The 140,976-nt window shown below is 39.9% G+C and overlaps 9 protein-coding genes and 1 pseudogene across 21 annotated transcripts in view; 4 read left to right on the top strand and 6 right to left on the bottom strand.

Moving 5' to 3' along the window:
* Nucleotides 1-2,449: 2,449 nt before the first annotated feature.
* Nucleotides 2,450-4,570, bottom strand: LOC133447584 (selenoprotein H-like; annotated as a pseudogene).
* A 12,169-nt stretch (nt 4,571-16,739) lies between these two features.
* rtn4rl2b (reticulon 4 receptor-like 2b) lies at nt 16,740-22,457 on the bottom strand. Its single transcript, XM_061726293.1, has 4 exons — nt 22,337-22,457; nt 20,761-20,987; nt 20,391-20,624; nt 16,740-19,079 (listed from the first exon to the last, which is right to left on the bottom strand). The coding sequence occupies exons 1-4, from the start codon at nt 22,383-22,385 to the stop codon at nt 18,207-18,209; spliced, it is 1,383 nt and encodes a 460-aa protein (XP_061582277.1). The 5' UTR covers nt 22,386-22,457; the 3' UTR covers nt 16,740-18,206.
* A 7,542-nt stretch (nt 22,458-29,999) lies between these two features.
* Nucleotides 30,000-54,700, bottom strand: slc43a3b (solute carrier family 43 member 3b). Of its 4 annotated transcripts, none has more exons than XM_061725412.1 (14): nt 54,595-54,700; nt 52,198-52,331; nt 47,748-48,122; nt 47,174-47,457; nt 46,881-47,010; nt 44,208-44,254; nt 44,035-44,111; nt 41,130-41,222; nt 40,882-41,021; nt 39,486-39,844; nt 38,405-38,512; nt 31,899-32,085; nt 31,567-31,690; nt 30,000-31,478 (listed from the first exon to the last, which is right to left on the bottom strand). In XM_061725412.1, the coding sequence occupies exons 4-14, from the start codon at nt 47,358-47,360 to the stop codon at nt 31,356-31,358; spliced, it is 1,575 nt and encodes a 524-aa protein (XP_061581396.1). In that variant the 5' UTR covers nt 47,361-47,457; nt 47,748-48,122; nt 52,198-52,331; nt 54,595-54,700; the 3' UTR covers nt 30,000-31,355. The 4 variants fall into 4 exon arrangements, with proteins under 4 accessions (XP_061581396.1, XP_061581398.1, XP_061581397.1 ...); XM_061725414.1 differs by lacking the exon at nt 47,748-48,122 and having other exon boundaries at nt 39,486-39,629; nt 39,735-39,844; XM_061725413.1 differs by lacking the exon at nt 47,748-48,122 and having other exon boundaries at nt 52,188-52,331.
* A 3,588-nt stretch (nt 54,701-58,288) lies between these two features.
* LOC133447364 (uncharacterized) lies at nt 58,289-59,492 on the bottom strand. The gene is made up of 5 exons (XM_061726037.1): nt 59,467-59,492; nt 59,338-59,390; nt 58,958-59,257; nt 58,414-58,891; nt 58,289-58,343 (listed from the first exon to the last, which is right to left on the bottom strand). Exons 1-4 carry the CDS (start codon nt 59,490-59,492, stop codon nt 58,437-58,439), a joined length of 834 nt encoding a protein of 277 aa, XP_061582021.1. The 3' UTR covers nt 58,289-58,343; nt 58,414-58,436.
* A 4,097-nt stretch (nt 59,493-63,589) lies between these two features.
* On the top strand, nt 63,590-68,586 carry smtnl1 (smoothelin-like 1). The gene is made up of 5 exons (XM_061726292.1): nt 63,590-63,883; nt 65,057-65,688; nt 65,780-65,894; nt 65,980-66,131; nt 66,450-68,586. The coding sequence occupies exons 1-5, from the start codon at nt 63,815-63,817 to the stop codon at nt 66,820-66,822; spliced, it is 1,341 nt and encodes a 446-aa protein (XP_061582276.1). The 5' UTR covers nt 63,590-63,814; the 3' UTR covers nt 66,823-68,586.
* Nucleotides 68,587-70,065: 1,479 nt separating this feature from the next.
* On the top strand, nt 70,066-74,236 carry LOC133447580 (zinc finger protein 287-like). The gene is made up of 4 exons (XM_061726291.1): nt 70,066-70,426; nt 72,124-72,224; nt 72,362-72,437; nt 72,868-74,236. Exons 1-4 carry the CDS (start codon nt 70,132-70,134, stop codon nt 73,647-73,649), a joined length of 1,254 nt encoding a protein of 417 aa, XP_061582275.1. The 5' UTR covers nt 70,066-70,131; the 3' UTR covers nt 73,650-74,236.
* A 6,446-nt stretch (nt 74,237-80,682) lies between these two features.
* LOC133447022 (catenin delta-1-like) lies at nt 80,683-101,308 on the top strand. Of its 8 annotated transcripts, none has more exons than XM_061725403.1 (22): nt 80,683-80,813; nt 85,646-85,770; nt 86,779-86,942; nt 89,043-89,111; nt 89,242-89,361; nt 89,463-89,725; nt 91,159-91,440; nt 91,539-91,779; nt 91,873-92,095; nt 92,988-93,180; nt 93,298-93,415; nt 93,509-93,662; nt 93,847-93,864; nt 94,179-94,247; nt 96,066-96,193; nt 96,362-96,512; nt 96,610-96,802; nt 97,401-97,609; nt 97,733-97,774; nt 97,877-97,944; nt 98,129-98,183; nt 99,585-101,308. In XM_061725403.1, the coding sequence occupies exons 3-22, from the start codon at nt 86,784-86,786 to the stop codon at nt 99,641-99,643; spliced, it is 2,814 nt and encodes a 937-aa protein (XP_061581387.1). In that variant the 5' UTR covers nt 80,683-80,813; nt 85,646-85,770; nt 86,779-86,783; the 3' UTR covers nt 99,644-101,308. The 8 variants fall into 8 exon arrangements, with proteins under 8 accessions (XP_061581387.1, XP_061581389.1, XP_061581394.1 ...); XM_061725405.1 differs by having other exon boundaries at nt 98,129-98,232; XM_061725410.1 differs by lacking the exon at nt 86,779-86,942 and having other exon boundaries at nt 89,247-89,361.
* A 20,291-nt stretch (nt 101,309-121,599) lies between these two features.
* cryba1l1 (crystallin, beta A1, like 1) lies at nt 121,600-124,073 on the bottom strand. The gene is made up of 6 exons (XM_061725402.1): nt 123,941-124,073; nt 123,519-123,601; nt 123,283-123,401; nt 122,812-122,953; nt 122,560-122,702; nt 121,600-122,267 (listed from the first exon to the last, which is right to left on the bottom strand). Exons 2-6 carry the CDS (start codon nt 123,591-123,593, stop codon nt 122,120-122,122), a joined length of 627 nt encoding a protein of 208 aa, XP_061581386.1. The 5' UTR covers nt 123,594-123,601; nt 123,941-124,073; the 3' UTR covers nt 121,600-122,119.
* A 1,257-nt stretch (nt 124,074-125,330) lies between these two features.
* Nucleotides 125,331-127,125, top strand: crybb1l1 (crystallin, beta B1, like 1). The gene is made up of 6 exons (XM_061725401.1): nt 125,331-125,425; nt 125,563-125,663; nt 125,764-125,882; nt 125,978-126,110; nt 126,200-126,342; nt 126,425-127,125. Exons 2-6 carry the CDS (start codon nt 125,568-125,570, stop codon nt 126,594-126,596), a joined length of 663 nt encoding a protein of 220 aa, XP_061581385.1. The 5' UTR covers nt 125,331-125,425; nt 125,563-125,567; the 3' UTR covers nt 126,597-127,125.
* A 12,942-nt stretch (nt 127,126-140,067) lies between these two features.
* cabp2b (calcium binding protein 2b) overlaps nt 140,068-140,976 on the bottom strand; it is a 15,557-nt gene continuing 14,648 nt past the window's right edge. For all 3 annotated transcript variants that reach the window (XM_061726294.1, XM_061726295.1, XM_061726296.1), the window contains 2 exons: nt 140,486-140,633; nt 140,068-140,385 (listed from right to left, as the gene is read on the bottom strand). In XM_061726294.1, the coding sequence (XP_061582278.1) occupies nt 140,360-140,385; nt 140,486-140,633 (174 nt within the window). In that variant the 3' untranslated portion in view covers nt 140,068-140,359. The remainder of the gene's footprint in view (nt 140,386-140,485; nt 140,634-140,976) is intronic.

Genomic DNA, 140,976 nt, shown 5'->3' with positions numbered 1-140,976 from the left:
TTTCCACCCCCATGCTTCACAGTAGGTTTGGTGTTCTTTGGATGCAACTCAGCTTTCTTTCTCCTCCAAATAGCAGGACCAGGACTCCCTGGCAGAAGAGATATTGTATCTCAATGGGACTTTCCTGGATAAATAAAATACGACATGTGTTTCTACCCAAAACTTCTATTTTGGTTTAATTTGATCATATAACATTATCCCAATCCTCTTCTGCATCATCCAAATGTTCTCTAGCAAACTTCAGACGGGCCTGGACATGTACTGGTTTAAGCAGGGAGACATGTCTGGCACTGCAGGATCTGAGTCACTGGCAGCGTAGTGTGTTACTGATGGTACCTTTGTTACTTTGGTCCCAGCTCTCTGCAGGTCATTCACTAGGTCCCCCATGTGGTTCTGGGTTTTTTATTCAGCGTTCTTGTGATCATTTTTACCCCACGGGGTGAGATCTTGCGTGGAGCCCCAGATCGAGGGAGATTATTAGTGGTTTTGTATGTCTTGCATTTTCTAATAATTGCTCCCACAGTTGATTTCTTCACACCAAGCTGCTTACCTATTGCAGATTCAGTCTTCCCAGCCTGGTGCAGGGCTACAATTTTGTTTCTCACGTCCTTTGACAGCTCTTTGGTCTTGGCCATAGTGGAGTTTGGAGTGTGACTGTTTGAGGTTGTGGACAGGTGTCTTTTATACTGATAACCAGTTAAAACAGGTGCTATTAATACAGGTTACGAGTAGAGGACAGAGGAGCCTCTTAAAGAAGAAGTTACAGGTCTGTGAAAGACAGAAATCTTGCTTGTTTGTAGGTGAACAAATACCTATTTTACCCAGGAATTTACCAATTAATTCAGTAAAAATCCTACAATGTGATTTCCTGGATTCTTTCCCCCCCTAATGTCTCTCATAGTTGAAGTGTACCTATGATGAAAATTACAGGCCTTTCATATTTTTAAGTGGGAGAACTTGCACAATTTGTGGCTGACTACTTTTTTCACTCACTGTATCGTATGGTCTTTTGAAACCAGCCAACTGACAAAATCCAAAGCGCAAAACATAAAACCAAACATAATGTAAACTGGAGAATGCTGTTTCTTATGCTTGGTACCAGTCCATTTCTCTCTGACTATTGCAGTGTTTACATTAAAGTGTCTTGGACTGACTACTAAGAAGCCACATCTTGGACATGTTTGTATTGGTGGAAAAGAGAACCGTCCGTCCAGGTCAGTTTTAAACTCATAATCTGAAGGTGTGTTGCAAGTTCAAAAACAAAGAATAGGATTTATGGCATAAGGCAAACTTATCATATGCAGTTATTGTAGGTGCTGAAAGATTAAGAATGTTTCTTGTCACCTTGTTGTAAAGTTTGATGTTGGTCCCAGGGGTAGTTGAGCCAAAGTGGTAGACCAAAGGAGCTTGGACTGAGAAACCTTCCTCCACATCTGCTGGACGTTCAATGCACAGTGCTGACACTGTCCCTGGTACTGACACCTGAAGGAGCACAATGTCCTGTTATTACCATATTAATACAAATAGCACAATGAATGTTCATAAGGTCTGAGACACATTTACAATACAACTTTGAGGGAAATCCCTCGGAAGGAAATAAAGTGTACGCTGCAGTGTTGGCATACTCCAGCTGAACCATATTTGTATTACAGTTACAAGACACAGACGCTACACCATTAAAAGCACTGACAAATGAAGGGAGTAACACCTCAGCAATTGTGTGGGTGATTCTTTGACATGCAGCAACTTTGTAATAAGTAATAAAGACTAAGTCCATATTGTAAAAAAATGTAACTTGAATATATTTAGGTCTTCAATACTGCCATAATGCACATAGTGCAATTAATGCTTTCAAATAATAAATACATCTTAAATAGTAGGTCCATGTCCTTAAACTTATACAGAAATCAGCATATTCTGTGATATAGCATAAGGACTGGAAATAATATAAAAGCATGATAAAATTCCCTTGTTTTTTGGTGCTGTTAAATTAACATACAGGAAGATTTGTCTTTCAGAACTGACCCTTGCTCTTAAATTCAAAGCATCCATCTTTTATAAAACAGGTGAAATGTAGTTACAATTGACACCTAAATCCAATAAAACTCAGCCTATACGCTGTGATACATAATCATAATGTGCAGAATGTACTATTTTACTTAAATAAAGTAGTCTGGTTATATGCGGTTTTTATTATAAGTAAAATAATTTTACTGCACTCTGTCCAACATCAAGTTCCACTAATGTTGGTCTTCTGTCTACCCTCACAGCATAGTTGAGAAGCATCCGGCACATTGTTGACTTTCCTACATCTGTAGGTCCCATGTAATTTGATTTGATTAATTCCTCCTGATGATCAACAATTACTCTGTGACTTTGCAATATAACTAATAAATTACTCAAAAAAAAAAAAAAAAACAGGATCCACAACAGAAGTAAGGAACACTTTATTTACTTAAACAGATTTAAAAGTACAGTTAACTTTTGAAAAAACGAGAATTGAAAACACTTAAAGAGCAAGAGTGAAGTTGTTTATAGACTCTCCAGTGGGTGTCACCATCTACCCAGAATACATCATCAGTTGGAGCTCAAGTCATCAGAAGAGGGACTGAGAGCTTCTCTTTGGTCACTCCTCATCATTTTTGCTTCCACAGATGACGTCTCCTGGATATTTGACTGCACATGAGAAGAAAAGCTTCTTTAAGTGAACCATGCTTAGATCTGAACCCTTTACATCCATAAGTCAATCTTTTAGTTTTGACAAACCTTCACTGGAGATCTATTCAGCCTTGACAGCTTCCTGCAGAGCAGCAACAACAACTTCAGGTTGAGGAAACTTCAGCCTAGCAGGTGGACCCTTCTTTATCCCGGTCCACAGAGATGTTTCTGTCAAGAGAAAAACCAAGAGCTGTGATATTCATAAGAGAAATGCTTAAACTAAATTAATGCAATTTATCCTTTTTATAAGCATCTTGGTGACACTGTTTCTATAACACTGCCTTGACATTGGAAAAATTAACTTCCTATTCGTACCTCATGAGAAATTTGAGTGAACCTAAGACTGCTCACCATTGCCTTTGTCCAGCAGAGTGACCTCAAATGTTTTCTTGCGTGGTTTCTCAGGGTTGAGGATCACAGCGAGACCAGGGCGGGCAGCCAGGAGAGCAGATTTCACCTCCTCGGCATGACGCCTATACACGTATCAGCTTTTACTGTCAGAAGTAAGAGATGGACATCTTAGCTCATGATTGCTTATCATATGGTAAATATATACATTTACTCAAGTGTGCTGTACATGAACAAAACACTTCAGACCAAAAACAAAGTCTATACTAATATACTTATTAATGCACACCTATGTTTTTTACACTACAATGTTAACTATCTGACAGGCCGCCCAATAAACTAACAACCCAGAGCTGTGAAATGTCCTAGTTGTAGTAGCAACTATGGACAAATCATCAATCTTATGCTGCCATGATTTTATAACTTCAAGCTGCAAAAATAAGCTTTTTGTCATTTTTTGCTCAGGGGTCCCCGGACCCCCTACAAGTTAAAGCTGCACGAAGGAACAGAGAAAATCTAAAATTCAAGAAAGCGGTAATGGTAGAAGTGAGACACTATCCAAGTGTTCATTGACAAGTCCGTCAGTAAACACTTGTGTAAATAACACTTACATATGCAGGTTAATAATAAGAGCCATAGTTATACGTTTCTAGTCAATTACTTGTGACAATATGATTAAGCTCATAAAACATGTCACATGTGGATATCACATATACTATAATAATCATATACTATACCATTTTTAATTATGCTTTAGGTGGGCCGAAGGCAGGAAATAAAAACTGCAAACAAATTTCAAAACAAGCCAAGGAGGTTAAAAAGTAACCTGTGTCAAAAGAAGTAAAAAAAAAACAACAAATAATCTATTTACTCAACACTGTTACTGAACAACTTTTACATGTGATTAAGTACCTGGAGTCACTTCTGTACTCACCAGTGTTCAATAATCACCCTTAAGCCGTCCTGGTCGCTCTCCTGCTCTCCTCTTTCCTTCTTCTCACCAGTTTGATCTTCCTCGGCTTTAACCTCCTCCTCCTCCTCCTTCTTGCGCTTCGTCCCTCTTCGGCCTGAAAACACACGTGTTTCTTATGAAACCAGGAATCCTCAATTTCATAATGAACATTTCCAATAATGCACCGAGCAGTAAAGCAGCAACAGGATGGATAGATTCATGCAACAGCAATAATCAAACACTTCTCCCGTTTATAGTATCAGAAACTGCGTTTTTAATCATCTTCCTACTATTTGGATGCTTTGGTGAACTCTTATCCTGGAAGCAAACGTGACAGCCAGTTAAACGTGGACAACAACTGGTAAAACATGCTGGACATTTTCTAACTAATGTAACCTTAACATTTCCATCTTCATAAAGCAGATAAACACTTTTATTTCGTCTCCGACTTGAAGCGCCCACACCCACCTGCTGCTCTGGTCGACATCGTTGTTGTTACACAAGCTTCGCGCGCATGCGGACTGAACCAATACGGCTTTATGGACGAAACCATTGACCGGGGTGGGGGGTTCTCTGTGTCAATAAAGATTTAACAAAAAAACATACACTTTATTAGCAGTTGTTCATTTTTGGTTAGGTTAGGATGGTTTTGGCTAAATCCTTTGTTGAATTTAACAAACACATTAGTTCTGTCGTCAAAAGATTTGATAGCGCCTTATGTTCCTGGCAGAGCTCTCCGCTCCCAGGGTGCAGGTTTACTCGTAGTTCCTAGAGTATCTAAATGTAGATTTGGAGGACGGGCGTTCTGCTACCAGGCACCATTACTTTGGAACCAACTTCCAATCTGGGTTAAGGAGGCTGACACCACCTCCACCTTTAAAACTAAACTTAAAACCTTTCTGTTTAGTAAAGCCTATAGTTAGTGTTTAGTAAACCTCTAGCTGGTGTTGGTAAATCTCTAGGTAGTGTAAACTCTAGTGTGTTAGAGTCAGCAGTCATAGTTGCAGCTATAGAACAAGACTATAATAGTTAGTCTCAAATATAGCTTCGCGGTAGATATGCTGCTATAGGCTTATGCTGCAGGGGGGCACCGACATGATCCGCTGGGCGGTGCCTCTCACCCTTCTTCTCCTCTCCTTTTCCCTGCCTCTCTTCTCCATTACCATTTTTATTTATTATAAGTATCTCATAGCTATCATTTTTGTCCATCGTTCCTGTAGTTTCTTGTGCCGGCCCCCCTTTTTTCTCTTTTGTGCATGTTTGCAGGCTGGAGCCTCGGGAGCTGCGTTCTGGCCTGTGTTCCCGCCCCCCCCCCCCCCCCCCATCCCCGGTCATCCCGTTGCTGCTTCCACCTGCCTACGTGGATGTCTGCTGTTGCTGCTTCCACCTGCCTGCACTGCCCCCCCCCCCCCCCCCCCCCCCTCTGGTCATCCCGCTGCTGCTTCCACCTGCCTGCTGTGTGCTGTTGACGTCCCTGACTCCCCCAGTCTGGCCTTCGGCAGGAGGGTCCCCCCTTATGAGCCTGGTCCTGCTCGAGGTTTCTTCCCTCCTAAAGGGGAGTTTTTCCTTGCCACTGTTTGGCTTAAGGCTTTTCTCCCACTATGGGAGTTTTTACCTGCCATTGTTTATATAATAATTGCTCGGGGGTTTATGTTTATGTTTATGTTCATCTTCTGGATCTCTGGAAAGCGTCTAGAGATAACATCTGTTGTATTGGACGCTATATAAATAAAATTGAATTGAATTGAATTGAATTGAAAAGCAGCGTGTTCCAATTTAAACCTGTTGGCCAAAGTGATCCCATTTCTATCTTATAATGATTTTGGATGAATCACATGCTTTTATAACCACAAAAACAGATTATTTTAGTTCTGCTCATGTAGGATTATAAGGGTCATCTCTTGCTTGCTTGAGTTATCCAAAAATGCTGCTGCTGGGCTCAAAAAGGGAACAAAAAGGGATCATATCTCTCAAGTTCTGGCATGGCGCTGCTGGCTTCCTGTCCACTTTACTTTAGGATAGGTTTTAAGGTGTCATTTTTTGTTTCTAAGGTTTCAAACCACCTTATTTGTATATGCTTCTTTACATTCATTTTCCCATCAAAAAACTGAGGCCATTGATTCTTCATATTCCTGGATCCAGACTCAACAACATAGTTTTTAGTTTTTTTTTGCCAACGGTACATTGTTTATTCAGTGACATTTTTTTCTTTCTTTCTCATAATCAAAAATGTCAGGTTTTACATTATTTATTTTTTTCATAACAATGCCATTTATTTGACAACGCCCCCCCCTCCAAAGACGCTAAGTATCCTTGTTAAGTGTATCTCTATCAATTGTTGAATGCAAGGTGTCTAAGATGTTATTAAAGAATTCAGTTCGGTCGAATGATGTTTAGTGGAGGCAGACATTATCTCATTACTAATATGATCGGACAGAAGATTCCTAAATTGATTAATACATAGATTGGACTTTTGTTTCCAATTCATTGGAATGGTTTTCTTTGCGATACATAAGGCAGTGAGAACCAAGCGTACCAAGTTAGATTCCATGTGGGTCTCTCCCAAGTGACCTAGTATGCATAGTGTGGGGCACGCTGGAATTCTGTGATTGAACCATGTGGATAAATCCTCACAAATCTCTGTCCAGAACCTCCGTACCGGTGTACAAAACCATAAAGCATTCATATAATTATCAGAGGTGTTCTCTGTGCACTGTGAGGAGATATTAGAGGTGACAAACCCCATCTGGAACATCCTTCGTCCTGTATAATGTATTCTATAAAGAACTTTGTACTGTATAAGTTATAAGTTTGGATTCTTGGTCATAGTGAAAGTATTTAAACATATTTGTGACCAAGAGATCTGGTCAGTGTTGAGAGAGAGAGGTCAGCCTCCCATTTTGAAATTGGAAGAGAGACTGAGTTATCTATTTTGGACATTAACCTGTAGAGTTTTGATAGTAATTTTGGGGTGTTTAGATTAAGTAACTCTGTTATCTTAGCAGGAAGTTGCAGATCCAGTTGGTTGAGCTTATATTTTTTTATTTATTATGGACTTAAGTTGTTGGTATTGTAATAATTGTGTTACTGCTAATTCCATATTGAACAGTGTGTTGAAAGGTACAAAGTGTCCACTTATGATTATATGTTGTAGATACCGTATTCTTTGGTCTCTCCAATGAGTAAAGTTCACCATCTTTTTATCATTTTTCAGAATGTCTGGGTGTTCCAGATGGGTGTGCGATTACATGGAAAAAGTGAGATTTTGGCTATTTTAAGGAAGTCCCACCAGGCTGTCAGAGTTGAGCTAATATTAATGCTTTCAAAGCATTTATGATGTTTAATGTTTTGACTGATAAAAGGTAAATCTGAGATTTCCAGATCATTGCAAAACACTTGTTCTGAATCCAGACATTGACTATCTAGAGAGTGATTTTTGCACCATTTTAAGATATACTGCAACTTATTAACTAAAAAATAATACTGGAAGTTAGGTAAGTCTAAGCCTCCACATTCTTTGGATTTTTGTTATTTTGTAGTTTACATTATTTCTTAAGAACTGCGACCAGGTTGTATTATGTAATCTTACTCTGAACTACAAATTAGTAGTAGTATCAGTTGAATTCATAGAAATCTTTGTATGAATACGGTTAGAAAGAGATTTGAACCTTTTTGTGAAAGAATCATGAAAAATCTGCTCATTCTCCCACGACCGTAACAGATTGTGAACCAGTTATATGTAGCAATGGCAGTATTCGTTATGAAGAGTTATACCATAATTATACCTATATATGGGTTATATAGGTACCCAATCAACTGCACTGTGGTGGATAGAGGCGAGTTAGGTAGTCGTAATTTTTGTTGACCGCTTTGTACTGATTACTCCGATTACATGTTTGCAAGCAGTGTACACGTTTAAAACCCAATAAGCAAATGTAATCGGAAGGCTGTTGTGGCTGAGTTTTGTTATTAAACAGCATAAAACTTCTCTCGGACTCAGCGTGCTTCTCTGTGAGCAGCAGCACGTCATACAAATATACAGGACCTAACAAATAACTCTGAAGCGGCTCTTAAAAGGACAGGAAAGCCGCAATATTTGTCAAAAAAAAAAGGCATCAACTTTGAAAGCGATCGCTTGCAGTGCAAAGGAATCAGCTGGACACGCATAATGCTGATGGCAGTTAGATGATTTAAAGGAGCATGAGGCTCCTTTTAAGAAATGAGACTCTATAGCGCCATCCTTCACCACGATGGCCGTCGGGGGTACTGCAGCCAACAGCGAAGCCGGCACGGGAGAACGGGGAGAACGCGCATGCAGCGTCATTTGACTTCACATCCGCATTACAGCGCGGGAAACTCGGCCCCAGCACTGCAGCACATTTTGCAGCACACAGCCTGTTCAAGGCAAAGGAGAGATACACTGGAGGGCTCATTCTTTCTGGTTTGGAACGCTTCATCTGACATTATTACTAGAAAACTTAAAACGTTTACGAATTTTTTTCATACAGTAAATCCTGCCTCAATCCTGCCTCAAGCTCCTATAACATCCACAGGCTGAAGTCCTGGATGAGCTTGGGCCAACACAAATATTTTTGAATACAGTTTGCAGTAATGGTATAATTTGTGTTATCATTAAAATACTGTGTCCAATGGACTTATGAAAAAAAGCTTTCACATATACAGAGATGGCATGCTGAGATGTCTGGCAGACTTTCTTTTTAAGTCTCATGCATCATTCAATCCCTGATAAACATGTGGATCATTCGTTTTTCTACCTCCACAGAACAAATATTAGTCCGTGTAAATATTTGTGTTGTCAGTGCAGCTCTAAAGAATTGAAGTCCCATATTTTTTAATAATGTTCATAATCCCCAAATCTGGACTCAAGTGGGGCAGCTGAAAGACAATGTCCAAAACAAACAGGAGGAAAGAGATAGAAAGCCCTGAAGAGCAGCAGATGGATGTCTCTCAGTACTCCAAAGTCAAACTCAAATATGGTGTCACCGGAACTGCAATCTTCTGTCACTTTTTTTGGGCACAAAAAGGTTGGTAATTGTCCAAGGGACGTCACAAGTTGCATCTGTGCCAGAAAAAGACTTCCCAGAGTGATGTGGACCGGCTGACTCATATTTTAATCAGTTCTTTTGTGCCCTTGTCAACAACTGAAGACTTGCACTTGTTGGGTGCATTGCAACTTCCCTTGTCGTCTTTGACATGTGATTACATCTTCCACTCTCCCTGCATCACACCAGGCAAATATACATCAAATCTCCAGTGTTTCGTTGGCTCTCAGTCTGTCTTTGTGGCCTGTTGCGGCTTATTTTTAGCTGTGTGCGTCAGTCCTCAGAGGAGCAGATAGACCACCGGACAGATGCACTCTTTCTACACCCCACTCACCTCTTTTACTTCTACTTGACTCAAAACCGGATGCACCATGCGGCTGCCTCCACATATTTGCTCATGCAAAGGCTCACTCCACGTGAATATTTGTGTGCACATGCAAACACGTGCAGATTGGATAGGCAGCACATTTATTTTCTTTTTCTTCTTCATACTTAGCTGATAATATTTTATAATGTGCTTTAACACAGAGATACTGTACACATCCCATGCCTTCCCCTGAAGAGTGTACCTTTTAGACATTACAGAAATCAGCTTTGGAAAAAGTGTTTACTTTCACATTATATGATGTCCTGACTTAAGATATGAAAATATAACAGCTACAATTACTTTGTATATTTGTTTGAAAGTGAAATTGGTAAAAACACTGAAATTAACCACCTAACCAAGTAAGCATTGCAACCATTCATCACTGCTCTCCCTTCTGTATCGATGAAAATACTCATAAATGTCATTTATACATATCAATATTAATTGAACATCAATTCCTACTTAGAATGCAAAACATGAAAACTGCTTAGTCTGTGCATTCAAAGTAATAATAATAGTAGGAAGCATGTCGATGTGAGAACCAAATAATAATTATATGTCTCTCTTACTGCCTCAGAGTCATCATCAGAGTTTTCCTCCAGATTGTTTTCTTCCTCTGGCACATCTTCCAAATTGCTATCTTGCGTTCTCATCTTAGGACATCAAATCAACTGCATGTTGCATAGTCTGTCCTGCGGCTTTAACCTCAGTCACTGAAATAACAACGCAGATACCTTTGCTTACAGCCCAACCCCCCTTTTTAGATTGTTATGGTTGCATTGCAGGTTGTGTGTTAATGTATGTCTGTATGACTTATGTTGTTTATATTCACCAAAAAAAAACAAAAAAAAATGTGCATGGGTCAGATCTGACCCAGAAAAAACCTATACAAAAGTTTAACTTTTTAAAATACTTTATGTACTTTAAGTCACTTTAAGGAGAAAAAAACAAAGAAACCCCCAAACAAATTCAATTTCAGGCTAAAAGAATGACTTTTGCAAAAATGCATATTTGATCTGAACAGTATGTGAGGGCCACCTGGACTCATGGGCTCAATCATTAACTGCTGTGTGGCATGAAATAATACCTACATTAAGTTCTTTGTTAATTTCATGCAAATCGCATGAAGAAAATGTTTCTGAAATTGTCACATTAGCATTTATTGATTTTTCATAGTGGTAAACAAGTGAAAAGTCAGACTTGAAATTTGGAAACTCAACTACAACACCAGTACAAGGATGCAGTACATACTGTGTACTGCATTGCATGCACCATATATATATATGCTCTTTTGAAACCAGCCAACTGACATAATCTGAAGCACAAAACATAAAACCAAACATCATAATAATGTAAAGTGGAGCATGCTATTTCTTATTCTTGGTACCAACCCACTTTTCTCTCAGACTATTGCAGTGTTTATATTAAAGTCTGTTGGACTGACTACGAAGAAGATTGAAGCATTAATTATTACCTTCCACTCAGAAGCCACATCTTGGACATGTTTGTATTGGTGGAAAAGATGGACGTCCATCCAGGTCAGAGTTTTAAGCTCATCATCTGACGGTTTGTGTTGCAGGATCAAAAATAAAGAATAGGATTGATGGTTCTGTTTTAAAATGATGACAGCAGCTGTCCATCATAGGCGATCTGTGCCTTTATTGTGTGTTATTCCTGGGATGAACATTCAAGAATCCTCTTAATGCTTCAGGGAATTTCTCTCAGACCACTCCTTTCCTTTTGGGGCCATTTGATCAATAAATCAATCAAACTTTATTTATAAATCACTTTTCATACATATATGTAGCACAAAGTGCTTTACATGTTTGTACAAATTGTACAATATAAAAGGTTAAAACAGGGCCTAAACCCCCCACCCTTCATACAAACCCCACTCTCCCGCATATACACAACAGACACATCATAGTAATTAAAATGTAGAATTTAAAAAAAAGGGAAAAAAAGGATGATGGCCATATGTGAGTCTTTGAGCATCCTCTACAAGCAAAACACGTGACACTGTGATGAACGTCAGCAAACACGCCAGCCATACGCAAACACACACATCAATTCTGACGTGTCTGCCCAAGATAGGCATACAGTAGCAGTTTGGGAAAGAGAAAGAGATGCGCTGGGTTGACGAGTCGTAAGACAAAGACAGTGACTGACAATTTATGAAAGGGATGGAAAAGAAAAGCAGAGGACTGAAGCATGGAAGGGAGAGTTGGGGGAGAATGAGTGGGTGCGCATCATCCAATCAATTCACTGCTAATGGACTCATTTTGACTCTACACAGGAAGAACAACTCTAAATATGTCTCATAACCACCCAGGAAGTTGCTGTCACGCAAAAAAGGCAGTAACAGTTTGCCACAACCAAAAAGAACCTGGAAATATGGGAAAGACCATCACACTGATCACATGGCCAGTTTAGGATGTGAAATTATGGCGCACATTAAACATGCTTTTTAAGTGAAATTAAGAAAAACTTATTTGAATCTTTGCTATTGGAGTAGCTCTGCATAGAGCATAATTTCAAAAGGCCAAAGACAAGGACTTGCAGAAAACAAGTGGACACAGCCTGCGCTCAGTAAATGTTTGCTTAGTTAAGTCACTTCATGTGTTTTCTGATTTTCTGTGAGGACCATCCATCCATCCATCCATCCATCCATCCATCCATCCATCCATCCATCCATCCATCCATCCATCCATCCATACATACATACATACATACATACATACATACATACATACATACATACATACATACATACATACATACATACATACATACATACATACATACATACATACATACATACATACATACATACATACATACGCACGGGTGCTTCCTGGACAGGTCGCCAGTCCATCGCAGGGCCCAGTAACATGTAAGATCATAATTCATTATTATAACATTGTTACAATGAAAACAAAATGATTATATGGTCACTTTTCAACTTCCTTCAAAGTTGTTTTAAACATTAGCCCCTTTCACACAGAGATTCCGCAATATTGGTGTAAAGAAGTCCTGTCAATACGCCGCCTTTGTTGGTGCCGGCGTTCCGCAATCAGAGGCGTGACGACAGCGTCAGCGTCTAGTGGCATGCCGGCATGCCGGCTGTGTCATTCACACAGACCCCGTTTCGGCTCTGTGACTACCTCCGCTGCCGGCTTATTGGTGGGGCCACTTGGCCCCCCCATTCCGCCTCCGTGACTTTCACACAGAACAGCGAGGCGGCTTAAAGGCGCAACGTTCCCGCCTCGAACTGGCTGTGTGAAAGGGGCTCTTGTTTTTAACCGCTAATCTTAATGTGTAATATGTGAGTGTTCTGTCATTTGTTTCATGTAACTAGTAAACATGTAGGTCAATACCAGTGAGATTTGATCTGTTTCTGACAGTAAATTATGCTCATGAAATATACGATAAACTAATATGTGACTTGCTTGGACTGCTGGTTGTCTAGTTTTAGATAATAGGTTTCTGTTCATTAGGTAAGTATTAGGTAAGACAATTTATACCAAGGACATGTCTGTGCAGTATCTATGACGCTATAGCCCACAGGCAGTTATCTTAGCTTAGGACACAGGCACGATGTAACGGCAAAAACATGGACTCTACCTGTACAAGAAAAGCTGGACAACTCCTCCTCCAACAACTTCTCCTCGTAAGGTCATTCATAGGTCATTTTCCAAAGAGCGGTTTTGAAGGCAATATAAGGACTAGGACTGGGCTCTAGGCTCTGCTGGGATCCGACATCACTCAGCCCCCTCAGTCTGGCCTAGATCAGGTCAGACAAGTCTACTGGCATATTCCTGCGGTCCTTGGGCTGAGCATGTCCCTGCAGACCACTTCTAATTCTTGTTTCGGTTTCAGCAGTTGTTTTTTTTTTTTTTAATATTTTTATCACAGTCCGGGGCCTTGCTATCCTCTGCCAACCCCGGGAGGGCCCTACACTGAGCTCAGGTCTCCTTCTTAACCTGAGGAGTGAGCAGGCCGTTCTTTTCACCAGACAGGGGTGGGGCTTCTCTGGCCGGACGTTTTTGTGAGGGTAGCTCACATTAGCTACCCCAGGGAACACGGGGAGAACATGCAAACTCCACACAGAAAGGCCGCCAACCCCACCCAGGGTGTGGGCGCTGAAGTCATGGGGGAACTTAACCCCCCGGCGGGAATTGAACCCAGGACCTTCTTGCTGTGAGACGGCTGCACTACCAGTTGCGGCACCGTGCCCCCCGGGAGCAGTTGTTTTTGATGTTGATAGCTATTGGTCTGTTTAATTAACTTGGAAGGACCCTGAAATAATCCAAAGTAAATGTTGCTGCTGCAGAAGGTAGAAAAGTTATATTTAGAGGCGGTCCAGCTGGTGTCCTCTGGTAAGTCATGGCCAGCAACCTTCAAACGTAAGGTCTATATGCACAGCTCAGAAATTCAGTCAAGATCAAGGAAGTCAGTGGAGATTGGCTGACTGGCTTTTGGAGTCAGCCTCTAGTGGTCAATCAGGGAACTGCAATTGGCCGGGATCCCTGAAGCTCGCTGTTAAAACATGTTCCTAGTTTCATCACAAATTGTTTCATTTACTTTAATGTGTCCATCCATCCAACCATCCGTCCATCCAGATATCAGTATATTTCCTATCTCTGGGCGGTTGCCATTCAACCACTTGACCATAGACTATATATAACAATGGACAATGGACTGCTATGTCCATTTGGTCATGTGACTTCTTCGGTTTTTGAAAACCGGTTTTCAAGCCCGTTTTTCCTCGTATGAGACGCAGCCAGATTGCTCAGCAAGGTACACGCCTACCGCAATTCAATCCAATGTTAGATTTGCTGCTATGTCCTTCAGCCAAACCCCGCTGAAATATCTGCAGCGCTGCCGGCAGACATTTACAGCGGAATATACCGTTTAATATGTTGACACAATCAAAAAGGACGTTTAGCCAATGCTGGGTTCGTAAAAGCGGCTGGTTGCTCCATTGAGTGCCATAGCATGTGATTTACGCATGAGGAAGTGATAATAGCTAGCCATTGTCGGTGCCGACTGTCAATCAATCATATTAGAAATACATTTAATGCTTTATAGAAACTCTCCTGGGGTGGTAAAAGAAAATTCAGCCCCCTCAAAGTTGTCATGAATGTGGATTCAAACGATTGAGACCAAAATAGTTTTTTTGAACCAAGCTGTAAATATGTTTATTTCTGCTCTAAAGTTGGACATTTTAACATGGAGGTCAATGGAGATTGACTAGCTTTTGCAGCCAGCCTCTATCGGTCAGTCGAGGAACTGCAACAAAACTTAGTTCCACATGAGTGTTAATACGGAAGTAAGATGATTCAGGCTTGCACTGGACTCTACTGGAAGAGATTGGCCTGTCCAAAAATCAAACATGCCTTCTTAAAAATGCTTCTTGGTGCATTTTTCTAAAGAATCAGTCAAGTTGCTTTTACAGATCGTTTATTTGGGTGTCTGAGGTCCGTGTGGCTACCTGGGTTCAAAAATATTAAATGGTGAACTATTCAGATTTTCAGGGAGATCATAGACTCAGATCAGAGCAGACTAGACATCATCCTGCGGTATTTGCTGTATCTTGGAAGTGGACATCATAAAGTTATATCAATGATTAGGAAACAAAAAACACCTCATGAGGGAGACCAGGAAAAAAACCTATGTTATTATGACAAGAGACATGTTACATACATTTAGTTAATGCTTCAGGAAATCTGTCACCTTTAGAAAAAAAAAGAAAAAAGGGCAAATTATGTCTCTTTTATGGGTCTCAACTTCTGAATTTTTGAGTGACAGATTATATTATCGCTTGTCTTTTGCGGTGTCTGTTTAGGTGGCTGTTTAGAAGAACTGTTATGGACAAGGGCATAGTTTTTCATAATTTTTCATCCAAAAGGCTTTTTTAGGGGCCACTCAACCACATCTCCATGAACTTTACAGTTTCAATGTGTGTGCTCACTGTACGTGTTTCTGTGTGTCTTTGCACTTGTGAGCACATGCAGGGGTATGTGCATCATCACAATCATAACCATTACCATAGTGAGAGTTGATCTGGTGAGGGGGTGTGCTGTTCCGGGACACATCGTCACATTTTCATTCTGGTGTGTTCCCTATTCTGCTTCTTCCCTGAATCACATCTCAGCCCACCCACCAAAACCTCTGAAACCACACGTGCACGCATGCACACACATATGCACAAACACATTTGTCTGCATCGCTGTGTTATATGGCCCAACACGGCTGCCTTCTGTACATGGTGAGAAAAGCGGCTGGGATGAGCAGTGACCATCACTGAAAATGGTGATTTTCCTCACACGTGTCACATATGATCTGATTACACTGCTCACACTTGCACACACCTACACTCACACACACGTAACAAACATCACGTGCCACTTGTTATGTTATAAATGTGCTTACAAGTGTACTCCAAGGATGTGCAAATATTCTAATGAAAAGTGATTTCCAATTTCTTGTACAAGACTTAATTTCTTTATACAGGAATTTGTTATCAAACCAAGTATGAATTGTAACTTTTTTTTTTTACATCTCCATTCTGCTAAATTGATGCTGAACATGATTATTTTCATTTGTCTGATTCCCAGCATATCTGCACATGAACTATCCGGCCAAATTAAATTGAACCTTATGAAAAGATGGAGCATGAGCAGACAAAGAACTCATTCAATTTTAACGTCAATGATCACAGTCTTTAGAATTGTGAAATAGGGCTTATCTTCCCAGAAGACAAAGACATTTTGGTCCCGATATGGTCCACATTTGCAGATTTTGCTGGGTTACATTTGACCCGGGCTGATGCTGTTGACTCAGGGTAAGAGAAGCTACCCTGAGTGAAGAGAAGGTATATCGAAACCAGACTGACATTTCTGATTTCTTCTGAACTTTGGGCCACACCTGGCACTCATGTAGCACCATAACCCATGTCAAAGCCAGCTCTGACATTTGAGCCGAATCTGGTCTGTAAACGCATCTAAACCCATGTCAGGCCCTCACAAGCAACCATATGTGCCGTAAGAAGCCCCAATTAGGCCCAAATATGTGAGTTGCTGCAGAAAAGTTATCCTTAAACTTATCAGTGTGTGTTTGTATTTGTCCTTATTACATGCAAAGTCCAGAACCTTTACATGTTTTTTGTCTTGTCCTTTTTTTATGTGTGTTTGTACATTTGTGTAATTTTTTTAAATGAAACAAGAGAGAAACTGATTCACTTTTTGATTCTTTATTATTGTTATTCTTTTTCTTAACAAACCAAAACAATCTCTTAACATTTTTTCAATTGGAAAAAAAAGAAAGGAAACTAACAACATCACAGTATTGTTCACATTTTATTCAGAACCTCACAGTTTTGATTCAGGTTGGGCTCAGATTCAACACATTGCCTCTGTGATTAATGCAAATCACAAATCTGACTGTGATTTACAGACTGGTGAATAATATTTTACCATTTTCCATGACATAATGAAAAAAAAATGCTGGGAGAAGAAAGGTGCAACTACCACATGGAAGTTAGAATTAACTGTGCAAATATTTATTGTTATGATCAGAAAAATGGTAATTGGATTTATGTGATCTAAAAAGTAAAACCAGTGGAAATAGCCACGCACCTTTTTTTCAAAAGATGTTTTTTTTTTTGAAGAATGACTTCTTTGACATTGAGTCCTTGTTAGGAAAAAAAACTCTCAGATTACATTACACACATCTCCATATACATGAAAGTTTACAGAAGACTCAGAACCAACAGGACTGTGATCAGTGGCGCCAAGCAGGAGAGAACGCTGTGTAGGTTTAACTGCTGTGTTATTTTACACCCAGTTCTTCAGCTTGGACATTATAACAGGCTGTTAAACTTCTTATGTTAAACAGGGACACATACAGTATGTGCGGGTTTACAGGGAGATGATCAACTTCACACAGATAGGGGGAAAAAAAATGAAACTCACACATAAAAGGGACAACAAACCCTCCCTTTTTTGGTGTTGAGCATGTATTTCCTGCTCTGAGAGAGTGGGGGAAAACAAAAGAGGCAAAAAGAAATTTCAACATTTGACTTCCACTGAGCATCTCTTATATCACCGCGAGCCAATGTTTACTAAAAGTACAAATCGAACTTAGTGTATGTACAGAATGAAGTAAGTGTATGTACAGATATGTTACTTGTTACAATATTTACAAAAGTTGTCTGCAGTTTGCTGGTATCTCTGGAATCACATGAGATTTTGAATTTCTTCATCTGCATTAGCCCTAATCTTTCTCTTACCTCTGGTAGTGCCTACCCTGAATTGCCAGTTTTTATTCATGTTGAATAATGTAAGAGGCGACTGGATAGTGAGCACTAGTTCATACAGAAAAAAGCTGTGTAGATCAGTCACAACGCCTGCGTTGCTGACAGCTATGACATCGAAGGTAACATCTGGGAACCTCAACAGTTTACATTGTGCCCGTCACTGTCAGAATTGACGTCCATGAAGCCTTTTCTAGTCCTGTATTTCACAGCTTCAGCTGCTATCTCAACATTAGTATCTTGTCTTGCTCTGCTTAAGCTCATCTGACACTGCTCTTTGAAGCGGCTGCCTGCTGCCCCGCCTGTCTCCTGCATCAGCGTAACACCTCCTGAATGTCCAGGAGGTGACTGAAAAGAATCAAGAGGCAGCATATAGTTAGAAAAGGAAAGGACAGCAGGAGAAAATGTAGGTTACAGAGGGGTAGGAAGGAAACTAAGAGTTCAGCTCAAAATAAAATTAAGGGAGAATGTGATTATGGAAAAGAAGATCAGATGGAGAAGGGATGGGGTGATGGTTAAGGACGATGATGAGGGGAAAGCGCCGCTGTCATAGCTTGGAGCACACTCAAGCTCGTAGCAACGGATGGAGGAGTCTTCATTTCCATAGTTGGCCCAGTATTCTTCTGGATCCAGCTTGGGGAGCGCCGCCTCATCTGCTGACAGTTCATACTTGGAGTGGATTTTTTCAGAAGTGATTTTTGGGACATACTGAGGCTTGACAGGTGAGAAGGGAAGGGCCTTCACAGGGTCACTGCTCTTCTGATACGAGGTCTTGGATGAAGATGCTGGCTTGTTCTTGGAGAACCACCAGCGGGTCTTGGTACTGAAGGTGGTTGTGGTGCTTCCAGCCAGGGAGCCTGGGTCAGGCACAGGGCATTGAGCGAAGTCCATCTCCCGCAGGAACCTGAGGTCCTGACCGCGGCGCTGGGAGGGGGAGATGCACACGAGCTCAGAAGAGGAGATGCGGGCTTTGCGGAACCACTCCCAGAGGGCGCGGGCCTCACAGCCGCAGGACCAGGGGTTACCATTGAGGCGGAGGAACTGGATCCCCTGCACATCTTTCATGGTCTGGCCAGGCAGATCAGCCAGAGAGTTGTTGAACAGATAAAGGATGGTCACGCGGCCCAGGTCACGGAAAGCCCGGCGATTCACCTGCCTGATGCGGTTGTCGTGGAGGAGGAGGCGGTCCAGGTTGACCAGGCCTCTGAACACATTTTCAGAGAGGGCTCGGATGCGATTTCCATGCAGGAAAAGGTGGGTTAGGTTGACCAGATCTGAGAAAAGATCATCTTGCAGAAAGTGGAGTTGATTTTCCTGCAGCAAAGTCAAAGCACAAGAAAACTTGCTGTTATAAAAAAAAAAATTCTGTGATGGTTTTAGTTCTTGAAAAAGCAGCTTTTTGAAATAACCCAATATGCAGAATACACATTTTATAAGGCCATTAGGACAATGTGAACATTCTTATGAGTTACAACACGTCAAACTAAGGTATATACCAACTTAAACAGGAGAAACTATGCAACCTGTTATCCTTTCATCAAAAAAAAAAATCAGGCACAACAGTTTTTAAATGGTTTCAATAAATCTTCTGCTCCTCTGACATCTGAGACAGTTTTGCTTGGAGCTTGTTTATTTATACTGTCAGCTGCAAAAAAGACTCAGATAGCAGATATCTTCTGTTGTATTTTGTTTTAGTTGTCACATAATTTCATTGCTTGAAAGTAGCTACAGACTGCAGTGACGCGCGTTGACCTGTGTGGCTTGGATGCAGAATGTGGGATGGCATCTTGGCAGGAGCTTATTGCTAGATTGGAACAAAGATCGTATTCAAGCATGACTGAGATCTCGCTGTCAGCTGCCAAAAGATGAAAAGCTCACTGGATCCAAAATAAGCATGAGGCATCTCTGAAAGCTAATTTTCACTGTACAACCAATTAATGTAGTGAGTCAACTGTGGTAAAAATGTAAATTTGACAAAATTCTCAGTTTGTGTGGCTGACAAGTATAGTTTTGTGTTGCGCTTGAACGGATTTTTAAATTAATGTTAAAGTGAGAATTTTATGACTGCATTCATAATCATCTTTTTTACAATAATTATTGTAAGTTTGAGGAGTTTTCTGCTTGTTTTGTCTCCTGTTCACCTGAAGTCAGTGGTCAGTGATCCTTTTCATCTATCAGACTTTGAGTCTGATAAAGGGGTCATATTACCTCTTCTTGGTTTTCTTTTATTTGTTTCATATTTCTAGATTTTCATTTGATCTAGTTTACTCTGGCCTGCAGTTAGAGTAGCTGCTGACAGTAGATGCCTTAGATTAAACTGAGTAATCTTTCTCGTTCCTTTCTGTTATCTTCCCTCTGTTCTCTGCATGCTGTCATGTTTGCTCATGCCCAGTCTGTATATTATGTACTGCATCAAAATGTCCAAACCTACGTAAAATGAACCCTTCAGCTTGTACAGCTTGAAAGCACCAGCGTATATGTGGGTGTGAAACTTGCAAAGGCAAAGATCCATCAACCCATTAATTCTGAAACACAAGCTTGATTCCCACCAACCATCACGTCTGTGTAACAGTGACTAACTAGCCAACATGTATTCTAAATGTGTCATTTGGATTTTGCTTTTACCTGCAGGTAGAGAAACTGAAGACTGTACAGCTTGTGGAAGATATCATGGGGGAGAGTGGCCAGCTTGCAACGATGCATGTGCAAGCTCTGCAGCTTCTCCAGGCCCCTGAATGCTCCACCTTCCAGGTGCCGCAGCAAGGGGTTGTCGCCCAGGTCCAGCTCTTCCAGTATCCTGAGGTTACTGAAGGCTCCGGCTTCAATCCACGTGATGTTGTTTCCGTACAGCCACAGCACCTGCAAAGGGATTCAGCAAGACATAAATGGAGAGAGAGGAAAAAATCATTCAGGAGAGGAAAAATGGCCAAGTAGTGAGTAACTCCAAATAGTGCTGAGGAATTAAAAAGAGGCAAAAACACATTGTGGCACTTACCTGTGTTTCAAAACCAAAAGAGTCTGCGCGAAGTTCTGTGATGCGGTTGTTCTGCAGGAAAACGCGTTGTGAGTCGTAGGGCACGCCGGCCGGCACTATGGTGAGGTTCTGGGACTGGCAGCTGACCGTCATGGGCGTAGGGTAACACACACACAGCCTGGGGCATGCAGTGAGCCCGCCCGGCTTCACCACCACCAGCCACAGAATCAGCCACAGGGACAGACCACCTGCACACACAGAAGAAAGGACAAATGTGATTATCTTTGCTCAGAAGACAGTGCCCATTATTGCAGTTCCTGTACATTGTGTGTGAATGAAGGTCAAGGACTGAGAGGTAGATTTCAGCTTTAGGGAGCAGTTTCCTCTTCTGTGATTCCTTTTAAGCTCTTGTGGTCTCACCCATGACCTGTTGATGGGCTCCGGAACTTTGGACTCATATATAATTCACTGGACTACATAACAAAAGTAATTTACCTATTCATACATTCACTTGATCTCTTTACACGGGTATCAGCGACGTGGTTACACAACACTGGATTTAAACAGTTTAGATGAACAAAATCTTAACAAAAAAAGCCAAAACTTTCAACAACCCTTTAAAAGCCAGAAAGGAGATTCACATGTGATCCAATGCTTGGCATCAACCTGGTTTCCTGGTTCTTGTGGTATTTACACCAAAATGATGTTTCCGCTGAGAAGTGTGTCACAGAGGAGGTATGCGCGCAAGAACTGGTAACCAGACCCAGATATGTTTCAGTTCTCATTAATAATTTCAAAGCTTCTTGGCACAGCTCGGATAACATGCACAAAAGTGTTCAACGCGGGAAAAGTTCATGCATTAAATAGTGATGAAGTTCCTTTCATCTGCTGTGTGCAAGTTTTTCCAAAGTCTAACCCCTTGAACTTTTAATAATTTGCACTTCTGGATGTACTGAACGCTGGGAAGAGTTTAAGTTTGGACTTGCGAGGAATGCGAAACTTCTCTAGAGTTTATTTATCGGAAAAGCGACATGGGATAAGGAGGAAATTATATAAAAATAAAAAAGTGTGCGCACGCAAGTCATGGTTATAACTCTCTCTAAATGAGCTTTGGAGGGATTTAATAAGCATTTTCTTTTCTATTGTTAAATTTCGACACAGAGACAAGCACATACAGTGATGCAGGACAGGTGTTGTTAATATTATTTAATATAAATTAAGATGCCATGATGAACATGTGGGATTTTCTCAATTTTACCCAAACGTACATAGGCTACTTCTGACACCATTAGCAACATTAATCTTCTGTGCCTAGGTGACAAATTATTTCTCGCAAAACTGATAATCAATTTAAGTCGAAACAGACGCTGACCACGATGTCTAAGTAAACTATTTAAAGGAAGGCTACTGTGCGTAAAAGCGCAATAAAAAAGGCGCTCAAGACAGAAATCTGAAGTGTTTTCCACGAATTCAAGTTCAGATCTTGTTTGTTTCACAAATCAATCACTTTCTTGAAGACGACTTCAATCTCATCAATGTAAATTAAAAGTCAACATCCCTCTGATGCTGCTCGGAGATGATGGAGCTCCTTACTTACCTTTAAAGTTGCGGGCGCCTGCGCTCCTCGATGTCCGACGGGTCTCCATCTCTGCCCAAAGCCGAAAGCGAGTTAGCCTGCTTGCTGCTATCTCTGCTGAAGTTCAGCCCTGGTGCTCGAGTGTCTGCAGTGACTCCGCAGTGACTTCCAGGAGTCCCTGGGAGCCGTTTATACCCGCGGCTGCTCCTCGCCCACAGTAGTGGGATGAGGATCCTCTCTACGTCACTGAGCAGGAGGAGGAGGAGGAGGAGGAGGAGGGAGCCCCGGAGGAAGCGACTAGAAAGGCAGTAGAAAGGAGGGTTTGGTCTCTGTCCTCATTATTCATTGTTGTGCGCACATTAAGGCAAAATACGTTATATCTTAATGCATATTAGGTTACATTGGGGATGTTTAAAACCAACATGATGTACATTTTGTCTTTTTTATATATAATTTTATTTAGTCTTTTTCAAGTTTCACAGAAAGGAAAGAGAAAAAATAATAAGAATAAATAAAAATAAAAAATGATAGTAACAATTATAACATCATAACTTCCTGGGGGAGATGTAGTATTTTGCCATTCTTTTATTTCTCTTCTTTAAGGGCATGGCTGGGATTTGACCTTAATTGTGGACCATTTTTGCCACTTTTGAGCAAAATCCCTTCCTCTAATTTCAAAACAAAAAGTCAATTTTTCCATGGTGTATATTTCTTCAACAATGTCGAGCCATTGTCTCAGTCCTGGGGGATCGCTTCTCATCCAGAGTCTTGTCAGGGCCTTCTTAGCAGCAACAGTCAATATTTTGAAGAGGTAGATGTCTCTCTTTTCAATTACTTCAACAGGGAGTCCCAGTCCCAGATATATAGTACATGGGTCTTTAGGTATTCTTAGATTTAGAATTTCCTCCATTGTTTGGATAACATTATGCCAGAATAATTTTATTTGTGGACATGTCCAAAAGATATGAGAATGATTGTCTACTGCATGATCACACCCTCGCCAACAATTCTGTTGTTGTTGTGTTTGTTTAGTCTTAATGTGTGGAGTGTTAAAAAAGCGTATGAGATTTTTCCATCCGAATTCTCGCCATCTTCTCGAACTAGTTGAAGATTGCTGTGTGTTGCACATGGAAAGACAATAACTCTGACAATACAACATTGAATTCTTGTTCCCATTTTGATTTGATATATAATGAGTTTCTTCCATGACTTTTTTGGAGACAGCTATACAGTTTTGATACAGTCACATTTTGTCTTTTAATTATATTTGTTCTTATGTATTGAACCAATCAACACAACACATTCCTTGTGTGTGTTAAACTAGTTGGCAATAAACTTCTTTCTGATTCTGATTTCTTTCAGAACATGTATCAAATTTCTTTCTTTTATTTATTCTTCATTTAAAACAAAGCACCTGTGGGAGGATTGGCCCACTTCCAATTAATTCTGGAGCTGTTAATGGACATTTTTTGGTTACTACAAACTAATTTCTTCCTGGACAAAAGCCAGTTTTTACTGTATGACTATGGCTAATTAGAAGTGTTTGTGGTTTCACCTATGGCACATGAGCTCAGGGTGGTTGACACAGAGTAGGCGGGAAAACTCATTTGGCATTAAAGGCAAAATATCATTGCACTTTTTCAGCGTAGGCCACTTTGGAAAGAAGCCGAGAGCCGCCTACAGCTTAGAACAACAGATGAACATGAAAGGGAAGCCCAGCGGTGGAGCGAAGTGATCTAAACCAACATGCGGACTGGCTACATTTGCGTGAGGAGGAGAGATGACATGACATTGACACATTGTTGCGGCACATACTGAACATTAAGCTGCATTAATGACCAAACTGATCACTTTTCATAACCTGTTATCATAGCAGCACATGTCCATGCAGCCTTCTTCTTCTTTTTACTCCGGATGTAGGAAAATAGTGTCCACTCGTACCATTAACACCAGAGGACAGAGAGTTCCTATCTGTGTAAGTCAAAAGTTACATCTAATGTGTGTGTGGAGTGCAAACAGGGAAGAGAAGGTACAGCATGTAGGTGGGATGTTGGATGGAGGTCCTACATGAGAGAGAAACTGTGTCAGGGTAGAGGGTGGGCTGGGTTTTACTCACTAGTGAGTCTCTTTGGATGACACGGGTCATGACCAGGTCCATCATGATGCACATAAACATCATCTGCTCCCTAGTGAGCTCACGTGCACCAAAACCTGCTCCATGAGAGGTCATATGTAACCCCAAGCTGTGAGCGCAGTGCAGGGAGTAAGTTGGAATCGTTCCACTTGTTGGCTGAGGTTTTGTGAGTGGAGGAGGCCGACAGCTCACCAGGCAGCCTCCGTAGGGGGCTGTGGAGCTGATAAGGTCATGTGTGTGAACACAAATAATGAATTCACAGTGGCACTGGAGTAACGAGGGTGGGCAGTCTCCATGTTCAAGAATGCTGTGAGTGTGTGACTGTGGGAGGTTCTCGGTATCTCTTCCACAGCCTTCATCAAGGGTTTAAAATGCCACTTTGGACATGTTCGTCCACGTGTTTATGTTGATGTCTGATCTTATTCCCAACCTTTGCATTGCTGGTGTGCTGGGAAAAAACAAAAATGCATGAAGGTACAGTATGCATCAAATACACACACACTCACCCTCACGTCCACTCCCAAACCCCCACCCGTACGTTCTCTCACTTCCCTGCTGTGACAAAGTGAATCATGGGGACTGTGGCATTCGAACTTGGGTAAACACAGCATGTTCAAAGGATCTGTCCTGATTCTAAATTAACATGTTCCCACTTCCCCAACAACCATGCATTCAAGTGGCAGAAGTGTGCAGAGTGCAAAAGAGTCCCCGAGAAGACCAGAAGCCGGCCTACATGTACATTCTGTCTGTCCAGACTTTTCTGTCCTTTTAACTCTTTTTTTAATTTCTATTAAAAAAGTTCACAACATTGTGCATTTGCTAAGTTTTGTGGTAGTTTTAACTTTTATAACCACAAGTATTTTATATAAGGCATCGTTTTTTGAAGGGTCTCTGCCTGACATGGAGAATAAAATCACACCATACCTCCCAGATGTGTCAGGGCCAAGAATCCATTAAAATATGAGCCATTAAAATCAGCGTGAAGTTGATAATAAAGGATGATTCACACAAAGTGTGGGTGGAATTTGGGACACTAAAGGTCTTACAAGACTTTGTTAACAAGAAAATGAATCATCTTTAGTATCAGAAGAAAAGCTTTCATTTGTAAAGTTCATGTTTGCAGGCATTTATGAAATATGTCTGTTTAAGTCTTTAAACAAATGTAAACTGGTTCCGGGCTACATAAAAGTTACAATCACCCTCCTGAATTTGTATTGCATTGATTTTAAACTGTGGGATTCCACAAGGTGACTAAGGAGTTTACCATATGTCGATGTGAATATTGATTATTATGCACAATCATTATTTCACTGCAGGGTTCATTCACCTGTTAAAAAATAAACTGGGACTCTCTAAAAGAAAAAAAAAGACATGCATTTAATGCCTTACATTTATTGAAAACAGTATAAAGATAACTTTGAATATTGACACTCTGAATTTTTTTATTTATTTTTAATTTATTTTTTAATAAAGGAAACAGCCATCTAACAGTTCAGGGTGTCCAGTTTTGGATTCATATCCGTCAAATTATTTTCAGTTGGTGACAGATTTGGGCTGTAGAGAGGCCAATTTAGCATTCTTTATTTCTTTATTGTGTGATTGTGTAATAAAAGCATCACATGGTTTGGCATTGACTTGCTGAACTGAGTACGGCCTTCCCTGAAAGAACATGCTGTCTGGACAGCAACATCTGTTGCTTTCAAACCTGTTCATATTCCTCAGGTCTCATGGCTTTGAACTCTGTGTAGACAACTTGACTCCATAATTTGCGAAAAAGAATGAAGGTTTGCGTTAGTTCAGGCAGGCACAAAGTTAGTGTTACTACACATTCACTGTTTACACTGTTTTAACCTTCTCTCTTTGCCCCTTACTTGGCCTTCTCAAATCTAAAACCCTTCTCAAACTCTTAAAAAAAAATGTATTTCTGCAAAATCAGACGTTGATCTCAGGCTTTTTCAAAGGTTTGCATTCTCAGTCTGTTTTCTCTGCTTTAGAGGCTGCCTCATCCTCATGTTTTTAAGCATTACCATGATCTTTATGACTAAGAATCTATACCAGCAATCCGTCATTTTCCCATCTGTAAGAGTGGAAGTCAGTCCGTCTGTGCCAAAAAATTCACTCTTGTTCAGCCTCTCTCTCTCTGTCAATCTCCTGTTTTTTTTACGTTACTATTTCTTGAGTCTTATAGTTGTCTCTGCCGTGATGTCTCCTACTGTTCTGTGAGGTAGCGAGACAACATTTCCTTGATGAGCAACAATTTTCACCTCTTTAATATTATTGTTGATGTCTCTCCTTGTTTGCAGTGTGTGAACACATGCCCGAATGTTCCAGAGCACCAAAATACCAAAATCTCTGCTTTAACACAATTACTTACACTTTCTGGGGATGAATTAATCAAATGCATTTGATCAGAAGCATCTGGCTTCATTTCACCCTCTATACTCCCAAAGGAAATGGGAAGGGTTTACTTGCTTTTGTCACACTGTCTCCGCAGTTACTCCGTTTTTGTTCTATAGAAAAATAAATACATAAATGAATGGTTTAATATATTATTTGTTGTTGTTCATCTAATTTTTAATTCTAAGAACTTCTATCTTCTTTTCTTTTTACACAACAGTATCAGGTGATAGGAAACCAGTCAGTCACTGCCAATCTCTCACAAGTAAGTTTCAATCGCATGTTTCATTTAAAGGTAAGGTAAGCTATTCCTGGGTGACATTACATCTGCTGATATTTATACAAAAAAATTAACAAAACACTGAGGTTTTTTTTCTTTTTTCTATCGTACTCGCAAGATGGGCAGCTAGCAGCTGGTGAGGAGGTATTCACTGAATGTGTGGGTTAGAAATGGCCTAGAATCGCTTCCCTCCCTTTAACCACCACTAACAAAGCCAGTATGTGGGGAACCACTGCAGGCATCACTCATAAACTGCCAGTATCAGGTGCTGATTAGTCTGAAACTTTGTTTTTTAGGATAGTACTGTTCAGCTTTGGCCCTGACAACACCATGTCATTTCTTTATATGTATTTGATTTTTTTGTATGAATGCCTCACCAACCCCCAGTATGGTATATATTATATTTATTTTTGTATTGAGCCTCAAAAAAAGTTGGTCAATAAGCTCACTGTTTGTAATGTACCCTGTTGGGATATTCATTCATTCATTCATTCATTCATTCATTCATTCATTCATTCATTCATTCATTCATTCATTCATTCATTCATTCATTCATTCATTCAATCATTCATTCATTCATTCATAAGGTTTATGTTTATGTTTATTAAGGATCCCCATTAGCCGACGCACAAACGCCAGGCTAGTCTTCCTGGGGTCCTATTTAAAAAGTACAATATAAACAACAATACACAATAACATACAATTCCAGTTACAAAACATACACAGATCCAATTGCAATTAAAAAGAGAAGAAAAGAAGAAAAAGAAAAGAATAAATCACAGTTCCCAAAATGATAACATAACACTATTAACTCTCAATCTAAAAAATGACTTAACTTGTTTTTTAAATGATTTCTTGTTTGGAATGCTCCTAATATTTATTTCATTCAGTTTCTTAGATGATTCGGTTGAGTTTCCTTGATGATTTCCTGCTAGTTGTCAGTCAAAGATAATGAACAAGACAATGTGGGTCTTTTTTTTTTCTTATATCAAAAGGAAGAGACAATTAAATTGGCACAGCTTGAGAAAACCTGTTGGACTGTTTCATAATGACACCCTGGGTCTGATTATTAAAAAAAAGCTCCATTCACAAAATAAATTAACTTATTATTGGACTTGCTTATTTTCTTCCCCTTCTCCTCCACCTACTCTCCTATTTCTGTCATACATTCATGCAATTCTTTTTTTTAATAGGCGACAAGCTGAGTTGCGATCATCAGTGACGCAGATGCAAGGGAGGAACTTGTCACTGCACACACACACACACACACACACACACACACACACACACACACACACACACACACACACACACACACACACACACACACACACACACACACACACACACACACACACACACACACACACACACACACACACACACACACACACACACACACACACACACACACACACACACAGAGACAGACAGACAGACAGACAGACAGACAGACAGACACACACACACACACACACACACACACACACACACACACACACACACACACACACACACACACACACACACACACACACACACACAGTTGGTGTGACAGAGTTTATGGGGTTGGAGTCTTTTCTGGGCTTTGTGTGGTGGGGAACAGCAGGCGTTGTGTGTTGACCCCCCCACCCCCCCGCCCCCCCAGTCCCAGACCCATCTGCCCATAACTAAATCTCTTTATAGCTCTCTGGAAAGAAAAAAACGCAGAAGCAACACTATCATGTGAGGCTGTTATAAATCCTTTGAGTTTGAACCTCATTCATGGAAGATTTCATTGATTCAGCTCAGCACAATTTGAACTTGTTTAATTTTTACTTCATACAGTCACTCTGTAGTGAAACATGGTTTCTGGTACATGATGTATTTTCGACATTGAGTGCTGATTAACATTTGATGTGAAGTCTGTTCTACATGCAATCTGTTCACTATATTTGTCAACAATAAAATCTGAAAGTAATTCATGAGGTTTAGTACAGCTCCCTCTGGAGACATTGAAGACTTTTGCATGCAGGTTTAGTGCTCAGATTTTTGAAATCATTTGTTTCCTTTGAGCTGAAATAAAGTTTTCTAATTGCAATTTGTTTTCTGTTTTCCCTGTGACCCCAAATTGGGACAAGCAGATATGATGGATGGATGGATGGATGGATGGATGGATGGATGGATGGATGGATGGATGGATGCTTTTTGTTTTTCCATTTGTATCATTTAGAAATGCCCTGTGATGATTTGTGCTGAAACATGTTTTATGAAAGTTTTTCTAGTATAGTATTTATCACTGGAGAACAATAAACGACATGCAGGATATATTTAATTAAAGGGCAGGGCAGTTATTATGTTTTTTGTCCCATGATTTCCATTTCTTTATGGCCTCTTTCCCTGGTAAATATTATTTTTTGCACTATGCCTTCAACTTGTGATGCTACAGTTCCTGATAAGTCGCTGTCACAACCTGATCACTGAATGCCTTTAATGTGTCATATTCTGACACATTAGTCAGTTTTATGTATTGGGCATTTTATTCACAATTACATACAGTGAACTTTATGTGAACGTCTTATTGTCAGTCAAACATACTTTTTTGACTGACAATAATAATATTTTCTATTTGGATTGCAAGAACAAGAAAGTTTTCCTTATTAAATTAAAAGCATTCATTTGGGAAAGTTAACAGAAAACATTTATCACACATTTTAAAACATTTCTGGAAAGAATTTTATTCCTGTATAATCTGATGTTTGTATGCAGAATATACATTAACAGAGCATATTTTATAAATTACAATTGTACTTTCTTCCCCACGTGTAGGTGGTAGTTGTCTGCAAGTATAAGAAAGCTGTAAATAGGAAGAAAATAAATCCCTTTTTGTAAAAAATAACAACTAAAACAAAACATTCCATTTTATGTGGAAAAATACTTCTGAAAAGTACTGTAAAAGTACTTGAAATACAATCCCACTGGTAACAAACATGTCCTTCAAAATCCTCTGCATGCCAACATTGGTCATGGTCCAGCATATTTAAAATATAAAACACATTTTATGACTCAAAGACTTCACATAATGGGACGGAGACAAAATGTCATGATCTTCCTCACTAATGTTTATCACTGTGGGGATTTTATGATCTAAAAGGCCCTCTGAAAAAACTCCTTTCTACTCTCCTCACCACCAGGCTGGACGATAACGGAGCAGTTTACATTTCCAAGCATAAGCTGAAACTATTGTATTGCACTCTAAACATATTAGACAGATCGGAAATGTCCCTTTTGAGGTCACTGTACTAAACAGTGTCAATATTCTCTTTTTGATAATCAATTTCCCCTCAGGGATCAATAAAGTATTCTTATTCTTAGTATGAAATTACAGTATTTATATAAACCATTACTTGCATTGATATGAAGGTGATAGACCTTCAGTTTACGGTACCACGATGCCATAAAATTGACGTGACAGTTATCCTTCAATGCCTTTTTCATTAAAATGATAAAAACAGTATACTGATGTAACTTCAAGAGGTCTGCACTGGCTTGAAGATGATTTGAGACATCTTCAGCTTTAAGCACCATGATTAATTGGTCTGCATCTGAGATGTCAAATAAAAAAAAAAAAAAAAAAAAAAAAAAAGATGATTTCCAAAAACACAGATAAGACATGGCTTTTGTTGGGTGCTTTCTTCTAATGTCGAAACTTAGCACTAAAGGTGAAAAATAAAAATCCAAACAGCACATTAGTACCACCTGACTGGCTGTAATTAAGTGCTGAGATGCTCCAGGAAACAGCTAACAACGAGCTCAAACTCTAAAAATTATAGAGAATAAAAGAAAAACCCATTTCATAAAAATATAAATGTAAACTGAACACAATTATGCATTCTCTCAAACGCAGTTAGCATTTGAACAGTTTCACATCTTTTTGCCGACTTTCCAGTCTATTGCTAATGAAATGATGAATACTGCATTAAAGGTTCTGGTGTGTAACATTTAAAGTGATTTAAAGGCAGAATTGGTATATAAGATTCATAATACTGGTTTTATAAGAGTAATAGTTTGTAAAATGTTATGTTTTATTACTAATGAATGAAACCAAAAACCCAGATAGTCTGAAATAACTGTGCAAGTGGTGCTCGAACGAACTATACTGAAAAGAATAAGCCCAGGAATAAAGGGATAAAAAAGTATGCTGGTCACATATTAAATGGTCAAGTCATTGATCTCATTTGAAGGGGTGTTCAAGTGGAATCACTGATGGCTCCACTTTTGGCTCGCTGGGAGGCGACACGTCGACAGTGAAGATAGACAGAAAGGGGATGGATGAAAGCCAGCAGGCTGAGCAAAGTCAGACCAATGTTCACCTGTAGAAAGGAGAAGAAAAAAGATGATTACGAGGTCACAAATGGAGACGGACTTTTGAAAAGGGTTAAGAGAGTGAAAAGCACTCACATATAATGGATCTCCATCCAGGACTCCCTTCACCAGCGTGAAGCAAGGATACTGCAGCAAGCAAAACACTGCAGACAGAGACATGACCAAACCGTACAGCTTCCCAAAGTGGCGAGATGGGAATCTAATTGGAAAAACAGGGAGACATTAGATCACTGAATTATAATAAATTAGAACATCTTAGTGCATCTAAAGTGTTAGTGTTGGTGATCATATCTCATCTTTTAAAGGACGGCTTCTCCATACAGTCTGAGTTAGTTTTGACAAAAATGTGACTATTTACTGAGTTCCTCATGAACAAGCAGGTGTGTGCTTGACTGTTTGATACTCACGCCACGCTTATGAAGGCTGCGTTGCCGCCATAGAGGAAGGAGCGGTTGAGCACCTGCAGGACGAAGGTGAGGTACTGAAGAGATAGGTAGGGGGTGGAAGCACACACAGAGAACAACACACACTGCAGCGAAGTCAGGAACAAAGAGAGCACAGTGGCCCGCAGGTCTGCCTCCTGCTCGGTCTCCCCTGCAAACAGACAGAAACATACATGAACCAAATTAAATCATGTGCTTTCTGTTTGACAAGAGGACAAAAATATGCTGATAGATTAAATCCTACTACAGTATCTATTCAGCTGGATCTGCAGGATTTTATTTCAACTTAAGCTTCTACAAAAGGCTGCAAACCGAACCACAAGGTCTTTTAGCAAAGTCATTACAAATCAGGACCTCAGAGCCTCCTGTACTTCTTAACAGGAGTTATTATCACTGGCCTCATCCTTCATGTACAAATGAGAGATTTCATGTGCAAGCTTATTCAATTCTCTTTTTATTTTGATGTTTTAACTCCAGCCTTAACTTCGAATACTAATACCAAGAACGAATCAATTCAACATTTTTGAACATGCTGCTGATTTCAGAATAGACTTAATGTCTCCAACTCATTTAATTCAAGTACTTTTCATCCTTCGATTTTGTAAGGTTCTTCTGAGACTAGTTACAGTGCAAAATCCTGATTAACAGAACATGTTTGCACATGCAGATGGACGATACATGAGCAACGGGCCACCACAGAGTATGAGTTTCAGGTTTGAATTTCATCTTTTATAAAGACTAGATGACAACATAGTTAAGATTAGAGGTACAAAAACAAAATATTCACTTAACATTTAAATGTTTTTGTACTTCTGTTGCTTTTTTTTTTTTTTTTTTAAACTTTATTTTTCCATTTTTCAATTGGTAACAAAATCAACAGACAGATACAAGAAAAACAACAAAAACAAAAACGGGTGGGGGGGGGGGTCACTACTGTCTTACATATTGACACCATTTTGCCCATCTTACAACATATAGCTCTGTTTTGAGTCGTAAACTGTAGGTAATCTGTTCCATTAATCGTATTTCCTCAACAATATCACGCCATTGTCTCAGGTCAGGTGGGTCCATTTTCAGCCAATTTCTTGTAATGGCTTTCTTAGCCGCAAGAAATAGAATCTTAACGATGTATATGTCTTCTTTGCTTATTACATCCCCTGGTATCAGTCCAAGGTACATAACTCGTGGATCCTTAGGGATCTTATATCCCAAAGTTTTCTCCATGGCTGTTAGGATCCCATCCCAAAATGCTTGCATTTTTATACATGCCCAGAAAATGTGAGAGTGGTTGGCACTCAATTGCCCACACTGTCTCCAACAATATTGTCGTTCACCCAATTGTTTATTTTTAATTGTTGGAGTAATAAAAAATCGAATTAAATTTTTCCAACCAAATTCCCTCCATCCTTTGGAGCTTGTTGACGTGTGTTGGGTCTTATTCATGGAGTGCCAATCATCCTCTGACAACTCAATGTTTAATTCCTTTTCCCATTTTGCCTTTACATACATTGTATTTCTCCCCTGTTGCTTCATTAAACCTCTATACAGTTTGGAAACAATTCTTGAAGGAGTTTGCTTATAAGCTCCTGTCAACACCTCAATCACATCATTCCCTTCCAATGAAATTTCTGTCTTAATTTCTGTGTCATAGAAGTGTCTTAATTGCAGATATCTGTATAAATCACGATCTTCTAATCCATATTCATCTTTAAGTTGTCTAAATGATTTAAAGTGTGGTTTTTCTGTAAGTGTAAACATAGCTGTTATCCCCTTATCTCTCCACTTTTCAAAGGTCCTATCTGAAATTCCTGGACTGAATCTAGATGTGTATGAAGGCCAAATCAACCGCTTACTCTCTCCAGTCAGCTTGTATTTCTTGATCACAACATACCATGTTTCAAATGTTTCTCTCATAATTGTATTTTCGTCCTTAAAATCCATATGTTCTTTTCCACCTAATCTAGCCTGTGGGGGGACTCGGCTCATATTCTTTTCGATGTCCTTCCATCTGGCTTGATAACTCGGGGAGCACCAATATACTATATATCGTAGCTGTGCAGCGTAATAGTATTCTCTAAGACTTGGCAACGCCAATCCTCCACTTTCTTTGTCCAGTTGAAGGGTTTTAAATCTTATCCTGGGTCTGCCTCCTGCCCATATGAATCTTGATATCAGCCTGTCCCATGCTGAAAATTGTGAATCTGGTATTTTAACTGGGAGTGATAGGAAGAGATATAGCAACCTAGGCAAGAGATTCATCTTGATCACATCAATTCGTGAACTGAAGTCTAATACTAATGTTGACCACTTTGCTACATCTCTTTGTATTTTATCATTTATATGATTATAGTTTAGCTCGTAAATTTTGTCAAATTCCTTGGTTATTTGAACTCCTAGATATTTTATTGACTTAGTGTTCCAATTTAAGTTATATTGCTTCTTGATTTCATTACTTGGTTTATAATTAAATGTCAATACCTGAGTTTTTGATATATTCAATTTGTAGCCTGACATCAATCCGTATTCTTCCATAGTCTTTACTAATTTGATAAACGTCTTATTTGGGTCCAGAAGGAAGGTAATTATGTCATCGGCAAACAAGCCTATCCTGTGTTCTTCTTTTGCCATTGTGATTCCCGTCAATTCTTCATCTTGTCTTATTATTTGAGCGAGCGGCTCTAAGAAAATCGCAAAGAGGGCGGGGCTAGCACAACAACCTTGGCGAGTCCCTCTGTACAATTTAAAGGCGTCCGTCAGATGTCCATTTATCCTAATTCTAGCTGATGGGTCAGTATACAATGCCTTTATGCATTTAATGAATTTATCATTGAATCCCATTCTCTCTAATACTTTATACAGGAAAGCCCAGATGACCCTATCAAAAGCTTTTTCTGCATCAAAGCTGATCAGAGCAGCGCTTATATTGTGTTTATTTATATGTTCTGTAATATGGAGGGTTCGTCTGATATTGTCCTGCGTTTGTCTTCCTTTTATAAAGCCTGTCTGATCTTCATGTATCAAGTCAGGCAGGTAGCGTTCCAGTCGTTTTGTAATGATAGATGTAAATATTTTATAATCCACGTTCAAAACTGATATTGGGCGATATGACTCACAGTACTCTTTATTTTTCCCTTCTTTAGGGATAACCGATATCAACGCATCCCTCCAGGATGGGGGAGTTATAGCTTTTTCAAGCGTCCAGTTAAAAGACTCCAATAGTACCGGGGCGATCTCTTCTTTAAATATTTTGTACCATTCATTTGGGTAACCGTCGCTCCCGGGACTCTTATTAGACTTCAGTTTACCTATGGCTTTATCCAATTCATCTCTTGTAATAGGGGCGGTCAAATATGTATTTTGCTCTGTGCCTAGTGATGGGAGATCCAGTGACGACAGGAAATGTTCTATTTCGTCAACATCAACCCCCTCAGGTTGTGTATATAGGGTCTCATAGTAGTTTTTAAAAATCCTATAAATTTCTTCTGGCTCATATTTTATTGTGTTTGTTAAAGGATCTTTGATCTTATTTATTGAGTTTTTTATTTGTTGCGTGCGAAGACGCCTTGCTAATATTCGTGTTGCCCGTGGGCCTGATTCATAAAAGGTTTGCTTTGAGAATCTCAGTTTCTTTTCTAGTTCCTCATTCATTAGATTTTCTATTTGTTTCCTCACGTCTTTGATCTGAGTCCCTATTAAATCTTTGTTGTCACTTTTAGGTTGAGTTTTTTCCAATTTTTCCAATTCCATCTCTAATTGGTCATATTTCAGTGTCCTCGCCTTCCTCATATATGCTGTTCTTGATATTAGCTTACCTCTCATAACTGCTTTGACTGTATCCCACACAGTAGTTGGATTGACCTGACCATCATTATTGTCATTTATACATTCTTTAATTTCAAATTTAATTTCCTCCACTGTGGATTTTTTATTTAAAATTCCAGTATTCAATCTCCATATTGTACTCCTTGGCTTCTGATTTAAGCATATTTTCAGATAGACAATATTATGGTCCGATATATCTGCTGTTCCAATTGTGCATTCATGAGCCCTGTGCCTATCTATGGTATTCATCAAAAAAAAATCCAATCTAGAATGTACTTTGTGTGTAGCTGAGTAGTGTGTGAATTCCTTATCCCTCGCATGGATACTTCTCCAGACATCGAACAGGCCTGCTTCTTTTATCAGGATATTCAGGTCTTTTGATTTTGGGGATCTGTGTCTGTTTGTGCTTGTTGTGTCCAAATGGTAGTTCAAAATTGTATTCCAATCCCCCGAACAGACAAGGATGCCCTCACTTTCAGAAGTAATCAAGTCAAATAATTTTTTGAAAAAAGTTCTGTCACTCTCCGGAGGAACATAGACATTCACAAAGGTGACCAAAACATTATCCACCCTGCCTTTGATTATTACATATCTACCGGCATCATCTCTTTTTTCTTTAATTAGTTCAAAGTTTACTGAATTAGCTATCATCGTCACCACCCCTCTTTTCCTGCTATTTTTACATGAACTAAAATATGAATTTGAGTACCCAAAATTTTTTAACTTCTCGTGTTCCTGTTTTGACATATGTGTCTCTTGCAAGAGAACCACTTGGGTCTTATCCTTCCGAATTTTAGCGAGCAGCCTGCTCCTCTTAACCGGGTTGCTCAAGCCATTCACATTTAGTGAAGCTATTTTCAAATTATGTGACATTATTTATTTAAACATGGAAACAAAAAAATGACATTGCAATAGTGTTGCCCCCACCCAAGGGAAAAAGAAAGAATAAAACCAAACAACACAAACTGAACATAAAAAATAACTGACCTCCAAACTGGGAGGGGATAACTCCTCACCGAGACCCCGTTGGTGGGTCGAGGGAAAGTCCAATCACTAAGAAAGGGCCCTATAAATAGGGTGGCTGAGCCGTCGCATGAGACTAGCCCCACCATCCTAAAGTCCAACTAACATGAGGTTGTCTCTCCCAGACAACTTGAAAATATATACAAAGCCAAATTTTACTCCACTTCAGTCCTTGTATTCCAGCTTCATAGTAGCAATAATCACACCAGCTTAGAGTGTTGTGTTTTTTTTTGTTTTTTTTTGTTTTTTTTTTTTTTCTTGTTTTTCTTCTTTCCTCTTTTTTTTTTTTTTTCCCCTAAATATCCATATAACCTCTTTGAATCACTTCTGGCCGGCCCGTCCACTTTGAAAACCCTGAAGTTTATTCCTCGCTCTCTGGGTGACGTCAGCCTCCGCCCCGCGAGGTCCCGTCACCGTCTGCCAGGATCCCAGCAGCTCTCCCAAGCGCGCTCCCCAGTCGGTCTCACCTGCGGGCGGGGCCGCCTCCTCCTCCACCGTGATTCCCCGTCTCATCAGCTCCGCTCTCGCCTCCGCAGCGCTGCTGTAAAATCGAGCTCCTGTCTCCCAGTGGATCCGCATGTTTACAAAAGGGGTTTGGAAGCGGACTCCCTTCATTTTCAGAGCTTTTTTAATAGCATTATACCCCTTGCGCTTCTTAACAACCTCTGCCGTGTAGTCGTGATCAAAATAGAGGGTCTTGTTATTCAGCTGGATTTTTCCCGCCTTGGTTTTCTTCCATGCCTCTTTTAAAACCCGTTCTTTGATCGCAAATTCCTGAAAGTTGATAATGATTGCTCTCGGGGGTTTATCCGGAGCGGGTCTCTGAGGTCCGGTTCGATGGGCGCGCTGTATTTTTAGCTCCGTGTGTTCCGGGACCGGCAGCTTGGAGCGTATGAGCGCCTCGACAAACTCCGGCACCGAGTCCTCTCCCTCCTCTCCTTCCGCCACTCCGAAGATACGGATGTTATTACGTCTGGATCTTGACTCGAGGTCGTTCAGTCTATATTGCAGGGTTCTTTGCTGTTTAAGGCAGGTATCGAGAGCCTCGGTCGCATCAGTCGCCCATCTCTCGACTGTCTCCATCCTGGACTCAGCTTCTTCCACCCGGTCCGTTAGACTGTGAACTTCTGCTCCGAGTCGATCAAGCTTACCGTTGATTTCTTGTCCAAGCTGCGTGATTTCTTGCCTCAAGGTATTGTTGTCACCTTTTAAGTCAGTTTTTAAGTCGTTAATTGCCATAATTATGTCCGCGGGCGCCATGTTTGTTTCTAGTTCTTCGTTGCTGTTGACTCTGGTCGCCGTCGTGTTTTCCTGTTTCGTAGACTCCTTTCCTTCAGTTTTTTGGCTTCTAAGTGTTCTTCCCCCATCCATCTATTCTTATTATCGAATGATACTGAATTTTGAGTTAGTTTATGGGTTAGTTGTGATATGTCTGGGAGAGCGATCTCGTCGTGCGTCTGGTCACTCCATCAGCCAAACCGGAAGCCACTTCTGTTGCTTTTAAGGTTATATTTGAAATAGTTTTAAAATATGGACGAGGTGACACTCAGTTTCCAGTTGGCCTGTGTGGAGGCCTGTATCCACCTTTAATTCCTGATGGGTTAACAGTCTGCTCGGTGTTTTACCTGCAGCACGAGGTTTGCCCTTATGTCTGTCCATGATGAGGCCGTTCCAGGGAGCACACAACACGCCGCACATCTGGGTGATGGCAAAGGCGTTGGTGTACTGGCTCACTTCAAGGAAACAAAAACACAACAGCCGTTTCAGTGAGGTGTAGGAACTGAAGTAAGCATTCTGTGTGTTATACATGAATAGTTAGTGTCTGGGAAACTATTTTCAGCATCTAAAACAACTCAAGACGTATTATATTACATTCTGTGTAACGGCAAAGAGATCGTCTTCACGGAGCCAGTCAGCGTTACTGTCCGTCTACTAAAATGATTTAGTTTAAATGAGCTGTTTTAGGAGAGGAAAATAAATTCACTGTTCTTAGTCCCCTATTTTGAGTTAACTGTGTACATCCCCATCATGTGCCTCTGAGACTCCTCAAAATGACCATTGACTACTGCATGTAAATGACTAGCCCACGCTAAAACCCAAACCAGTTTCCAAAGTTAAGACGCCACACACGACGAGAAAAAACATCTAAAAGTTTAACAGTTTTGTTCTCAGACTCCTTTCACAGAGCCCCAACTGTGACGATGGGAAGATGTCTCACACTGATAAAACTTCACTATGAACAAAGATGATGGACGGTGGGCAACAGAAAATAACCAGAATAGCGTTTGAACTGCTTTTATGTTAAAATCTGTAACCACGGACTTTACATGTCACAGGGCGAGCTGGAGGTCAGCATCAAATTCTTCACAGGTTTTGGTGGATCCAAGCTCTTTTTTGGAACAAGTGATATCGTCCTCTTCAAGACAAAGTTGCTTTGTGATTGTGTTCAAGTAACAAATCAACATGGTGTAACAATTTTTTGTCAGTGTTCTCCTCACACATAAAGATACAATTGGAGGCCGGTGCAGGTCAAACATTTTCACTTAAAGTGTAATGAGGAGACATGGAAGCATATTAAAGTAGCATGAACCTTTAAAAGCCGTCTTGATATGTGCAAGCACTGATTTATTTATCTATATTCCCCCGCTAACTGTACACACTTTGATTTCTGATGTAAAACTGAGGAGATGGAGTGTCTGTAGTTACCCAGAGAGGTCTCTCCAGCTGTCAGCCTCTGCAACATGGGGTTGAGGGTCCCGATAAACAGGTAATGTCTGAGCTGCATCACTGACAGCCACAGCGTGTGGAACACAAAGAATCTGGACAGCAAACACTCAAGGAAGGTCTTCTCTGAGAGAAACACACAGGGAGGGGGGGCAATGAAGCAAGAGAAGGGAACTATAGCAGACAAATAGATTATTGTTTTATATCTTCTAATGTGTTTCACAAGCTCACCTTTTTCCACGGGAGCGTCTTTAGTGAGTGGTGTCTCTTCTGCTGCCGTATTATCAGGATCTTTTGTTGCTACATCTGCGCTCATAGTCTTTGATTCGCCACAAGTAATCCTGCCGAGATCAGAGTGGGATCAAAACACTCTAACAACACAGGATATGAAGAATACTTTTAAAGGCAATGATAATTAAACAAAAACAACATACAGTTAAATAAAAAAACAGCTTCATGGTGTGGAGTGAGGTGAACATAAAATTCATTAGTTAGTGTGATAACATGATTTCAAATGTGTCAATTGATCTGGAGAAACAAACTTCATTCAATGAAATTATATACCAATTCTTTTGGTTATAATATTCTGTGTCAGGATTCAGCAAAAACTGCAAAATAGGACAAACACGTAAGTTTTGTGTAAAAAGTCAAACATGGTGGACCATATAAAATTGGATACTGGAGTAATTCTCCTGACGGTCATGCTGGATTAAAACTGGCATTACACTGTTTATGGATGTGAAAGGACGTGAGGAACAGAATGTTTTTATCGCTATGAGATGTGTTATCTTGATATTAAAAGCACTAAAGAGCACTGATCTAAAGAAAGAGGAAACATTGTTATTGATTTCTCAGTTTCAAACCCACAGGGATCATTCAAGAACAGATCGTTTTGCCGTGTGGTTTGTGGACCGATGAAATGGGGCAATATGGTTTACATCGTTTCCTCCTGAACTGTTTTTCTCCTCAGCTGAGCAAAAGCTGCAAACACTTTTAATGCATGCAATGACCTGAGTCGGGTCTCAGATGCAGGTATTTCAATTAGATTATGTTATGTTATGTTTAAATTATTTTGAGATGTACAGTATTTTAGTTGCCATGTCCTTTATTGTAAACAGTAGAGTCTGACACAAAATAAGGATCTCAGTTATTTAGGTGGGAAATAATGGATCAAAGACTATTTTCTTCTTTTATTTCTCTTAAATATAAAGAACTGTTTGGGTAAAGCTGTCATTTATTTCCTTGGCATTAAACTTTTGCTTATTAACTTGTGAAAATACATCTGTGTTTCACAGTCGGTGTTATATTTATCTTGCATTTGATGTTACATATCGCTGTCATTCGTGTGTGCATGAGCTGTGGAGCGATCTGCTCGTACCCGTACGTGTAGCGGTCAGGCAGCGGGTAGGGGATGAACTTTCGAGGCATCAGGAATACAGTCCTGAGGATGTGAGCCACACTGCAGGTGGACAGAAAGAGGAAGGAGGCTCGGAGAGAAACACCAGCCTCGTGTAGCACCTACAGGTGACAACGAGACGTAACGTCAAGAGATCATCAGGAGCACACACGACGGTAACACAATGGCATTTTATTCACTGTGTTCAACTGTGTGTGAGTGTTTGTCACCTTGATGACAAAGAAAAGTGCAGAAGAAGAATCAAAGGCCCCATTGTACAGAGTGATGATGGTGGAGCGATGCGAGCCGAACAAGTTTCCAACCTTCAGGAGAGAAAACAGATGGTTCTTTTAAAATTAGCACTTGGATGGCAATTTCGGCTGTGTGGTTAATGACTACACTAGTAACATTCAAACAAGATGGTTTTCCTGAGGGGATCCGTGTACTCGCTACATCATGAACTTAATAAACATTGGAGCAAAAATGCACTGAAAGAAGACGTGAATGTTTTACTGGAGAGAGAGCACAGGATTGTCATAAAAACCACACTTCAAATACAAACCGAAAAGCATTTAAGACGACATTCCTGAGTCTCTTCTTCTAAAAGTTGATCATTGATGGCTTATTTACTCAGTCCTCATCATGAGAGCACTAAAAAAAACCTACTTAATGTGACAGGCCTGCAGTGTTCATGCTAGCAGGACAGGAATTAAAGGGTTTTAGTATCTTATGGTTTAGGATTGCCTAATACATCACGCCATTGATTTCGTTTTTTCCATTTAAATTACTTCAAAATATTTAAAAAAAAAATTCATTGAGAACCAGTGCACATGTATTTTTACAGGATTAAGATCTTGAAGCATTCACACAAAAACCACCAGGATGCCTTTTCCTACACGTACATTTACAAAGACAGAAAATGCTATATCTACAACTTTATTTTTAGAAATATATAAGTTGAAGTGGAATTAGGGGGGGATATGTAAAAAAAAAAAAACACAAAACAAAACAGACAATATCATAATCAAAGTATGATAGCGATTTAATTCAGATTTTTATTTATATGCAGGTGAATGTTACTCGTACGTCTCTCACAGTGTTTGTGTGATTTACAACGCAGCCATTGTATTTGTCCCTCTTCGTCGGATGTCTCTAGTACGCTGTAGTACTCAGAAGCTCTTGTTCTGCTCATGTTAGAACCAAGACTATCCAAAAGAAAAGGGAAAAAGAGATTTCCTTATTTCAGCCTCCTATGAAATTAGTGTTTTGTGCTCAAATGTTGTGTGAGCAAAATCGCAATCTGGACGCGATTGTTGAACAGAATCGCAGGCTGTGGTTTTTGAACTCATGGAAAAGACCTTGAAGAAGCTCGACTTGGCAGAAACTGATTCTAGATGACACTAATTCGGCTGTTTGGGTCGGTCTGACCCAAATACAATTGTTTATATTTTCAATTTGGCTCTGGCAGACCAGTCTAGCCACAATCTCCCCTCCTGGATGTTATGGTAACAACACGCTCTGCTCCCACCACCCCTCCCCTTTCCCCTCATGACACCTGTGGATCTGATTCAGAACCTGATAGCATTCCATCGCTATCAAGGTCTATGGCTGAAACAACTGAACTGACAAGAGTACACAGACTGACCCATATTCACACAACACGCACATGTACACAACTATAAACACACACCCATTTAACCATCCTCCACCCCCTTCGCTGGCCTCCCTCCCAGCATGCAATCTAGGTTGGGGTGCTGAGCCAGGGCTGCAGAGCTCAGGAGGCCTGTGGGAGCTCCCTGCACCCCACCCCCACCGCTTACCGGTATATTATCAGCTGAATTTGTTGAAGCGTCTGTTGACGTGTTATAATTCCCCTGAGCCTACAATCTTTGTTAAAGGTTTCAATTCAGGTAATTCTTTGTTTACCATATACAACTTCCTGCTATTCTCACTACTCCCAGCATCTCTGGTCCCCCCAAAAAGAAAAGAATAGAAAGGAAAACACCCGGATAGCACCATCACTACCATGTTTGACTGTTTTCTATGGTCACTTCCATGTTGTCTCAGGGCAGAAAACACTTTTGCTAAAGTAATCTATTTATAGTCTTGCTGGTTGTTTTAATTTTCTAAGTTTGGCCCGGTGCCTCACAGCACGTATTTGAGATTTTGTGATGTCACTCACTCACAACAGATTATTATTTTGGTTTTAAATGTAAATAAGTAACTTAACCTTATTTATATAGCCCTTTTCAAAGATAAAAATCACAAAGTGCTTTACAAAGTGTACCAATATAGATGAAATAATAAAATAATTAAGAAACATATGAGAAATACAAAAAAAGATTTAAATAAATTAAAAACAATCCCACCCCAGAGTTTAAAAACACATTTAAGGGTTTATGGGTTTAATGAGGAGGCTTTGGAGAGAGTGGCTTGAAGAGCATGAGGTCAAGACGTCTGTGATGTACTGAGGGGCCTGACCATGTAATGCTCTAAGTTTCCTAAAAGTTTAAAAACAGCTCTAAACTTGACAGGTGACCAGTGAAGTGAAGATAAAACTGGAGTTATAATCTAGAAGTTCCCGTTAGGAGTCTTAGTGCAGCATTTTGAAACGATCTGACATAGGGTTGAATTAAGCAAAAATGCCGCAGAAAGTCTTGTGGATCCTTTTTACGATCTTTGACAGAAACCTGCAGGTCTATGAACAGTTCTGTCCCCGTCATGAATTGATTTTCATGATGACCAACATCACCCTCTCTGAGAGGGTATTTTTACGGGTGCGTACCCTCTTAATTATGTCCAATAACCTCTAGCATAACCTCTAGCATAGATTTGCTCAAGCAAAGTTGTAGAAACATCTCAAAGACCACTGAAAGATGCAGGAAAATAAAAGAGTGGTAATATACAAATAAGCAACTTTGATTAAATTAGACTTGTTCGAAAATTAAACTATCTTTTTAAATCGAGCTCCATTTCTTTGGCAATTCCTGATTGTGACTGTTTTATTCCTTCTATGGATTTAATTTTACATTTATTTAGACTATAAAAAGTGATTGTGATTGACAGTTTTCACAAAATTGTAAAAATGAACTGAATAACTAGAGGATGATTCAAAATCGACACATTTTTCAATACCTGCATGTTTGTGATGAGAAATAAGATGCCGCCTACAGACAGAAGGGACAGAGCTGGGAAGAGCAGGTCGGCCAGAACTGATGGGAAAAGACAGAAATAAGACACAATAGGTGTAATAGTTGTTAATCTGTGAGTTTGAATTTAAAATAAAACACTCAGAATATTGTTTTCACCTGCAGACGAGAAAGCCACCATCAAGGTACCCGTGGTGTAAAGAAATCTGGTAAAAGACAGAAAGGTTTCATTCTTAAAACATTGATTAAAAAAAGAAAAAATCTGTGATATAACCAAACATTCACATGCAGATTTGTGTACCTTCAAACAACTTTAATTTCCTTTCCTTTACTAAACATATCTTTCCTTTAAGATCGGCACAAAGCAGTTAATCCTGTTCTACACTCGACTCCTCCTTCCTAAATAAAATATATTCCTTGTCTCTTAAGTTTTGCTTTTTAGTGAAAACATATGGGTGTACTTATTACCAGTTTATTATTGTAGATTTAGAAGCATCTTGGATAAACTAGGCAGGTATGTAATGTATTATTACAGATATTAACTTTGACGAAACAAGAGCTTAGTCCTGGCATGTGAACTTTGCAGAGTATATAAATAAACATGTCAAACCAAAATGTTTTAAATTCTCTGTCATGGGGAGTTTTGGAGGACTCAACTGCAGAAGTATGCAGAAATGGAAGGAGTCCATCAAAGATCTTTACATAAGGTGCTGCTTCAGCAGGATAACAAAAGAAAAAAAACTACAAAAAAATGTTAACTTCCCCAGATGCAAAAAAAAACAGAAGGAGCACAAGAGAAGCTAAATGGGGAGCCAAACTGGCAAAACGATGAAGAGCCAGCAAGAGAGGAATGAGGCAAAAGGCAATTATAAACTGACAAACGATCAAAAGGATAACAACGGAGAACAGAAGGAGTTACATGGAAATCTTTCCAAAATAAGATAGGAAATCTAAACAAAAGTCCCAAAAGAGCGCCAGTAACCCAAAGATTCAAATCTGACCAGAGAAATAAGTCAATTTCCCAGGACCATGGCATTCTCAACTTTTTTCTCAATGTTTCTTCTTTTCTAATTTCACTGACGACATTTGCAGACTTGCATTTTTCTCCCCAGTCAGTTTTCATAGAATCAGGATATGATTTCTACAATGACTTCCTTCTCAAAAGTTGTTGCTACTTCAAAGACCTTTCCTTTCTAATGGGCTTCTTCCTTTCTCAGTGCACTAGATGTTAAACAAGTCTTTTTTGTCCTTCACAGGAGCTAGATTTGTATATTTATCAAGATGGACAACAGCATTGAACAGAAATCCAAACATCTGATTTCCTCATCTTTCCACATTCCCTTTTGTTTACTCTCCGGCCTTTAAAAACAGTACTATTTTGAGCCAACACGTTTGGGAATCCATCACAATAAAACACCAGACAAACAAACTGAAGTTACAGCAAACTGTCAGCATTACTTCACTCCCCCATAGAGACACTTTCTTGCATGAAACCGAGGTGGACAGAGGGCCAAATAGTTGTCGTGAAAATATGTTTGATTTTGAAGAGCCTTTTCTAAAATTTGAATCTTCAAGTTCAGCATTTCACCATATTGTTTGTTGGAGCCAAAATTAACCATGTGATCACATGGGAGACATTTGCCATTAAGGGGTTTCTATCAGAAGAAGATTCCTGGAAGAACTAATAAAAAGATCACATTGCTGCTACATCAAGTGCATGATCACCAAGCTGCTGAAGAGTTTCCTGCTGTAAGATGCCAGACTGTTAAAAATCCCAACATAAGGGCATTATGCATTACTATCTGGGCAATGGACTACAGATGTTGCCTGATGCCCTTTAATTGTATCTACCACAATAAAGAAGTATCTTTATATCTGGACTTAAGTCTATGCTGTATGAAGAATAATTAATGGGATTACATTTTTTTTTCCCATTAGGGTCCATTAAATAATACTGTATTAGTTGACGGCAGAAATGATGACTGACTCATCACACTATCATTTGCATTTATTCTTCAGACCTCTGTGTATGGCACATGCACTGCACCCACTGAAGAAAAATGGCTGCACTTGTTCGATAATTATCTAAATGAACTAATGACACTACTGACACTATTGGGAAAGTAGGAGCCACAAGCTAGTAATGTATAATCACAAGGTCAGGAAGTACTGGCTGTGAGTTAAGAAGGCGTGGGAACGTGAAATGTATTGTTTAAAGACGAAACAATACGTTCTCCATTATTATTGTTATTACTACGCATGAAGCACAGATATATTTAATTTCAGGTTATTTATAGCAACAAACTGATCTCAGACTGAATGATGATACTGTGTAATAATAAAAATGGCAGTTAGACAATTCGTAAAAAAGACTAATAATTTGGTGAAAATCCAAAAACATGCAGACATTGGACGATTTCACTCCTGAAGCTAAACTATATGACCAAATAATTACAGGCAGATGGGTTAAAAAGGCCAGAAGAGGTATAAGTTTGACTTGTATCTGTAGCTATCTGTCCCCCAGGTCCCTCCAAGTCATGCCTGGTTAAGCTGATAACTTGCCCACTGTTCATATATAATTTAGGCTACAATCTCACCAGAAATGTACTAATGTAATAACTATTGGTGCGTCAAAGTTTATCAACAAAACACACAGCCACCTCAACCTCACATTGTTTGACCTTATATAGTAAGTCATGATCACACAAGATAAAAGCTGAAGCCACTAATTCTCTGTAGCTGTTAGTTTTTAAGCGAGTAGCAGTTTGATAAGAAACTAAAAACATGCTGCTGATTAGTTTGTCATTGATTATCAATTATTTAACCACTCACATTGCAACGAATCGAGACACCATAGTGCCAAAGTGATCAAAGAGGAATCCGTTGGGCAGCGTGAAGAAATTATTCATGAAGGAGGCGATGGTGAAAATGAGTGAGAACTGCTCATCTTGTGCACTGCAGTCTGTACAAAAACAAAAACATAAGATATTGATGAAGACAGGATCAAAGAATACAATTGTATGGACGAAAACATCACAGTGAAAGTCAGTATTTGCTCATATAAAGAATATATTTAACAAAATACTTTTTGGACACAGAATTCAGACTAAGAACCTCAAACTCACCTAAAATCTGTGTGCCATTGACTCCTGTGGTGTTGCTGCACAGAGAGCTGAAATAGCCCTCCTCCTTGATGACAAAGACGAGAGAAGCCCATCCAAACACAGCTCCGGCGAAACACAGACACTCCACCAGGCCCGAGGCAAAGGTGAGGCAGCGTCGCACCGAAAACTTGTTGCCAGATCCAGTCATGGTCGTTCACTCAGAAACCTTCACTAATAAAAGTCACAGTTTTGACCTGCATGGGCGCGCACGCTCTCCTTCACACAAGCAGCTTCAGTCTCTGAACCTGCAGCCGAAAAAAAGAGAGAGGATATGAAAATGCTTTAGGTTTGAAACAAATCATGACAAAGAGCAACTTCCTACATGATGCATCAGATGAAATTAAGCTGTATTTTTTTTAAACAGAAGCATCTTAGAACAAAATATGTGACTTTATTTGAGACCATTAAGGCATAGCACTCCATCTCCAAAAAGAAGTGGAAACAAATAAACGCTGTAGTATTAAGTACACATTTGTGCTGCAAAAGGATGGAAAATAAAACATGCAAAACTTGCAGTACACGGTAGCGTACTCACACTTTAGCCTCTGAGACTGTTTCCCCGATGCTCTTCCTAACCGCAACTCTTAGCGTTACTCCTCACTGCCTTGTATTTTAAAGCCCAGCTCTTATTTCCTCTTCTTCTCCCACAGTCCCCTCCTTCTCTTCCCTCCACAGTGTTTTTCTTTTTTCTCTCAGAGAAAAACCCTTGTCCTCAGTGGATACTAGTGGATACAGGAAGCCAACACCCCTGCATTCCCAGCGATCCGCACTAGCCAGAGAAACTATGAGACATGTTCCAGATGTGGATGCTGTCAGAGCCGCAGAGATTTGTTAAACCAAAAGGTCATGTGACTCAATAAAAAAACGAAATCCCTTTGTGCTTCATAAAGGCCAGCCCGCCGTGTTACAACTGCAAACAAAAAAGAAAAGCACCTCATCACAACTTGACAAGGCGACAAGGGTTGCTGCAGTAAGTCATGGCTCTATACAATATTAAAGGTCTCTCAAGAAAGGAAAGACATCTATATTCTAAGAAACAAACGGATACAATAAGACCAAAAAAAGTTGGAATCTCTAAGTTTAAAGTTAGAAGTTTCAACGTAAAGTGCCTCTAAAAGTCCAACTTGGAAAGTTGGAGAAATATCTACCCCAACTTCAGAATCCAGCACATCTGCTACACACATAAAAATAGTAAACAGATAATTTCGCAGTCAACTCAAATGTGACGTCATTCTGAGTTCAAACTTGAATAAACGGGATACATCAAATGCTTCTAACATGACTGCTCCCCGATTCACACCTTTAACAGTATCATCAAGTTAGCAGATGACAACAATATGCAGGTGTAGATTCTCAGTCTGCATGTGCTGCAGACCCGAAAACGAACAGATATAGAGTATGATATATCTACAAATGAACTGGAGATGACAATGCACATGAGATATCTCGGGCTCATACATTGTACAATAAAATGAAAATGTATTCTTGAGATGCAGATAACTCACATCTGGGAAACTAAACACTTGGATTTAAATGTGGGAATGTGGCAAGAGGTTTTTAAAATGATCCTGAGGAATTTCAAGAATTTAATGTGATCTGTTGCAAAGTCTGTAAGTTTTATACATCAGTTTTATCAATAAAGTTTAAATACTCTTAACTCTTTATTAAATAACTACACCACCCAGGCCATACTATCTTTAAATAAACTGAGTTGGGAGAACCAAAAAAAGAGTTTTAAGAAGGGCAAAGGATGACTTCAGTGATTCAACTTTTTTAAGGTACTTATTTGGGGAGAATTCAAAAATAGATACATCACAACACAAGAAATCAAGTGACTTGATACGTTTCAACATATAACAATGTGTCACTTTTCACTCTGGGTTGTTGCTAAATCCCTGTTGGCGTGGCAAGTTAGGAGACGAGCGGTTTCAAAACCATCCTCAGTGCATCCAGATGTTTTGCGTAATGTTCCAGGTTCATTCAGTTTGGTGTTATCTTGGGTCAGATGGCCTATAGAGACTACATAGGAAGTTATGGGTTGTACATAGATGGGAGTCACTTATGGACATTGTAATTTCACAATATCACAATACCACACCGCCCATGTGACCGCACAAGTATATGGTTGCCCACTATGATCACTGCATCACAAGACACAACTTTCTTAGCATGCAAACACGCTTGGACTCACTTCCTAAAAACTGAGAGTTGACTCTGGCATCATACCTCTGCATGTCGGTGAGTGTGTACATGTAACTAAAGCTTTGATTGATTAACACCAGAGAGCTAGAGCTAGTAGGACTTGATGTTTCAATCCCTGTGGTTATTCGACACCCTTGACATCAGCAGTAAGAACAGAGTGATGAGAGGGAGGGCGGGTACTTCATCGGGGTCATCAGGTGAGCACCCTCCTTCCTTGACGTTTCGTTGATATAGGCCCACAACGTCTCCAGAGGGCTCAACGGTGATACCTGGCGTCCCAGGTACATCCCCCTTAGTTCCACACCCTCCTACGTGGCTTTCACAGCCCAGTTCTTGTCTTTTCTTTTGATCCAAAGCCAATTGCTGCTTTTTTCCGCTGCACTTGACAAGGACTTGATTGCCTGTTGGAGGGATCGACCCTTCACCCCCATTTTCTTCAGTAGGGCGATCAGGGTTGTAGCGACAAATCCCCTACATCCCAGTTCTACAGGGAAAATCTTGGTCTTCCACCTTTCCAGGTGTGAAACTCCAATTTTCTGTCTAATCATGCCCCAATGCTAGTGTAAGTTAAAGGATTGCTGATGGCACTTTAAAATAAACAACCATCAAACATGTTAAAAGTTCAGAGAGTGCATCCCTACTTTGAACACAGACTAATTGTATGGTTTCCCTGCGGACTTCTCCCTGCCTATTTGTCACAGCCTTCTCCATTTATCTGGATTTGAGGCCAGCACCACGAGTGGTTGGGGTAATGGGGGGCAGTGTGGGGTTTGGTGTCCTGCCCAGGAACACTTTGGCACATGACAGGTGTGGAATCGAACAAAATACAATTCCAGATGAAACACAAATGACTCTACCTGCTGTCTGAAAAGGCTCAAACAGTTTGCTTGATTGAACATGAAGAATCAGCTCCAATTCAGAGATCACATGGTAACGAAAACAGAGTTAAAACCTAAGGAATAGATTGCATCACCGAGAGCACCTAAATGTGTTTACTGAAGTTGTACTCTGATGTGAATATGCCCTTCCTTGAGAGAGAAGACGGTTTAAGCTTGGTTAACAAGTAAGGGTAAGTTTTCAGGTAATGTAAAATTAAAATAATGCCATCTGAAGTGATGAAAACACTGACATTTAAGACGTCAAAGGATCTTAACTCGTGCCTAAGGGAAAAGTGTCAGCATCAGCATTTCCTTACAACAAATGACCACGTCTTCTCAGTAAATGAAGCCAAAATAGAGAAAACCACGGGTACCCCGACCCACACTTCTGCTTTTACCAAAAAATGCTGACATGAATGAGTAATACAAAAATAAAATTCTACGTATGACACATGAGATCATTTTTTGATGGAAGAAATAAATATAAAGCAATAATGGCACGCACGTTTGGTAGCTTCAATAAACGCTTCCCGGTTTTGATCTTTAGATGCTGCACATTAGGTGCTGCACATGAGGGGATAAAGCATTTAGTTTTTGTCGTCAAAACTAATTCAGGTTAAACATCATGTAAGTGAGTCAAAGTGGAGTGAATGAGGTGAAGTGAAGTGAACTTGGACGTGCAAGATATGAGGAAATCAATGCAGTTACTTCAGTCCAAGCCAAACACAGTGAATGTTTAAAGGTCAGGCGCAACATTTGAAACCTGGAAAACTACTGAGCTTCTGTCAGTCCACTAAAAAACAGTCACATATATAGATTTTCTAAAGAAAGTTTGGATGGGGCAATTAATGGCTAGTGTTAAATATAAAAACAGAATAAAACAATTGTGTTGATTCAAAAATGTGTAGGCAGCAGGTGGATGTAACTATAATCTGCTACCAGAGAAGCATCAGCACCGTAAAGACCCAGCAGAGTCTTTTGAGGCGCAAGAGCATCTGCAAGTTGTCAATAAACGCATGAAAAAATAATTGAACTATTCCTTACAGTAAAGATTTGAAGGGATTCGCATATATTTTATTTTCCAGTGCAAATATCATCAAGCAGTTCAGTGAATGTTGAAGTATTTCAGAGCGTAATGAGCATGGACGAAAAGCTGAAGCTGCCTGGACACTGCTAATTTTCATTCCCTTAGACCAGGGCTATTCAATTGGCGGCCCGCAGGCCACATGCGGCCCGCCAGGAGCTTTTATGTGGCCCCTGGTCATATTTAAAAAAAGGGGGTGTTTGTTGAAAAAAAAAAAAAAAAAAAAAATTTTTTTTTTTTTTTTTATAATATTTTAATAACTGGCTACTATGGACTAAAATGGTTGTGCTCAATGCTTAATATAATATTCAAATAAGGAAATCTTGGTGGAAAGTGGTGCTTTGTCATTGTGGCATGTTTTATTAAAAGTAGGTAAAAATCAATTTCATTAAGTTTGCACAATGCATGGTTTCAAAATGAACTTGCATTAAAAATAATATTTCTTTATCTGAATATTATATTTAACATTCACAATTACTAAATCTGGAGACAATTAATAGATAATTCATATGTAAACTAGATATATTCAAATGTATAATACAAATGTATTATATTTACTTAAGTCTTCGTCTTTGAGTGCAAAATACATTTTGAAAACCCCCACATTTTCAAATTGTGCGGCCCTCTCCATACAGTCCTTTTGCAGATGTGGCCCCCGGCCGAATCTAGTTGAATACCCCTGCCTTAGACGATTGAAGAACTGTTTGTCATCAACAGCTGATATAATCACTTGGACAAGGGATTACTTTTCTGAAACCTGTTCAAGCGCTATAATGTGGAGCTACACTCACAAATATAAAATAAACCTTACTTTTGCTTACCTCTGTCCAAAACTGGTATCTACGTCTCCAGACTTGCAGGGATCTGGGATGGACCATCACACAGTGGAAACGTGCATTGTGGTCAGATGAATCAGACGCAAGTCTTGACCTTTTATTTTGGGAAGAAGTGTGCCCTGGAGAAAAGATGAAGAAGACCATCCAGATGGTTATCAGCTACAAGTCCAAAAGGTCCAAGATAGCATGAGTGTTGCATCAGAGCACTTGGTAAAGGTCGTCTACATGTTTGTGATGGCAGCTGCACATTTATATTTTAAATTTAGAGCATCATGCTGGAAGCTGGCTTCAAAGACCATTTCTTCCACAGACACATTATGTATTTTTACAAGATAAGGTTTTGCACAGATTACAAAGACATGCTTCAGAGTAACAGGGTACCCCCCACTCTTATTTGTAGCATAGCTCCAGTTTATATCGGTTTCCAGGTTTGCACAGTTCTCTTAAGGTTATGCAACAACATTTAAATCAGGTTCAGGGCTGGACTTTGACTGGATCATTACATTGACCGTTTTCTTTTTCAGTCATTATGTTGTAAGATTCACTGGTGTCGCTGGGATTGCTGTGCTGTTTCAGGACCAAGTTTAGGCCCAGTTTTAACATTAGATCTCCTCATATTTGGCTCTAAAATACAAGTGACCCTGGTACCCTGCTCCTGTCATCACCCTCTACTACAGGTGGTATGTACAAGACTGTCTCAGAAAATTAGAATATTGTGATGAAGTTCTTTATTTTCTGTAATGCAATTAAAAAAACAAAAATGTCATACATTCTGGATTCATTACAAATCAACTGAAATACTGCAAGCCTTTTATTAATTTAATATTGCTGACTATGTCTTAAAGTTTAAGATTAAGATTCCCAGAATATTCAAATTTTTTGAGATAGGATATTTGAGTTTTCTTAAGCTGTAAGCCATGATCAGCAATATTAAAATAATAAAAGGCTTGTAATATTTCAGTTGATTTGTAATGAATCCGAAATGTATGACATTTTTGTTTTTGTAATTACATTACAGAAAATCACAATGTTCTAATTTTCTGAGACAGTCCTGTAGTGCTCACGCTTATGGTGTGTTTAGTTTTAACCAAACTGTACATTATGGCCATCTCCTTCTCCCCACTGGTGGTCTCATTTGTCCCGAGATATCATTCCAGGATTCTTTTTGCCCATTTCTTCAGATGCAACTTTGCAAACCTAAAGCCCTACCACTTGAAGAGTGGGCAGCTTCAGTCCCCAAGGGCTGCTGTCCTGCATGTTTTAGAGGTTTCCTTGCATCAACACGCCTGATTGAAATGAATGATCATCATCAGCTCGTCATCAAGCTCTGCATAACTCTGTTAATGACATCGTCAATATATCCATCTGTAAATATCCATCTGTTATTTTTTACATACTAGTATTTCTTATTATTTATTTTTATTCTCCTTCTTCTTATTATTATTATTATTGTATATACTGTTTATAGTGTTTTATTATTACTGTGTGATATTGATGCCTCTTGTTTTTTGCACTATCCCCTTTGCTGCTGTAATCTGCAAATTTCCCCTCTGTGGGACTATTAAAGGATTTCTTATCTTATGTTCTTATCTTATCTTATCTTATCTTAATTGTGTCAGGCTGTGATGAAATGGTAAAACATCTAAAACATGCAGGGCATCGAGGCCCCCCGCCTGACCTGACTCCTTTTAGAAAGGGTTAGGGTTAGGGTCAACGTTCTCCCGTAAAAACAAGTTATTCTGGTCCAGCCTTTTTCTAATTGTGCTGTCATGACTTTTAAAATTGAACGTGCACACTAAAGTCTGTAGAGTATTCTTATCTCTGATTACCCGTTCAGCAGTTTATTGTAGGATTTAGCATCTTCCAAGTTTTGCATTTTATTCTTTTTATTTTAGTCTTTTTGTAAGTGCAATTTTCCGTCAAGCAACAAGATTAACGTTGCAAAAGCAGAGTATACTGAGTGAAAAAGTACACAGCTGTGTATTTACCCCAAACACTGACACCACTCTAGACTGGGTCAGAGATCCCTGAGGGGGCAGTACAGTAGTAGTTTATATACGACAATGGAAAAGGTTTTTAGGACACCTAATAGAAGTAACCTTATAAAATAATTAACTTTAAAGAAACTGAAATTATTGTTAGATCATGTAAAGAGGAAGAAGAAGTAGCCTGTTTAATATAGTCTTCTATTTATGTTATGCAGGCGCTAGGCGAAATGTAAAATCTCTTTAGTCCTGTGTGACAAGTCTGAGCGGATGCTTCTCGCTGTGAGTGACAGTTTCCTGCACATAACCGCATCATATTTTACCAGCTGGTCCGTGGGATCACTGAGCGTAAAATCATCATCTGTAGCCTTCTGTGTTGAAAGAGAGGAATACTTACGTGATGTTGTAATCTCCTACCGAGAGCTCATTGTCCATGAAATCCACGTTATTCGCCCCCAAGGAAGAGACCTGCCAGGGCGAGACGTGACGTCACCACAGCGGCCCTCCCTCCCGGGAACAAAGCCTGAATTATGGTTCTGCGTTAAATCATTGGTGTAACGCGGAACCATAAATCAGCCTTTATGAGGAAGACATTATATTATAATGGAACATGTTGACAAGGATAATTAAAAGATAAATGTATGCAATTTAGGGAAGGAGTTTGGGGGGAAAAAAAGCCCACTCTTGGTTTGAAATGCCTGTTGGCGCCACCTTGTGACTGACATGCTCATGCTCCACTAGACACAAAATTATCCACCTTTTTACTCCACAATGTATTAGTTTATTAAATTGTTTCAAGTTACGCTGAAGGTTAGATTTGGATTTAAAATATGTTAGAAAGTAACGATGAAGTACAATGTAGTCCCAAATAATCTCTAAGTGTATGTCACTGAGTTTTTAGAGGATATGAGGATCTTTTGCAATCTGTTTTTCATCTTTTGTTTCTGCAACCTGAATTACCTGCACAACATTACTCCAACCAAACTATCAGAGCAAGGCCTACCATATATGCTCTGTCTTTGGGCAAAACATTGAACCCCCACAGACCATGCAAATTAAGCTTTGTAGAACCTAAAACAAGAAACTATGTAGATATGCTGCCACTTAGGCTACTGCCGGTTCAGTTACTGTAGTGTGTGGCCCTTTTACTGTATAAATTCCCCCGTCTACATACTGTCAATAAGGGCCACATCATCTTACCAATAAAGGTATGAAAACACTAGGTGTGGACTAGGTGGACACATGGCTGCCCTAAATTACACCCATCCAAGTAAAACAGGTTGAGCTAAACTTGCTCACAAAGAGAATGGATGCAGTTTTTGTTTGCCAAAAGAAAGGAAAACCCTTCATGCCCAGGAGCAGCATAATCATGTTATAGCAGGAAAATGGGCATCATGAATTATTTTTCTGTTTTCTGTTTTGTGAAGCAGGCAGTACGGTGGCTTGATGGTTAGGACTGTTTTCTCACACCTCGCAAGAGGTTCCCAGTTCAAATCTAAGCAGGGGCCTTTCTGTGTGTGGAGTTTTGACGTTCTCCCTCTGCCTGCATGACTTTTCTCTGGGTCCAGCAGATCCCTGCCTCCCTTTTTATTATCTACTTGAAAGCAAGGATATCATATTTTTGTGTATGTAAGGGTATGTGTGAGATATGAAGATGTGTACATGATGTAAATGTGGCATAAGATATGAGTATGCGTGCATGGTTCGGGTGAGACACAAACAGAATAATTTTGTAAGTATTCCAGGATCCAGGGTAAATTTATGTCGTTTGACTTAAATGACCTAATAATTGACTCAAGTTCTGGCCCCCACATTTACTGTTGCTAACTTTGAAAATCAATGTTTGACTTTGCGTTGTTTACAGTTTTGCAATGAGGCTGCCTGTGTGAAAACCTTGACCCAAGTTCACCCTAGATTGAAATTACCCACCAACCATTGATTGATTATGGAGAATCATCTTGTTAGTGACCCTAGAAAGGTGCTGAAATAGTCTGAGGTGAAGACCGCTTGACCGGAAGAGAGAGAGGGCAACTGACAAAAGCTGCTTCTGGCTTCGCAGCAAAGATTCACTCCAACCCAAAAAGCTGTTTTTCAGCAGCCTCTAGCTTCCTCTTTGAGGCCAACTCAGGTTTGGTGGTCTGTTTGTACAATTAACAGCACAACAAGCCATATATTTAAATAAGAGAGGTTATCATCTCTTTACTTTTAATTCACAGTTCAGATGTACAATTCACCAAAACTAGAAAGTGCTATGTAGTTTGTAGTATGTAACAGATGTAACAACACACTGCTTTCACGCAAAAAGTTCTGCTTCCAATTATGTATAAATCTTCAGATTTATATTTTTAAAAAATTAGTAGGGAATCACCCTGCCCCCCATACAGTTGTCATGGATGTGAAATCTCGCTGATACCAAAACATTATTTGTACTTAGTCTTAAGGGTTAAGGTTAGGGTTTATGCTGCAAAGTTGGACACGCTAAAAGCAACACAAAGCACGTTCACATTAAAAAACTGTTTTGATTTTTTGAATAATTATTTTACTTTTACATCATCTAGCCCTTGCTGTCTCCTGTCCCTGCTATTGGCATATGCCAGCCAAAGTAAGTCCCTTACGGGCTGTTTATGACAATTACATATCGCTTCATAACACTGTTACACATCAGCAACAATGAAACTAGCTCACACAGCTACGGTGGATAGAGGCAGAGAAGAGAGAAGTGATGGATGAGAAAATGAAACTGACTAAAGAGACCAAATCTTTAGAAATTTTTCCATAAAACAAGCGCTTAAAACAAAAATTTAATTTACATTCTTTACTGAAATGTGTCAAATTTCTTCCTTTCCCTCATTTGATTTAATACAGATAATTTCAAACTTGCATGTAGTGACCCATCACAGGGGGGTAAATCTGTGAATACTGGAGATTTCAAATATATTTAAGTGTTGTATTACATGACACTTCACTGATGTCAGGATACAATGTTGGTCTGCAACATTACAGGTGTAAGAGACTTAATTCATGGGTTCATTATGCTCGGAGCATTGTGCCAGGCAAATGAAATGTCAATAGAAAGTGCTCAATTTCCAGGTCTTTTCACTTATTAGAATTGACATAACTGCAAAAAAACAAGTCCAGGAAGAAACTGGGTTTGACAATATGCAGTACTTTGACAGAGCCAAGAAACCAACCCTCTATCATTTATCCCAGCGTGCTAAACAAGTTGTAACGCAAAATTTAAGATGCAAGCCAAAAAAACTAAGCTTGTAGAACCACTTTATACACGAGGGTCCCACATCATTGAATTTCACAGGTCATGGATATTAAGTCTTAACGCTTCAGGATTTGAAAAAGCATTGAGATAAGGTGTGGATTCTGTGTGGGCTGTTGCAACCCCTATGTTTGTGTTGCATGTTCACTGCCATGCTTCTCTGAATTTTCAGTGGATAAGACAGTAAAGACTGGTGCAGGCTATATGACTGGAAGTTTAGCCAAGTCTTCAGGCAACAGTGAGGGTAGACCCTGGACATGGTGTCCCAGACCAAGAAGTTACAATATTTCTGAAGTAAGTCACTCCCCAGGTAACTCATTACTTGAGAACCTGGTTGAATTTTGCAGGTCTATGCAAACTTTACCACCCCACTTCTATGTGTAGATACTTGATGTTCGTCTCTGCAATTACGCCAATATTGAGTTTTGCCTGCATTACCCACAAGGTGCACCTTGCATGGATTACCGTATGTTTCCATTTTAACTGATCACTCAGGATCTTTCTGAAAGCAAAAGTGTTAACCAGGCAGATACTTCAGCTCCATTACATTAAGTAATCTACTTGTTGTATGACCAGACTCACCTGCAGCACATCTGGACAAGTTATGCCATTCAGTTTAATAAGCACATGCAATATTAAGCTATGCTTCTTTTCACTCCTTTTTGAATATGTCATTTATTTTTGGTTTTTCTGTGCTTTATTATTTGCTTCCTGGTAATTGGCATATTCGGAATAAACAGTACAAAACAAAAAAAAACAAATATTGCCTTTGCCAAATGTACTTGCTGAGGGGATTCAGATCACAGGACCCATTACTACATTCAGAAGTTCAGTATGCTCTTTATTGATGGCATTCCATGTTGCTTTTATTCAACCTAGAAGAGGACAGGTGTTAAAAGGTTTAAGATAGTTGTGTCATTAACAGATCCGAGTTGAGCAACATACCATAGTACAGGGAGTTTGCCACTCTAGGAGGAAACTTGGAAGACCTTTCTCTGTTGGACAGGACCTTGGTCGTCAGAAGAATGCTCCTTCAGATAGTGGATGGCTTGATTGTAGTCTTTGCCCGTCTCATGGTGCCGACTGAAGGTAGTCTGGGTGCCAGGTGGATACAAGCCATACACGAGCCTGTAGTCAAAGTTAGGACTGAGGAAACCCCCGAAGCCACCAAGCCCAAAGTGTGGCACCACCAAGCTTGCGAATCCCTGTTCAGGGCTTTGCTGGTCAAAAGGATAGCCAAATTCTTCCGTCTGCTGCTGGTAGTTGCCGAGTTCAGCTTCCTTCACAATGCTGAGTCTTTCCCCTGACTGGAGGTCAGGTACAGCCGGTGGTTGAGGGAGTGGGGGTAGGAAGTCACTTGGGTCAAGGGCATCAGCTGATGCGTCCTCAGAGAAGGTGTTTGGAGCCACAGCCCACTGAGTTTCTGTGGAGAGAGTCTGTCAGGGTTGCCTCAGAATTTAGAGTAAAGCCATGCATTTTGCATCATTACCTGACGAGTCAGATTCCCCAGCTTCAAGCTGGGGATATGCCACATGTTCTGCCTGAACCAGTCCAGCAGAAGCAGCTGGTACTGTGTATCTCACAAAAGGCATAGTTGAGCTTAAGCTACTTAGCACTGGCCCACTTTGAGCAACAGTTTGTTCACTCGGTTCTTGAAATACATATACTGGTGCAGAGACAGCACCAGCAGGATTATAGAGCACAGGTGCTGAATGACTAGAGGGTGCTCCTTGGTAAGCAGCAAGATATGCACTGCCATCACCGCCACTGAGCTGGCTGGGTTTTGAGCCTGAGGGGACACACACAAACACACTAATAGAACCTTAGCATAACTACATGCACATTGTGACTGCAAAGTAGATACCTTACTTTTAATAGGAATCCCAGACGTAATCACCATCAGGAATGCAGCAAAGGAAACCCTGTAGTCAAGAAACAAAAATTTAAAAAGGACTTCTTAAAAATCAGCTGGAAGCCACCCCACAAACACGCCCTTACCTCAAGAAACCACCTGCTGTCATCATGATGAATGCTAGTAGCAATGGACAGTGTGTAGGGGAGGGTTTATAAATGTTGCCGGAGTCAGTCCTGACCAATCAAGACTTAACAGGCTGATGAAATACAGCTGCTGTTGCCTCACTCGCTCATATCATTTGTAGAAATTGACTTGGTACCTTTTTTATATGCAATACATATTTATTTTGACCCAGTTTGAGAAAGTCTCTCTCCCTGTAGCCTCAACAGAAACTCAGTTTTCACTACCAGAAAAGCCAATGTATTATCTTCAGTCAGATGTGATTGTTATGAATCTCACTGAAGATGCCAGCATATTATTCTTATTATTCTTATGCCAATTTTTGTAAGATTCCTGACTGGAACTCTTACATATAATCTTTGAAGAGCCACCAGATGATCTAAAATGCTTTCTCATGGTCAGAAATACCAGGAAATATCAAGTTATATATATTTTAGCTTCCTTTTATTGGCTTCCTCTAAAATCTAGGACAGAATTTGAAAAATATGTCCAACAAAGGCATTAAGGGGCCCAGTTTCTTCTTAAGATTCATGTATTTGTCATTGAGTCAGCGTCCCGACAAAACAAAATGTATTCCAGTACATCCCGTCCGAGAGAACAAAAAAAAGACACAACAGACGACAACATAGGATGTGGGTAGACAGGTGCCTGGAGAATAAATAGTATCTTCTCCACAAAACCATCAGAAGAGTAGTCCATTCTCAGAAGCAGCTTACATGGGCTTAGGCAACATGGAAAACTGCCCAGCCTGACAAATCAAACTGCCTCTGTCCAGACTTTGGAGGAGCAGGTCAATGGTTGACTTTATGTTGGTATATATAGGGTTGACTGTAATTAGCCCTGTTTAATAGGCAATTATATTTTATGTCCTCTAGTTTTGATATGTATGACTGATGCTTATCTGTATTAAAATAACTTGCTGTATGCATATTTTTTCTGTAAATGGTGTTTATACTGCTGTGTGATAATCAAATACCTGCTTCTTTTCCTGTTCAGGATATTCTTTATACCTATTAGAAAGTGTCAAGAGTTTTCTCTGTCTTAATAAAGGTTGAACTTTAAGGTTTAAAAGAGTGTCCATAAGTGATATGCCAGACCACAAGTTTAATGCTATTGCTGTTTAACAGTCGAGAGACATCATCTTTACAGCGTGTCCTGGGTCTTCCCCGGGAGCTCCTCCCAGTGGGACATGCCTGGGACACCTCTAGGGAGGCATCTGATACAGATGCCCAAGCTTCTGCAATGACATCATGGTATTTTTAATTATATATCTTGTATTGCATCGTAATACAGATCTTCTTAATCAATCATAATCAACTACAAAGATCTGTTCATTGAATTTAGAGGTTGAATCATGCTGTTGATTCTGGCTGAAAAATAACTAAGGGCTTTGAGAAAAATCCAATTAAGTGATAGTGAACAAATAAAGTCTAGTAATGGTTTGGACATTGCTCTTAGTCATGTTTTTATGGGCTTAACACCTTTTTGTGTGTGAAATATTAAGTATGTTGTCTTTAATGTGTTTATTCCAGTCAGTTGACAGGAGCACTAGGAGCTCAAGCTCTCAAAATCTTCATTGACCTCCATGTCAAAATATCAAACCTCAGTGCCAAAATAAGTCTTTACCATCTGGTACGGAAAACAGTTTTGACAAGATTTCACATCTATAACAACTACTGTATATAAGAGTACTTTTATATACTTTATCATGCAAAATATGAATGTAGAAACGTATACCCAGTGCCTAAACGCAGTGTTTCTTTTGTTCTGATTTTGCCACTGAAGCATTTGGAATAAGATATCCTGTTGTAAACATTCACCAACGCTACAAGGTGAGTGTGTTGCAAGTGGCTTCCCAGGCAACATGATGCTGTGCCGTTACAAGGCTTCAAAGCTGTTCTTCAGAACACCTGTGGGTGACGTCATGCAAAAGTTGTCTACTTATGTCTACAGTCTATGCCCCCAGAATGTTTGCAATATCAAATGAAATGGAAAGTAGTGTTTTAACATGGAAAAATAATTTGTACTGCTTTAACTTTGGCAGGTATTTTTGCCACAACTGTTTGTGGTGGTTTTTACTTGAAAGAGATAGACATCTACAACAAATTGTCATAAGACAAACTTCCTATACATGAAGCCAGCCACATTTGAGGGATTTTTTTGCGTGTCATTGTCCACAATTACACACGCTTTGAATATTTTGCATAACCTTTTATGAGTTATGTGAGGCAATAACTCATCTTGGTGCAGCTGCTACTTCATGCCCAAAGGCGCAGGTTCTAACACACACAAGAAAACTCTTTTTTGTATGCCATGTGATCTGAAAATGCCAATAAAAGTGTTCCCAGTGCATTTTTGCAAAACATTCCCTAATTGAACCACTGGGGTAAACAAAAAAGAAGACAGAAAACCTCACCTCAAGTGAGTATATAAATATTTTTGAATATTTGTGAATTCGAGAAAATGGACATGTTTCATAGATGTATTTTCAATTTATGACTCCACATTTTGTAATTTTTAAGGTAAAATGGAAACTCACCTACTGATCTTGATCATACAGAAAAGGAGAGGAAAAGCTTGTTCCAGATGGAAGAAGATTGCCCTCCAACAAGTGTATAACATGATAAAGTGTATTTTAAAGGTCCAAAATTATGCTTTTATTTACTTCAAAGTGTCACAAAACGATTTATTTCATCATATGTTAAACCTTTCTGTTAATTAGCAGTTTATGCAGTACACAGCTTACCAAATAAGTGTGTTTCAAAGCACTCAGACGTTAGTTTTGAGCAACCCCCCCCAAGACTTAATTACTTGCTATATGAACTCCAAGCACAAAACAACCACTCGCCCAGAGACAACTCACATGCTGAAGACACAATGTGAACTTCAATGTACTGTGAAGGAATTTTTTTTTAATTTTTACTTCAAAGGCAATTCTATTGAGTTTTCCTTTGTTAGCACCCATTTTTGTTTTGATTCACAAAAAAAATGTAATAGATCAAAAGTATGCACCTACAGCATATGCAATTATGACTCACTGCTTTAGTAACTGTAATGATTTATTTTGCTGTTAACTGATGTATGGAAAATGTCTTCTACTTTCACATGTACCTTTGAATAGGTCAAACTTTTTGTGAAAGTGAATATATTGTAAAATAAGCCAAAGCTGCTTGTGTGTCAAAAATGACATCATCCAACTGTTCACAATGTTCGCGGATAATTTGTCTGAGTTATTGCTTACATTCATAAGAGTCCTACTGCCTTTTTGTAGCAATAATATACATATTAGGGAAAAAAGGGTAAGTGTAAGACCACAAGTGCCTGATTTTATAGCCTTAGTCTGATTTTTCTTGGAACATCTACATATATGTCCAAGCACTGAGGCACTGATTTCAGATTTCCCTTTATAACATCTTAATTGTGCAGTCTGTCAGTCTCACAGGCAGATTTACACTGTTCTCCAGGCAGATACATGCCTCATTTGACAATAAATCTATGCTACAGTATATTAACTTTGTGTAAACTTATCATTTGAGCACATTTAAAACTGTGAAATGAACAAATGAAAAAACATAGCATTCCAACTTTAAAGTAAGCAGCCTTTTGCTCCTAATCAAACACAAACAATTTTGTCTAAACAGCACATTGTATGGGTTCTGGGTTATAGGTTCAAATTTAACATTTAGAAATTATCCAAATGCTAAAATACTTCATTGCACAGAATGTAATTCAAACAACCTATCATCACATTATAGCATCAAATCATCACCGGACGTAAAAGACTAAGGAAACAGTCAGATTGTGGTCAGGTTGTGTCTGCATGTGTAAGAGAAAGCAAGTGTTAAATAGACACCATGCATGTGCCTACATGTGTGTGTTCGTGTGTGTTTCTGTGTGTACAGTTGTAGTTACCACAGCAGATGCAGCTGTCAGGCCAGCAAGCCTGGGCCTATGTCACTGTGACGCTATTTTTGGAACGTGTGTTGTTCAAAAGGTCAGATAAAGAAGCATAGGAATCCTCACAAAGATGGGGGTGAGGTGTCGGGTGAAAGGGGGTGAAGGCGGATATACACAAACCAATACACCAACCACAAACACAGAGTAGTGTTGCCTGAGAGGAGGAGTAAGGGCAACAGAGACAGCGGAAAAGTCTAACAGTGAAGCAGAGAGACACGTTCCTTGAGGACACCGCACCTTTTACTGAATGAGAATATTTTGTTCTTAAGGAAAGCAGAGGGGATTGTTTGAGTATCCTGTTGTGTTAAACTGAAAGTCTTACTCCAGTGAACAAACTGGGATTAACTGGACATCATGGATGGAGAATCGCCCAGCAATGACACAGAGACGACGTATCAAACAGATGCCAACAATAACAACCAGGTCCAGTTTCCTTTTTCTCACTTGTAAGATTAAGTTAAATTGGAGATCAATAACTTTTTTCACAGTGCTGTGATTGGTTTATATTTGGCTGTAACAGGTGTTGTGTTTGGATGAGGGATTTAGAAGATGCATGTAGCTATATGTATATATAAACAAACATTGCAGCCAGAAAAAATGTGTGGAAATTGAAATTGGAACTGATTGCTTTTTTCATTGATTCAATGCACTGTCTTCATTGAACACACATACACTCACAGTGCTAGTGAACAAATGAGTGAGCCCTTGGATTTACCACTGTAGCTGGTGGATCCTCCTTTGTTGGATTTCAAGCAGGAACAGATCTGCACAATATTCAAAAGCCATTTTTGACCATTAAATCAGGTGTTTGTAGGCAAATTGCACAGCAAGGTTTATTGTATTTTATTTTCCTTCCATCCAGCCATTATGTATACCAGCTCATTCTTATTCAGGGTTATGGTGATCTGGTGAAACCGATGCCAGTTCTCTTTGGGTGAAAGGCAGGGGTAATCCTGGAGCAGGTTACCCCAGGGCCACATAGACAAACAACCACAAACTCACAGTCGATCATATGGACAATTTAGAATAATCACCCAACCCTGATGTACATGTTTGTGGGGGAGGCAGCTGGAGTACCTGGAAAGAAAACCCCATGCAAATACACAGAGAATATACAAACACCACGCAGTAAGGCTTTATTTCATTTCATTTTGTCTTCAAATCCCTAGCTGACACTCATCGGTTCCTTTTTACCTCATTGAGAGTTCTTCGTTTAGCTTTTAGAGTCATCAGGGTTCTTCTTCTGGGAAGAGGTACCCACAGTATTAAACTGTCTATTTATAGACAGTTTGTCAACTGTGGACTTGTGGATGCCTAAACACTGACTTACTTTGTAACTCTCCTCCATAAACTATTCTTGATTGTACATCTTCAGGGATCTCCTGTTCATGAGACATGGTTAACCATGCCTTAACCATGGCGTCTTTTACCGATCATAGGTTTATTTTTGGAGCGACCTCAATTTGTAATGAGTATTTTCAATAAATAAAAGAACATTCCATCTTACAATGACCCTAATATGTACAATTACTCAAATCATCCTGAATTGTACTTGACTTAGTTTAAATAAAATGTATCTTTCATTTTCTTGTCCAGGCTGACGAGTCGGGGCAGGTGGAGAACAAAAGCCCAGAGGAGACAGCAGAAGGTCAAAGGGTAATGGATATGGTGGAGACGGGTGAGGGAGATGACGTACAAGAACAGTCAAGACAAGAAGAGGTCACTGATGGAGATGCAAACAAACCCCAGACTCCTCCGCAGCCTTCTGATGGTGACACTGAAGAGGCTGGACCAGATAAAGACAAAGTGTCAGCTGTCGCTGATGTGACTGAACCCGAAAAAGCAAGCCTAGATAAAGATGAGAAGGAGGGTAAGGAACAGGAAGAAAAGGAGGGAGAGCAGGTGGAAGAAGTCCAGAGCTGCGGGAATGGTAAAGATGAAAAGGATACAAAGGACGAAGAAGGAAGTAAATGTAAGAAAAAAACAAAAGCTGAAGAGGAACATGTAAATGAAAAAGAGGCAAAAGGAGAAGAGAGCAAAAAACAAGTCAAAAAGGTGGATACAGAGAGATCAGACAAAGGAAATCTTAAAGAGGCAGAAAAACAAGGGAAGCTCAAAAGAAAGACTGGTCCTCCTGCCTCTATCTCCCGACCCAGAACCTCTGCACGCTCTGTCAGAGCATCTGCCAAAAGAGACATCATAGCCAAGTTCCAACAAGGTGCACCGGAGTAAGTGCAATATCCACTATATTAAATAAACTTTACACTAAATATGAAAACATTCAGACTTAAATAATTGTATAACAATTGGCTTTCTTAGGACACCAATACCTCGCAACTTCAGACTTCAAAGGTCGTCTAATGCTACGGCAACTGGGGCATCAATAAAACAGAAAATACTTCAGTGGTGTCAGAGCAAGTCACGCAACTATGAGGTGAGCTCACTAAACCTCCAGTAGAAGATCTAGTGGACAATGTGCTTTTTTCTCCTCCTTAGTTTCTGTCTCTTTGTCATTGCAGGGCGTCAAAATAGAAAACTTCTCGTCATCTTGGTGTAATGGTCTGGCTTTCTGTGCACTGATCCATCGCTTCTTTCCAGATGCTTTTGACTACAGCTCACTAAAACCAGAAGAAAGGGAGAAAAACTTTACTTTGGCCTTCGAAACTGCAGAGTATGGGCTTTTTGGTACTCTTTTTTGTTCTGTAAGAGAAGAATTGTTCTCTGCATGTCAACATAAAAAAACACATCTCAATACAATGATGGTAATGTAATAAAATATGACAATTTACAAGATAAAGCCTGAGTTATATTAGCAGTAAGTACAGTGTATCATTATTATAACAAGATATCCAGAGACATTCTTAAACTGGTGGTGAACCTCAGATAGTTATTGTACAAATCTGGAATTCAAAACAAGCAACATTTCCATTTTGTAGTATTATTCTCATTCCTTCATCATTTCTTTCTACTTTGCTTTTCTCCATGCCAGATCCCTGGCTGACTGCTGCCCTCTGCTGGAAGTGGCTGACATGATCATGATGGGCAATCACCCTGACCCCATGTGTGTATTCACATATGTCCAGTCCCTCTGTCACAGCCTCTCCAAAATTGAAAACGAGAGGAGGAACAAAGAAAAGCTGGAGAAAGAAGATGGAAAGGATGGAAAAGAGGAAGCAGAGAAAGAGAAAGGAGACGATGCATCAGGAGAGGCGTCAACTCACGAAAGTGAGACAGTGGACAACCAGGAAGAGACACAAGGAAAAAATATTGCAGAGGGAGAGGAAACTGGAGAGAAGGCAGACGTTGCAAAGAGTTGTGAGATGGAGGAAAGTGAAGGAGACAAGGCAGAGGAACAAAACTGAGAGTAAAAAAAAAGACTGAAAAGATGCTGATGTGAGTAAGTCTTAGTGTACATTTACAACAATAAAAAAGCTATGTAGGTCGAAACTAAGCTAAAATAACAAAAAAAACATGGTGATGTAATGTTATAAGTAGACTACATGAAGCTGGGGTTTTTTCACGTGTTGTCAGTCTTTTGAGCACATAAGAGAAGAATGTTGAGCCTTTTAAATCAATGTGTGTTTATGGAAAAACAAAAATGCTAAATGAAAATGTTTCCACAACTAAAAAAAATGTTTTATGGAATGGATGTGATGCCATTGGATTGCCTTCTTATTGTAAAAGAGACAAGTATCTTATTATAGGAATTATATTACTTAAAAAAAACTCTTTAGGGCGTCTTTTGGGGTATTTTCCTTAAGTGCAACATGCAGAATAGCACCCTGTTCAGATGATGTGGTTTCATTTTAGTTTTTTTGTTTTTGTGTTTATTTTCTAAAATGCTGTTGTGTTTCTGGTTGTTTTCACAAATCTTGAATACACATCATTGTCACCGTACTTTGTAGAGAAGTAAAAAGTTAAATCACTTTTGTGGCCTCTTAATTATTTTCATATTATATCTTCAATATGATACTTCAGATAGAGGTGGCAAGAAGTAAAAACAGTGAGAGTTACTTTGAGACCGACAAGGATGGATAGGATTAAATTCAAGCACATCTTGATTAGATGCCTGAGATAAAATTGGACCCCTTTAACATGTTTATTTTGTTTTATTGTTATGCATAAAGGATATTTATTGGACATAGATTCCAAAAAGGTTGGATACTGTGTAAAATATAAATAAAAACATAGTGCAATAATTTGCAAATCTCATAAACCCATCATTTATTCCCTATAGAACATAAATTAAACACCAGCTGCTGAAACTTAGACATTTTTCCACATAATGGAAAATAGAGAGATATCCTGGCTGTATGCAAAACCCATTTGACACAGCACAGAAGCCATTCAGCTACAATATCTGTAGAGTGTGGACCACCATGAGAGATGATGATGAGCTCTTCACTTCATCTTTAATGTCAGCAATGCAGATCATTGTATCATTGCAGTACACTGACCGAAAACAGGGGGATGTCTCCAAAAAGAATCACTTTACATTGACTCTCATGTTAAAATGTCCAACTTCACAGCAGAAATAAACTTAAAAAATGGGTCTGCTCTTTTCAAAATCAAGGACTAGACTTCTGATGGCAGTCAGCTTAGCCAATATGCTACGAAGCTTAGCAAAGTAATTAGTCATTTGTACTAACCCTGCATAAGCTAAACACAGCGATTATTTTTAAATTTCATCATCGAAACCACATATGAATTGGAATAATCTTCTGCAATCGTTTGCCGGCAGTACTGCGTATCCTCGGGTGTGGATTGACTCAAGAAGCTGGTAGCTGTGGTATCTACCCTTGCAATGCTTTTCTTAGACAAAGATTTAATATAGATTGTAATAATTGTAAATTCTATTGTAAATTCTATGTCTATCAGAACTTTTTGGGGATGTTTTCAAACCTTGACCTCAGAGAAAGACACTCAAGCATCAGTCTTAAACTTACTATTAACACACTATTAAAATAGGGGTTTTGTTGCAGGAAAAAAAAGAGTGATATTTTATGTAATACTTTAATTATTTTAGCAAAATATTTCCTCCACTGACATAGGTTTTCAAATAGCAATCCACTGTTTTTAATTTTTTAATGAAATTCTTACTTTCAAAAAGTCCTTAAAACATATAAACAAACCACATGTGTTTATGAAGGTTTACTTTCATTACTTTACTTTCATTCCAGATTAATTCTCTTAATTCTCTCTTTTTTTTTCTTTAAACTATTGTTCATCACCTGTGGCTGTTGCTTATATGTAATATACCGGTATGCTTGGTCATGTTAGTTACATGTTGATCAAAATATTTGTCTGATTGTAATTCTGGATTTTGTGATTGAAAACAAAATTGTGATTGTGAAAAATTAAAAAGAAGCTGGTAGCTGTGGCTAACTATTTGGCTTAAGGATCAGTTTAATTGGCCACATGGGGGCATGTAGTATGAGAAGAAGAAGAAGCTTCAAAACAACTCTTCAGAAAACCTTGGTGGCATCAGAGATAGTCTGACCAGTAATTTTACAATCTATGGAGGCAACCAGGGAGAGGGTAAAAATATCCCTTCGATGAAACTTTATCTTTTAACTTGAAAAAACATTTTGTGCTGTTGGCTATAATCACCTTTGTCCACCTGTTATTTGACTTCACTAATGACACCAATGAACTGAGCGTGTTGTTAGAAATGTCTCTTTATTTGGCTACTGATTACTATTGGTACTGAAGAGTATTAGGGCAAGGCAGGAGAAAAATAAAAATAATATTTTAGAGGAGGAAGGTTTTTTTTTCATTATTAACTTCGACAAAAAAGTCAAAATGTCGAGAAAAAGTCGAAATGTTGAGAAAAAAGTCGAAATGTCGATAAAAAAATCGAAATGTCCAGAAAAAAGTCGAAATGTTGAGAAAAAAGTCGAAATGTTGAGATTAATGACAAAGTACAATTTCGAGAAAAAAGTTGAAATGTTGAGAAAAGTCAAAATGTCGAGAAAAAAGTCAAAATGTTGAGAAAAAAGTAAAAATGTTGAGAAAAAAGTCGAAATGTTGAGATTAATGTCGAAGTACAATTTCGAGAAAAAAGTCGAAATGTTGAGAAAAAAGTCGAAATGACGAGAAAAAAGTTGAAATGTCAGGAAAAATGTCAAAATGTTGAGAAAAAAGTCAAAATGTTGAGAAAAAAGTCGAAATGTTGAGATTAATGTCGAAGTAATTTTGAGAAAAAAGTCGAAATGTTGAGAAAAAAGTCGAAATGTTGAGAATAATGTTGAAATCGAAATGTATTTCAACTTTATTCTCGAAATTCCGACTTTATTCACGAAATTTCGACTTTATAGACGAAATTTTGACTTTATTCTTGAAATTGTATTTCAACATTAATCTCGACATTTCGACTTTTTTCTCAAAGTGCACAATAAAAAAAAATCTTCCCCTCTCAAATACTTTTTCTCCTGCATGGCCCTAATACTCTTACGTACAATTGATATCTGGATGGAATGTTAAATACCCACAGAGAATCTTAGATAGAGTCACCCCACACTGACGCTCCTCTCTATGAATTACGGTAATGACCCTCAGCAAAGCAAACAGGAAGGCCGTCGCATTGTCTCCTCCCTCTCTAAAAAGCTAACACAAAGACCCCGTTAATTTATCTGTTTTTTGGACACATTTCTGCGATCTCCAAGTTGAACATGTCTGCAAACATGGCAGTCTCCAGCCTGAACATGGAGTCGCAGCTTTTGTCCATCATGAACGTGACGGTGAAGGCGGCGGTGTCGGAGATCATTCAGCTGTTCTCGGACAGCTCGGACACGCTCCGGCTGCATCTGAGCCAGAGTCTGAGGGAGAACGAGACCCTGAGGATGCGGATGAAGGGGATGAGGAGCGAGCTGTTCTCCCTCCGGCTGCAGACCAGGACCAGCCGGCCGGCCAGCCGCTTCTCTCCGCTCCGGGGGAACTTTCCCAAACCCCGGGCCAAATCACAAGGTGATTCTACAATCAACTACTTTGTTTAATATGGCAGCGGCCACTCCTGCAGATCAATAGACGTTTCAAATGTTCACTTCAACACAATTCTGCACATTTAACTTAGAAGGTTATGATAATGCAGACGCAGTCAACGCTCGTCAATCACAACTGATTGACACGTGATTAAATCAAAATCAAGTCAGACTTCACTTCTGCCATCCACAGATAATCAATTAATGGTACTATTTATATATATACATATATATATATATATATATATATATATATATATATATATATATATATATATAGTGTATGTGTGTAAATGTGTATATATTAGTGGTGGGACTCGCTTAAAAAAATCAATCTAATTAATTAGAGGCTTTGTAATTTAAGCAACATTTTTCAATTTAAATGGATTTTGTTATATGACTGATTCATTGAATTGACACATAAATGAGCTTAAACAACAAAATTGTGTTTATTTTGATAACTGAGTGTTAACATAGTGCAATATGAATAATAGGAATATGATTGCATTGCCCAGAAGACACAAAATTAAAGGGGACCTATTATGGAATCTAATTCCTATTTTAAACAGGCCTTGAATGTCTTAAAAACAAGCTTTTGATTGTTTTTGCTAAATAAATTAGAAATTCAGCCTCTGAGCCATGTCTTTATCATCCCAGTCTCTAACCTCATTATCTATGCAGGATTCTGAGGGGGCGTGGCTATGATAATGAGGCACTGTGCTGATTGGCTGCCTGAATGACGTGATACACCGCTATGAAAAAATGGCGGAAGCTCCGGCCGGCGGAGTTGTTGTTGTTCCGACCAGAGTTAGTTGTGGGCGTGGTTTCACGCATCGGAGGCCAACCTATGTAAATCGCATTGTCGTTACGTAACGAAAGGGAGCAGAATCTGAACGGCTCGTAGAAGCCACACAACACTGGATGGCTCATCCGGGCGGCTGTACAGACACTGCAGAATTTGGTTGCTTTCCTCCTTCTCTGAGTTGGCAGGCTGAGGGGAGACCACTTTATATATGTTAAAGCAAGAGAAAACGTGTTTTTCATAATAGGTCCCCTTTAAGCTAGCTATATTCAAGATTTTTCAGGACTTTTTGTAAACTTTCTATGTCTTAAACACATTTGTTTTTGTTTAGTAAAATTTCAAAAAACAGCACTTTCAAGTACATTCCAGAAAAGTGGAAACTGAACATTGCAAAATAGTTAAAATATCCTTGGCATAAAATGAACAGACCAACAGTTAAACATAAAGTGACCTTTCTACCATAAATGGTTTTGAAAAACAACAGAAACATAAAGGATCCATCAACTGATGACAGTCCCCCCTGGCATCTGGTCGAGACTGGATTGGCGACACTGCCTGCTCCAACTAGGAGCGTCGTCTGTGCTCGCTGCAACATGTTTGGAATTGAGGTGGAAGAGCTCCGGTGATAGGCAAATTCTTTCTTGCACAATTTGCACACAATTGATTGTAATTAACGCGATAAAGTCCCAGCCCTAGTGTATTTATATATCCAATTGAGATACCATATTTGACATCATTATTGCAGCTATGGCTGCTGAAACGGCTTTAAACCCTACAATATTTGAGCTTCGGTGCAACCTTTATTTTTCCTTTTTAAATCTATAATCTCAGATTGATTGTAGTTACAAGAAGGCTTGACTTGTGTCTTTCTCCTCTTCCAGTCCTCATTAAGCCACTGGTGACTGAAAAAGCTGCAGCTGAAGTTTCTTCCATCACTCTACAACCAGAGAGCAAGACTTCCTCCTCCGCTACAGAAACAAAGGTGAATCACATATCGATAGTTTTAATTCAAACCAATTGTGGATTTTTTTTGTCCAAATACTTCTGGACCTGATGGTGTGTCAAAATAATTTTGTTGCAATTTGAGTTTGTTCATTCTTACCTGCTGTCATTTGATAGCCTGAAGATGTAGAGAGCCCAGATGTTATTCTGATCAAAGATGAAGATGACGTTGGGTGCTGTGAACCAGCTGTTGGTGAGTAAACTTTTCCAGTGCTGTTTGACGCAAGACCATACAAAACTATTTTTATTTTTCGTAAACCTCACAGGAGATGTGGCAATATTTTTTATTTTGTGCTAAATTGAACCACTGACTTTAAATTTCCAAACGGTGAGCTGGCCATGCTGCAGGATACGTCATCCTAATTTAATGAAGCAACACCAGCGTGTTAGTAAGCCTCACAAACTGAATTTTTTTAAGCCCCTTTGGTGACATTTGAAAAAAATTAAATAATGCGTGGCCACGCATTAATAACTCGTGGCCACGAGATATGATTATCTCGTGGCCACTACACGCATTATTTTATTTTTTTGTTATGTTGTAATGTAATGTTACCAGGGGGGCTCCGTAATATTATGTAAGGCTGGATCAAAAGCTGCTTTTTCTCTTTGTCATGTCCTTTTAGGTCAGGATAACTTCGGAAATGGTGTTTGTGCCGGAACTCAGGAGTTAGACACAGCTGATACCTCCTGCTCGACAGATGATAACAGGGAGCTGAGAATCATAAGTGTCCACGGTGGAGGAGAAGTGCCTCTGCAGGAGGAGAGTGCCACCCTCTTCACTGCAGCTGAACTTCAGGTTTTTAGTTCTCTGTCTGACCACAACATCACACCTGATGGTCTCCTAAATTTCACTGCTGGAACGAATGACACAGCAGCAATAAGGCTGATTCATGACAACGGAAGCCAACTTGAAAGAAATCATTCCACTCAAATGGCTTCCACAACACTGAATACTGCATTGAAATCACCAGTGATAAGCACTAATGGTCAAGTGGGACTCCCCAGCCACATCAGCCAGTTCCCCCAGCAGCAGAGCGTATTCTCCCAGTCGGTGAACAAGTCCTTGGACTGCAGCTTTTGCGGCAAGCATTTCCTCAGCCGCGAGGAGCTGATCGTGCATCGCGCAAGTCACACCGGGGAATCGCCCGTAACCTGCCCCACGTGTGGCAAGTCATTCGTCAACAAGACCACGCTGAACATCCACATGCGCATTCACACTGGGGAGAAGCCATACGCATGTGAACAGTGTGGAAAACGCTTCACGCAAAACGGTAGCCTGAAAATTCACCTGAGGACTCACTCAGGAGAGAAGCCGTACACATGCAACCAGTGCAACGCCAGCTTCAACAACCCCAGCAACCTGCGCAGACATATGATCACACACAACACCAACGATATGCTATGAACAGGACTTAATTTTAAAAAAGTGTGTTTAATTTGCTGTGCAGTTGTGCCCCAGTGCATATGTTGGGTGGGGGTGTTTCAGCGTATAGAGTTGGATCTGGAAGCCTTTCCACAGTGACAGACTTATATGATTTTTGTCTTTGATCCATTTTTAGATTTAATGAGGTGAGAAAAATATGCACTGAAATCATACCTTTTTTTTTTTTAGCCGTTTTAAACAACTTTACCTCTATTTTCAGGAGATCACAAGCAGTTGGATAGACTGATGTATTTGCAAATACTACCTGCAGTGTGGACCCCGTGGGTGTCACCAGTACTCGAGTTGAGGGGGGATGAGGGGGGATGACATCCCCCCTGAAATAAAAACGGTCAAAATCATCCCCACTGTAAAAATGCCATCCCTCCTTTCCATCCCTTATGTAATTTCATCAATGAATGTGGTTTTACTGCTATTTCAACATTTAGAGTCATCACCAGAAAAATAACACCAGAAAAATAACTTATTTGACAATTTTCACCTGTTTCAAGTAAATTTTCACTTGAAATAAGTAGGAAAATCTGCCAGTGGGACAAGCTTTATCTTCTTATTACAAGCAAAAACATCTTGTTCCACTGGCAGATTTTTCTACTTATTTCAAGTGAAAATCTACTTGAAACAGGTGAAATTTTTGTTTTTTCCAGTGATGAGTCTTGTTTTAAGTTTAATGAGATTTTTTTTTACTAAAATGAGACATTTTAACTAGAAATAAGACAAATATTCTTGTTAAGATTTTGAATTTTTGCAGTGATCCATTTTACTTATCCTGTGAAGGACAGAATCATATTGATAAGTTCAGAAAACTGTTTTTTATTTTTGTGTTTTGATGTATTTGACGTAAGCCCAGTGGATATTTAAAGCTTCCAGAAGGCTGCATTTAACTGCTGCTATGTAATTCTTTTCTGTCATTGTTTTGGTCAGTGCTATTATTTGTAATATATTATATTATTTGTAATCAGCACAAATTATCTGTCCCCATATGATAAAATCCACCATCCCCCCTGATTTTATTTTACAACTCGAGTACTGGGTGTCACCAAATTCAGAGTTTTTTTCCTAGTGATGCTTTGCCAGACCTTCACCGCAGCCATCTTTAGTTGCTGTTTGTTTGTGGGGTTTTCTGCCTTTAGTTTTGTCTCCAGTAAGGAGGCTCTATTGGGTTGAGATATTGTGACTTAGTTGACAATTTTTTTCTTCACTTCCAAAAGGTCTTGCATTGCTTTTCCAGTATGCTTAGGATCATTTGCTCTCTGCACTGGGAAGTGTTATCGGATCGGTCTTGTAGCATTTGTCTTAATGTGAACAGAGTATAGACCTATACACCTCAAAATTCATCCTGCTGCTTCTGTCACTAGGTGCATCATCAACAAACAGTGACCCTATTCCATTGGCAGCCATACATGCAACATACTATGCTATAAAGCACTGCCTCCGACATGTGACACATGTGCTGTTCTTTTCCTTCTCCACACTTTTCTCCTTCCATTATTCTCATGCAAGTTTATATTGTTTAATTTGTCCAAAAAAATCTGATTTCAGAACCTGGGAAGTTTTTTTTTGTTTTGTTTTGTTTTTCCCCCTTTGGCAGAGTCTAAATCTGGCTTTCATGCTCTTAAATGTTACCGGTGATTGTACCTTGTCATAAACTTGTGTATTTACATTCCTGGAAGTGTCTATTCTTGATTTCTGTTGATGATGGGATTTTTCTTCATCAAGGAAAGGTTTCTGTGATCATCCTAGTTAGTTGTCTTCCTTGTCCTTTATCCCGATACTTCTGGGTCTAGCTGTGCAAACGATTCAACTTTGCTTCTGTAGCAAGAGGATGAAATCTTGTTGTCTGGCTGAAGAGAGAGGAAGCATCTTTACCTACAGTTTTCTTCAGTCCCTGGTGCCAAGTAAATATCCAACATCAACTCCGGACCTTGTATCTGCTTCATTTGTCTTAAAATAAGAAGGGAATAGAAGCAAATCTAGCTAATTTAGTTTTATCATTCAGTCATCTAGCTAGTTTTGAGCCGGAAAATGTAGGTAATCTGCTTTAAATTTCTGTAATTCCTAAATGGTTTTTAACAAAATAAATACAAATCTTCATACTTGGGGGGGAAAAAAGCACATAAACTAACCATTCACAGAAAGGTGTGTGCCTTTTTAAAATTTAATTAGCTACTCACTTTTTTTTTTAATGACACAACGGTCTCTGTGTTTTGTAGGTGTAGCACAGCAAATACAGTTTGTTGGTGCAACAAACCTTTATACTTTCTCACCTGGACAGCTTTGTGTGGAGCAGGTGCTTCTGAAACAGTGATTCAAATTGCAGAAGGAGCCTGATGTAAGACTGAATAAAGAAATGTGGCATGTTTAGTGAAAGGTAAAACAAATACATTTTTTTTTTGTGGTATAATAGGATTCAAGGAGTTTTTATTGTCATTCCAGCACGTTAGACATTACATGGAATTAAATTTGTTTTGTTCCATAATACTATCTTTTCATGTAATATATTTTGATCTGGTATATTTAAAGAAAAAATATTTTGTAAATAAAACAGGCTAGGCATGTTTATGGATAACTCTGTGAAATAAACATCTGCAGCCTTAAATATGTCAGTATTTCATTAAAATGCCATAAATGAGTCCTTATCATTGACCGAGTGTCAAACCTGTTCTGTCATCTTCATGGTGATTAAAAGATATTACATTCTGTATACATGTTACACTTACATAGTATCTTGTCTAATCTTGTCTAGGTTCTACAAAACTTGTGAGAATAGGCTTCAAAATCACGCAAACACACTCATACAACATGTAGTGTTTCTATTTTTACAATCATACCCGGTCGTACCCTGATCCTCATATCTCGGGGCTTTGGTGTCCTGGCCAAAGATACTTTGCCACATGGTGAAGCTGCGGATCAATCCTCCTGGCCAGCTGATCCACAATGAATTTGAGCTCATGAGACCCATCATTTTCTCATCTCCTACTTCAATCCTATTTAGTATGATGGGGATCTGCTGGAGTCTGTCAGCCGTCACTAGGTGAGATGTAGCTACATCCTGGACAGGTCTCTGCATCACAGTTCATTATAAGACTTGGCAAAATATAAATTTTTACTTCATCAATTTTACTTGTGATGATGATCCAAAACACATGAATGATAATTTGCAATTAAACAGACCTTGAAGGTTTAATTGTAACCAAACTGGTAACAATAGGTAAGGGTTTACCGGAACAGAGAAGCTTTAAAAAACCAACAAACAACTCATTACCTTTCGGTCCTGCTAAAACTTTAGAGCTGAGAAACCTGGTTTTTGAAGGGGAAGACATGATAGTGTTATCTGCTGTGTGAAGTTACTGGGAATCTACTATGCATATATTTTGAAACATATTATACTTTGGGTCAACTGTGCCAAAGCTTTCCAAGCTGGAGCTTTTTGTGAAAGCTCAGAACCAGGTGGTGCAAAAGTTTAAAACTGATATCAAAAGGGACACCGTATAGAATAAAGGGGTGGGGTGGGGTCAAGTTGTTGACTCTTCCTCTCAAACCAGCTGCTTTAAACAGAGATGTAAAGACTTGGTGGAAAAGGTTCCTTTTCACTCTTTGGGTGGTATTTTAACAAAGAAAAAAAAAGAGTTAAAAAGAACACCAGCAGATCCCTGTGAACCTAAATTGGAATAAGTGGTAGTGTTAATAGCTGGCTGGATGACATCCCACACAATGTTCATTAAGACATCATGAAATCTGTAAAGGTTAAGGAAGTTGGCGTGGAATGATCCATTTGGTATGAACACTAAGTTATACATTTTAATAAGAAGTGGTAAAATTTAATTGAGGAGATACCTCCTTAATCCATTGTTGGTGAACAAGTTTAATTTTTAAAGAAATTCCCTGAAGTTGTTCTGTTGAGGGATTATTTGTCGTTGTATACTTTCCAGATCATTTCATACCGGACAGCAAGTTAAAGTTAAATTGTAACCTATGTGTACTGTAATAAATAAATATTAATTAAAAAAATATAGCCTTCAACTCATGCTGTACACCTCCAGAGAGCAGTATTGAGTTGTTTTTTGTTGTTTTTGTGAGCAGTGTTTGTTGTGTCTTTCTTTTTCTCTTACTAAAACACTGTGGGGGGACTCACACGGGAACTGGGGGAAATTCCTTTCATTGTTCCTCTTTCCACCCTGTCCACACCAACATGTTTTCTTTTTTTTTCTTTTTTTCTTCGAGTTTCAGCTTGTCTTGCTTTGAATTTAGTCCTAATTCTTGAAAACAAGAACCACATCACACCTTAAGAAATCAGAATAAAGTGTGATAGATACTGTAAAATAAAAACTCAGAACTAAAATTAGTAATTTGGGGATGAAGCTGAAAGGGTGCAGTAAGAATACAATTAATGAGTGATGAATGGTTGTGGTCAAACATGAGTCATGTGTAGGTTGTTTTTTTTTCTTTCTTCTTCATTTTAACCAGCTGACAAACTGATAAAGCACATGAGGATATGATGACCACTGGTTTTAATGTAGCAATAATAGGTTTGTCGTGTGGGTGTGGAATGCTGTTTTTGCACTCCCCCTAGAAGTGCAGCTTCCCCTTTCACTATTGTTGTTTTTCCAATCAATGAAATGACATCAGTGTGTGTATATGTAAAACAGAGGGAGCGACGGAAATAAATGGAGGAGTGACAGGAAGTGTCAAAATGTCAATTCCCGCAACGTATACGGCCGTGTTCATACAAGTCTTTTTTTTTAAATGTTATATATATATATATATATATATATATATATATATATATATATATATATATATATATATATATATATATATATATATATATATATTCATATATATATTTATATATTTATTTTTTTATTGAACACAATTTATAAACAAGAAAAACACATTTTATACAAGCTGCTAGTAGAGGAAATACAATATAAGAAAATAGAACATTTTGGGAGGTATCATGAACAAGGGACATATACACAAAAAATAAGGTAGACAATTAAAGTTAATAACAAAGAAACAGTAAGGCATTTTAAAGCAAATAGCATCGACATTTCAGAAAGATACTTAAAATAAAAGATACTTGGATATATATATATATTATTTTTTATTTTTCAAGAGACAAAAAAACTTTTGAAATCATTTAAAAAACATTGGAAAGAGGGCTTCATTTTTCTCCACTTACAACAGTGTATATACAACAGTGATATTTAGCCAAGAGAATGACATTAACCAAGAAGGACACTGATTTGTGTATCTATGTAAAACATAATATTAGCAATTTCTAATTTTGGAATATCACGCCAAAAGGTTTTTGAGACAGGACACAATACATATCGTGTATAATATGTATAATTTTTTTATGGTACTATGGACCTCTCCTCGAGATATGTCTCTAATAAAGTGGGAATTGAATTGAATTGAATAGAAACCTGTGATCAAGTGATTCTTCAGATTCATTACAAAAAGCACAGGGGTCAAATTCAGCGGTTGGATACATTTTTTTTAACTTTATTAAAATGACAATTACAAATCAAAACATTTTTTAACAATCCTTGACAGAGGGCTTTTCAGTCACATTTTTAAAGTTAGCACTTAAATGATTATATGTTTAAATACTCCTTCACTGGTGTCCATCTTTGCAGGAACAAGTCCATTCTCATCTGCAGCTTAGCTGTCATGTGCTCCATAACATAAATCTGTTTCAGTCTGATCTTCCACTGAGTTCTTGTTGGTGAGAGTGTCTTCTTCCAATTCACAGGTACAGTCTTACTTGCAATCATCAAAAGTATACGTAGCATATATCTCTTGTCCCTACTTGTTACATTGTCTCGGAATATTCCCAGTACAAATAGCAAAGGATCCATAGGAATTACAGTGTTCAGTATATTTTCAATCTCCTCCTTTACATCTCGCCAAAACCTTTCCAGTACTGGACAGTCCCAGAAGACATGTGAATAATCACTGACCAACCCACAGTTCCTCCAACAAAGTGGAGACACTGAATGTTTATAAAATGTCGAAAGCAGTACTCGAGTTGAGGGGGGATGAGGGGGGATGGAATCCCCCCCTGAAATAAAAACGGTCCAAATCATCCCCCCTGTAAAACTGCCATCCCCCCTTTCCATCCCTTATGTCATTTCATCAATGAATGTGGTTTTACTGCTATTTCAACATTTAGAGTCATCACCAGAAAAATAACACCAGAAAAATAACTTATTTGACAATTTTCACCTGTTTCAAGTAAATTTTCACTTGAAATAAGTAGAAAATCTGCCAGTGGGATTTATCCTACAAGCAAAAAAATCTTGTTCCACTGGCAGATTTTTACTGCTTATTTTAAGTGAAAATCTACTTGAAACAGGTGAAAATTTTTGTTTTTTCCAGTGATGAGTCTTGTTTTAAGTGTAATGAGATTTTTTTTACTAAAATTAGACATTTTAACTAGAAATAAGACAAATATTCTTGTTAAGATTTTGAGTTTTTGCAGTGATCCATGTTACTTATCCTGTGAAGTTCAGAAAACTGTTTTTTATTTTTGTGTTTTGATGTATTTGATGTAAGCCCAGTGGATATTTAAAGCTTACAGAAGGCTGCATTTAACTGCTGCTATGTCATTCCTGCAGTATTTCTGCAGGTGTTTTAGTCAGTGCTATTATTTGTTATATATTATATTATTTGTAATCAGCACAAATTATCTGTCCCCATATGATAAAATCCACCATCCCCCCTAATTTTTTTTTTACAACTTGAGTACTGGTCGAAAGTACTAGTGGGGTCCTAAAAAATCTGACTTTTGTTTGGGGGGGGCATTTGATATAGTTTGAGTGGGCTTTTTTCTAGTGTAGTCTTTTTCCGTGTTCATACAAGTCGGTGCGTGTTTTACACAAGACCGATGAGTAACTTCGATAACATCGTTTACTGACACCTGATGCAAATGCAGACATTCCGCGTTGCGCGTTTTTACCGTAACTCTCGCGTTGATCCCGCCCCGCTCCCACAGGAAACTCGGTGATGTCGCTTCTTCTTTAACACGCCAGGAGACGGGGAAGTCGGGGGGAGACTGAGGGCACAAAACACCGAGAAAACGCAGCAGTCTGGACGCTATCGGGGCGGGATTTCCCTGAGCAGGTGAGCAAATTCACTAATATCATCGTATTTTGTGTGCGCATGTGGGTGTTGCGTCTATTTCCGTAACCCCTTCAATAATGTGGTTGCAGCGTTGGCAAAGGAGTGGTCCCAGATCCAGACCAGCTCCACTAACCCAGCTATGGTGGGAGTTCAGAGCCCCACACGCTCCTTTATTACCACACATTCAAATGCAACTCAAAAGAGCCATCGATGCCTCCGTATAAAGTGAAAGAAACCCAGCTGAATTAACCGTAAGGGGCAATTGTGTGAACAATGCTGCTAGCCGCGCTAGCGTCGGCGGCTACGTGGGTCATTGTGATGCTAACGCCTGATTTATGGTCCCGCGTTACAGCGACGCAGAGCCTACGCCGTGGTTACGCGTCGGTTCGCGTCGCCGCGTTCCTTGTAACGCGGAACCATAAATCAGCCTTAACGCCGCAGGACGGACAACCCGGGTCAGACAGACAGACAGACAGACAGACGGCTGCTGAGCCGATTTGGGCTTTTTTGGCTTGGCATTTACCTGGATGTGACCACTGGTGGACTCGATCACGCCAGGCTTTTGTTTAAAAGTCCTTTCATAGCGATGCCTTTTGTTGCTGCGAGCCTGTGTTTTCCCAGCTCGTCTGCTGACCCACTTTGGTGCTGAGAGTGGATCAAACACTGGATTTATACATCATTACAGCAGTTTTTAAGGAGTTTTTTGGTTGGCTATGGACTGTTCTCAATAACACTTACCTGTAATGGACCCCCCCTCCCCACACACACACACACACACACACACACAGTCTGAGATTATCAGTTTGTCACATTGTAAACCTGTTGGGTGGGTCATGTGTGAGCTTGTTTGGTTGGGAATATGCTTGGGTGGGGATATAACTGTCAGGTTCAGCACGAGCAGGTAGACTAGATTTTCCTGCGTAAATAATGGTTTAGTGACTTCCATTTGGGCTTTGGGTCTGTGCTGGTAGGTTTATACGTCGCGTCTGTTTGAACTGTAGGTGGAGCTGGCTCTGGGTGATCTGATGGGCTGCAGGTGCCGCCACTAATAACAACATGCCAGCCTTTCCTGGCGACTTGACTCAAAGTCATTGTTTGATTGTTGACACACGCTCCCAACGCTGACTGCAGTAGTGTCTGCTATTGTAAGGTCTGTGGGTTAATCCGCAAAGAGTCAAGTGTGTGTCTGTATGTGTGTGGATGTTAACATCACGTGTGTATGTGTAAAGAGGTAAGTGGATTAGAGGGGTAAAGCTTCAATCCCATTACAAAACCATGTTCAGCTTTGGCATCAGTGACTTTACATCAAATTGCAATGTCAGTCAGCTGGAAGTGTGTGAACAGATGTGCGTTTTGACTGTGAATCAGTTGTTCCTGAGGGATTTTTTTCTCTCTTTCGCAGGTGTAGATGCTTTAAGGACTAGGCAGAGTTTTAATTTAGTGGACAGAGGCTTTATTGTTAGGTACCATGTGCACATGATCGCAGATGTCTTCTGACAGGGTTAAGTGTGTCATGCTGACTGATGGATGAAAAATCAGACGGGGATACCTGACTCGTGGTGTGTCAGGGTTAAATCAGATGTTGTTGACCTGAAGGCACAAGCTTGTCGTTTTGAACTCTTGTTACTGGCATATTTAGATCAGCAGAGTAAGGCCTTTCTGTGCACGCTTGTTCCCTCACCTCTAAAGTTCATACAGTCATGTGTTGTTGTTTTTTTTTAATCAATTATTGCTTAATTGGTCATTTGATTACTCTTGTGCACTGTTATTTTCTTTCTTTTGGTTCCTCCTTTTAATACACTTTTTTTTAACAGGACCATAAATATATGAAGTGGTTAGAATATATTAAACTGGGAAAGTAAAACTGAAGATGTGATGGAAGGGTGCTAAAAGTTAATGAAAGCAGAACAAAAAAGAGCAGACAGAAAACAATAATAGCAGAATGGGAAGTGGTTTGTGGTTGTATAATAATCTTGTCAAACATCAGTGATTTTCAATGCACAGTCAGACCGTTGCTGGAGGAACGCGGCCATAGCTGAATGATTTATTAAACTGTGTGCTCCTAAAGCGTGCACTGTTTATGTACAAGTGGCTTTGTTGTGGAAAAAGGTTTAAGTGAAGCCAAAAATGCCTTTTGTGTCCTTTTACTCATCTCTGATCTCGAATCCATAACATCCTGTTTCTCGGGAAGTGGGTAAGAGGGGAAAGGGGAGGGGAGTGGCCGTGGGACGACATTGATTGTTTTTCATTGTTCGACAAAACTTGCCGCTGACTTTCAAGGCCAAAACTAACAGCTGTGGAGGGGGCGATGGGCGGAGGAGAGAAGTCATTAGTATGTAAAGAGCAACATAATTAAACCCCCTTAGACATGCCTACATGCTCACTCACATGTGTCCAATAAGCGTCCTTTTTGTCCTCAAACTCTTTTCATGCTTGTGTATGGTCTCAGTAGCACAAACTTCTTATTGCTCAACCAACCTCACAGACTGACAGCTGCAAATTCCCTGCTGCTTGTGGTTAAACCACAGTCTCTCACATACAAAACACACAATCACAACTACACTTTCCAACAGATAAGTTAGTACTTAGCCTTGCATATTCGCTAATGAGAGTATGAGTTAAATTAGTTAGGTGAGGAGAGGTTTTAATTTATTATTTGTTGTTGTTTGTCAGTCACAAAATGACCCCATAATTATTGATCTCATACTCAGTCAGTGTCCTGCCAGGGCCTTTTTGCAGTGAGTCGGTGGGTGGACTGTTGAGCTGAATTGACCTGAGACAATGCTAGGAATGCGAGATAGCTTTTATCTTTAATTCAACAACCCTGACCTTATCTCAACCACTCCTCCTCCATTTTCATGCTTGCTTTTGACATTCTTGTTGTTGCGTCTCCATTGTATTTAACGTTTGCCGTTCTTACACTCTGCTCATCTCAATCTGTGGTAGAGGTATTTTGTTCTGGCTGCGACCATATATAGTCATGTGGGGCAGCACAGCAGGGTTTTTGTTCAGGTAGATGGCTATGACTCTGGGTGAGTGTGCGTGTGACGTCATGTCTTCCTGCAAGCCGGACCCAACATTTAAATTCAGGTTTTGGTTCTTGAAATTAGGGCTGTTCGATTAATCGATTTTAAATCGTAATCGCGATTATGTAATTAGAACGATGTTAAAACGTGAAACTCGTAAAATCGATTTTTCTTTTTTTTTTTTTTTTTTTTTTTTTTAACCTTGTCTGCACACATATTAATGATTGATGGAAATACCTCTGTATGTTTGCAATTGCTGATTTGCTGATTTTTTTTAATTTTTATTTTATTTTTTTTCAGAGATAAAACTTTATATTTTATTTTTTTTAAAACTTTTTTTCAACTTATTTTACAGAGTTTTGCACTTTATTCATTCATTTTTGGTTTGGAGATAAAATTTTATATTTTATTATATTTTTTAAAACTTTTTTTCAACTTATTTTACAGAGTTTTGCACTTTATTCATTCATTTTTGGTTTAATAATAGCAAAGTTTGCACTTAAAGCCCAATGGGGCAAATGTTCAATAAAAAAACTGCATATTTGAAATAATTTCTTTGCCTTTTGTCAATTCACAAAATAATCGTAATCGGATTTTGAGAGAAAAAAATCGAGATTTTATTTTTGGGCAAAATCGAACAGCCCTACTTGGAAGTTACTTTTTCACTAGAAATCTATATAGTCTCCTTGTTTTTTATCAGGCCATCAGACTTTCTTTTTACGTGTCCCCCATAATTGGCATACCGGTACTTCAATATATATTTTTCTTTTAGGTGCGTCATAATTACAGCACAACACTTGTATCATTTCTACATACAGGTCCACGTCTGACTACTTTTTTTTTTTTTTTAAGGATTCACTTTGCTGTAAAAAAAAAAAATGCAACTGGTGGCATCTGTACTGTATTACAACAGTCAATGATATCATCATGTCTGCTCTCTTCCTTTGTGGAGGGTTTGCATAATCTTATGCAGGTGAAACTATGAGTCATCACCTTTTCTTGAATTCATTATGCCCATGCTCGCCCCTCTCTGTTTGCACTTGTTAAGATCTACCTGTTAAATGCACAAACACCTGCTGCCTGAAGTGTAAATGCAGGTTGCTGTGTGTTGCCCAACCTCTCCACCCTCCCCTGATTTGAAGAAGTGTGCCTGTGCATGTAGGCTGGACAGACACGGGAGGAGGGGGGGGGGGGCTGAAATCAGATGCCCCTCCCCTACTAGTCCAACCGGTCATGCAGGTGGGTAAGTACGTGGCGACACTTTGGGTTTTTAGCATTCAAGCCAGAGCTCATGAGAAAGCAAGGTTGCTGCAGCAGAACATGTATCAGTAGATAAGATGACCCCAGTCTCCATGGTCTACTTGTTTGACTCTTATAAAACACTGCTTTTCTCTGAGCCAGGATAACAGTGGATATTGAGGAGGGAGATAAAACCAAGGTTAAACTGCAGACACAAACAGTGGATAGAGCATGTCGATCTTGAGGCTGTTCCTGTCTCTCAAATGTTTTCTCTTAATGCTGACGGTGGAGGTTCTGTGGCCCAGAATGTCCTGCAGGTTGGTCAGCTTCCCACAACTAGCTACTGTACACAGGCCAAGTGTGGAGTAAATACAGGGTGTGTCTAAAGGCTGGGGCTACTGTTTCTCTGCTCATGCTTTTTCTACATGCAGTGCAAACACAGCTCTGACACACATGTGTGGTGTTTTCGCTATGTTGCTGTTTCTCCAACTGAGCTGTTTTTACTGAAATATTTCTACCTCTATCCTTGTTGTTCTCTCCCCTCCTCCTCTCTTGTTTTCTCTGCAGTCCATTCTCCCTTGTTTCTGGGCTTGGTGGTTCAGTGGTCTTCTACACATGAACAAATAGAGCACCATTTCTAATTTGTGGCGTAATCTCTCACCTCTTCCACCAAACCACGGCCACAGGTGAAGGTGTGTATTTTTTTTGTCTTCTCTGAACTGACCTTTGAGACTTTTTTCTTTTTTTTTTTCCACTTTCATGTTGTGCTTAAATTGTGAAGTATGTAGTTCCTCTCATATTGTGAAGATTTGTTGTGTTCAGAACTAATAAAAGTATAAAGTGTTTAAAAATGTTCTTACCATTGTAAATAATGCTGCTCACATGAATGCAGATCACAAAAAGTGCGGCCAAAGTAACATCACTTTCTAAACTCTGATAAGACCAAGTGGAAAGTTGGGCAGACATTATTTGTACTTTTGTGGTGGTCGTTTTTCTGAAAAAAGTAGTTTGCATGTTCTGTTTTCTTTTTTACTTCCTCTTGCGGCGACCTAATAAGGGTCAGCAGCCCACAGGACACTGTCACGCATGCATCAAATGTTACTTTACTGAGCTGTTTGCAGAGAGAAATTTGATGTTGACAAATGCTTTGCAGTTTTTGTGATCAACACTGTACAGCGTAAAAGGACTCCAGCTCTGTCCATCACTGCAGTCCACCTCCACTGTGATTGACATTTTTGCTTTGCTGCATTTTCTTTTCATTTAAAACCCTTGATCTTAATTATTTCACTGTTGCACACAGTTCAGTGATGCAAGTATGTCAGACCTATCAAAGATTTAAAATTGTCCAAAAATCCTGCAATACTTTAGCGCTCTTCTGACCCAGCTTTAACTGCAAATGTCTTTTTGCAGCAGCGACTCCTGTTCTTTCAATGAGGAAAAAAGCAAGATTGACTCTTGTGCAATGCAGATACCAGCAGCATTCCAAGATCGCCTCTCAGCCTCGGTCACCAAACAGTCAGTTGATGAATTAGATGGGATTAAATAACTCCGGTTTTAGCTCCAAAAGTCCTGACCTGCTGGATTGTTTTCTACTCGTTTGGAGTGTCTGTTTTTATTAGCCGCCCACTCCCTCTGCTGTAGTGTGTTTACATCTGTATGGATGTGTGTAACGCCCCCTCTCTCCCCCTGGGGCTGGGTAGTGTGTATGGAGCAGTGTGAGAGCGCAGCGGCTCTGCTGGAGTCGGTCAGAGAGCAGGAGGTGCAGTTTGAACAGCTGACCCGGGCGCTGGAGGAGGAGAGGAGGAGAGTGGGTCTCCCCGCCACCAGCCCCTCGGCCCTGGGTCACCCCCTCCCTCACATACAGGTAACGCGCCCCAAATAACCCCAACAGCCTTGTCACAAGTCTCTCTTAGGCATCTAAAGTCCCCCTCCTTTTTTTTTTTTTTTCTTGCCTTTCCCCGCTCCATTTCATGGTGCATTCTTATCCCCATCATACCCCCTTCCACTGAATTCATGTATAATTTTCTCCATCTGACAAGCCATAAATCCATCGTCCGTTCATCCCTCCTCTCCTCCATTCCCTCCTCTTCACTGGAGCTCAGCAAGTTTGCGTCCGTGTTTGGCAGCTGCGGCATTGAATGTCTTTCTTCACTTGTTCTGTCCATCTCCTTCAGCCTCGATCTGCAAAAATACCAGTGCATGTGCGCATCTCATTCCAATGCTGTTAACATGCATTATCATCACGCACTTTGAGCAGCATCCTGTCGTTCATCAGATACACTCTGACACGTGTGAATACACCTTTTGTTGACTCCGGTTACGGAGATTCACTTACTTCCTCTCTGCTCCAGCATGTCAGTTGATGGAATGAGGTCATCTCTTGTGCATGTGTCACATAGACCTGCATCATAAGACTTATCCGCATTTTTAATCGTAATCTCTTAAGTACCACAATGTATTTGGTTGTAAAGATTTGTAACCTTTTTTTTTTCTGGAATATTCATCATTTCTTTATGTAATGTATTTTATGTAACAGTGAAGCAAAATCAAATGGGTTTTCATTCTTTTATTTTGTGTTTTTGTTTTTTCAATATCATTTGAATGTTTAATTTTCTTAATTTATGCGTCAATTAATACTGAAGAGAATAAAAAGGTATATGTGCAGTTGAGGTGCCAGTAGTTGTCTTTATAGAGTCCATCTGCCAATAGACAAACTGAAAAGCAGACCTAGTGTTTCATTGGCAAATTATCTTTGCGGTATTTCACTTTTTTGTATGTTTTTGTTTTTTAATGAGAAATGGGCATTCTCACTTGTTGTGATTGGATCTATTTCCTGGTCTGAGATCAGTTTGGCTGTTGTGAAAGTTTGAATATTCCCACTCAGATGTTTTTGTTTACTGATTAAATATTTGCCTAGGCAAGATGTAATGTTGCCTTTTTATTAATTTGTGGAGTCTCAACCACTTGTTCTTTTGCCAAACTTTGGTGTGCGTAAAAAAAAAAAAAAAAAAAAAAATTGACATTTTTGTAAATCTTTTACACAACTTATCTTTTGAAATGAGGCACTTGAATCTTTCTCTGAATGATTTTCCCTTTTAAGGGCTTGCTGATATAGAGCAGATCTTCGGTTTAGTCTGTTCTGAATCCTTAGGATGAAGGTTGAGATATGCATACGTGTCAGGGCCGTGTCCACGTTTTTATATGCAGAAATATTGTCAGTACTAGGCATTCATGGTGTCATATGGCAAAGTCGGGCATGGTTTTTGAAGCATGTTTGAGTTCTTTGTAAATATGGTGAAAGTATGGGAAAGGATAGTTTTTGTCAAGGAAGTGAGCCCTTGGTATAAACCACTGGCTGAACTTCCTTTATTTTATTTTTTGATAAGAGCTTCTTCCTTGTTTGCAGAAAAAGTGCGGTATAATGTCCTTTGGGGGGGGGGGGGGGGGTACAGCACAGAATTTTGACGGCAGTGTTTTAAAAAGATGTTTCTTTGTCACAAGGACAGTATCACGGAAACTGGAAGTGTGGGTGGTGGAACTACTACGTAGATTTGTGAAGTGGTCTACCAATGTTCACATGATGCTGTTAGTAATATTGAGGGCGGTTGGATTGCATTAAAATGATTGGGTTCAGGGTGATGTCGGTGTCTGCACAGGGAGAGTCACTGGTTGCACAAGCGCTTAGTGGAGGAGGAAGCAGGGCGTGAGACCGACTGACTGGCTGCTTTCCAGAATATCCTCCTCCTGTCTCTGATGGTGATTCACTGACCGTAAATGCGTGAAGATGATTTTGATTGGCACTAAATGTTTTTCAGTAGCGGTAATATCATCAGTGTGCTGTCTATTTGGAGACACACCTTCAACTTCGACGTGTATATCTTTCATTCAGCTTGTATGACTATGGAACATTTTTAGATTTTCTCCTTGCGGTCTTATTTTTTATTTTTTTTTTCTTCTTCCACAGAACGGGCGTTTAGGGGATGCAGACATAGAACGTCTGAAGTTAACCGATTCATACATCAACGGCACACAGGTATGTGTTTCTTATATAGTTTCCCTTCAGGGATTAATATGGAGTACTGAGTGTTGTTGACTTTATTAAGACTATGATTTCTCTTGTTGTGGTGCTTGTGTAGTTTACATGTGTGGTATCTTTACTAAAGTACAGGATGGTGGACCCCGCACACGGCGCTCTAGATGAGAGCTACACGCCAGAGGATGACTCCCAGGACGTACGCTCAGTCTTCTCGGAGGACGGAACCGCACGGCGGATGGATAATGGGGTACAGTCATACAACATACTTCCCTGTTTCATTTCCAAATAATATTAAGATTTGAATGCGGTCATAATTGTTTCAATGCATTTTTCTCGTTTCACTGTTAGATGAAGAAACCAATTTCGCGCACAGTTCTCCCCACTGAGTCCTTGTCCATTGATGGAGGCATGGCCGTGCCCGGTATGGGAATGTACAGCGCCACACTGGACCGTCCTTACAGGCAGACTGGCATAGGCGACTACCCCACTGCGACAGTTCCCAGGAACTACCACTATGGGCCTGTAGGAGGATACGATGACTACAGAGGCGGTCCACCGTCGGAGGCGTACACAAGCCTGAGCAGGGGCTCGCACATGGATGAGCGCTACAGGTAGAGAGCAGAGAGTTGAGAGGAAAAGTGTTGGTTTTTTTTTATTGTTATTGGGGACTAGGGCTGTTCGATTAATCGATTTTAAATCGTAATCGCGATTATGTAATTAGAACGATGTTAAAACGTGAAAATCGTAAAATCGATTTTTCACTTTTTTTTTTTTTATTTTTATTTTTTTTTTACCTTGTCTGCACACATATTAACGATTGATACCATATTAATGATTGATGGAAATACCTCTCAATACCTGCGACAAGTGCCCCATGGGAGAGTCTCTTTAGTGTAGGAGGGGGCGTTGTAACGTGCCACCGGGCATCCCTCAAGCCAGATGCGGTAGACCGGCTCGTGTTCCTTGCAAAAAACTTGCAAATGTGAATAGCAAATGTAATGACTGACATTACACACCTCTACCTCCTTCATGGGTTGCATTATTATTTAGCATGCAAAGACCCAGTTTAGTTTAATTACAAAATGTCTTGTTTTATTTAATTGGAAATATAACTTACTGTATGTTTGCAAGTGCTGATTTGCTGATTTTTTTTTTTTTTTTCAGAGATAAAACTTTATATTTTATTATATTTTTTAAATCTTTTTTCAACTTATTTTTACAGAGTTTTGCACTTTATTCATTAATTTTTGGTTTAATAAGAGCAAAGTTTGCACTTAAAGCCCAATGGGGCAAATGTTCAATAAAAAAACAGCATATTTGAAATCATTTCTTTGCCTTTTGTCAATTCACAAAATAATCTTAATCGAAAATCGGATTTTGAGAGAAAAAAATCGAGATTTTATTTTTGGGCAAAATCGAACAGCCCTATTGGGGACAGCTCGTCTTAATGTTATTCATTTGTCAGGTTTGCATCGTAGTTGCAAATAAACTCAAGACTTTAAACGAAGGAGGCATATTTTTAACCACTTATACCAGAAAGTCTGAGTTTAATCTACAGTTGTTGCCAGTAATAACAGCTTTGCTTCAAACTGCTGAGCAAGTTCCTTTTTTTTTTTTTTTTTTCTCCCCCATTAAAGGGGTTTCTCAGTTCTTACAAGATTCAGCTGATGTTGTGGTCAAGAATAGCTTAAGTTTAATTTCCTAATTTATTTATTTTTTCTATTTCTGCTGCTTTTATATGGAGAGTCTTTTAATATCAGGCAAATGATGTTCATTTTTATGTAAAGCCCTTTGTGTTGCAGAATTTGTATTTAAAGAGCTACGCAAATAACGTTTGATTTTAAATAGATTTCAGACGAATGAAAGATTTTTACATAGTTGAGGTCATTAATAGCACAGTAGGTTTTTTTTTATTATTTCTGGTGAGAGACAGCATTGTGTAACTACACGACATGTCTGTTAACATCAGCATGTCGGTCTGAAGGGAAGTGTATTTTAAAGACTGAACTGAACGTCACTGACTTCCATTGTTGTCCTTGTTCAGGCCGGTCGATGGCTACAGAACTCTGGACTCTGGTTACCGGGCACCGAGCCGACAGCAGCTCGACCCGTACGCCGCGCAGCCTCAGGTGGGGCGGGGGATGAGGGCCATGGGCTCAGCAATGGAGATGCGGTATGGCCACGGCCACTATGGTATGGACGATGATCAGCGCAGCGTGGGATATGATGATTATGGGATGGGACCTCCACCTATGCATCCTGGAGGCTATGGTACCATGCCACGCTTGGGGCCGGGCCCTGGGGGTATGGACAGACGCAGACTCAGGTAAACATGTACTTTTGTGCACTTGGTGTAGAATATATTACCTCTCACTAAAGATTCTCTTCACAAACATTGCTCTAAACACCACCTGTGACTTGCAGGAGCTGTGAGGACACTTTGGATGGCGACATGGGAGGAGGTGATCCTTATACGTGGGGTGTTCCCATGACGATGGAGAGGGGAAGCATGGCTTCACTGGACAGTACATTGAGAAAGGCCCCTCCTGGTTCATGGAGACAGCCAGAGCTACCAGAGGTGATTGCCATGTTAAACTACCGCCTGGACCCTGTCAAGACCAATGCTGCCGCCTTCCTCCAGCACCTCACCTTCAAAAATGACAAGGTGAAGCAATCTTCTATATGTATAATATAAAATACACATACATACGCGCATAAGTATTTGGGTTAACGTAAAGCATGCTAATTTTGTTTCCAGGTGAAGTCAGAAGTGCGTCGACTGAAGGGCATCCCTGCGTTGGTGTCACTATTGGATCACCCGGGCAAGGAGGTTCATCACTCAGCCTGTGGAGCACTGAAGAACATTTCCTACGGACGAGACCATGACAACAAGATTGCAATTAAGAACTGTGATGGAGTACCTGCTCTGGTCAGGTTACTCAGGAGAACTCACGACCAAGACCTTACTGACATCATCACAGGTATTCATTCAATTCAATTTTATTTATATAGCGTCTATTACAACAGACGTTGTCTCTAGGCTAGGGCTGTTCGATTAATCGATTTTAAATCGTAATCGCGATTATGTAATTAGAACGATGTGAAAATCGTAAAATCGTAGACCGGCTCGTGTTCCTTGCAAAAAACTTGCAAATGTAATGACTGACATTACACACCTCTACCTCCTTCATGGGTTGCATTATTATTTGGCATGCGAAGACCCAGTTTAGTTTAATTAGAAAATGTCTTGTTTTATTTAATTGGAAATATAACTTACTGTATGTTTGCAAGTGCTGATTTGCTGATTTTTTTTTTTTTTTTTTTTTTTTCAGAGATAAAACTTTATATTTTATTTTTTTAAACTTTTTTTCAACTTATTTTACAGAGTTTTGCACTTTATTCATTCATTTTTGGTTTAATAAGAGCAAAGTTTGCACTTAAAGCCCAATGGGGAAAATGTTCAATAAAAAAACGGCATATTTGAAATCATTTCTTTGCCTTTTGTCAATTCACAAAATAATCGTAATCGAAAATCGGATTTTGAGAGAAAAAAATCGAGATTTTATTTTTGGGCAAAATCGAACAGCCCTACTCTAGGCGCTTTCCAGAGACCCAGAACATGACCCCCGAGCAACTATTGCATAAACATAACATAAACAATGGCAGGTAAAAACTCCCCTATTACCAGTTGTTGTATTGCTGCTTGGGTAATCCTTTGGCCTCAGTAAATACTTTTGCAAAAAAAGTTACACAAATAAATATCCAAATACTCGCAGAACCAAAAAATGGTGGTGGTTATGTGTGTATTTCTTTTTAAACAATTTACTGAGCTAAGTTTAATTGTGTTGAAAGTAACATTATTTATCCCACCAGGAACCTTGTGGAACCTCTCGTCCCATGATTCGGTGAAGATGGAGATTGTAGACCACGCTCTGCATGCCCTGGCCGACGAGGTGGTCGTTCCTCACTCGGGCTGGGAGCGAGGGAGCAGCGGAGGAGAAGAAAGTTGCAAACCACGACATCTGGAGTGGGAGACCGCCTTGACCAACACTGCTGGTTGCCTTAGGTATGTGAGGGATGCGTTGATGGAGAGCAGAGTCGATTTTAAAAATGGAGGCGGAGAGTCCTTATTTTCAAGAAAAGAACATACAATTATGTGCTTAACTTTCCTCTCCTCCAACAGGAATGTGAGTTCAGAGCGCAGTGAGGCCAGACGAAAGCTGAGAGAGTGCACGGGGCTGGTAGACTCGCTCATGTACGTTGTCCAGTCACAGATCAACCGCAAAGACGTGGATAATAAGGTAACTATTTAATGGAGCCGGTTATGACTTTTAACACAAGATATATTTCCTCTTTGGCTCATGAATCTTTTTTTTTATCCCCTTTCCCTGCAGTTGGTGGAGAATTGTGTCTGTCTTCTAAGGAACCTGTCGTATCAGGTTCACCGTGAAATCCCTGGCAGTGAGCGCTTCATGGAGACTGCACCCGTCAACCAGGGCCCGGCCCCATCCAACAAAGGAGGCTGCTTTGGCACCCGAAAGGGAAAAGGTCAGTGTTGTCCAGCTCCTCTCCAGGAGATCCACTGTGTCTGACAGTTTTGGTGATGAGAGGCTGTTGCTGGTTGGTTTGAGCTTGCTGGTGGCAGATGCTCCTGTCGCTGTTTTTCACACTCTACCACTGTTTCCCTCTTCTTCCCTCCTTTATCTTGTCCATTTCTCTCTGCTGTGTTTAGATGAGTGGTTTTCCAAAGGTAAGAGTTTCCTCTTTGGTGTTCTCATGAACATTTAAAACCACCGTCATCACTCATTTTTACTAACACACAGTGAAAAGCAAGAATGTTTACTGTTGAAGTCGCGCGCAGCACACCGGCATGATGATATGAAGTCACAGAAACGGCTGCATGCTGATGGTGCTTGTTCCACTTGTTGCATGGTCACATTTCAAAAACGAGTGAAAACTGAGGATATTGGAATGATCATCTCACCTAATGCATCATTTGTTTTTGTTTATCTTCTCAAACGTTTTAGGTTCTTACTTGTCTTTTCTTTTTTTAAACAATTGCAGGAAGAAAGGATGGAGATGATGGAAGTGGGGATCAGGTGGATATTCCAAAGAGGACAATACCTGCCAAAGGTATGTTTTCCTCTCTTACTGTCGCACCTTGAAATGATGAAATCTAGTTCAATACGCAAAACTTTCTAAAGTGAAAACTCAAAATATGATTGTTTTTGTTTTTCATATTACTGTTTCATACATCTTAACTGTTGGTGACTACCAAACTTCTACTTTCTCTTCTTTCATTACCTTGAGGCAGTTTTGAAATGAATTAATTGTATAACTACAAATTGATCTTGAATCTCCAGAGCACTCCTAGTTGATTAAAAAGAAAATAAAATCTATCTGGATGGAGTTGGAGCAACCAGAGTAACTTAACAGTTGAACTCTACTCTTGTCCTCTACTAGACAGTCTTGTAGTCAAGTCACCCAGTTTTGATTCTCAAGTCCCCAATGTTCAAGTCTGAGTCATTTAAGGGAACAATAAATAAGAGTTCAGTCCAAGTGACAGCTGTCGGGTGATTACACACAAATAATTTTAACATGTTTCACAAAACAGTATAAAATCAGCTGACATAACGCTGATATACATGTCTGAGTAGCCTTAATTCACTTAAGTCAACGATGTTCAAGTTGAGTCTTTAAAATTAGGCTTGAGTTGGACCCGAGTCTGAGTCCTGGACTCCAGTTCGACAGGCTTGGTATTGGATAACTGCTTTCGATTTGTTTGGTTTGCCAAGGAAAGGCAGAGTGGAAATGTTTCCATAGGCCAGCGTTTCTTAATTCCCGTCCATGCGGGGTGCAGCCCTGCATGTTTGATGTTTCCATGCTCTAACACACCTGATTCAAATGAATCTTCACCATCAGCATGTTGCCAGGGTCTGCACGGGCGTGATAGTGATCCATTCGTTTGAATCAGGTGTGTTAGAGCAGCAAAATCTGGAAAACATACAGGACAGCACGCCACGAGTACTGCGATGGAGTAGGGTCAGACACATTTTTATCAGTGAACATGTAACGCATAATGAATCGCTGACCAATAGAACCCCAAATACATAAATCTCCATCCTTCTCTTTCTTTTTTTTTTTTAATATCTTTTTATTTCACAATAATTTTCACAATTCACATTTTCACATGCATGATTTCTATTATACCCACATTCCTACCCTCCCCATAATTACCCTAGGGGAATAAAAAAAAAAACATACATTAAGGGAGAACAAAATTAAATAAATATTTAAAAAAAAAAAAAAAAAAAAATATATATATAATGGCAGCAACAGCGATATCAAACTATATATATATATATACCCATATATACATACATACATATAAAGCACAAGTTCGAAAATAAAGATGCTCATTGGTCCCCTTTGGAAAAATTATCCAGTTTTGAGAATAATGGGAACCAAAATTCTTGAAAAATATGAGCACGGTTGTATTTTTCTAAAGTTAATTTTTCCAATGGTAAAAAAACTGAAATTTGATCAAAAAAAAACTTGAAAGTTGGAGGGGAATCATCTTTCCAAAGTAAAAGTATGCATTTCTTAGCGAAGTATGTGATCATAATTAATATCCTGCTTTTTTTCCGGTCTAACTGAAGATCCAGTGTGTCATTTAATAAATACAAATTGGAGCTTAACTCAAAATTAATTTCTAATACTGAATTGATTTCCAGAAACTTATTAAAAGATCACATTCCCAAAACATATGTACAAATGTTCCATCGATTCTTTTAAATTTTGAAGAGATATCCTTTGAAATTTTGTGCGTTTTAATTGCAGTTAAATAAAGTTTGTGAATAAATTTAAAATTAGCCTCTTTAATTTTATTACTAGTAAAAGGAAAATGTATATTTTCACATATATTTATCCTTCTCTTTCTGTTGTCATCAGGTTATGAGCTCTTGTACCAGCCAGAGGTGGTTCGTGTTTACACATCACTGCTCAAAGAGAGCAAGAACCCGTCGGTGCTTGAGGCTGTGGCCGGTGCCGTCCAGAACTTGTGTGCTGGCCGATGGACTGTTAGTACTTTATTTTTTCTCCCTATCAAATTTAATATGGACGGTAAAATGCCCAGTTTTGATCAAAATTTGAACTTTCCTAACTTCTTGATATTGACCCTACTACAGGATTTGTTGCTCTGCCTTTCTGTTGCCATAAAACTGTTTGCCTGTGTGTCTGTTTTTCAGTACGGTCGGTATATTAGAGCCACGGTGCGTCTGGAGAAGGGTCTGCCCATGATGGCAGAACTACTGTCTCATGGTAACGATCGTGTGGTTCGAGCAATGTCTGGAGCTTTGCGGAACCTCGCTATAGACAACCGTAACGCCGATCTGCTAGGTAAGATGAAGCTCCTACCCAAGAACGTGTCTCATGTGTCTTCCTTTTGTTTAGTTTTTTTATTTGCCCATCTCAATCCACCCTGTATCTCCGGTAGGTTTGCACGCAGTGCCTCATCTTGTGGCCAACCTGCCGGGAGGCCAGAGTCAGTCTGGGCGCACCCTGTCAGAGGAGACGGTGGTGTCAGTTCTGAGCACGCTGGCTGAGGTGCTGGGCCAAAATGTGGAGGCAGCAAAGACCCTGCGAGCCTCACAAGGCATCGAGAGGCTGGTGCTCATCAACAAAGATGGGCAAGTGGTGTTTTTTTTTAATTTCATTGTGCTTACTTTTGTTTAGGGCTGTGCAATTAATCGATTTTAAATCTAAATCGGATTTATTAATCACAATCGATGTTTAAAAAAAGGAAAATCGGAAAATCGATTTTCCTTTTTTGCAGCTGGCTGCATTACAGACAGAGCTTGTCTAGTCATCTTTGTTTGCTCAAGAAAATTGTAAATGTTGTCACTTTACTAAACCCAAGGAGGATTTACAGTATCTTTCAATTGCACTTCATTCCCAATAGAGAAATGTGTTTGCTATTTTTCTTTAAAAATAAAGATAAAATATTTGAAACTGTTTATTCCATTGTCTTTTGTAGTTTTACCAAAAAAATCAAAATCGAAAATCGGGTTTTCAGAGAAAAAAATCTGGATTTTATTTTTGTCCAAAATCGCCCAGCCCTACGTTTGTTCCTGATTTTTAGCCACTCTTGGAAAAAAATAGATGAAAATTACCCTGAACATGAATTTGTGAATAATCATGAACGGGGTAGTTCACCTTCTGGGATATTGGAGCCACTTGCATGAATGCTGCTTTGAAGAATGATTAATGGATGACTGTGTCTTGCAGCAAGCGCTCTGATCGGGAGGTGCGGGGAGCAGGTCAGGTGCTGCAGCTCGTCTGGGCTCACAAGGAGCTGCGGAAGCCTCTTGAGAAGGATGGCTGGAAGAAGACGGACTTCATGGTCAACCTAAACCCCAGCAGCAACACCACCAATGGCCCGAGCAGCAGAGCTAACGGCACCTACGAAGACAGCACCACACCGCTGCTGGACAGAGGTCAGCGGCAGAACTAATTTATGAATCAAACATTTGAACATTTAGGTCTCAGGTTTCTGAAGAACAAGGATGACTTGTGATTCATTTTTTTTTTTATTTGTTTATCCTACTCAATGATCTCAGGGGAGAAGAGGGACATGATTCCACTGAACGACCTTGGACCTGGTTGGTTCATTTTTATTTCTTTTATGGTCTTTTATTGATAAAATCATTAGCAGAAAGGGGATAAGGTTGCTGATGAAATATTCTTTTTTCTTTTCTTCTCAGAGGCCTACTCTACACTGGACCAGAGGGAGAGGAGGCACACTCTGGATGAGACCACAGACACTTTACCGGTACCTTAAACTGCTGTTCCACCCTTTCACGGTTGCGATTCTACCTGCACTTGCCCCTAACCTCCTGCACAGCTGCAAATATTTCCTCACTGTAACCTTTGAGCCTGACAATTACTGATGCTTTTCTTTTCTCACATTTGCTTCTTGTCCACATTCTTCTTCTCTTTCTCTGGTTGTCTCTCAGCGAGGGGTGTATGGGGGCAGAAAGGGCTCCTTGCCGCTGTTGGACTCCTATGATGGTTAGCCCCTAGCCCCTCCCCTCTACCCTTTTCTGCATGTAACAGCATGGTATGTCCAACTGACCTCTAATCCTGCATGGACTCTATGAGCTGTGTCCGTTTTGTCTCTTATAACTTCAGACCCTCAGTGAAACCCGGTCCATGTCCATGGTGTTGTACTGAAACACAGGCAGAGGTCTGTTGTGCTGATGCTTTGTCCTGTATGTGCTGGTATAGTATGCTGCAAGGTGCTCCTTGTGCATCGTTTGTTACCTAGGGTTATAAAGATTTATATCCTCAGAATATTGGCTCTTGTTCGTGTAGTGGAGTTGTCCCATTACCAGAACTTTGACGTCTTGTCAACGCCTACATATATATGTGTGTATATATGTAAATAAATGTTTGTACGGACACATTTAGTGCCGTCTTTACTAAGTCTCAAAGTAGTTTCAGGGTTATGGGTTTTTTGGTTTTGTTTTTTACTTGAGTGAACAATACATGCTCAGCAGAATATTGTGCAGTTCAAGATCCTGCAGCCTAATTCTTATGAAAATTTGCACATGAACAGGTGAAATGATAAATGGTTGTTTCAACACCTTGTAGGTTGCTTATAGGAAACATGGACATTTCATGTTCACTCAGTCGTCAAAAATTGAACGAGAGCACGGTTATCTGCTTGCAGCCACACAAACTTTCACTGTGTTAAAATTGGCATCAGTCTTTTTGGTGGAAGCTCGCTTCGTTGCTTCATACCTTTTGCTGTGGTATCTGAGTGCGCCCTCTTGTGGTTGTGCAGGGAAGTACAACAATGTCAGTCCCAGAATGGAAGATTTGACTTGTTTGAGTTTTCATGTCATTTGCTAAACTTCTTACAGATTTGTGTTTGGGGCAGACACTTGAGCTATTTTCTGGGGTCATTTTTGCAACTTTCGAAGTTATTCCAGATCATTATGCATCAAACTAAATGTTAAAAAGCATTGACACAGAAGTGCTATTACTATAGTGTTTATAAAACTAAGAAAAGACTTTGATATGAAGCATTGGATGTTAAATGCAGCGATTGTGTTGGGATTATTGTTGTAAACCTTTAGCAGCCATGGTGACGGAGATTGCGGTAGTTGTTAACAGTAGACAAGCGTCCACAAAGTTATAAAAAGTTCTTCCTCATCTGCATAGCCAGAGCCTTTACTTGTCTCACAAGTAACTGTAACTTGTCTTACAGCGAGTTACGATAGAATCTGATGTCGATTTAAATAATACCTTTTGGTCAATGTTAATGTTTTTGAAGATTGGCCATTGTGTACAGCGTGCCATACTTATACCATTTATTTTTTTCTGGTTTTGTTATGTGTTAATTATATAGATTTATTTTTTTTTTTTTTTAAATCCGTCTGTAATCAGTGTTTTGCTTTGTTCATCTAGAAAAACTGATAGTGTGCATCACCCAGACCGGGCCGTCCCTGCCCTACCACTGCTACTGAGGAGAGAAGACCCCGACACAGCCTCCGCCTGTCTCCTCTTCCCTCTCAACCTCCTTTCATCCTTTCCATCACTACAGATGGGATCAAAAGATTGAGGGTTAGTATCCAAAGAAAGTGGTTGTGTCACATGCTAGAAGTTTCGTGCCACACACATACACACCACTTAATTCATTCAACTGTAGCAGCAGAAATACGTTCCTTTTAAAACTTTTTTTTTTTATGTATAAGTTATGATTCTCTTCTGTAAAGGCAATCAACTTTGACAATCATTTATTTCTGGTTTTGTCACCCTGCTTGCTTTTATTTTATTTTTTTTCTTTATTTTTTCTTGCTCCTTCTAAAAGTAATACGTTGTCATGGTGACATGTTGCTGCCAACACCCACATCCTGATGAATTTGTATTTAGATGTCTGTGTAGGGTATATACTGTATATAAAAAGAAAATGGGATGACTGCATTAGTTTTGGTTCATTTAATTTAAATTGTCCCTATTACTGGGAATGTTAGGAGGTTGGATGTATCGGCAGACTGCCTTGTAGATGGAGAATGTTTATGCAGGATTTATTTTCCTGTCTAGAGTTATTTTCTCTCTGTTGGGATAAAGTACACGACCTGAAAAGATGGGTGTGTGTGTATATTTGTCAAACGCTAAACCTGTGGCTGTGTGTTTGTGTGCGTTGAAAATGACTATGGACTTCTTTTGTTCTCAAGTGTGTCTTTGCACAGACCAGACACAAGACCACATTTTGATTGTTTAATTAATGATATCTCGTTGTGAGTGCCCCCCCTTCCTGTGATGTTTTTTTTTTTTCTTTTTACATTTTTCCTGAGAGTTTTATGTTCCTGCTGCCTCTTAAGTTTTTATAGTTTCATTTTAACTACCGTAGTGGAAAAACGAGTTTCTGTTACATTGTCTTGGCTTTTGTCTAGATTTGGTCAACCTGCCCAGTACGAGTTAAACCTGGTACTGAGAAGTGAAAGTTTGTGCAAACACTATGTAAACCACTACTATCGAGCTATTCCTATCTTTGCTGTCAAAAATCCACTATTCATTCTGTTTTGTTTTTTTTCCTCCGTCAAAGGAACAGGATAATGATTTGTAGGTGTTATCCTCTCTTTTAAAGACTGAATTATTCTTCCAACCAGCTGTACCAGCACGTCTACATTCAGTTTGCAGCTTTGCCCCTCAAAAAAATATTTTTTAAAAGGCAGTTGAGGTGTTTTCACTCGGAGGAGACTTGTTTTCAGACATGCATGGGAGAGAGATGTTTAATTTAAATTGGGAGGTAGACAGAAAAAGCACATTTTGGTCCCTTTGACCCCCTTTTTTTTTCTTTTTTTTACTTGTGTATTTTGCTTCCCTTTTTTGTGTCTGCTTTGTATTTTATTTTGGGATTTGTATGTGGGTAAGAACATTTATGCAATTTGTTCCAGTTTTTAATCCTTTTACAGCTAAGTTTTTAAACGCAAAGAGACCAATCCTTTTTTTTTCTTCTCATTTTTAAACTCTTCACACATAGTATATTTGTACTGTTGCCTGTCCATGTAAAATTATGTACCATTCATACCTGCCTTGGCTCTGAGACTTTGCTTTTCCAGTGAAGTATGTAACTGGTAATACTGTTTTTTTTTTTTTTTTAAATAAAGATCTTTTCTTAGACAAGATTTTGCAGTGTGTAACATGCTTGTGTGTGAAGTGACGAAGGACTTCTGTCACTTAACATGTCTACTTGCAGAGGCATTCTGTTTTGTGGTGCAAACCCACTGCCCCCACCCTGGTATTTGCTGTAGCAAATGCCAAGCTCTTAAACTTGACACCATTTAATCTTGGCACAGTAATATCAGTAGGACCATGCAGCTCAGCTTTTGGATGTGTTTAATTATAAAGGCTTTCAATCCAGGAAATCATTTGTCACCAGATCTTTTTTTTTTAAAGTCTGTGAGCACATTGGTGTCCTAAATCAAGACCCAAAACTGTGATCGTGCCCATATATACAGTATCTTTCTTTGATCTTTTGCACACTATATTCACTGCAGCTCAGCTGAAAGCTGAGTGGTGAGACTCTGAGCTTCACAGTTGTCTCCAGTAACACACTGGCTCTCACATTGACATGGAGAGGTGTTTTGTTTGCATGTCAAACACCAGTTGGGTCAGAGTAACATAGAAGGGTTGTTTTGAGGACGTGCAGGTGTCAGCTTCCAATGAGCAGAAAATCTAAAGTGCTCCCCAAGCTTCAGTAATAGCTGCTGGATTATAGTGGCTTTAAATGGATGTCAAAGTGTGAAACCTTTGAGTTATGTCAATGTTTGTCCAACCAAGTGAGATGCATGTATCAGTATAGTTGTGGTTTATAGCTTTGCACTACTTAACGTAGTGGAGCGCTTGGTGTTAGTTTACACTGTCTACCACACACTAAAATAATACATTTCACTGGTGATTTTATTTTCAAACTTATTTGTCTCATGTAGTTCAAGCACAGACATCGTCTGTTTTATGTGCAATCTTGTTGCAAGTCATGTGTTGAACTGGGCCAGATTGTTAAATTTCTGGAGTAAAGATGTGAATGCTGAAGTAATGAATGTGTAAGTCTTCCATCACACAGCAGCTTGTTAAAAACCCAGGGCTTCAATTTCAGTCTGTTCTTCTGTGTGGGAAGATTTGAGGCCAGTGTTTGTTTAAAAAAAAAAAAATCGCCAGGATATAAAATGTTACAGAGTACTTATGAAGCATTTATAATAATTTATAATTTCTGAGTTTATGAAATAAGCTGAGTGTAGTATGGATAAAGGTTTTCAGTTGTTGAACATGTTCTACTCTGATCTGGGTCTGTAAATCTGAACGGTGCACTGTGACACATGTTCACAGCTGAAGAGTATCCAAAAGAGAATAAATATTCTCCGAATTTTGAGGTTGCAGGCACTTCAGAAACTCCAGTGTATATACTTTCAAGCACAGAATAGTTCATCCCAACAATGTTCCCTGTAAGTATAATTTAATAGCTAACTTAAAATTTAAAAGGACATAAGATTTTAAGGGACATAAAAGGAAATGTCCTGAGGTATTACTGATATTTCTGACACGATTGGTTAAAAAATACCAGAGAAGAAAACCACAAGCTTCAATTTTCAGCATGTTATTTTTGCTCTGTTCGTTGCAGCCAGCGTTAGGGGGCAAGGTCCCTTTCTTAGCTCCACCCCCTGGTACGTTTTCAGATTTATGCCATTTGAGTTTGTTTTTGATCTAGTTGTCACTTGAGACACTGAAATACATCTCAAACGAAGAGGGATTTTCCAACCCATAATATGGCCCCTTTTTTAAGGCATCAGTAAATTGATAAAGTCATCACAGTGCTGATAAATAATAAAATGGGAAATATGTCTTGTAGGTCATATATTCTGGCTGTGGCACCAGTCTTCATGAAAATACATCTTGATCAGACTTATTAGAAGTGTAATAAACTGCAGAGAAACTTGAATGTCCTCTAGCAGTTGCAAGCACATAACTGTTACGTGTGTCAGCATTTGCTACTTGGAGTGTGTGTAACGTCAATAACTTCTGCAGCTGGTGCACACACACACATATCCGTAAACCTGAGATCACTAAAAGCAGCCGACTCGTCCTCCCTCCTCCCTCTGTCATTGGGTGTCATGTCTATTTAGGGCTCCCATGCCGTTCGTTATTACCTCTCCCTAAAGCTTAAGCAGAAGCAGCGGTGTTTAATTCCAGCCCACAATATCTGAGGGATAAAAGTTCTCAGAGGGCCACATGATCAGAGAGGAATTGACATTATGACGGAGGAAGAAAGGGCTTTTTCAACAGTGGAGCCCACCTTAGAGGCACCGGCATTCATGATATGGTAGGGAGACCGCACAGCTGGGAGATTGGTTTCGTGCCTCCTTCCTTATGACCCCTCAGCGTGATTTATGGAGGAACTTGTTTACAAGCGGATACGTTTAAGAGCAACAGTAGTGGCTTTGTTTTGCCGTGTAAGTCATGGTGTCCTTCGATGACCCCTCTTCAAAGTCAGGTGACGAGTTATCTGATTTCACTCCGGCTCCAGATTCTTCACGCCACACTTCTCACACTGGGAACCAGGATGGGCTCGGCGGACTGGGATATGGGCTAGGGGTGGCCTGGCATCACCTGAGGCCGTTCCTCCCCTTCTTCCTCATCAGCCTCATGGTTGTGGCTCTCGTCTACTTGATGCAGGCTATCATCTACGGAGGGCCCTTCAAGGACCCGCTCTTCTTTGTCAAGTTCAACGAGCGCTGGCCCAGACCGACTCCTGCACACGACTCTCAGTACCCTACCAAGTTTTTCAGCCCTTCCCCATCATTGGAGCAAGGCCTTGACCATTTGCTCAGAGTCAATGACACATTTTGAGCAAGAGAAAATATATATTTTTTGTTTTTTTACTGAACATGAAGAGTAATAACTTGGATTATACCAAATATTACAAGACTGATATTTGACTGGGAAATATCTGGTGACATTTTCACAAGACCTTGATTGTATTGACATTTTAAATTTTGCAAATCCTGTAAGAATTTTCTACATTTTTGTATAAGTATTACCTAAAAAACAGTGTTCATAAATATGTTTTAAAAAAAGGACAAATCCCAAAGAACTCAAGAAAGATGAATGTCTTGCTTATTGAGCGAAATGAGCCAATATTATGTCTCAGTGAGTATGTGAAACTCATGGACTGAAGTAGCTGGTCAATAATTACTGTTTGATGTTTTAGACAGTGGGATGAGATATCTGTTATAGTTGACCTTTTCAGACTCAAAGCTGTGTTGGGGTAAGAAAACCCCTTCACACTAAAACAATGAAGTAAAACTATTTGAAAGCTGAAACTTTTGGCTTTTATTATAAATCAGTATAATTGTTTGTTTTCAGACTGTTTATATGACACGTGTCACTTTTGGAATTAAAGGTAAGTCTTACATTTAGAAAGAGAGGGTAAAAAAATTGTATTTGTTAAAGTATAATTCTTGTGATACTTTAAGAGTAAGAAGAGAAAAAGGGGAGTTTGGGGGTCAAGGTTGCAAGGACAAAGATTCAAACATTTCTACTTTTCTACAGTTTGCCAAAGATATTGTGGAGAAGGTAAAACACTGTTGGAGAAATATTGTGAAGAAAAGTGAAGACAAGACCAAAACAGAACTTTGCGGTTTGATTATATATTGTTTAAAGAAAGGGAAACTCTACCGTTCAGCATCATGACTTTATCCGTTCTGTGAAACACATCACAGTTTCAGGACAGTTTGCCATCATTAAAGGGGCAATACATTCTAAATTAAACCAGCAAACTCTAAATGTAGTTAACAAGCCATATTAAGGTCTTAATGTCAAAAGAAAGTGTTATAATATTCAGTAACCTTAAAGCACAGAAATGCATAAGAATTGCATAGGAAGAAGGGAATGCCAGTAAATGAGCTGATGCAAATATGCTATAACTTTTCCAGCTCAGACTGAATAATTAACATCAAATAAGAGTAAATGTTTTAGAGAACCGGCTAGGTGGGCGGAGGTAACTTTTAATAAGGTATTGCAAAGTATCTGTCTGCAGTAAAATTATAAATTCCTTTGTAGTCGGTTGGTACCGGTACATGTACTAAACTGTAAATGTCCCCATCTACGGTAACTGAATAGAATAGAAAATCTCAAGACATTTTGCGTGTGTGTATACGAAGAAGGAAGTCCACACGAGGATTTCTCTTGGCAGCGTTTGGTTCCATCGTCTTCGGCTGATTGCCTCTGCTAGTCTGCGCTGCCTGTGTGGCGCCGCCGTCCCCCCCTAGTGGCGCAGCAGCGGAACTACACCGCTGCACGCCGTTGACCACGCTGACCTGAAGTTGACCTCACTGAATCGTCTGATTAATTTAAGAGCAAAACAAAATTCTGTAGTGTGATCGAAAAACACTTATTTCTGACGTTTTAAATGAACCTTTTTCATTTCTTTAACTATTGAGCGGATGAACAAGGAGCTTTGAAACCTGCAGACGGTGAGTTTAGGCGGTGTCCCACACCTGCCCGCGTTTTACTGCAGCCTTAATTAGCAAGAGAGGAGAGTTGAAAACGGCTCATGAATGCGCTAAAGCATTGTTAAGACTAGTTGTATACCTTTTTCGATACGTGCAATCTCACATGTGGGTTGTCTAAGTGGTTTATACTTGGTTTTTGTGCACGGTTTGGTCCACATGTTGATAGAAGACAGGGTGATTCTGCAGATGCGCTGCATCAAAGAGCCTCGTGCTACTTTTAACCTTTATGAAGTTTCTAAAGAAAATTGCTTAAAATAATAATTGAGTAAATAAAAAGAGACGGTGTTAACTACTTTTTTTAAATTGGGTTTTGCATATGTATACAATTAAAACATTTACAAATAGTTAAGCATACTTTTTTCTTTTAGGAAAAACAGCAGAAAAAGACAAAAAGACAATTAAGTATTGCAGCATACCCAAACAATATATATAAAACTAGAATAACCACAATAAAAATAATTAGATAAATAAAAAAATAAAACTAGGAAAGAAATAGACAATTACAAAAAATAAAGATTTGTAATGAGAATTATTAATTACATTTTAAATAAAAAAACAAAAAGGCACAGGCACATAAGTCAGGTAATAGTGAACTGCAATAGAGATAACAACAGACATCCTAAGTTAAAGAAGCAGCATACAACCCTCATCACAACAGAAATAATCAGTCAGGGGTGAATAGGAGATCCGGTTTCTTAAGGAATTAAAGGAATGGGCCCCATAATGTCCCAAATTTACTGGAGCAGCCACTTAAGGACAGTCTGATTTTCTCCAATTTAAGAAAATAAAGGTTATCTCTAATCCAGCGGTGGTATTGCTGATTTCCAATTAATTACAATTAATCTTCTGGCTAGCAGGGTAACAAGAAACACTCTCTACTATTAACATGCTCTTAGGGAGAATTTCAAAAGAATACATCAATTTAAATATATATATATATATATATATATATATTTTTTTTTTCCAACTTTGTTTATTAGGAATTCACAGATGAGATGATAGTTTCACAGGTGGTACTCACAGTGGTCTGCGTTTTTTTTTTTTTTCTTTAAATACACGACAAATAAAAACAAATAGACATACAAACCGAGAAGGACGGAACCCAAGACAAAGCGTAACAAAATAAGACACGAGAACTCAAAGTATTAACGTTGTGCAATTGGCATATTAGAGTTGGATCTAGGTTCCACTCGAGAAATGATAAATAAAAAAATTAAAAAAATAAATAAAAAAAGACGGGGGATAAATAAGCAATACTCCATCCCAGACACAGACATTACGTATATACAAAAATACACATACATACAAACACACTCAATTTGAATATATTTTAATGGCATATTTGAGCTTACATACAGGTTATTCTTCAAGCTCTCCACAGAGAAGCCAGTTGAAAAACAAAAAATGGTGAAATAAAAGATAAACTACAGTTGAATAACTTATGAACATAAGTATACTGTGCCAAAATAATTAAAGGAGCACTTTTGGGTACTAATTGGGTACTATGCTAGGAATTAAAGGATGCTGTATTGATTGATGAAAATGAAGATTGTCAACCTATAGAGGGCTGAATTCAAAGACATGGTAAAAATCTAAATGAAAACATAATGCAACAAATTAGTTTATTTTGCTGAAATGTCATAGCTGCAACTCAGAATGGTCCTCAGTTAGTTAGTTTGCATGTACTTCATGTGCTTGTGTGCATGCCTGACTATGTCAGGGCATAATCTAATGAGATGACGAATGCTGGCCTGGCGCATCTCCCATCACTGAGCTCATGGACAGTCTAAGGTGCAGCCTGGTAGTGATGGATGACCTGAAACATCCCAGAGCTGCTCTGTTGGATTGAGGTCAGGCGAGGACTAGCCAATAGCATCGAGCTCGTCATCCTGCAGGAGCTGCCTGCGTGCTCTCACATGAGGGAGGGCGGAGTTGAATGGGGCCAAAGATTTCCTCTCGGTATCTGATAACAGTCAGGGTACCGTTGTCTGGCCTGGAGCAGTCTGTGCATCCCTCAGTGGATATGCCTCCCGATACCAACTCTGACTCACTGACTCCAGCTGTGAAACCAGTCCTGTTTCTTGGGCTCGTCTCATTGTTGTGCCTCTAGTTTGCCTGCTGTTCATTTTATTGACACATTTTTTTGAGATCATGATCATGCCTTTTTTTCTTTTTTTTAACTTATAAACTGAAAAAGTTAATTGTCACTACAGTTCATTTTACACTTGGGATTTTAGAAAAACATGCAAAAAAGAAAGATTAATGTAATTGCTACATATCCACCATCACTTCGCTCTTCGTGCACAATATCCTCCACATATGAAGAGTGTTAATTCTCTTGCTTTATATTATATACTCTGGGAGATTAGGAAAACATTATTAGATCTGTCATAAAGGTAACGTTAATTAACCTCTACTCCTTTTTTAAAGTGTATGGAGAAATGTGGTGCTACCAAAAGCCGGGCTTTGAAGCCCTGCTCCTCACTGAGCTGCAGAGACAGCAACAGAGCAGCCAGTTCTGTGACATTCTGCTCCAAGCAGGAGGTATAAACACACTCACAACATTGGGAAATTACTCACTCATTTTATATTTCTGTCCTAATTATTCCCTTTTGTAATAGTATTTTATCTAGAACACCATTTCCCACTTCCAAACCTTTAATCTGTGTGTTTTGTTTGTTTGAAGCTTCATTTAAAGCCACTCTATGTAGCAACACCGCTTCTAACCCCCCAGGGGCAGTACACCTCTAGAAGGTTCATGCATCAGCCCCTAGCACAGTGGTCCTCACTCCTGGTCCTCCAGAGCCGCTGTCCTGCATGTTTTTGATGTTTCCCTGCATCAACACACCTGATTCTAATTAGAGATGCACCGATCGATCAGCCCCTGATCGGATATCGGAAAATAATAGTTCAGAGCGGCCGATCTGATGACGTTTACAACAACAAACCGCCACCCGCGCGGGCGCTCCCGCATCTCAGACCGAGCGGTCCTGAGGAGGCGCCGGCCTCGGCGGTGCGGGAGTTTTACAATGTCTGAAAAGGACAACAAATTTACAGTTTGCAAAGTGTGTCCAAAGGAGATACCATGAGGAGGAATTTTACAAAAGAATTTCAACACAACGAAGCTGATAAGACATTTGAAAGTTATTCACACACAGTATATTGAGTTTTCAAAGATGGCTGCTGCTAAGGCAAAGAAAAAAAGGAGCGCGCAGCAGCGGCACTAACTCAGCTGCAACACCTGTAACAGAGACTTATAAACGACAGGAAGAAAAATAAAGAACTACATCTTAAGGTAATGAATTCATATGCTTTGCTCATCAGCCGCTTTCAGTTGTAGAAGAGATCGGGTTTAAACACGTTTGCAGCTTGGACCCGCGGTGCGCGCTGCCGGGGTTGTGCGCTGCCGCGTCGTAAATATTTCACTGATGAAATCCTGCCGGAGTTTTACCAGACTATATACAGTCCAAATCCTCATGCAGGACGACAGTCGTGTCAGTCGCTTCACGAGGGACATGTGGAATTCTAGTGTGAAGAGTTTTGCTTCACTCAAGAGTTTCCTCACACGCGGCGGATGCTACCGCTAAAGCTTTCACAAAGCTTAATAATTCATAATTAATTTTTATTTTAAAATTTGGTTTATAGTTTACAACTTGTATCAACTTTTAGAGGGTGACATGTCTGCTGTTGTCTGTGTTGGTGCACATGTTGTACATAATTATTACCACAGGAAAGCTGAAGCTACTAAACTACACTTATTCTTTGTAAGCCGAGTCTTACACCTAATCTCCTAATTTTTATACCTAATGTCAGTATCGTGTACATGAGACAACAATATTGACGAATTTATGGATTTCACGGTGTGATGGGTGATCGGCAAAATGGGGATCGGCCGATACTGGTTTTCTAGATCGGTAATCGGCCCTCAAAATCCTGATCGGTGCATCTCTAATTCTAATTAGTGGTCATCACCAATCTTTCCTCCAGGTCTGCACAGTTCTGTTGGTGACACAGTCATCTGTATCAGGGTTTACTGGAGCAGGGAAACATCAAAAACATGCAGGACAGCGGCTCTCGAGGACCAGGAGTGAGGACCACTGCCCTAGCATAGGACATGGCGAAATGCATGACCAGCAGTATAAAGTGGGTATTACAAGATGTGCTGGACCACCTCCAGTCATTAGTACAGTATTGTCAATACGGTAGATGCTCCATATGGTCAGAAGTGGTCTCGCTACAGAAAGTGGCATTTAACAGACACAAGTTGAAATGATGATCACTGGCTTCACTGATCAACTACATTGTTTATTTAAAACAGAAGTAACACAGTTCTTGAAAGCTCCCCAATCAGCAGGTTAGCTGGTGTCAGATGAGGGTTTCATGATTGGGTTTAGAAGTAGCCTCCACCGCATCTTCAGTCCGTCCAAACAGGGATGGGTTGTGGCTCACATGTTTCGGAGTCTGACTTTTAAGGCTGGATTATGGTTCTGCGTTAAATCGACGCCGAGCGTGCGCCGCAGGTTGCGCCGCAATAAGCACCCCACGGTGCACGCCACGCCGTGCCTGACGCGCACCTCCCACAAATTGTAACTACGCGTCGAGGCGACGCAGACGGAGAGGGCTGTGAATGGTTTGCTTGGTAGCAACGCATTTCTGGTTCCGGTTCTTGAAGCAGTAGTGAACTTTCAGCGCTCTTTTCTTCGTGTGTGTGTGTGATCACGACGTCGTCACGGCAGCGTTGTGTGCTCTGCGTTTGTGTAGCGCAGAACCATAATCCAGGCTTTAGAGTCAAACATAATGACTATCAAATCTGATTCTTGTTGGCACTTTTTTCTTTTTCTAATTGACTCTCAAACTTTTCTGAAAGTGGGATTTGTATGTAGGTGATATGTAAACACATTCTCACATCTCCTTAACTGGTGTCTTCTTGTTGTGGAGGCTTTTATTATCATTATTCACATCCGTCCTGTCCTGCAGGTGTATCAGTTCCAGCGCACAGTTGTGTTCTTTCAGCCATCAGCCCACACCTCTCCTCAGCTCTGTCCTCTAAACCAGCGCCGCCTGCCGAACAGAGCCGTCACCTGGAGTTCCCAACTCTCTGCGCCCGCGCTCTGCTCCACATGATCAGACTTATCTACTCTGGAGAGATGGCTGGAGAGGGTGAAAACGAGAGGCAAGAGGCCATTTCTGCCGCAGCCAGGCTGGGCATCCATGGGCTGGTGGAGGTGACAGAAAGAAAAAGCAGGGGCGGGGAAGAACTGGGCCACTGTGCAGAAGTTGGAGTGCAGACGGAGCCTTTGAGGATGAAGGAGGAGAATGAGGGGAGACAGGGCAGGTGGAGAAGAGAAGTGAGGGATGGGAGCACTTTTCTCTGGAAAGAGACTTTGTCAAATGGTGAAAAAGACATGTGGACTCAAACAGAGGACACGCAAACAGCCTCCCCTGTTCAACAGCTGGCCACCTATGAGACAATTGATATGGACGCTTTCCATGCTTTAGGACACCAGTTTTCCCCCGTAACTGTTGTCTTCGAAACAGATGAAAACCAAACAATCCAACATTTTTCTGCTGCTTCAGTCTGTGTAAATGAACCCAGTGCAGCTGAAAGCACATCTGTAGCAGTTGTGGCACCAGCGTGCAAGTCTGTCCCCTCTTCCCACCCTCATTTTCCCAGTCTTCCAACCTCGGGTGCTGCTGACCCTCAGAGCAGTCCGGCTAGTCTCCAAGGAGCAGGCGGAGACGTTGCAGCAGCAGCTGAGGAAGATGAGTGTTTCGAGCAGTTTCAAGGTGACATCCCAGGATTTATCAGCCACTTTCTGAACCCAGGCAGCAAAGAAGCCAATCACAGGGGAAGAGCAAGGACGAAGCAAAGAGGAAGGGTGGGAAGAGCCACGAGAGCTGGGACGGGGCAGGAGAGAGCCGGGGAATCTACGAGGAGACCAAGAGGAAGGGGAGGCTCAACTGAGAAGGGGGGTGTGCAGGAGGTGGGAGTGGGCAACCTGCAGAAGTTGTTTATGCACAAATGGGGCAAGAGAATGCTCCGGACGGGTCAGGGTGGGGGAGCTGTTGGCAGGATGTTTTTCCTGAAGAGCAGAGATTTCCTGAAACCAACCTTAGGGTATCGGAGGAGGAGAGTACCCGGAAGAAGGTGGGAGTCCAACCAGAGCGGAGATGTGCTACTGTTCCCTGAAAGAAGGGGAAAGAACGCTGGACGAGGACCGACATACGAGGTGACGCAGTTTGACAAGGTGAGAGAAAAACAGTTGCACAATCTATAGTATGCTTAAAACTCCAGGGGTCCGTTTCACAAAGCAGGTTTAGTGAAAACTCTGAGTCTGTTAAGCCTGAAATGAGGGAAACTCTGAGTTTTCCGTTTCACAAAGGGAGGTAACTCAAACCAGAGAAAGAGGAGTAACTCTAGCCTGTTTCACAAAGAGAGGTAACTTAAGCTCTCGGTCAGTTACCGTAGTAACAGACTCTCTGAAACTAACCTGGTCGGGACCAGGTTTATCTCAATGAACCTGGAGTTTCTCTGCGTCTCCGCCTCTTTCAGAGACACACGCACATTTGATTTCCTCATTCATTCAGTCAGCAGGCGAGTTTTGGTGAAGTTCTGCCGTCTGTCATTAAAAACAGAGTCAGTATATATATTAGAAGTCCATTGTCACGAACATGGCATGTCCTTTTGATGAAGACACAATTGATGAAGGTGCAGCATTAATGCGGAGAGAATTAAATATTCGTCGGGAGATGGTTATCAGACCGCGTAATACATGTTATTACATAGTCTCATTACAGGCAAAGCAATATGTGTTAATCCTTTATTTGTTATAATTTTGATGATTGAATTGTTTATTGATTTCATAATATATTCAAATTTTTTGAGATTTTTTATTTGGGATTTTCATAAACTGTGAGCCATAATGATCAAAATTATAACAAATAAAGGCTTGAAATATCTCACTTTGCATGTTGTGGGAAATAATATTTGTTTCACTTTAAGTTGAATTTACTACGAATGAAGTTTTGCAATATATTCAAATTTTCCAACCTCCACCTGTATATTATTACATGAATAAATAAGAGCATAATATGTGTCTGTATTGGTTCAATACGGAACGCAACTTTTAATTCCCAATTACGGTGTGTGACAATTAACATGTTTTTTTTTTCCGAAATATGCTCTCATACTCGCCATACGCACGTATTAACACTTCTAACTCCAGTGGCGTGAAGTATGTGGATCTTCAGATGCAAACTAATGTTTCCTCAAAGGGATTTTGTAAATTGAAATGTTAAATAAAGTAAAAAGAAAAAAAGAAAAAGTATGTGGATCTTTTGTTGTCGCCGGTTGCCATGGTGACTCGTCGAATCGGGGCTCAATTGATGCTGGCTTTTTATAGTTGTGGCGCACGCGCTTAACTCCAGGTGAAACTACTTAGAGTTGAGTAAATTAACTCTACGCTGTTCTGGAACCGAAAACTCAGAGTTTCCGATCTCAGAGTAGATCAACTAAGAGTTCAGGATTAGACTCAGAGTTTGTTGAACCTGCTTTGTGAAACGGACCCCAGGTGTACTACTGTCACAGCTCTGTAAACATAACAGGATTTGTGTAATTTTCCCGTCACATTAATGTGAAATGATATTTTGAGTACTTTGAGGAGGGATTTTCTTCTGTTTTTTCATTTCCATCTCTCTGATTGGTTCATAACTGAAGACAAATGTATTATTTTTATTCCTCTCCTTGATTACAGGCACATCGTCCTATTGGAAGGGCTCAAACATCCAGTGATGAATCAACGCCGCTTTCATGTCTTGCCTCACACAAACAATTCCACAATGTTCGTACTCTTCCAGCCACTCCCCTCCCGCCTCCAGTCCCCTCATCTCCCAACGACCCGCCTGAACAAGTTGACCATCTTTTGGAGGAAGTCATGATGGGACTGGACATTTTGCCGAGCAGCAGCAACAACAGGTTGCCACAGTTGCAGTGCTCCCCTCCAGCAAGCAGCAGCACCGTTAGCTCCTCCAGCAACACTTCAGTCCAAAGCAAAGAACAGGGACACATTCATGGCACTGAAGTCCCTGCTCTGCAGCAGCAGCAGCACCAGGGAGAGCTGAGCGAGATGCTGGAAGACTTGCTTCAGTCGTTTGAGCGGCACGTGGACAGCTGGAGAGCCAGGGAGGAAAATAAGAGCGGTGATGTGAGTTCCTCTGAGGCTTGCGTGTCCTACACTGACCAGATCAAACACAAAAGAGCTGGGATTCAGACAAGCGCCCCTCCCGCTCCCATTCACCAGTCAGATACGCCATACAGATACAGTTCCGCTCAAACCTCTAAGGTGGACGGTGGTCGTACGGGAACGCCACAGACCCGGTCACAGTCACACAAAGCCTTGGCTTGTTGTGAAGTGTCATCTGAACACACTGAGGAAACTCAGGGGAAAGAGGCAAAATCAGCCAGACGGGGGAAGAAAAGAAAAAGGCGTGTGTTCTCATTGGTGAAAAGGAAAGTTAAGAAGCCGGAGTCATCGTCTTATGATTATACAAAGACCAAAACTGTTCGTGATCGGACGCAGACGCTGCTCAAGCAGATACCGTTTGTGAAACTGTTGAAAAGAAGCCAGACCCTGGAGGGACAGAGTCTGGATAATAAGGTGATGACCTTCTCCAGCTGTGCTCCTCTTGTGTTTATTATTCAAGTGTGTGTGTGCAACACCTAAAAACACTATCATACATACTAGGGGTGGGTATTGGGAAGGACCTCACGATACGATACGCATCACGATACTTGAGCCACGATACGATACACATTGCGATATCCCGATTATGCGATATCCCGATTATTATATTCTACATAGTTCACCGAAAAATTTAAAAATGCATTACACATCTTAAAACAAAGTTGTATATATGTACATCAGATGATAGTGATGGATCTTAAAATCCGAGTTGCACGTTCATCAGATTATAGTGACAATTCATGGGACAAACTGAGTCAAAACAATGTTTTATTATAACTATACAAGCTAAAGTTACAACATATTTGTATATGTTTTTCATATTATTTACATCATATGAAATTAACATTAAATTTAGTATGAGGTTGCTTTAATTATGTGGCAAATGATAATAAACACAAGAAAGATGGGTACTAAAACCAAGGACAGCCACAGTGATCAGTCAGTATAGATATAAATCCATAAATAAATAAACCTCTGTCCATTATTTTTCATTTTTTAAGGACAGGCAATTGTGTTATATAAAAAATAAATTATAAAATGAAATAAAACGTGAAATAAAACCTGAGCTCAGTGCAGGGCCCTCCCAGGGTTGGTAGAGAGTGGCAATGCCCAGGACTGTCACTTAGGTAGGAGCACTGGGTGATATAATGGGAAAAAAATCAGGGATAAAAAATATTTTAAAAAAATCGATATTAAAATTTTGAATATCGATATTGAATCGGCTGGAAAAGTATCGCGATATATTGCCATATCGATATTTTTGCCCACCCCTAGTCAGGAACACAGTCACTGAGAGACAGTGGTGGGGCGGGGAGTAGGTTCAGATCTGTGATGTTTGATTGGACGGGTGAGTGTCCTCTAAGGACGGCTCTGGCCTTGGGAGGCAGAGGTTGATTATTATTTTAGATGTTTTGATGACCAGCTGGAGGTGTTTCCTGTCCATGTGTGTGCAGTTTGCGTGGAGTCTTCTTAACCAGAGTGGGGATGTTAACATACCAGGTGAGATTCTCTTCTGTGGGACCCCAGAAAACTTGGAGGAGACTCTTCATTTTCTCTGCTGATGATTAATGAGTGTGGTTGACCTCGAAAATGGTTTTTACATTCTGATTAGAAAACAGATCCCAGCTTGTGTGCTCAAAACAGTCCTGCAGTCGTAAAGTCTGTTCAGGCCAGGTTTGAACAGTTCTGGTAAAGGGTCTCTGATTTTAAACACTAGAGCTGTAGGCTGGTGTCAGTAGCAGAGAGAGAAGTTCAGACTTTTCTGTCGAGGTTCTAACCGGGCTGAGTCGGCACTACCGTATTTTCTGGACTATAAGCCGCACCTGTATATAAGCCGCATCCGCTCTATTTAAAAAAAATATATATATGCAAGCCGCAGATATTTATGTTGTTAGATTAGATATTTACTACATGTACAGAATGATTTTGAACTGTAAATGATGTACATGTATGTACCTAAATAGATCCTTTCCTAACAGTGTCTTTTAACACGGCAGCAACTTTGCTGATTAAAACGGGACAGAACCAAGAGAAAATAACCGGTATTTATTTATCTATTTATCTATTTGAAATCTGCTTCTACCTACTTCTATCTCTTAAAGAAGAAGTAGCATATTCTTCTTTGCATTTATTTTGTCTTAGTTTTGATTCTAATTCCGGTTAGAGCGTCCAGAGCAGTGGAAGAAATATCCACAGAATAGCCCTTTGTATAAGCACCTTTGTATAAGCTGCATGGTTGAAAACCTATGAAAAAAGTAGCGGCTTATAGTCCAGAAAATAAGGTATATCTGACGTCACCACCCTCCAGGCCACTGATTGGTCGGGGGGCGGGGCCGTCAGACGTTTGAATCAGGAAGCGGGAGTCAGCGCGAGAGCGACTCGCTGCGATTTTATTATACAGCGCAAACGTCTGTTTGGTGATCCAACTCTGAGGTGTAGATGTTTATAAACCTGGTGGCTGACGAGAGAATTAAAAAAGGGATGTAGACGGGCGATAAGAAACGATGCGTTTTCTTCCCAGCCGCTCGCGCTCCAGCTGATTTCTGATCAGCGCCGACACAAACAAAGGGGTCGAGTCACAGCAGCTTCACCCCAACCCGCCCACTTCTCACCTGGGTGTGGAAAAACAAACGAGGACAAAACAGGTGGAGCCGGGATGAGGCGTGACGAGCCGTCCCGAGGCGAGTCGGGCTGAGTAGGTACTAGTGGAAAAGCGCCATTAGAGTAGACTCCTGGGTTGAGCCAGGTCTCTTTAAAAACCATGATGCAGCTGCTCCGACCTTGCATGGCACTCAAGGTCGACATAAAACAATCAAAATAAAAAAAAAACACAATTTAAACAACAGAAAACTGCAGAGTTTGCAGCAGAACATAAAAGACAGTTATTGTAGGTCAAATGTCTGTCTAAATAAGTAGGTTTTGATATCAGTCTTAAAAACTGAAAAAGAGTGAATATTCAGGGAGTTCCAGAGATGAGGGGCAGAGCGGCTGACGGCTCTAGACGCCCTGGTGGACAGACATGCTGGAGGGAACGTCAGGCTGATGGAGGAGGCAGATCTAACCCTGCATTCACTCTGGAACCGTCACAGGCATCATAGGCAGCCGGCTGCCATTCATTTTCTATGAAAACGCGCGTTGAGAGCATCAGAGGCAGCGGAGGCAACGGGAGCAGAGCGTCAATTTGAAGTTGAAAAATCTGAACTTTATGCAAATGAGCAGCGGCGAGGCCGAGGCAGCGTCCAGTCACAGACCGGGATTCCCCAAACAAGAAGCCTCAAAGCAGATTGTACTTTCATGTACACACAAACATACACTCACACACATGCGTACATGAGCATAGCTGTGCACTAACAAACTTATTTTATCAGAAATTAATATATTTCATCCAGCAAACTGACATTTTTGCTGATTTGACTACCGTTTTTACCTGAACTGCTCATGTGAAACACGTAACTGATGGTTGAGGAGCTGGATGGTCTGAACGATTTTATTTACTACATCGATCCAACGCAAAATAATTAAAAAACGTGCTTATTAATCACAAAACACAGTTTAAGCATCATGACCAAATCCGCTCTGACCCGGTGTGTCAGTGTTCACCGCAGACAGACTGCAGCTTCACCGGGACCAACGGCTCTGACGGTTGATGTTGATCCAGGACCAAACTTGTTAAGGAGCATCAAACTCACTCTTATCTACGCGGAAATAACGCTAAAATATAAAGAAGGCTTCCCAAAGTGTGATCCATGGTGAAGTAGGAAACTGAAGATGTGCAGCTCTATATAGATATGTGTAGACTATATGCACTTTGTTCCCTCCAGTTCTGCAGCGCAGCTTTAGCCCCGCCCACTGCAGACGTCGACAGTACAAGCAGCTTTCAGTGTGAATCTACCAAGCAGCGCGATGCAGGCGTCAGGCGATTTTTGATGCTTTCAGTGTGAATGCAGGGTAAGAGACCGGGTGGGAGCATTGATGCATAGGAGGCCAGAGAGATCGAATCGGATGGTGTTGTTGATGTGGGTGTGGAATTATAATATGCTGTCGTGGACGACACCCAGACTCTTAGCCTGCGGGGAGGGGGATGTTTGGAGACGGTGGACTTGGAAGTTGGAACCAAATGACTGTCATCGCAAGAGTTCAACACTTTAGACATACATTGAGGCAATAATTGTTTTTAAAATTGTTCCGGGTCAACAAACGAACGAGAAGAAAGGGGCGCTGTGTTTAGAGAAAGAAAAAAGCATTTCTCACAACAAATCACTCAGCCGTTCCACTTCCAACAATATTTCCTTCATGTGAAATTATTTTCAAATAACTGTGACAGCAATATGTATCGGCTGCCGTTTTTCTCTCAGAGTTCCTCGGGAACAAAGACCAGCTCGTCGTCAGTGAAATGCCCTCGTGACGCTACGCCTGGACAGAATAAACCAGCAGCTTGCAGCACGAAGAGGTACCCAATCAGAAGCAGGCTTCGGCTGGCACCTGCTGCGGTGAGTTTTAGCCTCGCTGCTGGGATCAAAGACCGTGATCTGGTGGAACTGGTTACCACACTAGAAATGAATAGGAGGCCACTGATCAGCAGACATGCAGAGATAATCAGCAGACCTAATTACTTTGGTTGATTCCAGCACAACTGTGTGTGAGCTGTTAGCGGGGTTAAACGCTCTAAGTTTATGCAATAACAAGGTTAATTTGTTTTGCAGGACTGCAGGGCCTTTTTTGAGGAGTCTTTTCTAGTCAAAGAGCCATCCTCTGCAACAGGCGGCAGACGAGGCAAGCTCAGGAAAAATGGTCAACTTCCCCGTCCATCTGACAGCAAGAGTTCAGCAGCACCAGTTCAGCCACAGGAAAGGTCAGAGTCAGCCACTAGGAGGAGGAAAAAGAGGAGGGCAGAATCTGAAGAGGATACGAGGGATGATGCCATCGTAAGCAAGAAGATTTGCTTGGAACAAATGCCTCAGACTAACTGTGAAACATTCGCAACAAGCTCCGAGTCTGCAGATTTGATCTCTGCAGCAGCAACTACAGAGCAAGAGCATCTTTTAAACGTGGAAATGTTTTCACCGACCAGTGTAAAAGGTTTTGTTCAAGGAGCAAAAAAAAAGAAAAAATCAGCGCAGACCAAAAATAAACTCACTGAAACTCAGCAAAGTTTGATAAATGAAGAGATGGAAAGTGGCGCTGATGGGATGATCGATGTAGGAGGAGGCCAGAAGGAGTGTGAGACTCGTGGAAGCAAAGATGCGCAAAAGGACGACTGTGAGAGCACAACAGCACGGACGCTGTTGGAAATAAGTGACGTACAGCGCTGCGTTTCATCTTCACATCCTGTCACAGAGCTCAGCCGGGAGTGGACAGAAAGATGTGATGGAGATGACAATGTAGAAATCGATGTGGATGGAGGCTCCAGTCCAGTTCCTGAGACGGTGATCATCAACTGGACTGAGTCCTCAGGAGCGGAGGAAGATAAAGAAGACGAGGAAGTCGATGTTGTTGGGGAAACGACTGGCTTATTTTCATCCGTGATTGTAGCTGATGCTAGTCACGTGGGTGTAGCCGGGCTGCTGTCTTGTTAGCTACTGAGACGTCCAGTTAGAGCAGACTTTGGGTCTCTTGGAAAACATTTCTGAGCTGGCATCATTAGCCGTTTATCGTGACAGTGGCCCACTGATGTTGTGCCGTTTTTTTTTTGTTTTTTTTTGTCCGGCCCTGCTTGTGTTTGTGAAGCAAGGAGCGTTTTATCACTTTATTTTGGTCAGAAAGGAAAACAAACGTGTCGTAAGCCACAAAGAGGAATCGTGAGTTTGACCAGAAACAAAACAAGAGCACTTGGTTGATTGTGTGCAGATCTTTTGTTTTCAGTTCTTAAACTAAGTACGTAGATTTAACTGCTTTAAATAAATCACAGGCGAGTGGGATTATTCAGTTTGTTCATCTGAAATATTTAGGTATCGACTTTATCCAGTTACAAGATTATTTTTAAACGTTAAGCACATATGTCTGTTGAAGTTTGTTTTAACTGCAACCCAGGTTGGGTATTTTTTTAATGGCTATTCCTCTTAAAAAAACAAAAAAAGGTATAATTGTTTAGTAGTTTAAGATATTAAGATCGTTTAATACTTTGTACATATGACTGAGACTGTTTTAGTTGTAAATATAACTCAAAGTGCAAGCCTCTGTTCGGCCGGTCTGTTTGTCGACGTTCCAGAAGAACTTTTGTCCAGCTTGTTTAATTGTTTGTGTTTGGCGGTGTTTTGTCTGCCGCTTTTTTCCAGAATCTAATTTTGATAATAAAGATTACTCTGTTTTCAGTTTTTTTTGTTTTCCTCCGCTTCTTCATTTCTTCTTAATACACGAACTGTTTTTGTTGCGGCGACTCTCGGCATGTACAGTTGCTCGGGGGTCATGCTCTGGGTCTCGGGAAAGCACTTAAAAACCATTTGTGGTCTAATAAACACTATATAAAGACAATTGAATTGAATGAACAGCACCAAGACCAACATCGATCTTGTTAACACTTTAATTCCACAGTCAGAACTACGACCATACAGGGAGCTGCTTCAACTCTGACACCCTTTATCTCATCGGAGACTTTAAAAACGTGGTTAATTGAGGACCTTTATTCATATTTATTATTTTGCTGCAAAAACATATTCCTTTCAAACTAAAACTACTTTGATTCCTGCCATTTTGGTCCCCAATCTTTCAATTCAATTTTATTTATATAGCGTCTATTACAATACAAGTTGTCTCTAGGTGCTTTCCAAAGACCCAGAACATGAACCCCCCCGAGCAATTATTACACAAACCGTGGCAAGAAAAAACTCCCCTTTAGGAAGAAAGAAACCTCAAACAGGACCAGGCTCATAAGCTGGGCAGAGCAGAAAAAGACAAAACGGACAGAGAATGAATAACAGAGAAAGAAGAGACACAGACACAATGGCTAACTGGTGCAATACAAGGATGACTATATAAACAATGAAAGTTTACACCGCCCGGGGTGCTTTAGCTCCAGAAAGTCCCTTCATATGATGCAAAGAAAAGCGGAGCTTCTACACATACATATATAAATATAAATATATATGGAAGTTCTGTGAAATGAAGAAATTGTAAAAACAGAACATTAGAAGAGGTAGGACTAGAAAAGTTTTTTGAAACTTCATCCTACACCCTTTCAAACAGGAAATATTTATCTACATATAGATTTGTCTCTTTAATTTGCTTTGTTTTGCTTATGGTTTTTTTTTTTTTTTTTTTTTTCGGTATATACATTTTATGTATTCTGATTATTTTTTGTTTTTGTTTTAACCTGTTTTAATAAATAATTAAATGAAATGAAAAAAAAAAATATATATATATATATATATATATATATATGTATGTATGTGTGTGTGTGTATATATATATATATAGATAGATAGATAGATAGATAGATAGATGGATAGATGAATAATATTTAAATATTTTTTAACCAGCTCATGTAATCCAACTGGTGGTTCTCTAAGTTTAAATAATTTTAACTTTTAAGGCAAATTTCAAACCTGCAAGTGGTGCATTTCTTTCTAGAAACAAATGAAAGAAGTGGACAACTCACATTCTTTCATTTGTGCTCTCAGACTGTAATGACATTAAATATGAACACAGAAATAAGACAATGAGAATAGCTGAAGTGAAAATGAGTTTATTAGTTATCAAGCTGCTACACACGACGGCACAGCACGTCTGAGCTGCACTGCAGCAGTGTGCCGCCCTGAGAAGAGCCGGAGCAGCTGGGGAGGATTCCCTGGACGTGGAAACATACTGGAGCTTCATCTCCCTCTGTTGGATTTCCTCATCGCTGAGCTCAGGTAGCAGTACAGCGCAGCTGTGGATTTGTGCGTGCATGTGTAGGGACCTCTCAACCAAATAAAAAGACACAGTGAGTGTCACTTGTGTCGTCAAAGTGTGTGTGTGTGTGTTTCCCTGTGCTTAAACAGTGCGATATTGTCTCTTATCACACTCTAGGAGCAACTGTAAATCAGTAGCGGCGTTGTCGTGTTGGGGCGGCTGTTGCAGCTCAAGTCGAGAGGAAGGAGGGGATGAAAGGGAGGGAAAAAGAGGTGGAGGTTGTGGGTTTAGGGAACAAGGGGGTTGATGGGGACCCGCTGCGAGTGGGGTTTGGCCTCAGTCTCAGCCATCGCTCCTCTCAGTGCTGGATACGCCTGATGGACTGGATCTGGGGGGTCTGACAGTGAGAGCCCCAGTTCCTCCAGTGCTGGTAGTCTCCGCTGTGTCTCTCACACTCCATGATGTACTGCTGGCCCCTGTAGCCGGGGTACTGGTAGCACACGAAGCTGTGGGGGAGCGGATTCAAACAGAGTCAGTGGGCTTATTTTAGGAGCTGCTGCAAGAGAGTTGGGATTTAGTGTGAACTAAGGGCTTTCAGCTGGTATGTCTATTACAAGAAAGACATGCTGATGGAGGATCAGAGGGATTTACTGTCTGCAGTTTTTTTAAATAGGCTGCAGATTGACATAGAGGGGGTTAAATGAGAATAAATAATTATCCAAGACAGTAGATAGATTTTTAAGAAGAGCATAAATGTTACTGTTTCATATATTTACAGAGAAATTCTGGGCTACTTACGCGCCGCACTGCACGTGCATGGAGCCAACTTCAGGCATCATCCAGCCCATGGCCTGCAGAGAGGGGTAGTCATCACAGATCTCCACGCTGCGGCCCATGAAGTTCTCCTTCTCGAAGATGATCATGCGGCTGCTCTGGTGGGACTGTAGGGCAGACAGAGATTGATTATTATTATTTCTATGTATTTATCTACCTATTTATTTGAGTTTTACAGCAGCTGGACAGTGCAAGAACAGGGATGGATGTACTCACAGCGCAGTAGATGGGGCGCAGAGACATGAGGCGCTCCACGTGGTAGGACAGGGAACCGCTGTAAGCGTCCCAGTGGGGGTACTCTCCTCTCTCCAGGATGAACTGCTGGCCCTGGAAGTCATGGTGCTCGAAACCCACCCAGCTGCAAAGAGACACACAAACTCCTGTCACATGTTTGAAGATGATTGCAGCTGGAACTCACTTTTATGAGCACGCTGCACCACAAAAACAGAAATAAGCCTAATATTCCTAAATGTTATCCAAATTGTCTTATTTTAATTAAGATATATCTCTGCAAATAGCAAAATAGTCTAAAATAGGCACTGTTACTCTCTTCGAAATGACATTTTGCGGTGAGGATGTGTTACATTTAAACAATTTTCCATGATTTACTCAACTGCTTCATTAAGTGAACATAGTATGAGCTGACTGATCTTTTATCAGCCTGGTTAGAAAGGTTTTCAGACTTACGCTCCACTCTCCACCCTGATGGAGCGGATGTTGTCCAATCCACAGTCCTGGATGTTGGAGCACTCAGAAGTGAACTCCAGGCACTTTCCCTGGAAATGCTCCTGCTCGAACACGGTAGCCTAAAGAGACAGAGCACATTTTTTTTAACCTCCTTTACATCAATCAGGAAAAAAGTTCACTAAAAACAAAAAAGTAAAAAAAATAAATCTATGAAACAAATGAAAGTGTTTGTTTACCTTAAAGAAGGGAGCCATGCCCATTCCTGAGTTGACCAGGGGCTGCATCATGGGGGACTTGGTAGTTCTGTACATCTTGATTCCTGAGGTGGTAAATAATGGCAGAAGAGAGGACGTGAAGAAAAGACCACGAAGGAGAAAAACGCCCACAGATTCAACATCCTACACCGATTGTCCTCCATGTTTACTGATATTCATTTTTATAGCATAGCTCTACTGCTCCCTATAAAAAAAAGTGTGAGCATGTGGAGGGATTGTGGCCAGAACAGCTCACAAAATGATCTCTGATAGCAGTGAAATGAGCAATATGAAATGAGAAATATAAGTGCAGGTGTCTGAAAGTGCTTCTGGGCTTTAGTGCCTATAGTGAAAGCTGCTGGCCTGAGCTGAGTTTAGAGGCAGTTAGAGGATGAAGACCTTACCTAGATTGATACTTTACTGGAGGACCTCGGGACTGGTTTGTGCTTAACCGCCTAACTCGCGTAGAGCTTTAACAGAACCTGGCGCTTCAGTTTTATATGGACCCTAGGGGTGCGCGCTCCCCGGTGCGCGTCCGCGCCGCCGCCCCCTGCACGCGTAAAAGTGTCCATGTTTTGCGCCAGTGTGAGTGACGGCCAGCTCAGCACATCCCATTGCTGCGGCCAGGCCGGGGAACAAAGGCGCTCCGGTATGTTCGCACCCCGGTCAGCAGTCCCCGGCACAAAGGCCTGGATCCCGGGGGAGAATGTGGGGATTAGCGGCACAGCAGCACAGAGACATGGAAGAGAAAATCGAGTCTATCCCGAAATGATGCATGGAAATGTTACAGAGACTGAGCATATACAGACATTTCTCCCCTCAGATACAGAGATCCCGCTGGTCACCAGAGGCAGTTGCACTAAGTCCCGATTCATGGTTCCGCGTTAAATCGACGCAGAGCCTACGCCGTAGGTTACGCGGAGACGCGCACCGTACGATGCGTGTCGCCGCGTGCCCTACGCCGTACGCTCTGCGTTGATGTAACGCAGAACCATAAATCATCCTTAAGTCACAAGCGCACCCGTGGAGATGTGTCATACCAAAGTCAAAGTGGGTGCATTTAGTAGAATAAAATAAGGTTTCATTGATGAAATTGCAGAAATTTGACTTAGATGTCCACCATTTATAGAGAAATGTAACCCAGAAGCGAGCTGTGTCCCCTCAAATGACATCACTGTTTATAAAGCACGGATTAAATCCTGAATTATGGTTCCGCGTTAAATCGACGCAGAATCTACGCCGTAGGGTACGGCGTAGGCGCGCGTCGCCGTGTACCATACGCTGTAGGCTCTGCGTCGGTGTAACGCGGAACCATAAATCAGCAATTAGAAACTGGCCTATCAAAAATCAACTCCCCTTTCTTTTTTTTTCATATTTAGTGTCATGTGGTTTTTGGATCTATATCTGGAAGTTACTGACATCAACCCTGCACACATAGGCGCCTTTATATATCATATTCATGTATCAGACATAATTAAAAGCTTCCTAACAAGGACCGGTGTGAAAAAATAAATACAAAAATAAACATTTCTGACACTTGTCACCTTGTTAGAAAACCCATAGGCATTTTCATCAAATAGATATATAGTAAATACTGAATCTGAAGTATAAAACTTGAAACATTCTATTTGAAATGACAGGAAACTACTTTTAATTGGTCATTGTGAGCAGCAGCTTCTGTCAGTGGTCGTCTGCCTGGGCCCGTCCCCTCTCCCTGTCCCCCTCTGATGATGTGGGGTTTCTTTTGTGTCCTGCCTCTGACCTCAGCAGGTTTGCTTCTCTCCCCATAATCCCTCTCCTGTGAGCGCCAGCGTATAAAAGGGAGGAGCACTCTCTGAGTCCTACACATTCTGAGTGAGGATCAGCGCAGGCATTGCACACACACACAGGTAAGGTGGATTGTTCACCTGCAGCAGCGTGAAGGGAATATAATTCAGTTTGGTATTGTTAATCTTGTGATTCTTCAATGATTTATTGGTTCAGTTTCTCACATGAACACACCCTCTCTCACTGTTCCTCCGCTCAGTAATCATGTCCAGTGGAGATTCCAAGTCCAAGACTTCTTCCCAGACCGACGGGAAGGCCGCTCAGAGCAAGAAGTCTGAGATGGGAATGAACGCCTACAAGGTGGGTGGCTCTCTTACAGACCTCCTGCCTCATAGTGAGATCAAATTATAATTTCATAAATGATTCATTTCTTCTTTTTTTGTCATTATGCCATCATTAGATGTACGTGTTCGACCAGGAGAACTTCCAGGGTCGCATGATTGAGATCAGCAACGAGTGCATGAATGTGTGTGAGATGGGCATGGACCGTGTGCGTTCCCTGCGTGTTGAGTGCGGACCGTAAGTATTAACAAACAACAAACAAACATTTATTTTCACTACATTTCAAATAAAGACATTTGGACAGACGCCTCTAAACTCTGTCTCTTCTGCAGCTTCGTGGGATTCGAGCAGATGAACTTCTGTGGTGAGATGTACATCCTGGAGAAGGGAGAGTACCCCCGCTGGGATTCCTGGAGCAACTGCCAGAAGAACGACTACCTGCTGTCTTTCAGGCCCGTGAAGATGGTACAAACATCTATCTCAAGTTTATTTTTTCTGTTTAGCTTCAGATTATTCTTTAAACAAGGGTTTTTCCTCGCTTGACTCTGCACCAGGACCCTGAGAAGCACAAGATCTGCCTGCACGAGGTGGGAGAGTTCAAGGGCCGCAAGATGGAGATCATGGACGATGACGTTCCCAGCCTGTTCTCCTACGGCTTTACCGACAGAGTTGGCAGCATCATTGTCAGCTGCGGAACGTGAGTACCAGACACCAAAGAGCAGACTCTAAAGATCCACGAGATCATTCCTGTACCAACACGTTCCCTGTTCATTTCTCAGCTGGGTGGGATACCAGTTCCCTGGATACCGTGGCAGCCAGTACCTGCTGGAGAAGGGAGAGTACAGGCACTTCAACGAGTTTGGTGCCCGCCATCCTCAGTTCCAGTCCGTGAGGCGTATCCGTGACATGCAGTGGCACCAGCAGGGCTGCTACACCATGGCCAGCAAGTGAGGCTCAGGGAAGGAGAGAAAGAGAAAGAGCGGATATGAGGGAGAGGGGCGGAGGAAGAGGGAAAGGGGAAGAGATGTGTGAGGCCTTTATCTCAGTAACTTCAAGAGGTCTAAGATCTAACGCAGTGAGGGGAAGGGTGAGGATCTGTTTCTGCCCCTGAATTGAGACATCACCTCCGTGGAAGGACCAGCTGGGCCTGAGGAAAACCACCAGACCACCCTTCATCCCTCTCTGTCTCTACTTTTCTCTTTCTCCCCTATGGGCTGAGCTTTGCTTACCTCCCTCCTTTGTCCTTTTTTAAAAATCCCCTCATTCCACAGTCCTTTGAGACACCAAAGAGGGAGCAGGACACCTCTTGCTGTTTTACACACAATTCTCGGCTCAGGGTTTGATGTACCATGGGAAACCATGACCCACGGACTCCTCAAAGTCCCCTGTCCCTGTCTTCTAGCCCCTGTGCATCGCACACCCTCTCTGCTGTACAGAATCCTGGCCAAGTTTTCAATAAAAACCTAAATCTGAATTTCAATTATGTTGTTGTGGTTACTTACTGCCAAAGACCAGAAACACATGGAACACCTGACAAAGAAGCTTTGTGTAAAAAAACCTAGTTATATGAAGCTTTGTAGAGTCAGCCGCTTAATTGTATCTGCCCGACACGCAAAGCTCTGTAAAAACAACTCCAGTGTACAAAAAGAGAGAGCTCTGCAGTGTAGAGTCAGATGTGTACTGCTGATTACTGATGTCACGGTTGCTGAAACAAAAGCTTTGCCAGTTGACAATAAGGCACAGACAAATGTGTGTACCTTATTGAAGACACAAATGAAAATATAGGAAAAATATAGACATTTATTAAAGTATTTTACTTTTTAACTTTTTCTTATGTGTGTGTTATTATACATTAATAATAACAATATTATTCTAGAATTGTGTTTATTTGGCAACTTATTAATTCCTCCTCATTATTTAAATGCAAAAGTAAAAGAGAAAAGAATAAAACAAATACATCTTCGAACAGTTCATAGGAAAAATACATAAAAAAGTAATCTATGTGTATTAATAAGACTTAAAAAAATAAAAAATGTTATATTTAGAGAAAAATAAAAAATAAAATTAAGATTAAAATGTTAGTGTAGTTCCTTTTTAATTACACATATTCACTTATTTTATCATTGCTCCGAATTTAACGTATATATATATATATATATATATATATATATATATATATATATATATATATATATATATATATATATATATATATATATATATATATATATATATATTAATCAAAGGCGTTGGCCTCCCACCCTGAAGTCCAAACATTTAACATTGCTCCATATTCGGTGCACACTCAGTCCAAAATTTATATAATATATAATTATATAATCATAGCAGCTGGTATCGACACTGCAAACAAACAAACAAAGATTTGCACAGATGACGCAACTTACCGATGAAACCTCATAAATCACCTCCAGGCAAAAATATTCCCACAAAAATGGTCTGGTTACGGTCAGAAAGGTCCAGTAGATCCAGTAAAGTATTTAGTCCAAAATACATTATTATACCAGTAAATATTCACAAACAGCCGCTGCTTCATTGTGACCGTCGTCGTAGGACCTCATGTTATTATGTTTACATGTCTGTAACTCCGTTCTGCACATCTGCAGACGGGAGACAGTGGTGTCAAAATGGAGCCTGCACCTCTACTTTTGATTGACATGTCATCCGACCATACAGGAGCTTCCCTGTCCCCTCCATCGACTTCAAAGCGAATGAGCGCCTGTATGGAAATGACCATGATGTACGCACGTCCGACTTTTGTCATGAAAAAAAACTTAGTTGCAGCAATCGCCCTGGTGACTGGCACATTGTATAGCCAATGAAATGCTGAAAACAACGATATGACGCTTCAGGGGGTCGGGATAAATCCTGCAGCGGGACATTCAACCGAATGTGAGAATCACTCCTCGGATGAGACGCGCGTCCGTGTTTTGACTCCTTATATATATTTATATACATTTCAGCAATATTTATAGTGAATCTGGATAGGATACCTCTAAGTGTCAGCTTTCATTAGAGACCGAAATTATGATTGTATGTTCAAAGGTTCAAGAGTTATGCCCATGGGACATAATCTAATGTCTAATAATAATAATAATAAAAGTCTTTGTAGGACATAATCTTACAAATTTTTTGTAAAATACTCATCTTTTGTGGTATTGTTATCAAATTTGAAATTGCACTTGATAAGGCTTCATGCTGTGGTCCCATTGTGTTTTCCACAGCTACACTCATCTGCAGACATCTAATTACAAAACAAATTTCCGGTTGAAATAAAAACCTTCTATTTCAGTGTGTTCAAAGTTAGATTACTCAATTCTAGTAGCACTTACAGTGATTCTGACAGCTGGGGGAAAAACTTCAGAGTGTTACCTTTCAAAGGATACCAGAACCATCCATCTACTTCAAACGGTTCAAGAACAGCTTTCAATTTACTTTTGGTATGCCTTGGATAGGCGTTTTGGGTGACTTTTACAAGAGTGGGATCAGGTTTTAAAGACCCTGTGTTTAAAAAAAGATTGGGAACACTTTTCATTTGGTGCAGTGGCATAAGATAAAAAAATCCAATAAAAAATCAAATACAATTTAAATAAAGTAAAAAAGAGCATATACTGTATATATATATATATATATATATATATATATATATATATATATATATATATATATATATATATATATATATATTATATATATATATATATATATATTAATCAAACTATTAACATCAAACTACAGTATTATTATTATTATTATTATTAAATCTTTATTTCAGACCCAAGGGGATCCATATCACCATAAAAGCAGAATAAGATAATAAAAACAAAGACAGAATAAAAAACAAACAAACACAAAATACAAAGTACAGAGCTTTCCCCACTATTCAGTGTAGGCTTGCATACAAACATGTTCTAAAATGGTTCCACAGTCTGGACGAAAATCTTACAGAACTGCGTACAGGATTAACCAACACATTAATAAGTTCATTCTCTGATTCTGACGCCCTACACATAAATCTGTGCATCAGATTGCGCAGAACAGCAGAGCAGGTGGGTACCCCGACACTAACAAACATATGGCTTGCACTGGAGCTTCTTGGGGCTCTCAACAGTAGCCTCATGCTGTCATTATAAGCTACTGTGAGCTTTCTTATACTACCTTGTTTGTAGCGGCACCACAGGTGGGCTGTGTACAAAGGTGTGCAATATGCTTTAAACAATGCAATTTTTACAGATACAGAGCACATGCTAAACTTACGACACAGCATGTTTGCTTGTGCATAGAGCTTACGACGCTGCCTGTACATATCTTTATCATCAGACAAGTCATTAACAATAATATGCCCCAAATACTTGATCTCGCTGCACACACTGAGTGCAGTACCAGACAGATGGAAGTCAGGGAAGGTTGACTGTCTGTCTTCTCTGCTTCTAATAATCATAACTTTACTCTTACCAGCATTGTACTTTATGTCAAAGTCAGCACCATACTGTGTGCACGTTCTCAATAGCTGTTGGAGACCAGCACTGTAAGGGCTGAAGATGACCAGGTCGTCTGCATACATAAAGTGATTAATTAGTAGGTCACCAACTCTACAACCTGTACCACATGTATTCAACATCAGAGACAAATCATTCATGTACACATTAAAAAGAAAGGGAGACAGAATTCCGCCCTGGCGGACACCATTGGTCACATGGAAGGGATCAGATGTTACATTCCCCCATCTCACTCGCATTGTCTGATGCGAGTACCAGTAGACCAGGATTCTAATTAAAAAACCAGGGACCCAACTTTTAGACAATTTCAAAAATAATTTCACATGATTAACACGGTCAAATGCTTTAGAAGCATCAATGAAGCACAAGAACATGGTAGAGTTATGACTATTATATTTCTCTAAGATTTCCTTTAGTGCAAAAATACATAGTATATAAGTATATTGTTAAAGACCCTGTGTTCAAGTTAACTATACCAGCTATGGGTGCAAATTTCACATTTCCTGTTTAAAATGTTGAAAGCATTAACGAATCAATTAATCATCATCTTTGTCTTAGTTCAAATTGTATTGTCATCAAAACACACAAATACTAGGGCCATAGAGGTGGTACAAGTGCTACAGCAAAGAGGATCCCAGTGTCTGCTCCTCTCGACAGGGAGGGTCTGGGGTGGGGTATTTACGACATCAATACAGTGTGTAATGACATAGAATCAAGACCATCCAGTTTAAGATGTATGCCAGGTGTGCTTTGTTTATATAGCTTTCCACATTCACAGCAGGTCCCAGTGTTGTACATGGCATAGAAATCCTTTCTGTATGCTGCAAAAAACCTGCTCCATGTAGCAACACCTGTGGAAAGTAAAGTGTGAACCAGAAGTGAACATTTCCATAGAGCTGGTGAAAACAGACAACACAGTATTGTATACCATTGTATCCTCAATTACAGCACTTACTGTCAAGCCACTGAAAATGTGCCTGTCTCGTGAAGCTGGTAGTGGACACAATGTCTCTGAAGGTGGTGCACACAAGAGCCCGATCTCCTTCCAAAAGTACCACTTCCTTGAGGATTTCAGAGAGCAAACATGCTGGCAACTGCAAAATATGGATTGGGCAAAATAAAACATATTAAAGATATTACACTGACTAGGCATAGGTTGGCAGAAATGTGAACATTGAAAATGAATAGCTAAAACATCTAACACTATAATGCATTTCCCTGATGTTTTAGTTCCTCTGCTATGCATGTGTGTGTGGTTATGTTTTTGTGATGTTTTTTTTTAGGACACACATAAAGTGTGGTTATTTTATTACTTATTATTATATTATATTATATTATATTATATTATATTATATTATATTATATTATATTATATTATATTATATTATATTATATTATATTATATTATATTATATTATATTATATTATATTATATTATATTATATTATATTATATATATATTATTATACTTATTATATCCAGTGAGCAGCAGCTCCTGTAACACAAAACATAAAGTCTCCTTCGTGCTCCGGTGATTGAATTTATAAGCACATCTAAAGTATCTTTACAAGTATTTTACTATTTTTTTTCTGATTATGATTTAACAGGAAGAGATGGAGAAAAAAATCAGAGAGAGGCTCATGATGCAGCAGACCTGCCAGGAGCAACTGGCTGTCAAAGAGATGCGGAGACGAGCAGAAGGATGGAACGCTACCGCAGGTCCTTCATCCCCACAGCCATCAGACTGTATAATAAGCAACTGTAGCCACCCGTGTGCATTAAACCTCTCTCTTTATAAGTGCAATAACCACTAAATACCTCACGTATTTTTGAAAATATTTGTACATTTTTTGTAAATATTATCCATTTTTTTGGTGTTTACTATTTTTTTTCTCTCTTGTACATACTCTTTTTCTACTTTTTATATTGCTCTTTTTTATTATTTAACAATTTATTGGTTATTTCTATTTTACATTTTTTGTATAAAGCGTGTGTGTGTTTTGGCTGCTGCACGACTGAATTTCTCCTCTGGGAGATCAATTAAGTCTTCTATTCTATTCTATTCTATTCTATTCTATTCTATTCTATTCTATTCTATTCTATTCTATTCTAAAAAGAGGAAGACGAGGCCTTTTGGAAAATGATGATGGCCAAGTTTGCAGAGGATGATCGAATTGAACAAATGAATGATCGTAAACGACACATGAAGCAGCTCGAACACAAGCGTGATGTGGAAAAACTGATGGAAGACGAAAGACGTCAGCGTGACATGGTACTACTTACAGTTTTTGTGTACAGATTATATCAGTGTTTAGTTGGTGTCTGTGTCGCTGCTAGCAATGAGCAAGTTTGAGCATTTTACCTGTAAAAGTCTGCATAAACAATAACTTTAGCAAAAAAAGAAGATATTTATTGATCTAACATATTGTATATAAGTGTGCTTTTTAATCTTGGACTATAATGTTACTTTTATAATGTCCTGGTTCATTTTAAAAACACTTTTTCTTAAAGGAACTGGAGGCTAAAGAAATAGCCATTGAGCAGGAGAAAGAGACAACAAAAAACAAAAACATCTCACTGAAAAGTCTTCGTCTAGGGACTTGCATCAAGGGAGTTGGTAGTCTTTTGTTGTGACTGCATTTGCAGCCAGACTATAAGAATGTGGCTGCGAGTCCCAGACAATATGTACTCATGATCAATCACAACCAATGTTGGCACCAAGTTGAAAAGGACTGTAAATTATTTCCACAGCTTCACATCATTAGACTGAGTGGGCTGACTGACTTTTTTGTAATACAATATAATTTCCTTTTAGGGTTTTAGAAAAATATTACTTTTAGTATTAGGATTGTAAAGGTATCATCAGTAGATCACAGAGTGAATTAACTATTGTTACATTTATTTTCAGGGCTTGCTCCATGAAAAAGTCCTGGAACACTTTGATGAAGATTTCAGAAAAAAACTTTAAAACAAATGGGGCTGATCTATTCTGTGGGGAAGGTTGGGATGAAGACGATGAATGTGTCTCCTCCAGTTCTCGACTAGCGTGCAGTGTGTGGTTCTGCTGTATCTGTAGTGGTATTTATGTTCCACACAGTTATGTATTTCTCATTTTTACCACATCGTACATTTGTTTTTCATTAACTCACAAGAAAAATGTTTAAATTGTATTGTATTGTTTTATTGTATATTTGTTAAAAATATATCTATTCAAATCTGTGAAATAAAAAGATGACTGACTTTGATCACGTTTAACCTATTTATTTTTCTGCATATATTTTGGGAGGCTTCAAGCAGAGTTTTTTTTTGTTTTGTTTTTTTTACGCCACTACACATGAAATTCTTTTTCAAATGTAAAAGGGAACCTTTTAGTCAAAGAAACAAACAAACCAAAGGAGAAATGACGACCATCTCTGTATTCATGACTTCCCCAAGTCAAGAGCGTTGATGAACTCTTCTTCTGTGAGGAACAGTCGCTTGCCAGCTTCGCTGTGCATCTGCACACAGGTTTTGTCAGATGTTTAATTAATAATCAAACATTACAAAGATCAACCGTATAATATAAAAATACTTAGGCTACTGTGGATCTTTTGAGAATGGATCCTTTCAGATTTTCTCTGCTCTCGTGTTCCTCGCTTATCTTGTCCTTGATAGAAATCAAAGGACAATAAAGGTTAAAGTTTATCAGAACCCCAACTTTTTTAAGGTTTCAGTTTCCACTCAGTTCAAATTCACTTTCAGCTGGTGCAATTTTTGAATCGTGTAATAGGAGACACACTTTTATCCACCAGGCAACATATCAAAACTTCCACCCTGTGCAGTATTTTGTTAATATATCTTTCAGCATAAAATATGGAGCTGTTTAGTTTTTTACATGACAGTTTTGGTCATAGGATCACTCGGCTCTGCTATGCTTTTATCATTATTATTGATCTCCTGACTTCAGTGTCACCTTGTGGAGGAGCTCTTATTTCATGAAAGGATGATTTCACTTATATACACACACACACACACACACACACACACACACACACACACATGTATGTATGTACACATATATGTACACACAGTCACCGGCCACTTTATTAGGTACACCTTGCTAGTACCGGGTTGGACCCCTTTTGCCTTCAGAACTGCCTTAATCTTTCGTGGCATAGATTCAACAAGGTGCTGGAAACAATCTTCAGAGAGTTTGGTCCATGTTGGCATGACAGCATCAGGCAGTTGGTGCAGATTTATCGGCTGCACATCCATGATGTGAATCTCCCGTTCCACCACATCCCAAAGGTTCTCTGTTGTACTGAGATCTGGTGACTGTGGAGGCCGTTTGAGTTCAGTGAACTCACTGTCATGTTCAAGAAACCAGTCTGAGATGATCCTTTATGACATGGGATCTGCTACTTTATACTCAGTTTATACTGTGTAAAATGATTACTATTATACTATACTATTAATTGGTGTAACTAAGTACTTCAATATTTTTTAATATCTAATAACGAGGGTAAAGACTGCTGCTACCAAAAAAAAGTGTCTCTTGCATTCCTTGTTGAAGTATGTTTAAGCATGTGTGTTACTTTATACTGCCATTAAGTTTGAAATAAAGATCTTTGAAATTAATTGAATGTGCAACTAAAAAGAAGTTGAAGTTCTTTGGCTGACGGCTGGAGGCTGACTCTAGTAACGTGTCAATATTCACTGACTCACATGTTAAAAATGTCCAACTTTACAGCAGAGATTAACATATTTACAGTCTGGTTCAAAAAGTAGCAAATTTTCCAAATAAAACCATTTTCAGATATGATACGGCTACAGGTTGGAGGGGGGTGGGTGACGGCATCACAGGCTGTCATGGTCTTAATGTAATGTTGTAAGAGAGGAAATCAGAACCAAACCAATCCCAACAAACCCCCCAATAAAGTCCTTTATTTTGAAAGACTTGATAGGTTGTGTGAAAACACATCAAGTGGGACAAAAGAGACGTATTAAATCTGATGGGTTGTGACGATGCTTCGTTGTTGTGAAGGATTCAGTGTTTGACAGAAAATGAAGGGAAATCATCATTATTTTTTCTTCTTCTGGGAAGTTTATTACTGTTTCAAAAACCACAATTTTTCTACCACCAGTGTGCATCAGGTGATGTTGGAATGATTTCTCCTTGTTGGTGTTGTCTCCTTGTGATGTCATAGAACTAAATTGCATCACAGTGGAATCACGGAGTTCTAAAACCAATTGTTCTGTGAGCCAGATTTACATTCGACCTGAACTTCTGGATACCAGCAGTGACGTTTGATTGTGAGTTATTCCTGTTCAAGATGAACATGAATAACTTGGTCTGTGAGTCGTCGTCCGACGTCCGTCATCCTCCAACCTCTGAGAGAGACTCAGGTGACACATCTGCCGGGTTTCATGCAAAAACCTTCCTGTTGACTCTGTGTTAGTCTGTATTGGTGTATACACTGCAAAAACTCAAAATCTTAACAAGAATATTTGTCTTATTTCTACTTAAAATGTCTCATTTTTAGTAAAAAACAAATCTCATTACACTTAAAACAAAACTCATCACTGGAAAAAACAACAATTTCCACCTGTTTCAAGTAGATTTTCACTTAAAATAAGAAAAATCTGCCAGTGGAACAAGATTTTTTTGCTTGTAATGAGAAGATAAATCTTGTCCCACTGGCAGATTTTTCTACTTATTTCAAGTGAAAATTTACTTGAAACAGGTGAAAATGGTCAAATAACAAGTTATTTTTCTGGTAATGGCTCTTGTTTTAAGTGTAATGAGATTTTTTTTACTAAAAATTAGACATTTTAACTAGAAATAAGACAAATATTCCTGGAAAGATTTTGAGTTTTTGCAGTGTATGTCTCAACTAAAGTGGAAAATATGATAAAAACATATATTTTTACATATTTTTTTACTTTAAACTAAAGATTCTCAGTTTTTTAATCATCGAATTGTCTTTGTTATTCTGTGGGAAACGTGTTTTTTCTCTTTTATGTCAAGAAACACACTTTGTTAAAACTCACTTAATGCTGCTGAAAACAAATGATATATATATTTGTGTCCATACTGGGTTACTTGCTGTTAAACAAGATTTTAAGATGCAAAACAGCATAAATGACTTATTTCTGGGGGGTTTTAGCAGGTTGATGCTGATGTGTCAGAGCTGGTAGTGAATCAAAACTTAAAGAAAAGTGTTGAAACCAAAATCTAAAGACACTGTTGAACGACCTATATTCACATTTTATTTATATAAAAAGCTAATTGCCAATATGTTGCTTACTTACATGTACTCACAGGTTACTAACTCGTTAAACTCCTTGGGGGGTTTTGTTAATTTTTCCGTTGGAAAATGAATATAAATACATTTAAAATGAATATATCACTGCCAAACCTTTTTGAAGTTATGGCAAACATAGTTATTCATATTCAGCCAAGAATGTAACACATACAGTTAATAATAATTGCATATAACTGTAATAATGGAGAACTTTATTAAAGAGAAACATCAAATATGAACTCTCTGATGTTAGAACTGCAGGTTTGACTCTATGCAGCCAAGTTAATATCAGCTTCTTTACCTGATTTCAGAGGGCGGTGGCACCACCAAACCCATCATCGTCCTCCGGGAGGATGACAGGGTTCCTGCGATAAAGAGGATGGCCAGCATCCCTGGAAAGAGGTCCAGGGATGGAGGTGAACCCGCTGCTGCCTCAGCAGAGACCGTCAGGGAGAGGAAAAGGGAGAGCTGTAGCGAGCGGCTGTCGACCACTGCGACCCCTGGAACCACGGAGGTCAGCAGTGATGTCCAGCCAAGCTCCAGCAACCCCTCAACCCCCCGACAGGACAACGGGAACACCTACATGTCAGCCTCAGAGAGCAGAGGTACAGTCATTGTTGTCTGAAGATACATGAAGGAACTTTTACAGTAATGTTTAGCTCACCATATCCCTCTATAGACATGGAGGGGTTCTTCACTCCTGTAGTAAATGTGTCCGTGTTTGTGTCTGCAGCACGTTTTGAAACAAAGTACCTGCAGCTTCAGATTCTCGGGGAAGGAGGCTACGGAGCAGTTTATTCTGGGATAAGAAGAGCTGATAATTTCCCAGTAGGTATCACACCTCTCTTCTCAAGCCTCATGAGTACTGACTCTATCTGACACACTGCTGACTCTGACCTGCAGGTGGCCATCAAACACATCCCTAAAGAGTGTGTGGAGACTCGACCAGTGGTGAGCAGTCTCATCCTCAGTTTTGTTCTCCCGTTACGTTGTTGACGATGAGGAAGTCACACATACGAAACCGCATCTACTTCATCGTCTGTTTTGTTCCTCACATTTCAGTTCCACCTTGGGAAGGTGCACCAGGTCCCGCTGGAGGTGCTGCTCATGATGAAGGCAGCAGGCCGACCGGCTTCAGCGGGGAAATCTGCAGTCGTGTCGTTGTTGGACTGGTATGACCTGGAGCAGGAGGTTCTCCTGGTCATGGAAAGACCAGTTCCCTCCGTGGACCTGTTCACCTACATCCTCAACAACGATGGTCCCCTGGAGGAGGACACGGCTCTGGTACTGAAGCTGGGTGGAAACCTGGCTTGTTGAAGCTTCCACGGAGACAGGAACCATCTCCTCCTGCAGCTCTTTAACCCTCGTGTATCTCCGTGTTTCAGAGCATCATGAAGCAGCTGGTGGATGCAGTCATGCACATGCACTCCAACGGAGTCTTCCATCGGGACATCAAGTCAGAGAACATCCTCATACAGACCGGCTCCGACGGTCTTCGAGTGAGGATCATAGACTTCGGAGTTGGTTGCATCATGACTGACCAAGTTTACCGCGAGTTTGCCGGTACATCTGACTCCCGTTCTCCGTTCCTCTGCTGATCTTCGTGCCTGGTCCTTAACTTCTCCTTCCTCCTGGCTTGTAGGAACCGCTGACCTAACGCCCCCAGAGTTTTACAGGTGTGGGGGCTACGAGGCCGGCCCCACCACAGTCTGGCAGTTAGGTGCTCTGCTCTACGAAATGCTGGATGGACTTCACCAGTTTACCACCAAAAGGTTCATCCGCAACAAAATCAGATTCAGCAGTGAGCTGTCACGCGGTGAGAGAAGGCTGTTTTTTGAAACGATCCGAATCTCCCAGAAATAGGTGAAAGTATTTCCTGATCCGTAATGTTTGTGGGCTCTCTTCCAGGCTGCCTGGACCTACTGAACCTGTGTTTGGCTGTGGACCCTTCGGAGCGGGCCACCGTGGAGCAGCTGCAGCAGCACCCCTGCTTAACACCACACTGCTCACCCTGATTCACCTCCCCTGAGCTGGGGACTCAACACACTTTTTACTGTACATATACCGTTCTTTTTACAGTCTATTTTATTTTGTACTATTCTATTTTATTCATACTTATTCTACTTTTTTACTTTATTTCTACTTAATCTGTTTTTGAAGGAAAACACCACTCCGTACTGCCTTTCATTTTCTTTGTGCCCTGTATAATGACAATAAAAGTCTGAATCTGAATCTGAATCTGAATCTGTCTCTGATATTTCCAAACTAGTTTTGATACTAGAACTCCATCTCCAATTATGAAACTGGCTATTCAAGTATTTTTATTGTGTGATTTGTGTCACAGACTGCATGATTATGAATATATTGCAGTGTCAACAATAGTCCCTAACTGCTTATTTCTAAAGAATCCGTTCACCCAACATAGTCTATGAAAAACTGTTAGATTTTTTTGGGTGGTGGCATCCCAGCTGTCATGTCTGCAAAAATACCATTTAGCTACCAATAAATGAGGACGAGGACCACTGCAGCAGTCATATAACGGGAAAGCTGTGAACAGAAGTCATTAGCATCCTGAAACTAAAAACTGCTCAAAAAACAAGTCAACGCCTGGCTAACTTCGCTTCCTACACTTTTGCCTCCATTAGCATCTTGAGCAGTGATGCTAATAATCAAACAAAGATCAGCTGGTCAACTAAAATTACTAAATTAACAACACTTGGAGCTGTAAAAATGTTTATTTTCACTCTAAAGCTGGACATTTGGGAAATTGTCTCACTTTTGGAGCCTTCAGTTGTCAGCGGAGCAACAGGAGCCTCAACCTTGAAGTTAGATGTTTGGCACTTCAGCGATTACCTGAAGAGGTCAAGGCCATGCTGGTCAGTTCAGAAGGATGCAGGACAACTTGGCTGCAGGAGCCGGCGGTTCTGGGGCTGCCAGAAGAAACCAACGAGCTACTACAAGCCTTCACCAGTTAGCCCATGAAACCAACTGGTTCATTCATAAATTAAGGTGGTTTCTGCGAGATTTTGAATTTAGCTTAGGTTTCTGACTCAAGGCCAGATTGTGGTGTTCTGTTTGTACTATAGCACAATACAACAACAAAATGATTCAAAGTGCTTTAGGGAGACATTAAAGAATCATTACAAAGTAAATTTAAAAGCATGAGTTTAGAATTGAAACAAAAAAAAGAAAGAATAGCAAGAGATAAAAAACAGTAGTTAAAGTATCAGTGAACTGATAAAACCGGATCCAGTTGACCCAAGTCTGGAAGGTTCATACTGGGTCAGGAGGTCCATGATGTATTCTGGTCCTGGACCATTCAGAGCTTTATAGACCAGCATCAGAAAAGTCTATCCTCTGATTGACAGGCAGCCAGTGTAAAGACCTCAGAGCTGGACTGATGTGGTCCACTTTTTTTGGTCTCTGTATATATACATATATGTATATGAACTTTACATGTTTATCATTCCTTGTTTCTGTTAGATGAATATATAAACATATTATGTTTAAATGTGATTAAAAAAAAAATCTTCTCCATAATCCAAATTTGCTTTTCCATTTTTCTGAGATGATTTAAAAATTAGTTTGACAGAAAAATAACTGCTGGTTCCTCTCTTTATCAAGTTTTCACACATTTAATTTATTAACAAAAAACAAAAACATTTTTACAATTTTAAAAGCAAGATTTTACACTCAAAGAGCAAACATTTGCATATAAAAATACATTAAAAATCAGTTACGTAATAAATACATTTCTAAATCCGATTTCACTGCAGTTAACTGTTTTATTTTCTAATATTATATAAAAAAATATAATTTTAAAAGAGTAAAATGAAAGTTCACTGCAGTGAAGTGTGTTCCCTTATCCATATTCGTGATCGCCTGTTCAGCTGAGTTATGGACCATCAACGGATCAACGGGACATCATCCGCACAAACTCTGAAAAGAGAAAACCAAAGCAGTGAAATGGGAGAAGAAAAAGAGGAAGATGATGGAGGAGCTGGGATGTAATCGGCTCCCATTAAAGATCCCTATTTACCCTCAAAATCCACCAGGCCGTCTCCGTTGAGGTCGACATCTCTGAGGATCTCATTGATCTCTCGGTTGGTCACCTGCTCTCCCATCAGCTTCTTCATGGCTTCACGTAGCTCCGTCAAACTGATCTGGCCATCACCATTAGAGTCAAACTGGATGGAGACAGAAAAACAAGCCCACAAAGATCACTTCAAACAGAATACACAAGAATATTTTAGAAAATGGGCTACTTTTTTTAAAGCAGCCAACTACACCATCTCCCACAAGGGCTTTTATATATTTATACTAAAAGTTAAGCTTTGATATCAAGTGATTGCAACTTTGTTTTGTGATAAACATGAAAACTTTTTTTTTTATGAACAATATCTCTTCAAAAATATTAGTAGCACTGCTCTATCTTCAAATTATTCAGTCCAAAAGCATTTTTTTTAAATCTTCATGACCAGTTCCTCTGGTTGAATGACTTTTATATGTTTGAAGATAATACACGTTTTT

The sequence above is a fragment of the Cololabis saira genome, chromosome 7, assembly GCF_033807715.1.
Source record: "Cololabis saira isolate AMF1-May2022 chromosome 7, fColSai1.1, whole genome shotgun sequence".
Lineage (NCBI taxonomy): Eukaryota > Metazoa > Chordata > Actinopteri > Beloniformes > Belonidae > Cololabis > Cololabis saira.
Note: the sequence above shows the minus strand (reverse complement) of the source record. Positions and strands in the feature narration are given on the sequence as shown.

Bases quoted from the DNA above. Each gene is read 5' to 3' on its own strand.
- LOC133447022 (XM_061725403.1), top strand. From the start codon at position 86,784: ATGGAGCAGTGTGAGAGCGCAGCGGCTCTGCTGGAGTCGGTCAGAGAG. The intron at 96,513-96,609 runs GTAAGATGAAGC...TATCTCCGGTAG, and splicing joins CCGTAACGCCGATCTGCTAG to GTTTGCACGCAGTGCCTCAT. The intron at 97,610-97,732 runs GTCAGCGGCAGA...CAATGATCTCAG, and splicing joins CACACCGCTGCTGGACAGAG to GGGAGAAGAGGGACATGATT.
- rtn4rl2b (XM_061726293.1), bottom strand. From the start codon at position 22,385: ATGGAGACCCGTCGGACATCGAGGAGCGCAGGCGCCCGCAACTTTAAA. The intron at 20,988-22,336 runs GTAAGTAAGGAG...CTGTGTGTGCAG, and splicing joins AGGCGCCCGCAACTTTAAAG to GTGGTCTGTCCCTGTGGCTG. The intron at 19,080-20,390 runs GTAAAAGCAAAA...ACTTTGCTGCAG, and splicing joins TTCAGTTTCTCTACCTGCAG to GAAAATCAACTCCACTTTCT.
- slc43a3b (XM_061725413.1), bottom strand. From the start codon at position 47,360: ATGACTGGATCTGGCAACAAGTTTTCGGTGCGACGCTGCCTCACCTTT. The intron at 38,513-39,485 runs GTAACTACAGAC...GTTTCCTTGAAG, and splicing joins AGCTGGAGAGACCTCTCTGG to TGAGCCAGTACACCAACGCC. The intron at 31,479-31,566 runs GTGAGTGCTTTT...TCCTTTCTACAG, and splicing joins TGGATGGAGATCCATTATAT to GTGAACATTGGTCTGACTTT.
- crybb1l1 (XM_061725401.1), top strand. From the start codon at position 125,568: ATGTCCAGTGGAGATTCCAAGTCCAAGACTTCTTCCCAGACCGACGGG. The intron at 125,664-125,763 runs GTGGGTGGCTCT...TGCCATCATTAG, and splicing joins TGGGAATGAACGCCTACAAG to ATGTACGTGTTCGACCAGGA. The intron at 125,883-125,977 runs GTAAGTATTAAC...TCTCTTCTGCAG, and splicing joins CTGCGTGTTGAGTGCGGACC to CTTCGTGGGATTCGAGCAGA.
- LOC133447580 (XM_061726291.1), top strand. From the start codon at position 70,132: ATGTCTGCAAACATGGCAGTCTCCAGCCTGAACATGGAGTCGCAGCTT. The intron at 72,225-72,361 runs GTGAATCACATA...GTCATTTGATAG, and splicing joins CCTCCGCTACAGAAACAAAG to CCTGAAGATGTAGAGAGCCC. The intron at 72,438-72,867 runs GTGAGTAAACTT...ATGTCCTTTTAG, and splicing joins GTGCTGTGAACCAGCTGTTG to GTCAGGATAACTTCGGAAAT.
- smtnl1 (XM_061726292.1), top strand. From the start codon at position 63,815: ATGGATGGAGAATCGCCCAGCAATGACACAGAGACGACGTATCAAACA. The intron at 65,689-65,779 runs GTAAGTGCAATA...TGGCTTTCTTAG, and splicing joins TTCCAACAAGGTGCACCGGA to GACACCAATACCTCGCAACT. The intron at 66,132-66,449 runs GTATGGGCTTTT...TCTCCATGCCAG, and splicing joins TTGGCCTTCGAAACTGCAGA to ATCCCTGGCTGACTGCTGCC.
- LOC133447364 (XM_061726037.1), bottom strand. From the start codon at position 59,492: ATGATGACAGCAGGTGGTTTCTTGAG. The intron at 59,391-59,466 runs GTAAGGGCGTGT...TCTTGACTACAG, and splicing joins ACAGCAGGTGGTTTCTTGAG to GGTTTCCTTTGCTGCATTCC. The intron at 58,892-58,957 runs GTAATGATGCAA...CTCTCTCCACAG, and splicing joins TGGGGAATCTGACTCGTCAG to AAACTCAGTGGGCTGTGGCT.
- cryba1l1 (XM_061725402.1), bottom strand. From the start codon at position 123,593: ATGTACAGAACTACCAAGTCCCCCATGATGCAGCCCCTGGTCAACTCA. The intron at 122,954-123,282 runs GTAAGTCTGAAA...GTCTCTTTGCAG, and splicing joins ATCAGGGTGGAGAGTGGAGC to CTGGGTGGGTTTCGAGCACC. The intron at 122,703-122,811 runs GTGAGTACATCC...TCTGCCCTACAG, and splicing joins TGCGCCCCATCTACTGCGCT to TCCCACCAGAGCAGCCGCAT.